The sequence below is a fragment of the Dendrobates tinctorius genome, unplaced genomic scaffold (genome assembly GCF_039654945.1).
Source record: "Dendrobates tinctorius isolate UK_male_01 unplaced genomic scaffold, ASM3965494v1 ptg000016l, whole genome shotgun sequence".
Taxonomy (NCBI): Eukaryota; Metazoa; Chordata; class Amphibia; order Anura; family Dendrobatidae; genus Dendrobates; species Dendrobates tinctorius.
In genome coordinates this window covers 84417197-84561375 of record NW_027361684.1, presented here as the reverse complement: position 1 = coordinate 84561375, position 144179 = coordinate 84417197, and the positions used below count along the sequence as shown (strand labels likewise).

The following is a 144179-nucleotide window of genomic DNA, read 5'->3' as shown; positions in this document are numbered from 1 at the left end:
TCGACCCATCTGTCCCATCCACCAGCACAGGAGCATCGTGGCCGCCTACATTACATGAAGCTGCTGGTGAGGAGATCGCTTTCCCTTTACCCCACCCTTCTGCCCCTGCCGCCTCTAGTACACCTGCGGGTACTGGGCGGCAGCGGCAGAGGGGTCAGGAAAAGAGTTATGCGCAAGAGTTATTGCATCTGAATGCATCTTTCCAGAACTGTCTCAAAGTCTTGTCAGAGCAAATCTCCGCAGGCTTTCAGCAGATCAACTCCAGCATTCTGGAGGTGAAGACACTTCTGCAAACCATGCATTCAGAAGCAAGATCTTCGCCAAACCACACCTTTTTCAGGTCTGTTGTGGAGCGCATGGAAACGCTCTCTCCTGCCCAGCAGATGCATGTAATGCATTCGTGCCACGGTGCTCTACAGCAGGTTACCTCCCAACCTCCACCTCCCACCACTATAGTTCCTCCACCTGCACCCCCTCCAGCCACTTTCCATCCTCCCCCTCCTATTACATCTGCACCCCCTCCAGCCACTTTTCATCCTCCCCCTCCTACTATGTACCAGCAACCTCACCAGTACCAGCAACCTCCCCAGTACCAGTCATCTCCCCACTTCCAGCAACCTGCCCCGTACCAAACTCCTTCCCCGTACCAAACTCCTTCCCCGTACCAAACTCCTTCCCCATACAACTTTCCATCAACATCATCTGCTCCTACAGTCCCTGCCCAACCCTCCACTCCACCACCCACCACCTCTTCTGCTTCCCACATGTCCACCCATTCTGTAGTTTTTTTCCACACCTTCACCTCTAACTGTTCCTTCCCCACCACGATCCCAGTCCTCTCTCCACACACCCAGTGTCGAAGTGTCCCGCAGCCCCTCCAGCAGTATTTCCACCCCACAATACACAGAATTGTAATGTGTGTTTTTTAATAAAAATGCCCATTGGGTTTAAAACCTTTATTAAAAAAGTTTTTTGCACTTTAAAAAATTTAAAAAAAAAAAAAAAAATTTTAAATAAAAGTTAAATTATCGTTTCACAATGGTTGTCTGTCTTTTCTTTCTGCGGCGAACTATGTTTAAAAAAAAGGTTAAATACAGGGTATTTCAAAGGTAAAAAGGTATTCAAAACCAGGTATATAACTGTGGGTAAATTTTAGCTTTTTGCCACAGTTGTGTTCCTGGTTGTGTTTGAAGCAAAGTATTTCACCTAAAAAGTTGTGTTTATTGTTGGTGATTTCCTAACAATGTACACAACTTTTGTTAAAAGGTGAAATACTTTGCATAAAACACAACCAGGTACACACCTGTGGCCTAAAGCTAAAAATAGTAAGACCATGACAAGATAGCCAACTTTGGTTGGCAAAGGTATATACTGTTGGTCCAGAAGGTACACAAGTTTGGTTAGGGCACAAATCTTTCACACTCTGTCATCCTGCCAGTGTACTCTGCCTTGAGGGGCCACAAGGGTCAATTTTAAAAACCGGATCCGGCGTAATCCGTCGAAAAAACGGATAGAAAAACGGATGAACCGGATGAGACGGATCCGGTTTTGTCTGTCAAGAACAAGACGGATCCGGCAGAAAACCGGATCCGGCACATCAGGTTTTACAAAACATTTGCCGGATCCGGCATTCCGGCACGACGCCGGATCGCGCCTGACGCCGAAAACCTGATGTGTGAAAGTAGCCTAAAAAGGATTCCGTGTATGCATAGCATTAGAGGGTTTCCGCTCTTTCTGCACCAAAACCTCCTAAAAAAAAACCTCACAGGGAATGTAAACATGATGTCTCTAAGATGATGGCACACCCACAAAGGTTTTTTTAAGGAATTCACCTGAAAAAGATACCCTAAGGGTTTTCCATGAGTTTGTGAAGCAGTTTTTGAGGAGGATTTTGACCGGCTTTCAGAAACTCCTGAAAAAGACAGTGAACATAAACTAAGTGTGAATATAACCCAAGGCTGCATATGGCATCTTTTATTGTATCTGCTTGGGACTTGCCTAAAAGTCAAAGGGTCAAAATCATGAACATATGCATAGCAATGTGAAAACGACTTACTGTGCGTACATTCCATCTCGTCACTTGTTTAAGTGTTATAGAATACAAAAGCTGTGAAACGGCTCAAGGAAGTAATTGATCCATTCTACAGGTGGCTTCTCTTTGGAATCTACCAATATTTTATATGTAAATTTTTTTGAAAAAGAAACCGGTGGGGAAGCTGCCACAAGTCTTCCAACACTGGTGTTTTCTTGAAGCATCTTCTGCTTCCAAAACAAAGCCAACATTCCCTGCTGAGTTTTTTTGAAGCAGAAGGGGGCTTCAGGAAAATACCGACAATGTTTCTTTGGTCTTTTATAAAGTATACATAGATACACCAATAAGTGTCAGGTCATTTCTGCTACTTGTTTCACAGCTTTCCGAGCTGCCTAAAGCAGTTGTGACAATGCAGTGTAAATGTTCATTCTTTTTAGCACTTTTAAGCAACTTATCAGGCGGAATCCACCTGAAAAGACGTTGTTTGCACATACTCTTAGGTGTTAAATGACCTGCAGTGCCTCCACAGGGGAGGCATTATATAGCCTCCTATTTTAATGGTCACTGTTGCGTAATACATGGTGTCCTCCAGAGAGACCTGTCCATTACAGCCACGCTTCATTCTAGATAATAGATGTCCAAAATAACGGAGTGTCATCCTCACAGAATATCCTAATAGATTATTTAAAGGTGTATTTTTCCAAACCAGGCAACCCCTTTAAAGGGGGTCACACCAATCAATATCCTTATAGGATATTACCGTAAATGCAAACTTATGACTGCAACTGAAATGAAAAGACACCTTTTGCTACCTTTTTCCTGGATGTAACTACTACTGTACAGGGTCATGAGGAGGGGGTCATTGCATTGTGTTTTGGCAGTGCCTGCCCTTCACACTTCCATGCTGCAGATTTCCACTAGGCTCAGCAGATTTTGTTATTGGCAGCAATTATGCTGCGTAGATCGAGAGGTGCTGTAGATCGTGTGTAGTAGAGCAAAGTAGAAGAGAGAATGACATTTTCTTCCTTGCAAACACTTACGGAAATCTTTAAACATGGGTAAGTGATAGTTAAGGAAAAAACCTGATGTTTTATATCCCTTTAATATTGCCTTCTGCGACAGAATGTTTGTCTCTGCTTTTACTGACCAGCTAACCTTCAGCATTTGTAGATTGATATGGCATAAAGGGCAAAAATGAGATGCTCTCGGGGAGGTAGAACACAGGGAAAGGGATTTATGCCAGCATGGTGGAACGTAAATAAAAGTCTTCAATTCAAGTAAAATTTGTGATGATTTTATTTTTAGCCAAATCACTAATATAAACAATAAAATGGACAAACAAATCCTTATTTTACACTTCTTCCTATGCCATCAACCCTCCACGATAATCTGCCTCCAGAGTTTATTTTAAATAAAAGGGGAGTTACCAGTGTGACAGTCTTCTCTCCTAATCTACATGTCTCAGTGATTACAGGCCTCACACTGATAACGCTACCATTCATTTATAATAAGCTCTGGATACAGATTATAGTAGAGATCTATGTCTTCATGTATTTAGGTGGGTCGCCCTCCCAGGGCCGTAGGGTACTCGGTACCGGGCCGGTGTCAGGGGGATGTGTCACAGCAGCGGTGACCCGGCCCGTGGCCCTGGGCGCCAAAGTAATTAGGGGTGTTGAATGGTGGTTTGTAGTTAATGGAATAGCTCGTGACGCCACCTGTGGTGTTCGGCAAGTGAGATGTTAAGCCGACGCTGCATGCAGATCCTCTGGGACTGATAGTATGGTGCAGCAAAGATGTAAAAGCTCCCCACAGGTGAAGCTGTAGTCCCTGGGCAGTGTAGATGTAGTTGGCACGGGGATGTAGCAGTGCCGGAAAAGTAGGAAGCAGACAAGACACAGCGGGATGCAATTTCTGTACCTTTACTTGATAAATACAGTCCTGGGTCCTGATTACAGATGGTACCGAAGCAGGCTAGCCTGGAAGCAGTTCGGGGATGCTCTCTCAGCAGATGGGCTGTGCAGTCTCCTTCCTAGCACTTATTCGAAAGAAGTACTCCCAGTACTGAGTTACACTGGAGCTCCTCCTGACAGATGTTCTCAAGAACCTTACTTGCACGGCAGACAGCTGTAGCCTATCTCGGGGACTCCTCTCTCCTGAGTCCCGGCACACTATCCAAGCTGCTGTTGTGCCCTCAAGTCTTAGATGGGAGTAGGGCATTTACAGCCTCCTATTCCTCTCGTGTCTGTTGCAGGACCGTTAGTATCCGTACAACCGTGGAGACCAGGCTCCAGTTCATGCGCTCTCACTGGAGATGAGCCTTTCCTCTCTGCTCTATCTCCGCGCTTCTCCACACGTCTGCACACATGTCCCTCCTCACACTAACTGACCACTCCTTCCTCTTGGCCCTCAGAGAGCACTCCTCCCCTCAATTCCGGTTCAGAGTCTCCCCTGCTGGCCTAGAGTGGAACTGTGTTGCATGTATAGGTTAACTGCGAGAGAGACCCTTCACTGCTTCCAAGCATGACCTCACCCTCCCTGGAGGAAGGCAAAGCCACTGTGGCGGCCATACTCCTGGGGGCGCCACATATGTCACATACTTCACGTATCTATGTCTTGCCTATATATCTTAATTCTTATGGATAAGTTTCTAATACTTCTTCCTCAGGGGATGACATGAAGACTTCATGTCATCCCCTGAGGAAGAAGTATTAGAAACTTCGAAACGCGTTGGGAATTAAACAGTTAAAACCTTTCATGTTGTACCACTGAACTTTGTCAAGCAGCGCACAGTAAGTCCGAAAAATATCTTATCCATAAGGATTCACATTGGCGGTCACGGAGTGGACCTTCAGGCGTGCAGCAGCTGACAGTCGATTTATGTGCTCTTATCTCCCCTGGAAAAGGTGAGTAAATTTCTTATCATTCATTCCTAACACCACCCGGATAAGACTCTATTGCGCTTTCTTATTTCCTCAGCCTCTTTTATATATAAATCTTAATTGACATCTGTCAGCAGGCTTTTGCTATGTAATCTGAGGACAGCATGGTCAAGGGGTTAAAACACAGATTTCAACATTGTGTCACTTATTAGGCTGCGTGCTGTTGTTTCAATACAATGAATATTTTATCAGCAGGAGATTATCAGTGTCCAGACTAGTTCCCTCATGCCAAATGGTATGACCACACCCCCTCCTGTGATAAGCAGCTCACTGTCAATAGACAATGTACACAAAAGCTGTGATGTGGGTGGTGTTAGCCTTCTGAGCTCTGCTTCATGCTACATCTAAAAACTCTAATTGTGTCACAAGTGCTGCACCCAGTAATCTACATCGCTGGTATCAGGGTCTCTTTTCCTACATTTGCTGCTCTCAGATGAGGTAGCAAACACTTGTTGACAGATTCCATTTAACAGCTCATTTACTTATTAAGAAAAAGATTGATTTCTCTGGAATAAAACATTGGATTGCAGAAATCAAGGTATCATTTTATTCAGCTTCCTATGACCTGTTCACCAAATTCTTATAGTGGGAACATAACCTAATACAGCTTGTATATTAGATTGGATGATGGATATGGATGGGACGATAACATGCTGAGGGTTTTCCTTCTAGAAAATCTGGATAAAAAATATGCTGCATTTATGTCTCATGTAAAAATTCCTTTAGGTTAATGTCACATTTAGTCTATGGATTACAGCTTGGAAAAGAGAAGAGAAAATGGACTTTTGCTAGGCATAGACTACATGTGACTAATAAGACAACTATCTCCCACAACTCCCAGTGGGAACTTGAATAAGCATTTGTCTGTCGGGATAAAAATGTAACCTTTCAGATTTAAACAAAAATGAGTGTGAATGGTTTGCCAGTCACAATAGGCACAAGACTGATAAGTTCCAACTAAGTCAATGCAATCTGCCAACAAAAAGCTCTTGCTGTAGAGTACCTTTATACAGTTAGGATAACCATGCAAAAATTAGTCAATGTAAATTTACCAGAGATCTGCAGATTTGTATTCTTCAGCGTGTTAATTTATGCTGCAGATTGTCCATGAGTATTCCACCCTTTGCAACACAGACGTCTGGATCACCCCCATTCATTTAGGAAACACCTGTCTACAGTGGGATTGCAGAAATACATGAGAACAGAACCTAAGAACAAAGGTATCCCCCCAACACACACCTGATTACAGAGGACCTGTCTCCAGGTCAAAAGTAGGATCTTGTTGCTCTCTGTAGTATGAGACAGGTTGACTCCACAAGCCAAACCAGGCACCAAATGATTGCTGCACTGTTGTAATGTGGCACAGAGCAAGTCCGCCACCAGTGCCCTGATGAAGAGGAGGCCAGCCAAATCAGTAAATGCCAGCCATACCTGCAACAAGAGTAATGTGGATCCCCACCTGGAGATGGCCTTGCAGCAACTTAATGCAGACAATCGTGATGGAGATCTGAACCTGATTCAGCAGTACAAGAAAGGCTGAGAGAGCCAAGTGACAGGCCCAAGCTGAGAGAGCTGAAGGACAGATCCAAGCCAAGCATCAGTACCAGCTTGATTTAGCTCAAATCCAGATGCAGAGATCCATCCCATCAAACTTGGAGTCCAGCAATGCCAACTGCTTTAAACCCAATACTGAGCATTTTCCTGTACTGGAAAGGGATAGGGACTTGGACTTATTTCTGCGGGGGTTTGAAAAGGCCTGCAGACAGTACCAGCTGCTTGCAGACCAGTGAGCCCGATATTTAACCCCAGGGCTCTGAGGAAAAGCTCTGGAGGTGTTCGCCGTCAGCCGTCGCCAACTGGAAAGGGGGTAAGCTGACAACCACCCCAGTGCCGCTGCCAGCTGGCCCTCAGAGGTCCATTTCCAGGACCCAGCCTGCACCTGACTCCTGGTGGTGCTATACCTGTGACCGAACTGGTCACATCAGCCTCATCTGCACTGGAGAGGCAGAAGATGAACCTTACACCTGCAGTTATTCTTTTTGTGGGTGGGACAGTTGGGAGCCGGGAAAATTTGCAATTGGTTACTGTGGACAACACCACTATTGTTGGACTCAAGGACACCTGCCCCGAATGTATCCTCAAACTCCCTGAGTTTTTGTTAATGGGAAAGTTCATCCTTGGGAAGAGTCTGACTGTCACTGGGTTTGGGGGTGTTCGCTGACCTTTACCAACAGCCTGGGTTTTCCTGGGTTAGGGGTACAGGAACAGGGTTAAGGGAAGTTGTAATGTCCAAGAAATTCCCCACAAATGTGTTATTGGGAACTGATCTGGGACGGTTGGTTGCCCAATACATTTTTAACAACCCTCACAGATCTGATATGTCATGCTTTTCAAAGGTTAATACTGTGTGTGTGAATGTCATGCATAATGAAAATGTGTTCTGTAGTAAGGGAGAACTCAGTCACATCATGCTGCGGGGTGATGTTGCTGATGATGCCCTAAAAGGAGCCAACATAAGTGCTAAGGGCGATTGGGACAGGCACGGAGATTATGATGCAGGTGGTCCCATGCAGTTGACCAGTATCACGATGGAAGGTGACATAGCCGTTGGTAGCTGCCCCGTGATTAGCACGGCTCTTGAGGTAACAGGGGAGGATGTGGAGAAGCACAGGGATCATAAGAACGGTGGTCTTGTGCATCTTACCAGTGTCACCACGGACTGTGACATGCTATAAAAAGACAGCCGACAGCACAGCAGGGATATTAAGGATGCACGCTCCAAGTTCAGGGATCCAGATGAACAGAAAAATCCATAAAAATGAAAGGAAGAGCAGCATCCAATTCGGGTGAAAAAAGTGACCAAAATTTATTCTGCCATTGTCAAATACTGTATTTGACAATGGCAGAATAAATTTTGGTCACTTTTTTCACCCGGATTGGATGCTGCTCTTCCTTTTGTCTTTAACGGACTGTGACATGGCCGGTCGTAGCTGCCCCATAATTAGCAAGGTTTCTGAGGTAACAAGGGGGCTGTGAATGTCTTATCTCCAGCCTGTCCGGATGGTAAGAAAGTGTGCACCACTGTCTGTCAGTACCCATAGCCTGTCAGGGTGTGTGAAAGCTGTGTCCGCAAGCTGTCCGGATGGTGGGATAGTGGTACCCTCAGCCGTCTCTGTTAATTGTCGGTCAATCGTGTAATTGTCTGGACAATACGGGGCAGCAGAGAGCCTTTCGTGACAAAAAGATAACAGCATGGTGGGTTCAGTTACGACCCCCTTGCTGTGATTTTTGACAATTGGTGGCAGCGGTGGGATGTGTGTGGTCTCTCCGATGTCATGCCTTGACAATTTTCACAAGGGTAACAGAAGAAATTGGACCCCAAAATTAATTATGCAATTTCTCGTCAGCATCCTGATATCCCATATGTGAGAGAAAACTACTGTTTGGGTGCATGGCAGGGCTCAGAAGGGAAAGAGCACCATTTGACTATTGGAGACCAAAATTGGCTGCAATTACTATCGGATGACATATTTCATTTGGAGAGCCCTTGATGTGCCTAAACAGTGGAAACCCCCCACCAGACTCCTAAAGTAATGTATTTAGATGTGCTTCACAGAAGATTATAACACAGAGAAGTGAAAATAAAAAATGTAATTTTTCCAAAATTCTTTTAGCCCAGCATTTTGCATTTTTAAAAGGGTAACAGGAGAAAATACATCATACAATTTGTTGTGCAACTTCTCCTGAGTACACAGATGGTGTAAAATGTGGGGAAAATCTACTGATTGGGCACACAGCAGGGCTCAGAAAGAAAGGAGTAACATTTCGGAACGCAGACTTTGGAATGGTTTGCGGGTGTCATGTCACATTTGGACAGCCCTTCATGTGCCTAAACAGTGGAAACCTCCCACAAATGACCTCATTTTGGAAACTAGATCCCTCAAGGAATTTATTTAGATGTGTGATGAGCACCCTGAACCCACAGGTGCTTCACAGAATTTTACAACATTGATCTCTGAAAATGAAAAAAATATATATTTTACCCCCAAAAATGTTTTTTAAGCCCCCATTTTTTAAAATTTTCACAAGGATAGCAGGAGAAAGTGGACACCAAAATTTACTGTGCAATTTGTCCTGAGTACAGCGATAACCCATATGTGGTCGGAAACTACTTTTGAGGCACAGAGCCAAGCTCAGAAGGCAAGGAGCGCCATATTGGAGTTCAGATTTTGCTGGAATGGTTTGAGGGTGCCATGTCACATTGACAGAGCCCCTGAGGTGCCAGAGCAGCAGAACCCCCCATAAGTGATCCCATTTTGCAACTATGCCTCTCAATTAATTCATCTAGGGGTGCAGTGATGATATTGTCACAGAATTGTATACAATTGGGCAGTGAAGAAAAAATAACTACATTTTTTACTACCAAAATTTTGTTTTAGCCCCAGATTTTACATTTTTACACAATAATTGGGTAAAAATGGCACCATAATTGGTCTCACAATTTCTACTGAATGTGGTAATACCCCATTTGTGGCTTTACAGTACTGCTTAGCCATACGGAGACACTTGGGAGAGAGCGCTAGTTGCCTCCTGGAGCTCAGATTTTCCTAGAATAGTTTGTGGAATCCATATACAGAACCCTTAATTGCTAGAAGAGCAGAATCCCCCCCTAAAGTGACAAAATTTTGGAAATTATACCCCTTTGGGAATTTATCTACAGGTATAGTGATGATCCTGTAAGGCGGTCAAAGGTGGTAGTCGTGGCAACGGGCTATAGTGTTCCCACACCCTGGCACGCCACAGATGAAATACATTGTCCCTTCTGCTGCATGTGCAGTGTGCTCAGCAGTACACTCACATTTACTGTCAGAGTCCCCACAAACCATTTCAGAGATAATGTCCTTTTTCAACAGTTCAACTTTACTTAGCAATAGGGTATCCATCACATATGCAGCACAGTGTACACAGAGTGGCATCTCTCTAGCTTTCCCTGTCTTCCTAGCAATCTCTGCTCTTCCTAGACAATCTCTGTCCTGTCTTAGCAATCTCTGCTCTTTCCTGCCTTCCTGGCACCTTCTGTTCCTTCTGGCAATCCCTGCCACGCTTCCAGCAATCACTGCCTTTTACTGGACAATCTCTGTCCCTTTCCAGCAATCACTGCTCTTTCAGACAATTCCTGTCCTTTTCCAGCAATCACTGCTCTTTCGGACAATCCCTGTCCCTTTCCAGCAATCACTGCTGTTTTGGACAATCCCTGTCCCGTCTGTGCTTCATGCCCACCTGCTTTCTGCCATTCCCCTGGTCCAGCTTCGATTTATAGGGTAATGGGCTTGCCGTCTCAGCTGCCCCCCAGTTGCTGCCGTAATCTTCAGATTCTCCTCGGAATGGTTCTGTCTAAGCTGGTGACCACCTGCACAACACTCAGCCTGGGGTCCCTTCCTGCCTTAGCAGCTTCACTCCCACGTCTGTCAGACTGTGTCCACTCACTGCTGAATCAGCTATGCACTTCTTGCCCTGGGCAAGGCTGCCCGGGCTCTGCCTCTAATCAGGATGTGCCTGTCCTATATCTCCCTGCTCTGTTCTGCTCTGCTCTAACTCCTCCCACTGAATAACTCCTTTCTGCCTGTGCCTAAACTGACACTATTATCTATCCTATTCTCTGTCTCTAATGTGCCCCCCTCTATTCTAACCCCACTATTACGCTACGCTAGCTTCTATCCCTAATCCTTAACATATACACAGTACATGGCAGATACATGACATCACAGTACATAAACATTGCATTACATGTTAATAACAATGAGGTGCCGCATGCAATTGCCCAAAAAGTGTCCAGGGGAGAGGAGGCACATGAGGTTGCCCGCCACCTCCTTACAATTTTGACTCCCATGGGTGTTTTCCAGAATGTTGCCGAGTGAAAATTGCAAACTGCTGTTGTATTGACCAGTACGCTGTAGTGACCTTTACGTTGTGGCGACCAGTATGTTGCAGTCACTAGTACGTTATGCCCAGCTCATGCTTCTGGAGACACGCAACTACAAGTTAGGTGGGCTCTCATCACTACAGAAATGCCAAACATGTGCACGCTATATGTGGTTTAGGTACACTGTGGTGCTCAAAAGGGAGGGGGCATTTGGATTTGAATTTAGTTAATTTCTTTTGCGGGCCGAGGAGCCATTTCGCTTTTCCAAAGCCTTTGTACTACTACTATCATGGAAGCCCCCTCTATTACTGTTAACAGATGACAGACCTGAGTGGGGACTTGCTTTTTTGTGGATTGATTTGAAGCTTTCGTTGGGAACATTTTACATAATGTTTGGGATCACATTTATCCGTCGATCTGCTCTGGCCACTTACTTTGGGGTTTCCATCTAAATCTCTGAGTGACATGATTCAGATGAAACCCCCGAGGGATTTATTCACTATAATGAGGCAGCAGAGGTACTCTGAACTTCGTCTGGCCTCTCTTCAGCGGTGTCCTTCTTTTCAGAAGTGCACAAAACTGTGGCCGATGGCACTTTTATGCAATCCTAAAAAGACGGACACCACCGGATCTTAGGCCAGATGACATCTACAGTGCCTGCATCTGCTTCATTATAGGGAATCTTCCTCCAGGGGTTCTGTCTGAATGAAGTATTTGAGAGGTTTACACAGAAACCCAAACGTAAGTGCTCAGTGTAGTGCGCAGGATCTTTGGGAAACAGAATGAAAATATCAACAGCATATGAATAATTGGTTTTATTTATTTTTTACACTGTTCCTCGTGTGGTATAAGTAGTTAGGTGACTTTTTTCTTTGGGTCAGTGCGATTACTCCGTCCGCATCTATTCCCCCTCCAACCTCCAACTGGCTATCATCTACCCCCACCCAGAACTAGCCATCTCCACCTTTCTCGACCACTTCACCACCTGGCTACTCCATTTCCTTTCTGCTGACATCCCCACCATCATCATGGGCGACTTCAACATCCCCATTGACACTTCCACCCCAGCTGCCTCTAAACTTCTATCGCTCACGGCTTCCCTTGGCCTCACTCAATGGTCCTCTGCGGCCACTCACAAAGATGGTCACACGCTGGACCTTCTCTTCACCCGTCTCTGTTCCCTCACTAATCTCAATAACTCACCCCTCCCCCTGTCTGACCACAACCTGCTGACATTCTCTTCCCTCTCCTCTCCTACTGCGCAACCCCCGCTCCATAAACTCGCTCACCCTCGCAGGAATCTCAAACACCTCAATTTACAATCACTCTCTGAGTCCCTTCTGCCTTTTACAGACATAGCTTCCCTTCATGACACAGATGCTGCTGCCATTTTTTATAACATCACAATAACAGTAACACTTGATTCGGCTGCCCCCCTCCCGCACAGCAAAACTCGAACAATCAACAGGCAGCCCTGGCTGACCAGCCTGACCAAAGAACTGTGACGGGTTTCCAGGGCCGCTGAGCGGAGATGGAAGAGAACCCATTCTACTGAGCACTTCAGCGCATATAAGCAGTCCCTTGCCAGCTTTAAGTCCACGCTCTCTGATGCAAAACAAACTTACTTACTACATCTCTCATATCCTCCCTGTCTCACAACCCTAAACAGCTCTTCAACACTTTCAATTTTCTACTCCGTCCCACAGCACCTCCTCCCCCTCCTCTCATTTCTGCTGAAGACTTTTCCTCCTTCTTTAAGCAGAAGATCGACACGATCAGACAAAACTTTGGCCCACAGCCCCCAATGCCCCTCTTAGCCGCTCAGCCCTGTTTTGCAAAAGCCAGCTTCTCCACCATGTCAGACGATCAGCTCTCCACCCTTCTGTCAAGATCACACCTTACCACTTGTGCCCTCGACCCACTCCCGTTTCACCTCATCCCTAACTTGGCCACAGTCTTCATCCCATCTCTAATACACCTCTTCAACCTTTCATTTACAAATGGTGTCTTTCCCTTATCCTTCAAACATGCCTCAATCACACCCATCCTCAAAAAGCCCTTGATCCATCCTCTGTGTCTAACTATCGCCCGATATCTCTTCTCCCTTATGTGTTATGGATGAGTCACCAAAGGAGGAAAAAACAAAAATAATAGCTAAGTCCAGAAAACGAGAGAAGTTGGCAGCTATCGGATTTCAGACCCCTGAACCTATCCACAACAACTAGCAGTAGCCGTGGGGGGTTCCTACGGTGCCCTAGACCCCTTGATCACAGCCGGAGAACTAAATTAGCCTAAAGACAGAAAGGGGAAATCTAAACTGCCCCAGAGCAGACCCCAAAGCAATAGGCAGCCCCCAACATATAATGACTGTGAGGCAAGATAAAAAACACAAACACAGATAGAAAGATAGGTTGAGCAAATGATGGGGCCCAAGCTAACTAAATAGGACAGGATAGAAAAGCTGCTGTCTGCAATCCGCAAAAACCCTATCCAAAAATGAACCAACAGACTGATAGGAAAAACAGGCCCTGAAGTTGCTAGGCTTCAAAAAGACTATATCAGCACTCAGATATATTCTGAAGACAGAGCCAGAGATCAACAGATCAGAGACAAAAATGGAATTCAGCTCACCCCCGGCCGGGGATGGCTGAACTCCAAAAAACAAGGAAAACAAAACCAGAACTAAAGTGTACAAAAAGCAGAGCAAAACTTAGCTTTGAGAAGCAGAAATCAGACTGGTCTCCAAGAATCCAGCAGGAAAATCACCAGCGAGGCAGCAGGGCGTTGGCTGCCTTATATCCAATCATCAGTTCCTGTGACCCAGTCATCATCTACCTGCTCAGCTGTTTGGTAATCAGCCTCACTACCTTCCTTTGCCAGAAGAGGGAGTTCATCAGACCTCACTGGTGAAGGGAAAAATGAACTCACAACACTTATGCCTTCAAACTACTGGAACAGCATGTATATCTTGACCTCTCCTCCTGTTCCCTATTTGACCGGTTACAATCTGGCTTCCGACCGCATCACTCAGCTGAAACTGCCCTAACTAAAGTCACTAACGACTTACTAACTGCCAAGAGCAAGCGACACTACTCTGTCCTCCTCCTGGACCTGTCCTCTGCCTTCGACACCGTAGACCATTCCCTCCTGCTACAGACTCTCTCATCTCTTGGCATCACAGACTTGGCCCTATCCTGGATCTCATCATACCTAACAGACCGAACATTTAGTGTCTCCCTCTCACACACCACCTCCTCACCTCGCCCCCTGTCTGTCGGTGTTCCTCAAGGCTCTGTGCTAGGACCCCTACTATTCTCCATCTACACCTTCGGCTTGGGACAGCTCATAGAATCCCACAGTTTTCAGTATCACCTCTATGCCGATGACACGCAGATCTACCTATCTGGACCCAACCTCGCCTCCTTACTGACTGAAATCCCACAATGTCTGTCTGCTATCTCAGCCTTCTTCTCTGCTCACTTGCTCAAACTGAACATGGACAAAACAGAATTCATCATCTTTCCCCATCTCACTCTACCCCTCCACCAGACCTATCCATCAATGTCAATGGCTGCTCTCTTTCCCCAGTCCCGCACGCTCGGTGCCTTGGGGTGATCCTCGACTCTGCGCTCTCTTTCAAACCACATATCCAAGCCCTCGCCTCCTCCTGCTGCCTAAAACTCAAAAATATTTCCCGGATCCACTCATTCCTCAACCACGAAACCACAAAAACACTAGTGCATGCTCTTATCATCTCCCGCCTCGACAACTGCAACCTCCTACTCTCTGGCCTCCCCTCTAGCCCTGTCACCGCTCCAGTCCATCCTACACTCTGATGCCAGACTAATCCACCTGTCTCCCCGCTATTCCCCAGCCTCCCCCCTATGCCAGGCCCTTCACTGGCTTCCTATTGCCCAGGGGCTTCAATTCAAAACCCTAACCATGACATACAAAGCTATCCACAACCTGTCTCCTCCATATATCTGTGACATGGTCTCTAGGTACCTAACCGCATGCAACCTTCGATCATCTCTATAAAGAACTGCCAGGCTTCTCAGGTCACCCCCACTGTCCCGACTTATAGAAACATACAGGCCATTAACACCCAGAAACTTCTGATGAACTTGCAGTCTTCATTGGCCCCTATCTCCTCCCTCTCATGTCCTGATTCTGCATTGAAGCATTACAATGAAACACTTCAAAGTGCCCTGGATGAATTTGCACCCCCTGTAAATAGAACACCACAACACAGACGGCGACAACCCTGGCACACGGTGCAAACACGTTTCCTGCAGCGGTGCTCCAGGTGCGCCGAACGTCTGTGAAGAAAATCCAATCTACACGAAGATTTCATCCATTTTAAGTTTATGCTTAGAACATACAACACTGCCCTTCACCTCTCCAAACAAACCTATTTCAACACCCTCATCACCTCACTGTCCAATAACCCGAAACGTCTCTTTGACACTTTTCATTCTCTACTCAATCCAAGACTACAGGCCCCAACCACGGAGCTCCGAGCTGACGATCTGGCCAATTACTTCAAAGAAAAAATTGACCAGATCCGACAGGAAATTATCTCCAAATCCCCTCATACCATGCACTGTCCTCCCTCCCCCACTGCATCTAACTCACTCTCTGATTTTGAACCAGTCACAGAAGAAGAAGTAAGCAGGCTCCTTGCATCTTCTCGCCCAACTACTTGCACCAGTGACCCATTTCCGTCACATCTCCTCCAGTCCCTTTCCCCTGCTGTCACCCCTCACCTAACTAAAATATTTAACCTCTCTCTCTCTTCTGGTATTTTTCCCTCATTTAAGCATGCCATCATACATCCACTACTTAAAAAACCATCCCTCGACCAAAACTGTGCCGCTAACTATAGACCTGTCTCTAATCTTCCCTTCATCTCTAAACTCCTGGAACGCCTGGTCCACTCCCGTCTTATCCGCTATCTCTCAGAAAACTCTGTTCTCGACCCTCTCCAATCCGGTTTCCGCTCTTTACACTCCACTGAAACTGCCCTCACTAAAGTCTCTAATGATCTGCTAACAGCTAAATCAAATGGTCATTACTCCATGCTAATTCTCTTGGATCTCTCTGCAGCATTCGACACTGTGGATCATCAGCTCCTCCTCACTATGCTCCATTCCATTGGCCTCAAGGACACCGTTCTCTCCTGGTTCTCCTCCTATCTCTCCGACCGCTCCTTTACTGTTTCTTTTGCCGGTTCCTCCTCCTCTCACCTTCCCCTTACTGTTGGGGTTCCTCAAGGATCGGTTCTAGGCCCCCTCCTCTTCTCCTTGTACACTGCCCCTGTTGGTCAAACAATCAGTAGATTTGGTTTCCAGTACCATCTCTATGCTGATGACACCCAATTATACGCTTCTTCTCCTGACATCACGCCAGCCTTTCTAGAAAACACTGGCGATTGTCTAAACGCTGTGTCTAATATCATGTCCTCACTATATCTGAAACTGAACCTGTCAAAGACTGAACTCCTGGTGTTTCCTCCCGCTACTAATGTACCTACACCCGACATTGCCATTTCCGTGTGTGGTTCCACTATTACTCCCCAGCAACATGCCCGCTGTCTTGGGGTCATACTTGATTCCGAGCTTTCCTTTGCCCCCCACATTCGATCACTGGCTCGCTCTTGTCATCTGCACCTCAAAAACATTTCTAGAATTCGACCTTTTCTTACTTTTGACTCTGCAAAAACTCTTACTGTTTCTCTTATTCATTCTCGTCTCGACTATTGTAACTCTCTTCTAATCGGTCTCCCTCTTACCAAACTCTCCCCTCTCCAATCTGTCTTGAATGCTGCAGCCAGGATCATATTCCTCACCAATCGTTACACCGATGCCTCTACCTTGTGCCAGTCATTACACTGGCTACCCATCCACTCCAGAATTCAGTATTAACTTATTACCCTCACCCACAAAGCCCTCCATGGCTCAGCACCACCCTACATCTCCTCCCTTGTTTCAGTATACCACCCTATCCGCGCCCTCCGTTCTGCTGATGACCTGAGGTTAGTATCCTCAATAGTCAGAACCTCCCACTCCCGTCTCCAAGACTTTACACGTGCCGCGCCAATTCTTTGGAATGCACTTCCCAGGTCAATACGATTAGTCCCCAATCCCCACAATTTTAAGCGTGTCCTGAAAACGCATTTATTCAGACTGGCCTATCGCCTCAACACATTAACCTAACCTATCCCTGTGTGGCAGAGCCAAAAGTTTTACCATAACCAGGTTCCCAGCATCATGTTCCCACATGCTTTATGCATCCATTAGCCCTCTGTGTCTGTACTGTTACACACTTAACATTATGGCTGGTCCATACAATCAGAGCAACTGTTACCACCCACCTTTCGTGTCTCCCTCTTTCCTCATAGACTGTAAGCTTGCGAGCAGGGCCCTCACTCCTCTTGGTATTTGTTATAATCTACTGTATGTGATTATTGTTATGCTGTAATGTCTATTGTCTGTACAAATCCCCTCTGAAATGTAAAGTGCTGCGGAATATGTTGGCGCTATAAAAATAAAATTTATTATTATTATTATTATTATTATTATTATTATTATCATCTCAAGATCTCCTTCTCTACTCCCCCCTTATCTCTTCTTCCCACAACTGCATACAAGACTTCTCCCGTGCTTCCCCCATACTCTGGAACTCTCTGCCGCAACACATCAGACTCTCACCATCAACGGAAACCTTCAAGAAGAACCTGAACACCCACCTGTTCCGACAAGCCTACAGCCTGCAATGATCCTCGGTCTACCGAACCACTGCACGACCTGCTCTACCCTCTCCTACTGTATCCTCACCCATCCCTGTAGACTGTGAGCCCTCGTGGGCAGGGTCCCCTCTCCTTATGTACTTGTGTGTCCCTTGTCTTACGCATGTTTATTATACTTGTCTATATTTCCCCTTTTCACATGTAAAGCGCCATGGAATAAATGGCGCTATACAAATGCACAATAATAATAATAATAATAATACACCCATACTATAATGCAGCAGCCCCACAGAACTATAATGCACCCCCATAGCACTATAATGCACCCTATAGTACTATAATGCAGCAGCCCCATAGTACTATAATGCAGCAGCCCCATAGAAGTATAATGCAGCAGCCTCACGGGAGAATAATGCAGCAGCCCCATAGGAGTATAATGCAGCCTCATAGGAGTATAATGCAGGAGCCCCATAGGAGTATAATGCAGTAGCCCCACAGGAGTATAATGTAGCAGCTCCATAGTATAATGCAGAAGTCCCATAGCAGTATAATACACCCATAGTATAATGCAGCAGCCCATAGTATAATGCAGCAGCCCCATAGGATAAGGCACCCCATAGTATAATGCAGCAGCCCCATAGTATAAAGCATCCATAGGAGTATAATGTAGCAGCTTCATAGTATAATGCACCCATAGTATAATGCAGCAGCCCCATAGCAGTATAATACACCCATAGTATAATGCAGCAGCCTCATAGTATAATGCAGCAGCCCCATAGCAGTATAATACACCCATAGTACAATGCAGCAGCCCCATAGTATAATGCAGCAGCCCCATAGTATAAGGCACCCATAGCAGTATAATGCACCCCACAGTATAATGCAGCAGCCCCATAGTATAATGCAGCAGCCCCATAGTATAAGGCACTCATAGCAGTATAATGCACCCCACAGTATTATGCAGCAGTCCCATAGTATAATGCAGCAGCTGCATAGTATAATGCATCCATAGGAGTATAATGTACCCCACAGTATAATGCAGCAGCCCCAAAGCACTATAATGCACCTCCATAGCACTATAATGCACCCTATAGTACTATAATGCAACAGCCCCATAGTAGTATAATACAGCAGCCGCATAGGAATATAATGCAGCAGCCCCATAGGAGTATAATGCACCCACAGTATAATGCAGCAGCCCCATAGTATAATGCACCCAAAGGAGTATAATGCACCCCATAGTATAATGCAGCAGCCCCATAGTAAAATACAGCAGGCCCATGGTATAATGCAGCAGCCCCATAGTGTCACGTCACCGTCAGACGCGGGGCCTGCTGTTCCGCCCTCTGCCACTAGTAGGCGACGGACAGTCACACCGCCCTCGGGCTCGGGGCATGCTCTCCGGGCCTCGGCCATCAGGAGGCGCCGGACTGACACATCGCCGTCGAACTCGGGGCCTGCTGTTCCTGCCTCAGTCACTGGGAGGCGCCGTGGTTCACGCCCGAGCGATCGCGGCAACAGTGAAAGGGCTTCTGCGCAGACGTCTAGTGGATGCAGACTCCGCTCCTCTGTCAGTCATGAAGGGGTTGGTGCATCATCATCGGGTCTGGTCCTGGGGGCGGTCCTGATGACATCAGCAGGCCGGGAGCCTGTGAGAGATGACCTGATCCCTCAAATACTTTGGGACTGGGCTTGCCAGCCACCGGATATATTCTTGGTTTCCCCAGTGTGCTAGTTGTTATTTGCTATCTTTGATTCTGACCTCTGCCTTGATTCTGACTCTGCTACTGCCTAACGATTCTGTACCTTTGCCGTCCTCCTGGTTTATGATTCTGACTTTTGCCTTGATTCTGACTCTGCTACTGCCTAACGATTCTGTACCTCTGCCGTCCTCCTGGTTTATGACTCTGACCTTGGCCTGAATTTGACTCTGCTATTGCCTGCCGTTTTTTGTACCTTTGCTGTCCGCCTGGTTAAGACTTGGATTCCCGACTACGCTTTTGGTCCCGTTTTTTAACCCCTCTCTGGCGACCGTCCTGCTCTGGCCACTGCTCATATTCAGACAGCGCCCCCTGGGCTCTGCTGTAAATCCAGATCCCTGTATAGGGGTAAAGGGTATCGGGGTTGCTCGGGGTGCTGTCTTACTGCAGCCCAGACTTGCAGACGGACGTTACACATAGTATAAAGCAGCAACCCCATAGTATAATGCAACAGCCCCATAGTAAAATGCAGCAGCCCCATAGTATAATGCACCTGTAGGAGTATAATGTACCCCATAGCATAATGCATCAACCCCATAGCAGTATAATGCACCCATAGTATAATGCAGTAGCCCCATAGTATAATGCATCCCCTTTCCCTTCCCCCCATAGTAGTATAATGCATCCCCCATACCGGTATAATATGCCCCATACCGCAACTTTACAAAAAAAAAAGTTTTTCCTTACCTGGCCGATCTCCAGCTATGTCCTCACCTACGATCCTGCAGAGGCGCGCAGCGTTGTTCCAGCGTATGACAGTGACGTCATACATTGGCGACATGCGCACTGACATCAGCTGCCGGCTTGTGATTGGCTGGCGACTGTTAACTGTTTCTGTGTGGGAGGAATCTCCTGCATGGCCACATATATTTTAAGCGTCAGGATCCTGCAACTCGAACCCAGTGAGCAGAACAGAGGGGACCCACTGCGGGCCCCCTCTTCTCATCAGGCCCCATACACCAGTAAGGGCAGTAATTCCCTGATGGCAGCCCTGCATTCCCCGTGTGGTAAAATTTGCAAGGCGGCTTTATTCTTCAGATCAGTACGGTTACGACAGTGCCACATTTATATTTTTTTTATATTTGGCGCATTTACACAATAAAAATTATTTTATAGAAAAAATGATTATTTTTGCATCGCTGTATTCTGAGAGCTATAACTGTGAAGCATCTGGGGGTTCAAGATGCTCACCCCACATCTAGATACATTCCTTAACTTTCCAAAATGGGGTCATTTGTGAGAGGTTTTCACTTTAGGCACATCAGGGGCTCTCTAAACGCGACATGGCGTCCGCTAATGATTCCAGACAATTTTGCTCTCTAAACATCAAATAACGCTCCTTCCCTTCGGAGACTTGCTGTGTGCCCATACAATAGTATTCCCTAACATATGGGGTATTGGAATACTAAGGAGAAATTGCACAATAAACTTTTCGGGTCCATTTTCTAATGTTACTTTTGTGAAAATAAAAAATTGTGTCTAAAATAACATTTTTTTCGAAAAAAGTCATTTTTTTATTTTTACAGCTTAAAGTTATACATTTCTGTGAAGCACCTGGGGGTTCAAGATGCTCACCACACATATAGATAAGTTCCTTCAGGGGTATAGTTTCCAAAATGGGGTCACTTGTGGGGGTGTTTCACTTTAGGCATATCAGGGGCTCTTCAAACGTGGCATGGCGTCCGCTCTCGATTCTAGCCAATTTTGAATTCAAAAAGTCAAATGGTGCTCCTTCCCTTCCGAGTGCTGCCATGCACCCAAAGAGTGATTTTCCCCCATATATGGAGCATGGGTGTACTCAGGAGAAATTACACAACAAATTTTGGGATCCATTGTCTTCTGTTGCTACTGTGAAAATAAAAAAATGGGTCTAAAGTAAAATTTTTGTAAAAAAAAAAATTAAATGTTCATTTTTTCCTTCCACATTACTTCAGTTTCTGTGAAGTACCCAAAGAGTTAATAGTCTTCTATAATGTGGTTTTGAGCACCTTGAGGGGTACATTTTTTAGAATGGTGTCATTTTTAGTTATTTTCTGTCATATAGACCCCTCAAAGTCACTTCAAATGTGATGGGGTCCCTAAAAAAAGTTTTTTAAAATTTTATTGGAAAAATTAGAAATTGCTGGTCATCTTTTAACCCTTCTAATTTCCTAACAAAATAAGGTATGTTTTAAAAATTGTGCTGCTGTGAAGTAGATATGTGCGAAATGCTATTTATTAACTATTTTGTGTGACATAACACTCTGGTTAGGGCAGAAAAATTAAAAGTTTGAAAATTGCAAAATTGTTGCCAAATTTCTGATATTTTCACAAATAAACACAAGTCATATCAAAGAAATGTTACCACTCTCATGCAGTGCAAAATGTCTCGAAAAAACAATCTCAGAATCACTGGGATCCGTTGAAGCGCTCCAGAGTTATTACCGCATAAAATTACTCTGGTCAGAATTGTAAAATTTGGCTTGGTCATGAAGGTGAAAACAGGCTTGGGGGTGAAGGGGTTAAATTTGTGCCTTTCAGCTCCGATCATATACCATAAATAAATCCTCTCACATCTAGCTAACATGTTTTGAAACACGTCTTTGTTCCTCAATGGTTAGAACTGGTTCCTTGCAGATGTGCGATTAGGATCATGGGTTCCAGTGAAAGGGGTTGTTCTGGCCTGATATATTGATGATCTATCGACAGGCACTGCCACCAATTAGCTTTTATCAGCTCTTGCAGCAGCCGGATGTAAACAGGGTACAATGCCAGAACAGCTCGCCTGCTTACTCTATGCAATGGACATTCCGAGGTTCTGCAGCTCATCTACCATTAATTTCACTAGGAAGCAGCAGGACATGAGCTGTAGTTCCCAATGGCAGCCACTACACTGTGTAGGGAATTGTGCTGTTGTTTACATCCAGCCGTCGGTGTAGATGATCACACCTGATCGGTGGGGCTTCTGGGTGTCATATTGATAAAGATAAACTATTCTTTGGATGGTTCCATGGTTTTGATGGCTAGGTCATTAATATTACAGTCCCGTATTTTATTTTCTATTGGTGTTGGCTTAAGACCCTTCTACAATGGGCACTTTGAACGTTGATAGGAATGTTTTTTCTTGATCATTGCCCCGCATCAACATGCCTATTGATCAGTCAACAAACATTAGCTGATTGCATCTTTTTTGTGGGTAGAATGTCATCATTGGTTGCTGACAATAATTGAAACTGTATGTGGACCAACAATGGTAGCAAGGACTGTTCATCCTCATACAGTTTACAGAGTGCAAATTATTTCTCTATCTCTATGAATGAAAGTGATTGCCTTGGACTAACAGTTGATCAACTTGCTACGTTGTGGATTTGGGTTTGTATAAAGCTGGAGTCACACATAGCGACTTACCAGCGATCTCGACGATATCAACGTGTCAGGATCGCTGGTAAGTCGCTATGTGATCGCTGGTGAGCTGTCACACAGACAGCTTCACCAGCGATTAGCACAGTGATGCTGAGCGCGTGGCATCACTGTGTTCGTTAGCGCTGATGCCATCCCTGTAAAAAAATAGAATTAAAATAAAAAATATTGCTATTCTCACCTTCCGACGTCCCGCGCAGCCATCCTGCCTCTCTCCACGCTCCCGGCCCCAGTAATCCTTTGCGAGAATGACCGCGAGAATGTCACGGTCTTGAGGGTCTTGGTCTTGGTGAGATCGCTGTTGTGTCACAAAAGTTGTGACTCAGCAGCGATCTCGCTAGCGAGATTGCTATGTCTGACTCCAGCTTTAGAGTTGAGAATCTGCCCATGGATTAAGACCCTTAGGCTTGGGCTACATGATGAGTCTTGGGGCCAAAGATCATTCTGTGCCCCTGCCACTTTGCAGCATAATAGAAGTGCAACCTGCAAGGTACAACAACAACGAAAAGTAATTTGCTACAATCCAGTTACCAACTGGTTCCAACTTTTTGTGACGTCCTCGTTGTGGCCGTGTTACTCCGCGACCCTTTGCACCTGCATTATGCTGTGATGTAGAAGCGGCACAGACCAATCTTTGCAGTGTGACCTGTGTCATGGACAAAGTCGCCTTGTAGCCCCATCTTTTCATTCATTGCCTTGTTGTAAAGTTGACCCTTGTGTCTGAGTTAGAAAATAGGGAATATATTTTGTGAGCCCTATTGGGAAAGTGACTGACGTGAGTGATGATAATCTCCATACACTATGCTGTGCTGTATAATCACAACTAAATAAATGGTATACATTATTGAGAAATGAAGGCGCTTTCGGCCTTGTAAAATGTTACATGTAATATAAGAGACAACAGGTATACACATACAATCATTTCATGATGTCATAGGAACAACTAGGGAATAAAGAATTTGTGATCCTTACAGCGGTTTACAGATTGCTTTTACTTTGAGAAGGATCATTTGATTTTGGAGAAAGCCGCTGGCCTACGCAGAGCCTGTGAGAGCGCTGTCGGGTGCGCGGTAGGTGGTTTTTTTTTTGGGGGGGGGATACTTTCATATGCAGCTCACATCTACACTCTGGTTTCTCATTAAATAGAGGCTCCCACTTTGAAGTCACAATTATGTCACTAAAATGTTTCTTTATAGTCCATAACACTCAGCTGTGAAAGTGCAGGAAATTAGAGGTGGTTTTGGGCATTACCAGACTATGCAAATGATTTGGCCTCCAAGCAGCTGCACGGCCATTGTGTCTTTTAAATTGTCAGTCATGGTCTAAGGACTCAGGTTATTTATCAAAAAGTTCAAAGAATGGGGCAAATCCATATACTGAATTTCCTGACAAAACTCGCGTCTTTTGGATGTGACCAATGCGATGCTGATTTGTTAGAGGATAATGCAGTGAGCCACCATTAGTGCTGATTTTGCAGGCAGACATAGATAAATGAGTCAGCGGGTGCAATGGGCTTCTCCGGTAATCAACAGCCCTTTTTAATTTTATTTCATAATGAAAAGCAACATGGCAATTTATTAACCAAATGCCAGCATGCCGGTGCATCGCCAGTAATCTGTGTGTGAGTCAATAAAGCCTGCCTCAGCATTTTACTCGAGCCTCACCGTGACAATTGGAAATCTACCATAATATTGGTTTGGAGGTACTGCAGGTAATATATTAGGGAATGGCATTATCTCCAATCCTCTAAGATGATTTCATTAGCTGAGATGCTCTGGCTGGGAAAAGGACCAATCTGCAATTAGAGCTGGTGGGAAATCAAATTCCCTTGGTTCCCCGCAACCTTTCACAAGATGACACTTTGTACCCTGCCTTCTATAAGTAAACTATACATCATTGCAAACCGCTTTATTCTGGGGGTTTCCAGAAAAACCATGGGGGAATAGGATTTGTCTTACTTCTTTGATTTGACTATTTTAGAGAATTGCAAATAAAACATTTCCTTACCACACGAGCCCTTGTACCTCCATACTGTGTGTCTTTCTTCTACAACCTATATCTACAGTATATATACAATATTTTTTTGACACATTGTAAATGACTCCTGTATCATATTGACCGCAGCCTACCATTAGAAGGCCGATTACTCCTGTCCTGACGACTGGAAAACACTCCTATTTACACATAGCGAGCTCCACAATGCCGCTTCCCTGAACACACATTTTTTACAAGTCAGATCAATATCCATTACAATGGCAGCAATTATTGTAAATTGAAAACGATCGCTTTCGGTCATTTACAGCCAGCGATTATTGTTAGATGCGGTTGGAATTAATCAGATCGCAAGCAAACGCCTAGTGTATAACCCACCCCTACACACAGATGATCATTTGCTCTATATGGCCGATAACTACTGTACCTTTCTGTCATCTATCTGTACATGTGTAGTAACACAATTAAATGCCACTATCCAAAAGCCTAAAGACCCCCATACAATTTGGAGTTAAGTCGTCAGACAAGACTATATCATCCAAGGCGGTCAACAAAGTAATTTATTTTCAGCACTCTCCCAGATGATGTTAGGGGAAGAGAAGGATCTGGCACCCTGGAAATACAACGTTCTTTTGTTCTCCGGGAGATAAACCACAGGCAGAAGGGTTTGTCAGCAGCTCTCTCATAGAGGAGCGCTCGGACGTAAGGGGGACTTGGGAGCGATGGCTGGCGGCTGAATGATCGTTCAGGGTAACAGCTCACTTATGTGTACGTGCGGGGGTGATGAACAGGAGAACAAATATAAAGACAGAAAAAGCATGTTTCAGAGTTGATTCCTTATGGATATTTTTCTCATAAGAACCTCAATGTCTGAATATAGCCTACAATAGACAAGTGGATGACCACCTCTACAAATCTCTGCTGCTGCTCTTTTTTGATAGGCTTCAAATCACATATCCAAGCCCTTTCCACTTCCTGCCGACTTCAACTCAAAAGTTTTTCCTGGATCCGTACATTCCTCAACCAATAATCTGCAAAAACACTAGTCCGTGCCCTCATCATCTCCTGCCTTGACTACTGCAACCTCCTGCTCTGTGGCCTCCCTCTAACACTCTGCTGTTCGACTAATTCACCTGCCCACCCCCGCTATTCCCCGGCCTCTCCCCTCTGTCAATCCCTGCACTGGCTCCCCATTACCCAAAAACTCCAGTTCAAAACCCTAACCATGGCATACAAAGCCATCCACAACCTGTGTCCTCCATACATCTGTGACCTCGTCTCCCGGTACTTACCTGCACGCAACCTCCTATCCTCACAAGATCTCCTTCTCTACTCCTCTCTTATCTCCTCTTCCCCCAATTGCATATAAGATTTCTCCCGCGCTTCCCCCCTACTCTGGAACTCTCTACCACAACATATCTGACTCTCACCTACCATGGAAACCTTCAAAAAGAGTCTGAAGACCTACATCTTCTAATAAGCTTACATCCGGCAGTAACCACCGATCCACCAAGCCACTTCATGACCAGCTCTACCCTCGCCTACTGTATCCTCAGCCATCCCTTGTAGACTTTGAGCCCTCGCGTGCAGGGTCTTCTCTCCTCCTGTACCAGTCGTGACTTGTATTGTTTAAGATTACTGTACTTGTTTTTATTATGTATACCCCTCCTCACATGTAAAGCGCCATGGAATAACTGGGGCTATAATAATAAATAATAGGCTGTAGTGGTGATACCACAACTACAGAGCACAAGACCACTGCAGTTTATCACTTGGGCCCAGTTTTGATGTCGATATAGATAGCACAATATACTGAGCCTAATGATTGGTTGCAGCGGTCCACTGCACTGTAGTTATGATGCTATCACTGCTCTCAATGAAGCGGATGTATGGCATATGATTTCTGCTGGAGCGACATGGATCATGAAGCAGCAGTTCTGGAGTGGGAGGGATTTAAATGGATAATTAATGATTATTCCTTTATTTTTACCCCTTTAATGCACCACATCAGTGGGTTTCTTTTCAGCACTGAAGTGGCGGTGCTAAACTAAGGTCCCTGCCCCCACCGCTGTCTTCACCTTTTTTCAGAACCACCTCGGTTCCGTGGGACCATCTTGTGAGCACACCTTCTGAGTCAGGAAGTCAGAAGTTACGTTACAAGTAGGGATGAGCAGCCCCATGGAAGTTCAAGTTCTGGTACCCGTCCCGAACTTTATTCCAAAGTTCAGTTTGGGTGCCATAAGCCTATGAGAGCCAGAAGGATGATCTCATACACTTGCATTGAAATGTGACCTCCGTCTCACTCCATGAAGCACTGGAGTGATCCAGCAGGCTCAAAATATATACTGTGTGTGCAGATAGCTATGGAACATGCAAGAAAGCGAGAGCGAGGAACTAGAGGCCTGTCCTTTTTAGTGCACTATGACCTGCTATCCCTACGATTTCGGGATGGCAGATCATACATGATTTTGGGAACACGTTAGATTTCAGATTGATCATGTACGATCTAGTGACCACAGATGTATAGAAATACAGCAGCCGCAGCTCCGGTCCGGAGTGTTGATGCGAGAGACTCGTGTGAGTTTCTCACATCACACATGGTAGTGTGATCCCGGCTCTTAGGCTGAGTCACACTGGCGATTAAAACGGACGAATGCAATGCGATAAAAAATCGCATTGCATTCGAACCCATGTTATTCTATGGGGCAGCTCCCATCATGCGATTTTTTATCGCATCCGATCGTCGGACCGAGACGATCGGACCGAGATTGTCACCGATTTTCGGATCGGATTCGACAATGCAAGTCTATGGATGTGATTAAAAATCGCATTGAAAATGCACCACAAGTGTGACTTGCGATTAAATCGCATGACTTCTCTAGGTCAACAGCAAAGAGCATCAGGCATTGGCATTGGATGTCAATTTGATGCAAAGATGCGAATAAAATCGGATCCACGCTGGAAAATGGGATGACAGACGGATCTCTGGACAAGAAATCTTTGTGCGATTTCGTACCGTTAAAATGAGACCAATTTTTTATTCGCTGTGTGTGACTCCAGCCTTACAGTAATTTTATGGCCAGCGTTAACGACGCAGCCAGAATTTCAGCGTACTGCCACTGACGAGTCTCTCTAGAGATTTTATGAGGGATTTGTGAGTCAGTGCACACAAATATCACGTCATTCTGACAAAGGCAAAACGCTGTTGCAAATGTCCAAATGAGCCCTCATTGCCCGACCACTTCGCGCTCTGGAGGCAGAATGCCGGTTACGCTTATTCGCGCTCTGGAGGCAGAATGCCGGTTACGCTTATTCGCGCTCTGGAGGCAGAATGCAGGTTACGCTTATTCGCGCTCTGGAGGCAGAATGCAGGTTACGCTTATTCGCGCTCTGGAGGCAGAATGCAGGTTACGCTTATTCGCGCTCTGGAGGCAGAATGCAGGTTACGCTTATTCGCGCTCTGGAGGCAGAATGCCGGTTACGCTTATTCGCGCTCTGGAGGCAGAATGCCGGTTACGCTTATTCGCGCTCTGGAGGCAGAATGCCGGTTACGCTTATTCGCGCTCTGGAGGCAGAATGCCGGTTACGCTTATTCGCGCTCTGGAGGCAGAATGCAGGTTACGCTTATTCGCGCTCTGGAGGCAGAATGCCGGTTACGCTTATTCGCGCTCTGGAGGCAGAATGCAGGTTACGCTGGCTCCGTGCACAGCTCCTGATGGGAAGAATTCTAAACATCTTCCACCTCCTGCCCCAAAGGCGCAATGCAAGAGACGCAGCAGGAGGATTACATCGTATTTTTCCTCAATAAAACCACAGGCGAGTGGAAATGTATATATTGTGATTCCACCCTGATCTGTGAGAAGGAAGGCGTTCTGCCCAGTCTGGGGGTCTCCTACCCAAACACTCCAGGGGGGCAGCTACTCAGCGTTATTATTACCGCACGCCGCCGCGCTGAATGATTGCTCCCTGAGAGGCTGCGCCCTGCTGCCACATGTGCTCCCCTTCCATCAGCGTGATGACGGATGATCAGGCCGAGGAGCTGCGTGATCGCGGACATAATAGGATCGCCTGCAGAGTGTGTCAGGCTGCGCTCCCCCCTCACAGCCCTTGGGCGCTGACCCAGAGGTCAGACCGCTGTGCGCCTCGCTTCGTGCGGTCGGGAGGAGCCAGCGCGTACAGAATCCTCGGCCTCCGCCCGTGTGCAGAGAGGCGGCGAAGGGTGAGGCATGGGCAGCGCAAACTCCACATGGAGATTTAGTCAGGGCATTATTACTCGGCCCTTGTTATCCCTCATACACATCACCGAGCGTCTGTTATCGGCGATTAGATCTACCACGCTCACACCTTCAGTATTTGCTCAGTATTTTACCTCCGTATTTGTAAGCGAAAACTAGAAGTGGGTGAAAAATATAGAAGTGTTTCTATTAGGCCGGAGTCTCGCTGGCAACTGCGGGTATTGAGGCGAGCGACTCGCACGCGTTTCTTGCATTGCAGTTGAAAGTGTGACACGACCTTATACTTTTCCTCTGACTGTTCCAATCCTGGCTTTGGCTTACAGATACTGAGATAAAATACTGAACGTGTGAACGTGGCCTTAGTACAAATGTGGATAAAACGTAACACTGGGGAGTGGAGTAGCTACATTCACACAGGGGTTTTAAAGGGAATCTGTCACCCCATTTTTCGCCTATCAGGTGCCGGCACCGCCATCAGGGGCTTATCTACAGAATTCTGTAATGCTGTAGATAAGCCCCCCCATGAAACCTGAAAGATAAGAAAAACATGTTAGGGTACCGTTACACCTAGCGACTCACCAGCGATCCCGACCAGCGATATGACGCGGTCAGGATCGCTGGTGAATCGCTAGGTGGTCGCTAGTGAGCTGCCACACAGGCAGATCTCACCAGCGACATCGCAGGGGACGGGGATCGCTACTTACCTGTCAGACGAGGCAAACCTGCGTCCTCCCGCCCGGCTCCACGCGTCGCTCGTCGTCACAGCAGGAAGCGCCGCAGGAAGTGGCCGACGAGGAATGGTCCAGCAGCTTCTCGCGCGATCAGCGATTACCAGCGGGGGAGCCGGTCGGAGGTAAGTATCACATGCAGCAATATCGCTAGTAATATCGCTGCAACGGCACAAAATCGGTGACTTTACAGCGATATTGCTAGTGATATCGCCGTGTGTAATGGGGGCTTTAGGTTATACTCACTGGGGGGCGGGTGCGGTGGGTGTCGTGGTCCTGTCCAGCGCCTCCCATCTTCATACGATGATGTCCTCCTTCTTACTTCTCCCTCTGCTCCTGTGCAGTCGCACTTTATCGGCCCTGTTGAGGGCAGAGTAAAGTACTGCAGTGCGCAGGCGTCGGGAAAGGTCAGAGAGGTCCAGCGCCTGCGCACTGCAGTACTCTGCTCTGCCCTCAACAGGGCCGATAAAGTGCAACTGCACAGGAGCCGAGGGAGAAGCAAGGAGGAGGATATCATCCCTAGAAGATGGGAGGCGCCGGACAGGACGGTAACACCCATCGGACCGGACGGAACACCAAGGTGAGTATAATATAACTCTTTTTTCTTATCTTTCAGGTTACATCGGGGGGCTTATCTACAGCATTACAGAATGCTGCAGATAAGCCCCTGATGTCAGTGGCGGCAGCTGATAGGCGAAAAATGGGGTGACAGATTCCCTTTAAGGGCCCTTTCACACTGCATTCTTTCCCATGGTCGGTGGCTTACTTCAGAACTTCCTGTAAAACAAGATTTGGCCATATATATTGGATGTGGACACCAAGACGTGGTTTACTACGTCTACCTGTCCACCTCCAAGACACGTATACAGCTTAAAATGATGCATGACAGAACACACGGTGACTCCGTTTGCACCATTAAAGTCAATGGCCATGTCAGCACATACGCCCAAATATCATTTTGTAGGAGGGGTTGGTTGAACGTAAACTACAACGGAGCCACAGAATGTGGGAAAGAAAACGGTGTGAAAGGGACCTTGGGAGCTAATCCAAAACAAAAAACGCTTTAAAAGGGTTGTCCAGACTTGTGAGTTCTCACAGTATGCTGTCTGGATTATCTGCTGCTGGAGGTGAGACCCAGCAGTCATGTGGCCAAAGTACGTGATTTGCATAATTACTCCACATTCCAACTAGACATGTCCGGCCTCACTTACTGTAATACACTTGAATTGAGTGAGGCAGCGCACATGTCTAGTCGGCACGTGACTGCATGTTTACAAATCACATACTTGCAGTCATGCTCTCGCCCTCTCAGCACCGGAGAATCCTGACATAGAATGAGTGCAAACTTGAGCCCCAAGCCCAAACGACCCCTTTAAGAGTGTTCTCTCGATTTATTTTTATATTTCATTCAAAAGTGAAGAAACTGCTAGCAGAATTTTGAGCAAAAACAATAACAAACCCCACAAAAAATCCAGTCCAGTCTTTTGAACCTCCCAATTGATTTGCATAGTAAGTATGAAACGTCTTCCAAGCAGAAGCCGCCTGAAGAATGTTTCGCTCACTTCTTTTAACCACATGGAAAACTTTGGAAACCTGAAGTGGTTAGACATTAAAATCCTGAACATAAGAACAGCAAGTCATTTTTACATGGAAATGTATATGTTCATTCTTTTCCTAGTGCTTTTTCAGGCAGGTTTCGGAGTAGGCTCACCTCACTCCGAACTCACCTGAAAAAGACGTAGTGTGCACATAACAGAAAAATCTCTTCAAGATGGCTACAAAGACTTTTCCCATTCATTTCAATGGTAATCCACTTTGCAGTTTATATGTTCAGTTTTTATGGTGCTTTTTTCCTTTTCTGGTTTAAAAAAAAATCTCTTAGTAGAAAAAAAGAAAAACCCTGATTCATTTAGACCGACATTGTTCAGGTGGTGTGGTGAGGTGGTGGAGTCAGACTCTCCCAATTCATGAAGAATGAGAAGTGGCGTGGGCCTCAGTGTGCGCCTCGCTATAAGGCCGGGGTCACATTTGCGTGTGCAATGCGAGAAACTCGCACATATCTCTCACATCAATACAAAGCACTACCGCCGGCACTCGGGACTGGAGTGTGCGGCTGCATAAAAATACTTGCAGCCGCACATTCCGATCCGAGTGCCGGGTATTGATGCGAGAGACTCGTGAGAGTTTTTCGCATTGCACACGCAAGTGTGACCCCGGCCTAAATCCTACTCCAGTTCCCGTGGTGTAGTGAATGTCGCCGCTCGTCATAAATGTAACCACGCCCCCACCCTTCTCAGCTCCGCCCACTTCAGAGTTGGCAAAAATGGCATCAGAATGCCAAAAGTCACAACATTTTAACGCACCCTCGAGTTGTGCCAAAATTGTACAATTATTCAAAGCTTTTTGCTCCAGAATACAGTAATCAGGTCCAAAGTGTATGCCACTCCTTTGAAGCAGATTCCTGCTGGGATCCACTCCAAATATGACTCTTCAAAATCTCTTAAACACTTCAGGAAAATAAAAATGTTTCCTGAAGCCGCTTCTGCTTGAAAAATGTGTCATTATTTGTAAACATATAAAAACCTCTTGTCTGAATATACTGTAATCTTATAGAGGAAAGATGACATTAGGCGGTGTAAACATGATCACCGATAAACCAAGCAAAAGCTTATTTGCCATTTGATCACATCTTTTTATCGCTTTTCTTCAGCACATAGCACAGTGTTGGCAGGGATGTGCTGCCGACAATTCTAAAACATAATACAGTAGTTGAGCAATCACACTAAATTGTTCAGTCTTTGTTCAGGAACTTGTTACAGCATCAACCTTGCCTCATTTTGGGTAAAAAAATCTGCTAATGTAAAAGGACCATTAGTGTTAGGACTTGTATTTAAGCTCTGCTTTATACAGAAGTCTCTACCATACCCCCATATGCCTCTCGGTACATGCTCCATCAACTACCTTATGAGCTGCACACCATATGAACAGCATCAGGCGGAGGTTGTGTGGCTCCGTACTAAATCAGCTTTCCAGACTCCGTGCACAGCCGTAAAGGCTTCCTGCCAGTGTATATGTGTCCTTATATCCGTGTCTTTTAGCCCATCGCAAGCCGCAAATTCTGATTAAATCCAGGCATACTGTAAATATGGATGTGAATATAGATGTAGACACAAGACTGCATATGTTTATAAGATTCTTTTTCTTTTCTAGAGATAATATGGTAACAATATGGATAAAAATAGAGCCCAAGAAATGTAGATATAAAACACTGACAGACTCCACATTCAGAAGACAAGTATGGAACTAAAGCTGGTCATACACATTTTATGTATGTTGGGCAAAACTTTCATATTTTTTTCAAGAATGGGTGACTAACAGTAAACATCTGGGAATATAAGGATGGGGCATTTGGGTAGCGCTCTTTAGGCCGCCACGTTCACACGTTCAGTATTTGGGCAGTATTTTACATCAGTATTTGTAAGCCAAAGCCAGGAGTGGAACACTCAGAGGAAAAGTATAATAGAAACACGTGTACGACATCTACATTTTTCACCCACTCCTGGGTTTGGCTTACAATACTGATGTAAACTATTGAGCAAATACTAAACTTGTAAACGTGGCCTTACTCCTCGTTTGCTAGTGAAGGTAATATGAATGCTCAGCTGACCCAAAATAGAAATGTGTATAGAAAGGTGGTTTGGAAGGTGTAGCATTTAACCCTCAGGTATGTAATGCATATTTCCAGCTTAAGGCTAGATGATATCACATTTGTTCATGTTAGACAAATGTGAATCGCCCTGCAGCTGACATATGCATGGACGCACTTTCTGGCTTGCCACATACATTTAGAACACAAGGGGGTTAATGGCCATTGTGAACAGTCATATCAATGGTTTTAGCTCAAAGAACTGCGTCAAAAACGGCATTTGTGATTCCAGCCTTAAAGAGGTTGTCTGACCCCTGATCCACTGTGTGGATGACGCAGCAAGAAGAAGGATGGCATCGCAAGAAGGGAGGAGGCGTCAGACAAAGTCAGCGACGCCCATCGGACCAAACCGCCCAATTGGTTAGTATTATAAAAGGTCTTTTTCTTGTCTTGCAGGCCAGATTGGGGGCAGATATACTTCATATTAGAATGCTGTATATCAGGGCTGAAAGGTGGTGGCTTTAGCTCATATGGGACAAACCTGGTGACAGGTTCCCTGTAAATATGTGGTTTTAGTGTCTCAGAATGCACACATTGCCTTATTTTTAAACCAACCAAAGAAAAAATAAATTTTTTGCAACATTAACTCATAATTTATAGCAACACAAGTAAAAACAAATTACAAATAACCCACATCAATGGGTTGCTAAGGTCTTGACCCTTCCGGCAAAACAAAATAATTGGATAACATCCCACAGCATCCATGGAGATAGGTGTATCATGTATTTTGGTAAAGCTATGTAGAATGACCCACACCTGGATTTCACCATTCATATTTTGAGGGCTTAAGTGGAGTACAGATAACAAAACTCTCCATTTCGCACTCAAAATCCTGAAGGTGCATTCCACTAATCTCCAGGCCCTGGTGAGGCGGTAATTGAAGATACGCCGCTTTGTGTTTAGAACACCCAGGGAAAAGGCCTCATGACATGGCGGGTCAGCTGACAGGCCTCATCCTCAACTGTGACATATGGAACAGGTTGTCCTCCTGAACCAGGCAGCATCCATGGGGGAGGGACACACAATTCGTTGATCTTAAGCCGCCGACCTAGTAAGGAAGAACTGAAGATCCATGAATCTCCAGTTTTTCCTTAGGCACTAATGTCTACAATTCTAAACAGGTAATTGTTGTCAACCACAGCCAAACAGAACCACTGAAAAATAATGTTTAAAATTATAGAATTGGGACCTGAGTTTGGTGGCTTCTTAACCCGGATGTGCTTGCTGTCCATGGCTCCCAAAGAGTTTGGGAACTGGCATAAATGCCTTGGGAAATTTTCAGCCAGTCACTGGTGGTGGGATCGGGCATGACTTTCTCCTGGAGATGCTCCTAAATTTGAAGACATGCATGGTGCACTATTTGGGAGATGGTCAGGGTCGGACTGAGGTGTCTGGGCCCATAGGGGAATGGACTCTTGGGGTCCACCCTACAGCTATATGCAAACACCTGTAAGCCATTATCCCTGTTATAGTGGAGCATCAACTGTAAAACACAGGCTCATCTACTGTTCACACACTATAACTGGGATGTACAATTATGGTAGTTTTCATTAAGGGTTCTTTGATGAAAACAAGTTATCACTGATCCACAGGTTAGATAGGTGATAACTTATTGATCAGTGGAATCCAACCATTGGAAACCTCACTGATTGGAAGAATGGGGAACTTTTATCTCTGAAAGGACACTTTTATCCCCATTTTAAAATGCAGCAGCAGGTAAGATGTCTGCCCGCAGCTTCGTTCATCCTCTTTGGGGGCTTCCATAAAAAAATCACTTTTCCTTTTGCCACGTGCACACATTCAATATTTGTTCAGTATTCTACATTAGTATTTGTAAACCAATACCAGGAGTCGGACAATCAGAGGAAAAGTGTAATAGAAACACGTCACCACTTCTGTATTATCACCCACTCCTGGGTTTGGCTTACAAAAACTGAGGCAAAATACTGATCAAATACTGAATGTGTGAACATGGCCTTAGGTTACGTGATTACTTGTTTTCACTGTAGAACCTCTGTAAGTGCATATGTGCTACTGTGTAATAGTCACAGGACGGGGAGGGGTTAAATGTCCAAGTATTTAATTTCTGTTGGAAATCAAGAATTTTCCCTTTATTGATATCAGAGTAAGTGATTTGACCATACACAGCACAATCCACTATACAAAGACCAAAAATACTACATACAAGGAACCAAAACTGCCACACTGTTACCAGACTACATATTATCACCACATAGTGACAAAATAATGCCACATACAGGGGATAAATACTGCCACATCATGACCAGACCACATTCTACCACCACATAATTTCAGTGTAAAAACAGAATCTCTGTATATAATATCAGTGTAAAGGTAATACAATGATCACCAGTGACATCACAGTATATACAGAGCTCCTGCATACATAGTATACAGCTAATACAGTGATCAGTGACATTTTACACAGAAGCTCTGCATATAGTGTATAGGTAATACAATGACCACCAGTGACATTATACACAGGAGCTGTGCATATAGTATACAATGTATAATGGTGGGCAGCACGATGGCTCAGTGGTTAGCACTGCAGCCTTGCAGCACTGGGTTCAAATCCCACCAAGGACAACATTTGCATGGATTTTGTATGTTCTCCCCGTGTTTGTGTGGGTTTACTCTGGGTTCTCCGGTTTCCTCCCACATTGCAAAGACATACTGATAGGGAATGTAGATTGTGAGCACCAGCGGTGACAGCCATGATAATGTGTGCAAACTGTAAAGCGGTGTGGAATATGTTAATGCTGTACAAAAATAAATATTATTTAAAAGTGAAAGGCATGAGCACACGCACACAAGGTTCATTACCTGACCCGTCGCGACAGCCAGGACTGGCATCACCACCCAGGACCCTGGACGAATGAGGGCCCACTCGCTGTCAAAGACACTGACACGCTATGGGGTCCATGAGTCGGGGAGCCCGATGCAAGCGCTGTCACTGCCCTCCTCAAATAGTTTTCTCTCCCCGTTCCCCGCAGCTCCAGTGCCTTCTGACTCTGTGACATCTCAGGAAAGAGACGTCATTACAGTGCGCCCTCTTTACAGAGCACTGCAGAGGGTCGGAAGATGCTGAGGAGACCGAACCTGGGGGGAACAGGAGAGCTGAGAATTAGATTTTTTTTTGGATGGCGAATTATGTGGGGACATCATATAATGTATGGAGCATTATATGGGGCCATTATACTGTATGGAGCATTATATGGGGCCATTATACTGTATGGAACAATTTATGGCATTATTATACTCTATGAAACAATATTTAAGGCCATTTTATAATGTATGGAGCTATATATGGGGCCATTATATACTGTGTGGAGCAATATATGGGGTCTATTATACTCTATGTGTAACGCCAGCGTCTCTTCACTCTCTTCCCTGGCTGAGACGCTGACACTCTCAACACCCGTAGATACTGGCAAAATGGCCTCTTGTTTGACGCTGGCACCTTTAAGGATGCACCCACACTTGCCTGTGCCTCCTTGGTACCTGAATGTTTGGGTACCTCCCCCATTTTGTCTGGACAATATCTGGTTGAAAAGGACTTAGTCACTTTGGTTAAAGGATACATTTCTAGTGGCCATTGCTGCCATTTATCACAAGGCAAAAAAATATGGTGCCTGGGGCAATAAATGGGGATATCACAATATGGATGTGCTCCCAGCTTTAGGACCCTTAGGAAGTGTTTTTTAGGGTTACCAATAAATCAGGCCTTTGGGTAATATGGTTTGCAATTTAGAAAATATGTTGAAAAAGCGCATTGCATACGCATGTCATACGGATGGTACTCAAGAAAAATATTGCACACTCGCATGACATTGTCACGACATACACATGACATTTGTCCAATGTTTTGGTGTGACAATCGGAGAGATTTATTAAACGCTAGTGAGAGCGAGGCCGTATATACTCTGAATACTCTTCAAAAGTATTTCAATGGGAAATCCACATTGCTGTTTATACAGCAAGTTTTTTGTGAGCTTTTTTTTTGTCCAGAAAGTCTTTGTAAACCTCTTTCAGAAAAAAAAGAAGTAACATATCACTTCTTTAATACAGAGTCCATTCGATACTTGATAATGTCAATTTCAAAAGTTCCAAAACTGTGTAAAGAATGTCACATCTGAAACCCTTGGAGATGGAAACTGATGGCGATCTCTGTACAGCACCACAAATATGTTGGTGATAGATTAACAGTGGAAATAAGAAAAACTCACGTTGTGGTTGGATTTTAGTTTGTCTACAGGTCTGTACGTTTTCTCCTCTGAGAGCTGAAATTTGACTTTCAAGATGACGCCTTGTTGGTCTTTTGAGAAGCTGGCAGCCCAATTCATCACTCAGAAAGCTCTTTCTTGTTTCCTTTTCTCTTGGCCCTCATTATAGCCTTTGTGTTTTTATTTTCAAAGCATCCCAAATATTGACAGGCCTCCTTATATACACAGGAAAGTATGAGGTGCTGTTTGGTCTGTCTCCCCTTTGTTATCATCATCCCAAACTAGGTTGGGGCTATATATAAAATTAAGCAGCGTGAGAGCTGCGTTCTCCACTACCATGTGTCTTATGTGCCACTGCTGCGATCTCCACTATCCTGCATCTTACCTGGAACAGCTGCGATCTCCACTACCATGCGTCTTATGTGCGACAGCTGCGATCTCCACTATCTACATGGAACAGCTGCGATCTCCACTACCATGCGTCTTATGTGCGACAGCTGCAATCTCCACTACCATGCGACTTACATGGAACAGCTGCGATCTCCACTACCATGCGTCTTACATGTAACAGCTGCAATCTCCACTACCATGCATCTTACATGTGACAGCTGTGATCTCCACTATCATGCGTCTTACATGGAACAGCTGTGATCTCCACTATCATGCATCTTACATGTGACAGCTGCGATCTCCACTATCATGCGTCTTACATGGAACAGCTGTGATCTCCACTATCATGCGTCTTACATGGAACAGCTGTGATCTCCACTACCATGCGTCTTATGTGCGACTGCTGCGATCTCCACTATCGTGCGTCTTATGTGCGACAGTTGCAATCTTCACTATCATGCGTCTTACATGTAACAGCTGCAATCTTCACTACCATGCGTCTTACATGCAACAGCTGCGATCTCCACTTCCAATGCTTCTTATGTGCGACAGCTGCGATCTCCACTATCCTGCGTCTTACATGCAACAGCTGCAATCTTCACTACCATGCGTCTTACGTGCGACGGCTGCGATCTCCACTATCGTGCGTCTTATGTGCGACAGCTGCAATCTCCATTATCATGCGTCTTACATGCAACAGCTGCGATCTTCACTACCATGCGTCTTATGTGCGACAGCTGCAATCTCCACTACCATGCGACTTACATGGAACAGCTGCGATCTCCACTACCATGCGTCTTACATGTAACAGCTGCAATCTCCACTACCATGCATCTTACATGTGACAGCTGCGATCTCCACTATCATGCGTCTTACATGGAACAGCTGTGATCTCCACTATCATGTGTCTTACATGGAACAGCTGTGATCTCCACTACCATGCGTCTTATGTGCGACTGCTGCGATCTCCACTATCGTGCGTCTTATGTGCGACAGTTGCAATCTTCACTATCATGCGTCTTACATGCAACAGCTGCAATCTTCACTACCATGCGTCTTACATGCAACAGCTGCGATCTCCACTACCATGCGTCTTATGTGCGACAGCTGCGATCTCCACTATCCTGCGTCTTACATGCAACAGCTGCAATCTTCACTACCATGCGTCTTACGTGCGACAGCTGCGATCTCCACTATCCTGCGTCTTACATGCAACAGCTGCAGTCTTCACTACCATGCGTCTTACGTGCGACGGCTGCAATCTCCACTATCGTGCTTCTTATGTGCGACAGCTGCAATCTCCACTATCATGCGTCTTACATGCAACAGCTGCAATCTCCACTATCATGCGTCTTACATGCAACAGCTGCGATCTTCACTACCATGCGACTTACATGGAACAGCTGCGATCTCCACTACCATGTGTCTTACAGTACATGTAACAGCTGCAATCTCCACTACCATGCATCTTACATGTGACAGCTGCGATCTCCACTATCATGCATCTTACATGTGACAGCTGCGATCTCCACTATCATGCGTCTTACATGGAACAGCTGTGATCTCCACTATCATGTGTCTTACATGGAACAGCTGTGATCTCCACTACCATGCGTCTTATGTTCGACTGCTGCGATCTCCACTATCGTGCGTCTTATGTGCGACAGTTGCAATCTCCACTATCATGCGTCTTACATGCAACAGCTGCAATCTTCACTACCATGCGTCTTACATGCAACAGCTGCAATCTCCACTATCATGCATCTTACATGTGACAGCTGCAATCTCCACTATCATGCGTCTTACAATGAACAGCTGCAATCTCCACTATCATGCGTCTTACATGCAACAGCTGCGATCTTCACTACCATGCGACTTACATGGAACAGCTGCGATCTCCACTACCATGCGTCTTACATGTAACAGCTGCAATCTCCACTACCATGCATCTTACATGTGACAGCTGCGATCTCCACTATCATGCGTCTTACATGGAACAGCTGTGATCTCCACTATCATGTGTCTTACATGGAACAGCTGTGATCTCCACTACCATGCGTCTTATGTGCGACTGCTGCGATCTCCACTATCGTGCGTCTTATGTGCGACAGTTGCAATCTCCACTATCATGCGTCTTACATGCAACAGCTGCGATCTCCACTACCATGCGTCTTATGTGCGACAGCTGCGATCTCCACTATCTTGCGTCTTACATGCAACAGCTGCAATCTCCACTATCATGCGTCTTACATGTGACAGCTGTGATCTCCACTATCTTGCGTCTTACATGCAACAGCTGCAATCTCCACTACCATGCGTCTTACGTGCGACGGCTGCGATCTCCACTATCGTGCGTCTTATGTGCGACAGCTGCAATCTCCACTATCATGCGTCTTACATGCAACAGCTGCGATCTTCACTACCATGCGTCTTACATGCAACGGCTGCAATCTCTACTATCATGCATCTTACATGTGACAGCTGCAATCTCCACTATCATGCGTCTTACATGCAACAGCTGCAATCTCCACTATCATGCGTCTTACATGCAACAGCTGTGATCTTGACTACCATGCGTCTTACATGGAACAGCTGCAATCTCCACTACCATGCATCTTACATGCAACAGCTGCAATCTCCACTATCATGCGTCTTACATGTGACAGCTGTGATCTCCACTATCATGCGTCTTACATGTGACAGCTGTGATCTCCACTATCATGCGTCTTACATGTAACAGCTGTGATCTCCACTATTATGCGTCTTTCATGGAACAGCTGTGATCTCCAGTACCATGCGTCTTACATGTGACAGCTGTGATCTCCACTATTATGCGTCTTACATGTGACAGCTGTGATCTCCACTACATGCGTCTTTCATGGAACAGCTGTGATCTCCACTATCATGCATCTTACATGTAACAGCTGTGATCTCCACTATCATGTGTCTTACATGTGACAGCTGTGATCTCCACTATCATGCGTCTTTCATGGAACAGCTGTGATCTCCACTGTTGTGTCTTACGTGTGACAGCTGCAATTTCCACTATCGTGCCTTACATGTGACAGCTGCAATTTCCACTATCATGCGCCTTACATACAACAGATGCAATCTCCACTATCATGCGTCTTACATGCAACAGTTGCGATCTTCACTACTATGCGCCTTACATGGAACAGCTGCGATCTCCACTATCATGCATCTTACATGCAACAGCTGCAGTCTCCACTATCATGCGTCTTACATGGAACAGCTGCGATCTCCACTACCATGCGTCTTACATGCAACAGCTGCAGTCTCCACTATCATGCGTCTTACATGGAACAGCTGTGATCTCTACTATTGTGTCTTACGTGTGACAGCTGCAATTTCCACTATCATGCGCCTTACATACAACAGATGCAATCTCCACTATCATGCGTCTTACATGCAACAGTTGCGATCTTCACTACTATGCGCCTTACATGGAACAGCTGCGATCTCCACTATCATGCATCTTACATGCAACAGCTGCAGTCTCCACTATCATGCGTCTTACATGGAACAGCTGCGATCTCCACTACCATGCGTCTTACATGCAACAGCTGCAGTCTCCACTATCATGCGTCTTACATGGAACAGCTGCAATCTCCACTATCATGTGCCTTACATGTGACAGCTGTGATCTCCACTACCATGCGTCTTACGTGCAACAGCTGCAGTCTCCACTATCATGCGTCTTACATGGAACAGCTGCGATCTCCACTACCATGCGTCTTACATGCAACAGCTGCAGTCTCCACTATCATGCGTCTTACATGGAACAGCTGTGATCTCCACTGTTGTGTCTTACGTGTGACAGCTGCAATCTCCACTACCATGCTTCTTACATGTGACAGCTTGTGATCTCCACTGTTATATGTCTTACATGCGACAGCTGCGATCTCCACTATCATGCATCTTGTGTGCTACAGCTGCAGTCTCCACTATCAAGCGTCTTACGTGCGACAGCTGCAGACTGCGATTTGCTTGTAGAGAATATAAGTTTGCATGCAAATGTTTTTTCCCCCCACGAGCCTCATTTATCAAAATTGTCTAGCAGAAAAACTGGCCTTGGTGCCCATAGCAACCAATCACAGCGCAGCTTTTCTAGAGCAGTTACGGCTCCGTTCACGGTTTGTTATTGCACTCCGTCAGATTTACAGGACGTGCTGGGAGGATTTCCTAACATATATCTCTCATAGAGGAAAGAAAACAATATATCGTACTTTTTGACTGCATGCTTTGGAAGAATAGAATACTCCACTATATTCTGAGTGTAGTATACTAGTGAAGTGTGAACAAAGCCTTACAAATAAGGATTAAAGCAAGTGATTATGAGAAATAAGATTTACTACCTGTAGGTCACTTGTCTATACACGGTGGTTAAAAATGATGGTCTGAAACATGTTAGAAACTTTTTAGGCTTTGCATGGTCTGCATTGAGATTTTTATCTATATGGAATTACAATGATTTTTGTACTTGAACAAGGATCTGGATGCTGGATTTCTTTAGAATTGAGAGTCCTCAGTGGTTGATACCTTGTAATGGCTAACTGAAAGATGGTAACACATTGCAAGCTTTCGAGACTACTCAGGACTCTTCATCAGGCATATAGACTAACACAAAATCTGAAGAACTACATATTTATACACAACACAGCGCAGAAAGAAATAATGAAATAGATAAGACAAGAGACCTGAAGAAGGACTGTCATTATGGGACAATGATAAACAGTTGTGTCCATAAATATTGGAACAGTTCATAAATAAGGAGTGAAAGTTTTATTGTCCTCTGATTTGTGTCTGGTTCTGTGTTGTGTGATGCCCCCACAAGGTTTGAGGAGTAAATTCCTTAATTGATGTAAAAAGACATAAATCCATGTGACACATTCATTCCTGCACTGAGTGTGTCAAAGATTGTCTTATGTTTATACTCCCAGACTCTCCTGTTTCTCTGAGATTTGAAGTTACCTTTCAATACCAGTAATTTCATGTCAATGGTGCTGTGATCAGGCATGCAAAAATGTTTTGCCACAGGTAGATCCATTCTTTTTTCTCTTATTGTGTGGCGGAGAGAATTCATTCTTGTTCTCAGTTTTTGCCTGGTCTCCCCACATACAGACCCCCAGTTGGACATTTTGTACAAATAATTAGGTACACCACATTAGATGTGATGCAGCTGAAAGTACCTGGGATCTTGTAATCCTGATGTGAGTTGGGGATCTTTATCTTGCCCGTGGTCATTTTAAATGGACGGGTTTTACATTTTTTCTGGTTGCAAGGAAAGGTTCCTGCTGCTGTTGGGGAGGACAGGGAGCTTCTGACAATGATGCTTCTTAGATTTGGGGGCTGCCTAAAACACAGTAGTGGGGGGTCTGGAAATATGGATTGTAATCGGGCATCTTTTTGTAGTAAAGGTTGTAATTTCTGTGCAGACCTAGGTGTTAAAAGATCATTAGAAAAATCTCTGTTCTGTCTCCTCATATATTTGTACATTGTAATAATATCGCCTTAGCACCTCCAGATTTGGATTGTAGGTGGCTGCTAGAGGTATCTGGTTATTTTTTTACTTAACTTTGTAATGTAGCAGGTAATTCCTTGATATTCTGGTGGCTCTTGTAATCTGGTTTTGAATTGTTCTTGGATGGTAGCCCTGATTCAGAAAGGTGTTCATCTCTCTCCATGGGGTTTCAACATATATGATTGTATCTGATGGCTTGGCTGTAGACAATAGAGTTTTTATGTGTTTTGGATGGAAACTCTCTCATTTAAGGTATGTTGGACGGTCGATTAGCTTCTGATACAGGGATGTCTCTATTTCATTGTTCTTTAGCTTAATGATTGTATCCAAAAAGTTAATTTCAGTGCTGGAGTAGTTGAGTGTTAAGTTGATGGTGGGATGAGATTGATTAAACTGTTCATGGAACGTCTTTAGCTGTGGCTCAGACTCCGTCCAGATGATTAAAATATCATCAATGTAGCGGTAGTAGGCCAGAGGCCTGATGGGACATGAGGACAAAAAGTCACTTTCAACCTTGGCCATGAAAAGATTTGCATACTGTGGAGCCATTTTACTTCCCATAGCTGTGCCAGTCTCCTGTAGCCATATCCTGTTGTCAAATTCAAAGTAATTGTGGGTGAGGATGAATTTTATAAGTTTCACCGCAGAATCAGCATCAGTCCCTGTGTTTTCTATTAAGAATTTGCAGGCATTTAATCCATCCTAGTGTGGGATATTAGAGTACAGAGATTCCACATCCATAGTGGCCAGGATGGTTCCCTCTGGTAGAGGATCTATTGCTGCTAGTTTATTCAGTAGGTCAGTTGTGTCCCGAATGTAACTGGGTGTATCCAAAACCAGAGGTTTAAGAATACCCTCTACCCATCCAGATAACTGCTCAGTAAGGGTTTTTTTTTATTACTGACCATACAGATAAGTGTTGGTCTCTAATGCCATAGGTCTAGATCTACCTGTTCATTGAGCTCTATTGCAAAAAAATAAAGGTGTTGTAGCTTAGTTCCATGCCTTTCAAATATGCTACATCTTGCCCATATAAATCTATAGGAACAAAGCCCAGTGCAAAAATCTAGTACATTTGCAGTGATGGAACCCGGCAGTTAAAAGATGGAACAAAAAACCTCTTAATAAATTTGGTGTATCTTACTTCAGCACAAACTCATAGTTTTAAGAGTGAAAGACGCAAGTCCAACGAGTTCAACCTATAACCTAACATGTGGATACAGGAAAAGGCAAACATCCCATGTTACAGAGGCTGTTTGCCTTATATTATGAGAAAATTTCCTTCTTGACTCCACATACAGTAATCAGAATAGTTCCCTCGATCAACGCCCCATCACAGAATCTAATGCCCATAACCTGCAATATTATATTTTTTAAGAAAGGCAATCAAAGCTTGTCAATTTTAGAGAATCAACCACTACAACATCATGTGGCAGAGAGTTCCAGTCTCACTGCTTTTACAGTAAAGAATCTGTGTTTGAGATTATGATTAAAGCTTCTTTTCTCTTGATGCAGAGGATGCCTCCTTGTCACCATTGCAGACCTAGGCGTAAAAAGATCATTAGAAAGATCTCTGTACTGTCTCCTCATATATTTGTACATTGTGATAATATTGCGTCTAAGTCTCCATTTTTCCAACCTGAATAACCCTATCTGTGTCAGTATTGCAGTTCACCCATTCCCTTAATATTCTTGGTTGATCTTCTCTGAACCCGCTCTGGTTCAGCTACGTCTTTCTTATATACCGGAGACTAAAATTGTCCACTGTATTCTAAGTATGGCCGCAGATACCAGTCCCGATGAATTGGCGCCAAGGAGTAACAGCCTTCAAACAGCAAAAGTCGGGTACATTTGCCCATGTACCAGTTATAGTCTCTGCAACAAAACTGGTGCAGATCAGAAAGAAAGCCATATCAAGAGTTTAAAAAGTTTTACAAAATCTGTGAACCCGCCTGAAGTCAGATGGGAACAGGTACACAGCAGACGGGGTTTACATTATATTTCTGGCACAATTTCCAATGAAAACCCTTTATTTCTTTTGATCTGTGAAATGATGATAAACTTGCTACGCCTGCCAGGCTCACATCACAAGGGTAGATTTACCTAGCCAAAATGCCACAATGCAAAATGACTGCAGGCGACAATCTTGTTGCCAACAAACTTTCAAAGTTCAAGATGAAGTCTTAAACTGCAAGTGTCAGGAGATACATACTCTTTATAAAGGAGTCTCTAGAAGTGGTTGCGATAGGGTTAAACGTGAGTCGAAGCTTGAGTGGCGCTGTCTTTATCCAGTGGATGAATAGGCTGGGTAGGCGGTGCAATGGAGGGAATCTCTGCCTGTCTACAGCTTCTAGCGCTGTCTTTAACCCTTTAGTAGCATTTTGTTGAAGTCACTGAAGCCCAGAGGCTTTAATGTTAACCTCAAGAAAATGTATATGACCCAGCGATGAAAAATCCACTGTACCTTCAGAGGTCTTGTATATAAAACTTCAGTTTTATTGGAAATATTTAAAAGATATAAAAGAGCACAGTTATAGGCAGTCAGATCAACCAGTTTTAATGTTAAACTCACTATGGAAAAAAAACACTAGCTAAATTATTTAGATATTATTATTATTATTAATATTTATTTATATAGCGCCATTAATTCCATGGTGCTGTACATGAAAAGGGGGGTTACATACAAAGTTATAGATATCGTTAACAGTAAACAAGTTTCCACAACAAATTTATAATGACAAACTGGTACAGAGGCGAGAGGACCCTGTCCTTGCGGACTTACATTCTACGGAATAGCGGGGAAAAGACAGAAGGTCGGGGGTGCAGCAGCTCTGGTGGTGATGAGGCGGCAGCTCATGTGGTGGTGAGGCTGCAGAATGGTTATTGCAGTCTGTAGGCTTTCCTGAAAAGATGGGTTTTCAGGTTCCATTTGAAGGATCCGAGGGTGGTGGATAATTGGACGTGTTGAGGCATGGCATTCCAGAGGATAGGGGATATTCGGGAGAAATCTTGGAGGCGGTTGTGTGAGGAACAAATAAGTGTGGAGGAGAGTAGGCAGTCTTGGGAGGATCGAAGAGTACGTGAGGGAAGATATTGGGAGATTAGTTCAGAGATATAGGGAGGGGAAAGGTTGTGGATGGCTTTGTAGGTCAGTGTTAGTAGTTTGAACTGGATTCGTTGGGGAATTGGGAGCCAATGGAGGGATTTGCAGAGGGGTGAGACAGGGGAGTAGCGAGGAGAGAGGTGGATTAGTTGGGCAGCAGAATTGAGGACAGTCTGGAGTGGTGCAAGAGAGTTAGCAGGGAGGCAACAGAGGAGGGTGTTGCAGTATTCAAGGCGGGAGATGATGAGGGCATGTACAAGAGTTTTAGTAGATTGAGGACTGAAGAAGGGACGGATTCTGGAAATATTTTTGAGTTGGAGGCGACAGGATGTGGCAAGAGATTGGACGTGCGGTTTGAAGGACAGGGCAGAGTCGAGAGTAAAGGCCCCTTTACATTTAGCGATGCACCAGCGATCCGACCAGCGATCTGACCCAGTCAGGATCGCTGGTGCATCGCTAAATGATCACTAGTGAGCTGTCACACAGGCAGACCTCACAGCGATGCAGCAGCGACGCAGCGCACGATACTCACCTTTCACACACAGCGATCCTGACGTCCTCCCGCCCGCCTCTACGCGTCGCTCGTCGTCACAGCAGGAAGCTGACGACGAGAAATGGAGCCGGACATTCTCGCGCGATCAGCGATGGACAGCGGGGGAGCCGGTCGGAGGTAAGTATCACATAGCAATATAGATAGCGATATCGCTATAATGTCACAAAATCGGTGACGTTATAGCGATATGGCTAGCGATATCGCTATGTGTAAAACCCCCTTTACTCAAGGCAGCGGATTTCAGGTGTGGGAGAGAGCATGATGCCATTTACCATAATAGATAGATCGGGTAGGGAAGATACGTGAGATGGAGGAAAGATAATGATTTCAGTTTTGTCTATGTTGAGTTTTAGGAAGCGAGCGGTGAAAAAGGAGGATATGGCTGATAGACACTCTGGGATTCTGGACAGCAGAGAGGTGACATCTGGGCCAGAGAGGTAGATCTGAGTGTCATCTGGATACAGATGGTACCGGAAGCCATGGGACTTTATGAGTTGTCCTAGGCCAAGAGTATAGATGGAAAAAAGTAGGGGCCCCAGGACAGAGCCTTGGGGGACTCCAACAGAGAGGGGGAGGGATGATGAGGTAGTGTGGGAGTGGGAGACGCTGAATGTGTGGTCAGAAAGGTATGAGGAAATCCAAGATAGGGCAAGGTCTTTGATGCTAAGGGAAGAGAGAATCTGTAGCAGTAGGCAGTGGTCAACTGTGTCAAAGGCAGAGGACAGGTCAAGAAGGAGGAGGATGGAGAATTGTCTGTTAGCTTTGGCTGTAAGTCATTAGTAATTTTGGTCAGGGCAGTTTCAGTGGAGTGGTGGGGGCGGAAGCCAGATTGCAGGATGTCAAGGAGGGAGTTAGATGAGAGATGGGAGGAAATGTACTGCTTTAATTTGCAAGAATGATCTTATTATTCAGAATTTTAAATTACTGTAGTAAAAAAAAAGTAAAATAAATATGTAAGAACCACTAGAAAGGTAGCCTGTGCCTTCATGTCATGGGTAGGTGACCTGTCAGCCAATAAAACCACCACTTATGTACATGACATATAGCGCATATCTAAGTGTAAAGGCTCATCTACACAAACCGATAATGGAGTTTGTCAGGGCCCTGTCACACATAGCGACGCACCAGCGATCCCGACAATGATATTACCTTGTTAGGATCGCTGGTGTGTCGCTACATGATCGCTGGTGAGCTGCCAAACAGACAGCTTCACCAGCGATCAGCACCAGCGACAGGAGGGTAACAAGCGACACACGTCGCTTAGTTACCCACTGTGTACCTTAGTTACCAGCGCACTGGTGCAGGGTGCTGGTAACCAAGGTACACATCGGGTTTCTAAGCGCCGCGCGGCACATAGAAACCCGATGTGTACCTTGGTTACCAGCTCCCTGCACCAGCGCGCTGGTAACTAAGGTAACATTGGGTTTCTAAGCGCTGCATGCCGCTTAGAAACCCGACATTTACCTTAGTTACCAGCCCGTTGATCGCTGATCGCTGGACTCCCACCCGTCACATGCAGCGATGCATGCTGGCCAGCGGGAGACCAGCGATCAAAAGAATGTCCTGGCCATTCCAGGACGATCAGCGATACCCGGCAGGGGGGCCGGTCGCTGGTCAGTGTCACAGTGATCTCGCTGGTGAGATCGCTGTTGCGTCACAAAACTTATGACTCAGCAGCGATCTCGCTAGCGAGATCACTGTGTGTGACGGGGGCTTTAGAACAATCATTCACTGATTATCAGCTTGTGCCAACAATCCCCCAATGAACACACACAATTCTATTTTGTCGAGTGATTGGATCATTCAACGCAGCATTAGATAGTAACCGTTGTTTATTTTGTTTCAGAAATCAATAGTACACATGAATATAATAAATTATGTAATACATCCTATTATAGAAATCTGCTTTCTCCTCCTTTGCTCTCAATATTCTCAATTCAAAGGTAAAATCTGTCTTCAATTAATCCAGATTTCCCAATTACTGAGATAGAAGGCATTTGGTGCTCATAAAGTGCTATGCAGACCTGTAAATGTTGTTTCAAGAGAACGTGCAGCAGTATGTCTGTCTCTGCCTCTAGCTCATCTCTTCTTCTCCTGCTCTCCATAGAATTTTAAAAGCACCAACTGTCATTTCCTATCTCAGTAATGTGAAAGTCTGTGTTCATTGAATACAGATTTTAGCTATGAATTAAGATTGCAAGATCAGTCCAGGAGGAGAAAGAAGCCGATTTCTCTGATAGGATAAATTACAAAGTTACTTATTTTCATGTGTACTATTGATTTATGAAAAAAATAAAATGATGGTTACTCTTTAAAATTATTAATATCACCAGTACATTGACCTCTGTAAAAAGGAAATGGGCAGCCAATGACATGATATTTTTTTTCTATAACAGAATGGCCCATTCTATATCCATAGACTGTGTTATGGCCTGTCTAAATAGGTCATTAAATTAGTGCTTGTACATAGCCAATCGTCTGGTCATTTAAAGGTCAAGATCCATAGGTGTAAATACCCTATAAGAATGGCGGGGTGAAGGACACTTAATGTCTAATCAAAAGCTGCTTTGTTACCTGGAGGTTGCCTTTAAAGCTATAGTACGATGTACAAAAGTATGTAGCTAATTAATTGTGATACATTTTGCTACAGCAGTATTTTTAGGACCTTTAGTATCCAGATGTTTTTCTCCGGTGTGGACAACTAATGATTTTACTCTAAGGCCGGGGTCACACTGGCGAGGAATACGGGAGAGTGAGAGGCGCAAAAAGCACGCATTAGACACGGACAAATGATTTTGTATGGGGTCACTCGCACCAGCCGTATATTTCTCATCCGTATTCTAGGCTCCGTGCCAATCGCAGCATGCTGCGATTGTCAGCGTACTACGCCCGTAGTACGCCAATGCAAGTCTATGGGTGCGCAAAAAATACGGATTACACACGGACCACACGTGTGACTTGCGAGAAATACGCACCAGGTGTCTTTTAGCAAAGCCGGCAATTCAGTGCGCGATACAGTAAACTCACACTGACAGGTTTAATAAAGAAACGAAAGAATAGATATAGACACATAGAATACATATATATATATATATATATATATGCATTCTATGTGCCTATATCTATTCTTTCATTTCTTTATTAAAACTGTCATAGGGCTCCATTATATGTCCATTTTGCAAGCCTGCGAGAAAATCTCACCATACGGATGCCATACGGATTACATACGGATGCTGACATGCGCAAAATACGCGACCACACCTTGATTACGGATGACATACGGAGCACTGTTTAGGGGTCTGTCATCCGTATTACGCATGTAAAATACTGACCGTATTTTGCGCAGGTTAGTGTGACTCCAGCCTAAGGCTACGTTTCCCCATATGAGCTTTTGTTGGGTTTTTGATGTTGCAGAATTTCTGCACCATTTCTGTACCTATTATTTAAATTAGGTTACTTGCATTTTTTTACTGCTTTTTTTTACATTTGTTTTTATTGCGTTTTAGACTCTGCGTTTTTGTGTCTTGTTGGTGTATCATGCTTTAAATAAAGCTGCTTTGTTTCTGAAACTTATTGGTACTTGGCTTTTAGGCCAGAGTCACACTTGCGAGTGTAATGCGAGAAACTCGCGCATCAAAACCCGGCACTGCCGCCGGCACTCGGCACCGGAGTGTGCGGCTGCATGTATTTCTATGCAGCTGAATGCTCTGGTCCGAGTGCCAGGTATTGATGCGAGAGATTTACGCTAGTTTCACTCTTTGCACTTGCAAGTGTGACACCGGCCTTACAGAACTTTATTGACCCACTTAGGTGAGAATTACATGCGCTTTTAAGATGTTTCTGTTGAGGAAACACTTAAAATGCATGTGTGTCCAATTTCTGCATCTTAGGGTACCGTTACACTTAGCGATGCACCAGCGATCCTGACAACGATATGGATCGCTGGTGCATCGCTAAGTGGTCGCTAGTGAGCTGCCACACAGGCAGATCTCACCAGCGACATCGCTGGGGTCGGGGGTCGCTACTTACCTGTCAGACGCGGCGATCCTGACGTCCTCCCGCACGCGTCCACGCGTTGCTCGTCGGCGCCACAGGAAGCCCAGCAGGAAGCTGACGACGAGAAATGATCCAGGACCTTCTCGCGCAACCAGCGATAATCAGCGGGGGAGCCGGTCGGAGGTAAGTATCACATGTAGCGATATCGCTAGCAATATCGCTGCTACGTCACAAAATCGGTGACTTTACAGTGATATTGCTAGCGATATCGCAGTGTGTAACGGGGGCTTAAAGCGAGTCTATGGGGAAATTCAGCACAGATAACTCAGCAAACCTGCAAGTGGAATTGACATGTTGTGTATTTGAAACTCGCATGGCAGGACAGTTTACGCTTGGTTAAAAAGAAGCACAGTGGGCCGGAGATTTCTATAAATCCCATCCAACTTGCTTGAACTGTAAGACATTGCATTTTTGACCTAGCATCAAAAACACAACAAAAGCTCATTGTGAGAAATTAGCCTTGGGTTAAAATCTTTTTCAGGCTGATTCCGCCTATATCCACCTAAAAAAGTGTTTAAAATATGCTAAAAAGAATTAACATACACATAGCGATGTCAACACAACTTTCTGTGCATATATCCAGTCTTTATGACCTTCTTTTAACCTCTTTAGGCTTTGAAAGCCGTGAAGCAGCCAAAAGTAGTGACCTGATCAAATGCAGGCATTTCTGCTTACTAGTTAACATGTACAGTTAAAAAACTAGATGAATGGGCAATACTAGCAAAGAAGACACTTTAGAAAAAACATTGCTGGTGTACACTTGTGTCTAAAGGATTATGTGTGAACATACCCTTAGGGGTCCATATGGGTTGGATGCATAACAGATTTTTTTTTACCGGATGGAAAAATCCACACTCCGTTGAGAAAATCTGCAGCGTAAATTGTGTGACATTATCTATAACAGAAATTGATGGACTGCTGATGTCTGGGTGAAAATGACATTCTGTAAAATCTCATCTACAACTATTGTACCGTAATATACGGCGGAATTTTGGTCCAGAAAGTCTGGACAGAAAACCTACTGCATATCAGACCTATGTGGATATATCCTTAGATCTTTTTCAAATGACTGTGTTCAATTTTGGTTCAACAAAAAATGGATATATGAGAAATGGATAGCACAATGATGACTTCCACATGCTCAGCTTTTTTTCTTACTTCCATAGACTTAAACTGCCTCATATGAAACACAAAAACAGACCAGATTAGGACGTGCACTGAATGGGGCCATACAATAGATCCATTAGAGAAAATGTATGTGTGAAAAGCACAATTAACTTATATGGATCTCTCTGCTACCCTTAGATAGAAGCGGATTGTTTTTCTCCAGTGATTCTTTGGAGTCAAGTACACTGACTTCAGTTAAGGTTAAAGAGGCCGCTAGTGAATTCCAAGTTCTCTTAGGATATTTTATGACTTCCAGGATGAGGCTTTGCCCTTGGAGTAATTCTGAAAACTTCTGATACTGCTGGCCACTCCTGAGAAGAATCAGCAAGGTTTAAATTCAATTGAAGTTAGGGTTTTCAATATGGTTTCATGTAAACCTTTCTATCCTAATACATTTTATTTTTTTAAATCTCTTATATAATTTCCGATGAAAGTGGCATAAAGTTCTTGTAGATTTTTTTTTCATAAAAGTAGGCTCATATTACTTCTATTTTAGTAAGCATGAGAAAACCTATGCCTTATTTATAACACATGGTGATAGGGGTTGTCCACTACTCAGACAACCTTTTCTCCGACAACCTATGTTTTAGGGATAGTGAAACCAGCGTTGATTGTCCACAAGGATCTCGTGACATTATGATGTCACACGATCCCCGGGAGGGCCAGTGCTGACACTGCTAGAATAGCGCCAGCACTGGAGGTGAGTATAAGTTTTATTATTCTACTGGGTAACATAGAGATTGAGATGAGGTTGTCTGCGTAGTGGACAACCCCTTTAAGTTATTTTTCTGGCAGAATTAGTGTTCAACACTTTTCCTTCTGGGTGCTGGACTGAATGTGCTTCTCTTGTCATTGGGACATATTGTGACACTGGCCAATAAATTCCAAACCATGTGGAAATAAAAATGTTTCCTTCAGGCAAGGAGATATTACAAATTAGTAAGGTGAATTTGCTATTATAAAGCATTTGCTCACAGTAATTGCTTGAATACCTTCTCTAGCAAGGTATAATTTTAAAGAGCGCAAACCTTTATGGGCAATGAATCCCTATTCCCCATAGCACTGTGACATGCGGTGTACCATATGCAATTGTCTGAAGAAGGTCCTTTTGACCGAAATATTGTTTTTGGATTGCTTTGCTAATAAATCTTATATTATTTTTCTGCAACTCAATAGACTGCCAGATTTTTTCTTCACTTTCTATAATTTTAAAGAGGACCCGTCACATGCTCCAAAAAAATTGGGTTAAATGTCTTGGAAAAAAATCTGTTTTGCACTGAAACTATCCATTGCAGAGATATTCAAAGTCGTTGCTCGACTTGGAGTGTAGTATGTGAAATCTCTGCCTGTAGTTCAGCTGTGCGTTTCTTCAGAGTCTTCTCTGGGGGCTTGCGCCTTTAACCCTCCCTCTCAGATACTGCCAAACGCAGATCAGCAGTTGATTTAGCAGAGTCACATGCTGGCGAGCTGTGATTGGCAGTGTCAGGGAGAGAGGGGATAAAGTGCAAGCCCCAGAGAAGACTTTGAAGAAATGCCCAATTGGTCTGCAATCAGAGATTTCACATAGTTGATTCCTAAAGCTTAAAATGCGATTATCTCTTTAATGCAGACACTCAACGATAAATGAAATTGAGATGTATAGTCCAGGGAGCTTAAGGATATTTATAAGGCAATTAACTCAACTTTTTAAGCAAGTGACAGGCTCTCTTTAAAAAAGATCTGATTTTCATGATGTAAAAAGTATAATCTCCATTGTAAATCAAGATGGTTCTATCAATTAGACCTTGGAATATTAAAGGTTAAAATGACTTAGAGCTGACTCTGCTAGAGGGCAATCCCAAATATAAAGCCGAAGCTACACAGGAATGGCATAAAACCAACAATATTAATGTAGCAGCAAAGTCCAGACCTCAATCCAATTGAGAATTTGTGGCTGGATAATAAAATAGCTTTTCACCCACAGTCTCCATCCAAGTTGAACATTTTCAAAAGAAAAATAGGCAAAATGTTTTTGTGCGCAAATGAGCACCGCTACGTGTTTGACCGTAAACTGAGTACAGGAATCAGTTATCACTACATTTGCTCTACAAGTTGGGAGATTTATGAAAGTGTCTACAAAGAATCACAACCAATCACAGCGTAGCATTCATTTTACCAGAGCAGTTTAATAAATGAAAGCTGCTCCCTGATTGATTGCTTTAGACAAGAAATACAGTGTTAATTGTTTTGTCCATCTTTGAGGACAATTTTTTTTTTACCTACGTGCAATCAGGTCTACAAATCATTCTTTCAATTGGTTTTCACTACAAAATTTGCACCGTCTGCTTGCATATGTCTCTGTGTTGCTGGCTACAGTATGAGTTAGCTGAGAATTTGTCAGTCACACTGTTATTACAGTGTTATGGAAGTTTGTAAGTCCTTTATCTGTCTTTTTATGGGTTCTCTTAGCTGACTTAGGTGCACAGTTCACATCGCAGTAGAATGTGTCAGGAAGAGCCTGTAAAGCGGTGCAAAATTTACACTGAAACACAATAGCAAAAATGATTTTTAGCCCCAAATACATGATCTTGAGGAAGGAAAAAAATTTCCCTCAAAAGTGGACAACCTATCACGCAAACACACAAGATAGCGTTCAGCTGAGCGATCGGTTACTTCACCCGGCTCCCTCATACAATAGGAACACTCTGCTTGGCCTTGAAATGTTGTGTTCTCTACGAGAAATCCTCAGTTAAACTCCTGTAGCAGCAGCATATCTCTGTGCCGAACAAAAGGATCAACCATTGAAATTCCAACATGTAAGATCCTTTTTAAGGCCCCCTAGCCATTAGTCTAACATTGTCTGACATTCCTCTGACAGAAGGATCCAGCAGATCCTACGTTGGACTGACGATTCTTTTGTTCTCACTGAGATACACCACCAGCAGAGAAGTCTGGCAGCAGCTCTCTCATAGAGAACACAGGAGCGCTCGGCAAAGCCAGTGCTCCTGTGTATGGGACAGACGAGCTTGATAGCTGCTGGCTGAACCATTGTTTGGCAGACAGCTGTGTATTGTGTGTAGGGCCCTTCATCCACAACTTCATGTGTTGGGGAAGAATTGAGAGGCCTCATCGACATTAAACTGCTGGCTGGTCTCTCCAAGATCGATAAAAATAGCTTTATTTATATAGCACCAACATATTCCACAGCACTTTACAATTAAATGTGGACATGTACAAACAATGAAGACTTGACCGAATAACACATAGTTCAACAGTTACAGGAGGAGTGAGGGCAGAGCTCGCAAGCTTACAATTTGTGAGGAAATAGAGTGGACACAATAGGTAGGAAGTGCTTGTACTGCAGGTCCAGCCATAATTATAATAAATAGGGGTTTCATGCAGCTCCGCGAGTCCGGTCAATCAGCCAGTGTCTGTGTAAGTACTAAGTGTTATTGGGTGCAGGGAGGAGGTAGAGACAGAGGATTACGAGGCACCAGATTCTGAGGAAAATACAGAAAGAGGTAATAGGGAAGAGTTAGGTTAGTGGATTGAGGTGACAGACCTGTCTAAAAATGTGTTTTCAAAGCACTCTTAAAAGCGTATGGTCTAGACATTATACTCCCCTGGCAATCCGTGGTCCCACTGCTGTCTTCGAACTGTTCGGAAGTAAAGACGTTCAGCCGTGCACACATGACTGCAGCAGTAAGTCACTGACATAGCACGCACATCCTACCATACTACAATCACCACTGAGGCCAAGGATGGTCTCCAATGGCCACATACACATGGTTTACATACCATCACTGTCACACAGTAGCTAAAAACACACTGGAGCAGCAGGAGTATAACTTATTTTGTGTTTTTCCTGCTTTATGTCCAATTAGAAAAAAATGACAACACCTTTATATAGTTAGATGATTCAGAAAATACATTGAATCTGCCCTATTTTTATTGGTGTTAGAATAACCATCTTGGTGCCATACATGTCTTCCTGGTGAAACCGGCATCCTCAATTTAATCTTTTTTTATTTACCACCAATATTTTCTATTTCACAAGTTACGTTTACTTAAAAATTCATACTAACTAATTCATATATAAGGAGTGATCATCCGTCCAAAAGAGCTTACAATCTAATATGAATTATGTCCTGATATGACGTAATGGGACTTGGCACAGAGCACCTGGAGTGGTGGATAGTGGAAGCCTGGAGTAGAATCAGAGACTTGTGAACGTGACTGGTTCTGTGTGCACTCCTGTGCTCGTTAGCATTACAGATAAGTGCATGCGTTGCCTTTACATTATTTTATTCTGTAAAATGGACCAAAACAATGCATACTGTGATTTTTTTTTAATGCGGGCCAACAGTCATAGTAACATAGTAACATAGTTTTGAAGGCTAAAGGAAGACCTTATGTCCATCTAGTTCAGCCTATTTTTAGTGCAGCTGTTCTGCATTGTTGATCCTGGGGAAGGCAAAAAACCCACAGAGTAGAAGCCAATTTTCTCCATAGGGAAAAAAATTCCTTCCCCTAAGCTGGGTCAATCATCTACCTATAATATTCTGTTATTCATAACCTTCTATACTGTTACAAGAAAAGCATCCATTCCTTTCTTAAATTCATTCAGTGAGTTGGCCATCACCACTTCCTCAGGAAGAGAATTCCAGAGCCTCACTGCTTTTACCGTGAAGAACCCTCTTCTATGCTGGTGCAGAAATTGTCTTTCCTCCAAACGAAGAGAATGCCCCCTTGTTCTTGTCACAGTCCTTGGTACAAACAGTTCATTGGAGAGATCTCTGTATTGCCCTCTGACATACTTGTACATATATATTAAGTCTCCCCTAAGTCTTCTCTTTTCTAGTGTAAATAGACCTAATTTTGATAACCTTTCTGGGTATTGTAGTGAACCAACTCCATTTATCATTTTAGTAGCCCGCCTTTGAACCCTTTCAAGTTCAGTAATGTCTTTCTTGAGCACCGGCGTCCAAAATTGCACACAATACTCCAAGTGTGGTCTGACGAGTGATTTGTACAGAGGGAGAATTATGTTTTCATCTTGTGTCCCCAGACCTCTTCTAATGCGTCCCATGACCCTATTTGCTTTGGTGGCAGCTGCCTGATACTGGGCACTCCAATTTAGCTTCTTATTGACTAAGATGCCTAAGTCTTTTTCCATGTCTGATTTCCCCAGCAGTTTCCCATTTAGTAAGTAATTATAGCATCTGTTTCTCCTTCCCATGTGCATAACCTTACACTTATCTGTGTTAAACCTCATTTGCCATTTTTCATCCCAATTCTCCAATTTACTCAAATCTGTCGGTAGCTGCAAACTGTCCTCCTTTGTGTTAACTACCTAACAAAGTTTTGTATCATCTGCAAATACTGATATTTTACTGTGTAAGCCATCCACTAGATCATTAATAAATATATTAAATAGTAGGGGGCCCAATACAGAACCCTGTGGTACCTCACTAGTAACCCTGGCCCAATCTGAGTATGCACCATTAATATCCACTCTTTGTTTTCTATCACTAAGCCAGCTACCTACCCATCTACACACATTTTCCCCTAGCCCAAGCTTTCTTATCTTACTTACCAATCTTTTATGTGGGACAGTGTCAAATGCTTTAGAGAAGTCGAGATAAATGACATCCAATGATCCATGTGGGAAATCAGCCATGGATCTATGTTTTCTCCAAGTGTGGTCTGTGTTGCACATGGACAGCTCATATTAACCATATATACAACATTGCCTGCACGAGCTCTAACTGCCACAAATGAGCCATACTGAACTAAGATCTAGTCCATTAGTGTTTGGATATTCCTTATATAGCAAGTTTCCTATGTATTTTGTATTCAATGTTTATTAGGTAATATGTACTGGACCACATTTTATGGCCTACTACCTAAATAATCTAGTCCACTTTTAGTTAATTGGTGTGCAGCTTAGATTCATCAGGTCAGACTCGTGTATCATGAGCCACATGCAGCCTTTTCTCTTTTTGTGTGCATTCCTTATCCACATTTACAATTTCAATTAAAGAGGAACTGTCACAGTCGGGAACTTCATTTTATAATGAAGTATATCCCGCTGGGACTGAGAAGAACTCCTGCTATTGCTGCAGATAAAGGCTATGGCCGGAGATCTGGACCTCAGACCTTTACTGTTTCTAAATGCAAATGACTAGCTGCAATGTGCTAAGGTGTAAGTTTGCATGAGCCTGCCTGTACGCTCAATCAGGATACGTTCACTTGAGGCAGACCTGTTACAAAAATTCCCTCTCCCATTCATCTAAATAGGTTTGTAGAAATCCGTCCAAGCACATTGGCTTTTCCAGGCCGTCTTCTTACCTCTTTGTGATTCTATGATGTCAATGAATTTTGTTCTATGCAAATTAAAAATGGATCAATTTTCCTACAATGCATCTAAACTAATTTTTATTGCAGACCCATAGACTCGGAATGGTGAGACTGATCCACTGACTCAGAGCAAAAATCGTAGATGTCTTGTAGATGTCTCTGTGTTTTGGTACATATCACTCGTAAAAAAAGATGGAAATATGAACAGCCCAATAGACAATAATAGGTATGAGTTCTAGCTAGTTCTGAATGAGCCCTTACCGAAACACTGTGGCGTAGACTGCTAGTCTGTGTCCTTAATTGATGCCACGTATAGACAGGTATTCCCATCTCCGCAATGAATGGCTGAAAGGGGAATACTTCTTTAATTATAAATGAAGTTCTCCTCTATGACAAATCTTCTTTATGTGTGACCTCACTGCTATAATGAGACATGTCATGCTATTTTGTAGACATATTTTACAAAATATTTGTTTACTGTTCTTGAAGTCCAAGGTCTAAGGAATGATTTTTAATGTGAGCATGTAATGAATGAGTCACTCTTTTTCTCGACTATACCGTCTTCATTTCCACCCCAGTAGTGACATTCAAGTTGTCCATATGGCTTCTTGATCCTGTAAAAAAGACAAATCCAAAGTGATGAGAGGACCCATGGGATATTACATGGAAAATTAGCTTTTTTGTTTAAGGCTACGTTCCCACGATGAGCTTTTGGTGCATTTTTGACGCTGTGATTTTGGGGGCGTCAAAACGCAGCGTCTTACAGTTCCAGCAAAGTGTATGGTATTTATAGAAATGTCATGCCCACTGAGCTTTTTTAAGACAAAGTAAACTGACCTGCGGTGTTTCAAATCCACAGCATGTCAATTTCTCTTGTGGGAACGCTGAGTTTTTTGGGTGGCCTTTCCCCATAGACTTGAATTAGGTGCAGAAATTCCGCAGGTAAAAAAAGTACATGCGTTTTTAGTGTCTTTCCTCGCATGTAAAATGCATGTAATCAGCATGTGTATCAATAAAGTTTTGTAAAAGCCAAATACCAGAAGTATAAAAAACAAAGCAGCAACAAATTACAGCCTCACAGAAAACAAAAGACACAAGTTTGCACCCATTGTCCCTTTTGCATCATGGCAGCTAGTGACCTCCTGTGGCTAGGCTTCATAAGAGATTAGTAGTTTCATAATATACTGTAATATTACTAGTTTACTAGTAATAAATATAGAAAAAATAAAAATATATCATCCCCTTAGCATAAAAGATTACCATATTTGGTGTTGCCATGTGTGTAACTGTCGCAAATAATCAAATACCAGAATACTTATCCCATCCGTTAAATAGTAAAAAAACCCCATAAATTTGGTATCATTAAAGCTCCTAGGACAAAGTGAACATGTTGTTTTTACCGTAAAGTGAACTTTGTAAAATTAAAATCTAAAGAACAATGGTGGCATACCATATTTTTCCTCTTTTCAGTACATTAAGCTGAGGAGGAAAAATTTAAAACTAAAAGATGCCCACCAAGTCTCTGCCATTCAAAAACAAACATAAACTTGAAATTGACCCTTCGTGGGTCTACAGATAAGAAATGTGCAGCTGTTACAAAATAGCACTGGTCAGGTAAAGCTGCATTTACAGTTAGGTCCATATATATTTGGACAGAGACAACATTTTTCCAATTTTGGTTCTTGACATTACCACAATGAATTTTAAACAAAACAATTCACTGCAGTGGTTTTCAGTTGCTGTTTGTTTGTGGGCCTTTCTGTCTGAAGTTTAGTCTTTAACAAGAGAAATGCATGCTCAATTGGGTTGAGATGAGGTGACTGACTTGGCCATTCAAGAATATTCCACTTCTTTGCTTTTATAAACTCCTGGGTTGCTTTGGCTTTATGTTTTGGGTCATTGTCCATCTGTAGTATGAAACGACGACCAATCAGTTTGGCTGCATTTGGCTGGATCTGAGCACACAGTATGGCTCTGAATACCTCAGAATTCATTCGGCTGCTTCTGTCTTGTGTCACATCATCAATAAACACTAGTGACCCAGTGCCACTGACAGCCATGCATGCCCAAGCCATCACACTGCCTCCGCCGTGTTTTACAGATGATGTGGGATGCTTTGGATCATGAGCTTTACCACGCCTTCGCCATACTTCTCTCTTTCCATCATTCTGGTAGAGGTTGATCTTGGTTTCATCTGTCCAAAGAATGTTATTCCAGAACTGTGCTGGCTTTTTTAGATGATTTTTAGCAGTCCAGTCTAGCCTTTTGATTCTTGAAGCTTATGAGTGGCTTGCACCATGCAGTGAACCCTCTGTATTTACTTCATGCAGTCTTCTCTTTATGGTAGATTTGGATATTGATACGCCTACCTCCTGGAGAGTGTTGTTCACTTGGTTGGCTGTTGTGAAGGGGTTTCTCTTCACCATGGAGACTATTCTGCGATCATCCACCTCTGTTGTCTTCCGTGGGTGCCCAGGTCTTTTTGCATTGATGAGTTCACCAGTGCTTTCTATCTTTCTCAGGATGTACCAAACTGTAGATTTTGTCACTCCTAATGTTGTAGCAATTTCTCGGATGGGTTTTTTCTGTTTTTGCAGCTTAAGGATGGCTTGTTTCACCTGCATGGAGAGCTCCTTTGACCGCATGTTTCCTTCACAGCAAAACCTTCCAAATGCAAGCACCACACCTCACATCAACTCCAGGCCTTTTATCTGCTTAATTGAGAATGACATAACGAAGGGATTGCCCACACCTGTTCATGAAATAGCCTTGGAGTCAATTGTCCAATTACTTTTGGTCCCTTTAAAAACAGGGTGGCACATGTTAAGGAGCTGAAACTCCTAAACCCTTCATCCAATGTTAATGTGGATACCCTCAAATGAAAGCTGAAAGTCTGAACTTCAACTGCATCTGAATTGTTTTGTTTAAAATTCATTTGAATTGAAAAATGTTTTCTCTGTCCAAATATATATGGACCTAACTGTATATAAGCTGATTTACTGTTCTGTTTATGGGACATAATGCCAGGACGCACCGAACTTATAGCCTCATTGATACACATAGGGCCACATTCAGTATTTGGTCAGTATTTTAGATCGGATTCACACGATCATATTTCACAGTCCAAATATGGATCACAACTTACAGCCTAAGGCCACAATCACATATTCAGTATTTGGTCAGTATTTCATAGCAGTATTTGTAAGCCAAAACCAGGAGTGGGTGATAAATACAGAAGTGGTGACGTGTTTCTATTATACTTTTTCTCTGATTAGTTTTGGCTTACAAATACTGATGTGAAATACTGACCAAATATTGAACATGTGAACGTGGCCTTGGGCTGTCAGTTGTGGTCTGTATATGGACTGTGAAATGTGATTGGGTGAACTGGATCTGAAACTTACTGAATAAAATATTCCACATACAAACTTTCCTTCTTAAGGGGATTGGCCACTACTAGGACAACCCCTTCTTAAGCTAAATGTTTGGCCCTGATAAAATAACAAAGCCTATACTTACCTCCCATGCTGGTGCGATCCCGCAGTGTTGGTTCTCGCTCTACCTTGGGCTGTGATGCGTTGTTTTGTGACACGTGACGCCGACACCCAAACAACACTGACGTCACGGTCTCCGCCTTCGGACAAACGGAACATCAAGAGGAAGTCCAGTCTTCAGCTTATCCTCGGCATCTTCTTCATGGACAGTTCGTCTGAAGGCGGAGACAGTGACGACAGCGCTGATTGGGCTGGGATTGTATCACAACATCACATCACAGTCTCGTGGAGAGTGAGTACCTGCACCGCGACAACAGTGTCAACACGGGAGGTGAGTATAGGCTTTAGTGTTTTATCGGGACCGAACATTTAGTTTAAGAAAGGGTTGTCCTAGTAGTAAAACAAGGTGCATTGTCATAAATGTGTCTTAAATCTGATGTTCTGAGTCGAGTGTGATTCGGTAACACTTTAATATATGATCCCTCCATGTTATGTGAGCTCGGTATGCCTTGTTTTTCTGCTCTACGTTGCGCGTAAGCTCCTGGAAATGAAACAGTTACGTGAACTGGCAGAGGATAAGCGTGCTCACCACAAGGGCTTTCCAGTGAACACGCTCAGACACAATCTGGATCTGGCAGAGAACACCGCGCTTTGCTGATCTCCAGCGCAGGATAAATGAGGGCGGTGAACTCTCTATGTCACTGGGTTTTCCATGAAGAAGACACACAGCCTCAGCTTCTTGTCTTTCTTGTTTTGCACTGCCGCTTTCGCCTTCTCAGAAATTGGTCACAAATTCATTTCTTAGAGCCAACGCTTGTTTGTATGTGTGGGAAGAAGAGTTACAAAGACAGTCATTCCACTTATTCTCCCTAATCAATGGACGAAAGGCGGTAAAGTAAAATGGCAGGTGGTAAAATATAATTTTATTAAGAGAAAATTAACAACAAAAGAAAAAGCCTAGAAGCAAATAAAAAAAAATCATAAAATATATTATGAGCGCCTGCTTGTGCTGCAGGGCAGGCGCTGCATTCATTACAAGGAGGTGATTACTCTGGCAGTGAGAGAGTGCGGCTGAGGTAGGTGATTAAAAAGAGAAGCATGAGGGATGGAGGAAAGAATAGGATGAGAACGAACTAAAAATCGATTAGTAGTTTTACCCACAGTCAACTAAACATATTGGAGTAATGCGCTGCAGCTGCTCCGGAAGGTGAATTAAAGGGACTAAAAAGGAAAAGGAATAAAGTAATACACAATACATAGTGTTAGGGACGGCGGAACGTACTAAATAAATAATAATAAGTGCGTTCGCCGCCCAGGGTCCACCGTGCAGAGGTGTTACACTGCTGCTATGTAATGGCAGATGCACAATATGGCGGTATTGCGCACACGGGTTGAACGTCACCCGGAATGCGCTGGGCGGACTCTGTTAATTCACAGAGATGCCGAGGCGTTAAACACAAATGCTGAGCCTGTTGAACTCACAGGTCTCACCGGAATGCACGCACGGTATATGGTCACAGGACTCGGGCCCAAGACACAGGGTCAGCGTCCTTCTAGACCTACCCTGCGTATGGCGTCGCAACCGCGGACGCCAATAAGTACTGCTCACTGCATCGCAGCGACAGACACTGCCACAAGGTGACAATGCCCGGTAGCAGGCACACTGTCGGACGCTAGTACCGTGGATGATATGCACTGTGGCCTGTAGCTTGCCACTGACTGGCGCTGACTATCACTAGTTCCCTTATCCACACATGTAATATCAGAGGGAGGGGAATCTTAAGGAGTCATTTGCAAGTCCATGTATCCATCATCATTCACACAGGTAGCAACTAGAGTTTATACTAGCGCATGGCCGAGCGGCCATGCGAACCTTTTATAGCCGGGACCTTCCAGAACCTTCCAGATCCCTGAGATGGACCAATCAGATCTGGAGAAGGACCTGTGCATGTGACTCCCGATCTCCAATGGGAGATCGTCTCGTGAGCATGCTCAGTGGAGCGACGGAAGGACTTAGCCTCTGGAGCGGCTTGCTTCTGAGCAGCCTGCATTGCTATTGCTGGCCCAGAGGTGGCAGCAACAACCAGACCTACAGAGCTGGTCTGAGCAGAGCGTCGGGAACGACTGAACTGCTGAGCAGGCTCCTCTGTGGTCGATGGAGAATGGGAGACCGCTGAATGTGAGGCTCTGGATCCACGCTGTGCAGTTGCAGGAACCTAACCCCTAACAACATAGTACATTGCTATGCAATTTGGGTCATGGTGACAGGTTGACCACGTGAGTAGTACATTTGCAACAGGCCCTCAGAGGCAGTTTTCCCAAAGTATAGCTTCAAAAGAATGTCCGAACTTATAACACTATAGTGTCATACAACTCAGATTGTAGAAAAACATAGTCTGCTAAATTTTGCTATAGAGTAGAAAAAAAGTATACTGATCCTATAGTGGCTAAAAGGAGCCATGTGGATACAATTGATGTATACGCTTGGAGCATTTTGCTGTTTAATGCCAAATGACAGACTCGGATGTAGTGGTCACAATGCCACATGCATTTCGGGCTTGCGCAGTCGAGCATAACAGCAGTCTGTTAAGACTACATAGGTAGTCTGTGTCCTCGATGGTGTGAGCACCACAGGGATATGCACAATTTTCAAGAATTAGGGCTAATGCAATGCCAATAAAACTTTAGGGTGAACATCAGAGGCATTCAGGCACTGGGATCAGGGGTATATAATAAGATATTCCCATTCGTACAGTCACACTGTGTTCCATTAGAAGCACTGTATGAGCACACTGTCACTGTTCATTTGCTCTTATGGATTGTTCAGGCAGCTGTTTTTCTGCAGTGGGAGGCACAATGTGCTCAGGTGATTTTGGGACATGCACAGTACTCGATGCAGAAGTTAACCCAATGCAAGCAAAGACATTCAATAACACCAAAATTGCGATATCCATGATAGTGATACAACAATGTGAAAGCTAGGGGGTCATGAAGTCTTGGATTGACCCACAGGAGAACAGGAAAATCATCCGGTGGGCCTCTGTGTAGGAGTGGGCCACCACTCTGTTATATGAGCAGCTTGGCACAATACACTTGAATCACTATGTACAGACAAAGGCGGCATCTTATTCCTATACCAATCTACCCAGTTCATTGTTATATAAATTTGTGATTGAGGATAATGTCATATTTCGATGTAGTTGGAAAGTGGGGCCCTGTCGTTGGTTCCTGGTGGGACCTTGGCACCCCAGTCCAATGCTGGGGTCTTGTGCTTTCACGTGTTGTAAAGGAGTTACAGTAATGAGAACAAAGAGAGGAAACTTAGGAGTTATGACCCATTCAGACATCTGTTTTTCGCGTAAAAATTGTGGATAGAACACATACCCATTAGCGTCTGTGAGACTTATCACTCGACTGGGATTCTTCGAGGACCACTTGTCTGCGAAAAAGTCACAAAGATATGTCAAATTTTGATCTGAATACATGGATCCAAATCACCCATACAAAGTCACCCATCCATGCACTATCTGTGTGCTGTACGTTTTTAACATTGGAATGGATAGGATTAAGCAGTGTACATTTTTTTTTAGCATACGAGAAAATCACTGATGGAAAACTCACGATAAGAATTGAAACACAGACCCAACACCAATGAAAATCAGATCCGAAACAGTGATGGAAATCGGCTATGAATCTGAGGCCTCATAGGTATTTTCCATGCATGTAATATTGATGATCTATCTTCAGGATAGGTCATCAATGTCAGATCAGTGGTTGTCCAACATCCGGCACGCTCACCGATCAGCTGTTATTGGTTCCAGCAGAGGCCTGTTGTAAAAATTAAATGGAGCTGAACAGCACAGGTTCGTTCAGTTTATATTGGATGCTGCTGAAAACTGCAGATCAGTGCTATGTATTCTCTTCTCAACCTGTCCTAAGATTAGGTCATCAATATTATATTTATACTTATATTTCATATAGAAGGGAAATGTATCCTTTGAGTATAAGATACCTTGAAATATCTATACATGTTGCTTAGACTGTCTACATGTGCCAGTTAGAGTTGAGCGAAACGGGTCGGTCAAATTCATAAGTCGCCGACTTTCGCTGAAGTCGGGTTTCATGAAACGAAACCCGACCATAGCGTGAGGTCGGCCACGAGGTCGGCGACCAGAGCGCCAAAGTCGCGTTTCAAATGATGCTTCCAGCGCCCTTTTAAAGCCAATGATGGAGGACGCACACTGTGGGCAATGCGATGACATGGGCATCGGTCACCACCATCTTTGAGAAGGGCATGCAAGTGATTGGCTTGCTTTGTGTGGCATCACAGGGGCTATAAAAGGGCGTGCAGGCCAACCGCCATCTTACTTCTGCCAATCTTAGCATTAGGGAGAGATTGCAGCTGCTTATTCTGAATAAGGGAGAGCGTTAGGCAGGGAAGAAGAACAAAAAAAACTGCTTCTGCTGTTAGCGATTTCCACTGTACAACACAACAGTTTGTGTGCAGTGACAGGGGAGGATATATTTTTGTGCCTCAGCTATGTTGGTTATTAGGCTGCCTTATAAGGCTCCCTGATAGCTGCATTGCTGTTTGCACACTGCTGTGCAAACTGCTTTTTTAAAAGCAAAAATACTTTTCTTCACAGTTACCAAGCGTTCATTTTTTCACACTTTTGTTGTGCAGCAGTCCTGCTTATTAGGCTGCCTGCTGCCATACTTGGACTGAGAGCATCATTGTCAGCCTCCTATAATCTCTAGGGAGCTTGCAATTCTCCCCAATACTATATACACCTTGTACCTGTGACGTCTGCCTGCGGTCTGGGCTGCAGCCGGACAACACCCCGAGAAACACTGATACCCTTTACCCCTATACAGGGATCTGGATTTATAGCAGAGCCCAGGAGGTGCTGTCTGAATAGGAGCAAAGACCAGAGCAGGACGGTCGCCAGAAAGGTGTTCCAACACAGGACACAAAGGTAATGATATCTGAGACTAAACCAGTCAGGCAGAAATGGTATAAGCACGGTAGACAGCAGCAAAGACAGATACCAGGTCGAAGCCAGAGTCATAAACCAGGAGAGTCGCAGAGGTGCCGAATCGTTAGACAGAAGCAGAGTCAGAATCCAGGCCGAAGTCAGTGTCATAAACCAGGAGAGTCGCAGAGGTACAGAATCGTTAGGCAGAAGAAGAGTCAGAATCCAGGCCGAAGTCAGTGTCATAAACCAGGAGAGTCACAGAGGTACAGAATCGTTAGGCAGAAGAAGGGTCAGAAGTCCAGGCAAAAGTCAGAGTCAGTCAACAGTAATTCACACAGTAACACGCAGGGGAACCAAGAATATATCCGTCGGCCTGCAAGAGCAGTCCCAAGGTATTTGAGGGATCAGGTCATCCCTTACAGGCCCGTGGCCTGATGATGTCATCCGGACCGCCCCCAGGACCAGGCTGGATGGTAATGCACCAGCCCCTTCATGACTGACAGAGGAGCGAAGCCTGCGTCCAGCGGACGCCTGCGCAGGAGCCTCATGACTATCGCCGCCACCACTCGGGGTTGAAGCACAACGCCTCCCAGAGACCAAGGCCGAGACTGCAGGCCACGGGTCAGACGGTGATAGGATAGTCCGGCGCCTCCTACTGGCCGAGGCCGGAACAGCAGGCCCTGAATCTGACGGTGATGTGATAGTCCGGCGCCTCCTACTGGCCGAGGCCGGGACAGCAGGCCCTGAGTCTGGCGGTGCCGTGACAGTACCCCCCCTCTAAGAGGGGCCTCCGGACCCTCAAAACCCGGTTTGTCAGGGTGGAGGAGGTGAAACCTGCTAATCAACCGCTTTGCACGAATGTCACTAGCGGGGACCCAGGACCTCTCCTCTGGGCCGTAGCCCTTCCAATGCACCAAATATTGTACCGAGTTTCTCACTAGACGGGAATCAAATATGCCCTGGACCTCGTACTCCAAGGCGCCCTTGACCAAAACTGGAGGAGGAGGGGACCGGATGGGATGAATTGGGGAGCGGTATACCTTGAGGAGGGACTTATGAAAAACATTAGGAATTTTAAAAGACTGCGGGAGCTTTAACCGAAACGCTACTGGGTTAATTACCTCTAATATTTCATATGGGCCGATGAACCTGGGACCCAGTTTGGCCGACGGTACCTTAAGTTTGATGTTTCTTGTAGAGAGCCAAACCTTGTCACCAACTCCCAGGTGCGGCCCCTGGGATCGTCGTCTATTGGCTGCCGAAGTCTGTCTAATTTGAGCCCCTTTTAAATTAGAGTTTACTTCGGACCAAATAGTCTTTAGACGATGTATATTTTGCTCAACCCCTGGGATTTCCGACATCTTGGCCGAAAATGATCCAAAGCGCGGATGTAGTCCGAGGTTACAGAAGAAGGGGGTGGTTTTGATGGAGTCTTGGTATCTATTATTGAGAGCGAACTCTGCCAATGGCAAATGTTCCACCCAATCTGACTGATGTACTGAGACATAGCAGCGGAGGTATTGCTCCAGCGTTTGGTTGGCACGCTCAGTTTGGCCATTCGTCTCGGGATGGTATGCCGAGGAAAAAGACAACTCAACACCAATACGTCTACAGAACGCCCTCCAGAACTTCGAGACGAACTGGGTACCCCTGTCGGATACGATATTTGCCGGAACGCCGTGCAAACGTACAACGTGAAGAACAAACAACTTACTTAAGGTTTCAGAGTTGGGTAAGCCGGACAGGGGAACAAAGTGAGACTGTTTACTGAACCTGTCCACCACCACCCAAATACAAGTTTTCCCCTCGGAGGGTGGCAGGTCTGTAATGAAGTCCATGGAGATGTGGGTCCATGGACTTTCAGGGGTGGGCAAGGGCTGAAGCCAGCCGGCAGGACGGTTATGGGGGGACTTGGCGCGGGCACAGACTTCACACGCTGAGACGTACTCCTTACAGTCCTTGGCCACCGTTGGCCACCAAAAGTTCCTGGTTACCAGCCTAGTGGTAATATTGAGACCAGGGTGGCCTGCCAGGACGGAGTCGTGAGATTCCTTTAACACTCGTAAGCGAAAGGTAGCTGGGACGAATAATTTTTTTGGGGGCGTAGTGTCAGGAACTTGTTCTGATGACCTACGGATCTCCTCCAGAAGGTCCAGAGATACTGCCGACACGACAATGCCATTAGCCAATATGGGAGCTGGTTCATAGTCCTCGGTGTGTGTGTGACAAAAGCTGTGGGAGAGGGCATCTGCCCTCACATTTTTGGTTCCGGGACGAAAGGTGATTAAAAAAATCGAACCTGGAGAAAAACAAGGCCCACCTGGCCTGCCTAGGGTTTAGTCTTTTAGCCGACTCTAGGTAGGTGAGGTTTTTGTGATCGGTAATAACAGTAACTTTGTGTTTGGCGCCTTCGAGGAAGTGGCGCCATTCCTCGAAGGCCCACTTAATTGCCAATAATTCTCGGTTGCCGATGTCATAGTTTCTCTCCGTGGCAGAGAATTTGCGGGAGAAAAAGGCACATGGGCGAAGCTGAGTGAGGGCTGCAGTGCCTTGTGAGAGCACTGCTCCCACTCCGACTTCGGAGGCATCTACTTCCACAATAAACGGGTGGTCCAAGTTTGGTTGAATCAACACCGGGTTGGCCACGAAGCACTCTTTTAGTGTGGAAAAAGCCCTGGTTGCCTCAGGATTCCAATTAGTCACGTCCGCCCCTTTCCGGGTAAGGTCCGTGAGTGGCTTGGCAATCTCTGAGAATCCCCTGATGAATTTGCGATAATAATTCGCAAATCCCAAAAATCGCTGGAGTGCTTTCAGCGATTTGGGTTGTACCCAATCCTTAATGGGTTGAATCTTGGCGGGATCCATGCGGAACCCCTTGCCTGAGACCATGTATCCTAAGAACTGCACCTCTTCGGCAAAAAAAACACATTTTTCAAATTTTGCGAACAAAGAGTTTTCGCGCAGTCTTTGCAGTACTGAACGGACGTGTTGAGCATGAGTCACAGGGTCAGCAGAATAAATCAAAATGTCGTCCAGATATACGACGACATACACCCCACAAATATCTCTGAAAATATCATTGATGAAGTGCTGGAATACTGCAGGAGCGTTACTGAGTCCGAAGGGCATTACCAGGTACTCAAAATGGCCAAGGGGTGTATTAAAGGCCGTTTTCCATTCGTCCCCATCTCTTATGCGGACCAGGTTATGTGCCCCCCGGAGGTCAAGCTTAGTAAACCAGCGAGCTCCCAGTAACTGATTAAACAGATCAGGAATGAGTGGCAGCGGGTATTGATTTTTTACGGTTATGGCGTTCAGCTCACGGTAGTCAATGCATGGTCTGAGTCCACCATCTTTTTTCTCTACAAAGAAAAACCCAGCTCCTACAGGTGAGGTGGAAGGTCTAATGAAGCCTTTTCGAAGGCTGTCTGCTATGTATTCCTTCATGGCTACACGCTCAGGACCAGAGAGGTTGAATATTCTCCCCTTAGGGAGACGGGCACCAGGGACCAATTCAATAGGACAATCGTATTCTCTGTGAGGAGGTAGTTTCTCCGACTCCACTATAGAGAAAACATCTTCATAATCTCTAAACGCATATGGAATAGAAGATGTTTTAATTTTAATCTGGTTTACTGAAAAAGACATACAGTTACTCTGACACCATGGACTCCAGCGCACAACGTCACCTATGCGCCAGTCAATAACCGGATTATGTTGGTGCAACCATGGCATGCCTAACACAACTGGATCTGATAAATTGTATATAACAAAAAATGACATTTGTTCATTATGTAATGTCCCCACTGACATAGAAATTTCTGCAGTAACGAATTCCACGCCTCCTTGGAATATAGATGTACCATTAATCGCAGTAGTCTGAATAGGCGCTTTAAGCCTTGACAGAGGTACACCAAGGCTCTTAGCAAATAAAAAATCCATAAGGTTGACGGCAGCACCACAATCCACATAAGCCTTCACACACAGACGTTTCTTAGCAAAAGAAAGGGAAACTGGTAACAACAGTTTGGCCGCATTTGCGGGCAATACCTGACCCCCAGCGCTGTCCAGGGGGTGATGGTCCAGGAATGTGGATTTCCAACAGCCAGCATTTTCCTTGAAGCTTCCAGGCTGCAGCATGCTTGAGCCTGAGAGCGACCTTCCAGGCTGTGCAATGTAACAGGTGTTTGGGCCAAGAATCAGCTCAGTCAGGAGGAAGGAAAAAAAAAAGGTGAGGGAAACTGCTTTTATCTGTGTTAAGTATAGACACAAAAAGCCGTTTTATTTTTTGGGCCGGATATAATGTGACGTCTGCCTGCGGTCTGGGCTGCAGCCGGACAACACCCCGAGAAACACTGATACCCTTTACCCCTATACAGGGATCTGGATTTATAGCAGAGCCCAGGAGGTGCTGTCTGAATAGGAGCAAAGACCAGAGCAGGACGGTCGCCAGAAAGGTGTTCCAACACAGGACACAAAGGTAATGATATCTGAGACTAAACCAGTCAGGCAGAAATGGTATAAGCACGGTAGACAGCAGCAAAGACAGATACCAGGTCGAAGCCAGAGTCATAAACCAGGAGAGTCGCAGAGGTACCGAATCGTTAGACAGAAGCAGAGTCAGAATCCAGGCCGAAGTCAGTGTCATAAACCAGGAGAGTCGCAGAGGTACAGAATCGTTAGGCAGAAGAAGAGTCAGAATCCAGGCCGAAGTCAGTGTCATAAACCAGGAGAGTCGCAGAGGTACAGAATCGTTAGGCAGAAGAAGGGTCAGAAGTCCAGGCAAAAGTCAGAGTCAGTCAACAGTAATTCACACAGTAACACGCAGGGGAACCAAGAATATATCCGGCGGCCTGCAAGAGCAGTCCCAAGGTATTTGAGGGATCAGGTCATCCCTTACAGGCCCGTGGCCTGATGATGTCATCCGGACCGCCCCCAGGACCAGGCTGGATGGTAATGCACCAGCCCCTTCATGACTGACCGAGGAGCGAAGCCTGCGTCCAGCGGACGCCTGCGCAGGAGCCTCATGACTATCGCCGCCACCACTCGGGGTTGAAGCACAACGCCTCCCAGAGACCAAGGCCGAGACTGCAGGCCACGGGTCAGACGGTGATAGGATAGTCCGGCGCCTCCTACTGGCCGAGGCCGGAACAGCAGGCCCTGAATCTGACGGTGATGTGATAGTCCGGCGCCTCCTACTGGCCGAGGCCGGGACAGCAGGCCCTGAGTCTGGCGGTGCCGTGACAGTACCTGGTCATACACCTGCCTATTTCAGCCTGTTAAATTGAGGTGTAATCTATAGTGGGCCTGAGATAATAGTTCAGCCTCCTAAAATCTCGAGGGAGCTTCCAATTCTCCCCAATACTATATACACCTTGTACCTGGTCATACACCTGCCTATTTCAGCCTGTTGTATTGAGGTGTAATCTATAGTGGGCCTGAGATAATAGTTCAGCCTCCTAAAATCTCTAGGGAGCTTCCAATTCTCCCCAATACTATATACACCTTGTACCTGGTCATACACCTGCCTATTTCAGCCTGTTGTATTGAGGTGTAATCTATAGTGGGCCTGAGATAATAGTTCAGCCTCCTAAAATCTCGAGGGAGCTTCCAATTCTCCCCAATACTATATACACCTTGTACCTGGTCATACACCTGCCTATTTCAGCCTGTTGTATTGAGGTGTAATCTATAGTGGGCCTGAGATAATAGTTCAGCCTCCTAAAATCTCTAGGGAGCTTCCAATTCTCCCCAATACTATATACACCTTGTACCTGGTCATACACCTGCCTATTTCAGCCTGTTGTATTGAGGTGTAATCTATAGTGGGCCTGAGATAATAGTTCAGCCTCCTAAAATCTCTAGGGAGCTTCCAATTCTCCCCAATACTATATACACCTTGTACCTTGTTTTACAGTACCATATAGCTGGTGGTATTTTGGGTACATTTTTCCAAAAATGAGGAAGTATGGTGGAAGAGGCCGTGGAAGTGGGCGGGGGTTGCCAGCTGGTTGCCAGCTGGTACTGATAGTGGTGGTGGTGCATCTGCTGGTAGTGGCAAAAGCACAATAGCACGTAAGGCAGGAGGTGTTGAGCCTGCGTCATCGTCTGGCTCTACAAGGCCTCAAAGGCTCCCTTTTCTGGGAGCAGGTAAACCGCTTTTAAAGCCAGAGCTTCAGGAACAAGTTTTGGCTTACATTGCTGACACAGCCTCCAGCTCTATCGCCTCCTCTTTTGAAGTTTCAAAAAATAAAAGCACTGAGTCGTCAGTGGAGGCTCCTGGTCAGGAACAACACCTTTACTTGTGTCCTTCACCCCTACCAAAAGTTAAGGATGCGGCAGGCCACACTACAGATTACTCCATGGACCTCTTTTCACATACCATGCCTGGGTTATCAAGTCAAATCGTGAATTCCCCAGTCCAAGATGAATCTGACATGGAGTTCACTGTGCACAGCCACTGCTAGATTTTTCTGCTGGTACATTCACTCAGAGCACTACATTGTCCTGGCAGTGTACTGAGCCAGAATCTGACCCTGATGAAACTCAGGTGCCCCTTCCCGCATACTATACCACCTTACACGGTGACACAGAGGAAGGTGCACATGAAATTGAAGAGGAGGTGATGGATGACCCAGTTGTTGACCCAGATTGGCATCCATTGGGGGAAGAGGGTGTCGCTGCCAATAGCTCAGAAGAGGAGGAGGATCCGCAGCAGGCATCGACATCGCAACAGCTGTTATCTGGCAGGCCCGTAGCAGTCCAAAAGCGGTTTACAAAAACCAAAAGAGTTGCAGGACAGCTTGGCTAGACGGTCAAATTAGCACAGCGTGCAAGGCCTCAAAATGTCTTCCATAGTAGGAAGAGTGCAGTGTGGCACTTTTTGAACAAAATCCTAATGATCAGGCAAAGGTCATCTGTAAGACGTGCGCAAAGACCTTTAGCCGAGGGAAAAATCTGAGAAATTTGAATACCAGTTGCATGCTTAGACATTTAACCACCATGCACTTGCAAGCATGGACGGACTACCAAACCTCATGTACCACATGTGCACCTGCTCCAAATGAAGGTAGTCAGCAACGCTACATCGCTTCCCCCACTGTAAGCCCACCGCTTAGCACACCACCAGCAGCAAATGTTGAGGTGTCGTCGCAAGGCCAAAGCAGTCAGGGAATCACAATGTTATTGCTACGAAAGACTGAATCTAGGCCATCAGCAAGACCACCAATACCATCACCAACCCTCTCTCAGTCCGCCATGTCCACCGCTAGTTCCACCATATGCAGCTCTCAAGTCCAGCTCACCCTACCAGAGACTCTGAGCAGGAAAAGAAAGTACTCATCCTCTCATCCGCGTACACTGTGTTTGAACGCCCACATTGCCAAGCTAATCTTGTTAGAGATGATGCCCTACCGGTTGGTTGAAAGCGAAGCTTTCCGCGAGCTCATGGCCTACGCAGTACCACGCTATGACCTACCCAGTCAGCACTTCTTTTCTCGAAAAGCCATCCCAGCCCTCCACCAGCATGTGAAAGACCGCATTGTCCATGCACTCAAGCAATCAGTGAGTGGAAAGGTGCAACTCACAACGATGCATGGTCCAGTAGGCATGGCCAGGGCCGTTACGTGTCCATCACTGCGCACTGGGTTAATGTGGTGGATGCAGGCTCCACAGGGGACATCAGCGGTGGGACAGTGCTGCCTAGCCCACGGTATAGGAAACAGTTGGCTGTAGGCGTTCGACCCTCCTCCTCCAGAAGCGAAAGCTCATCCACAGAGCGCAGTCGCACGAGCACTCCATCCGCAGCTGCCAGTGTTGCACACGAGGTGTCCCACTATCGAACAGCTAGTGGTAAGCGTCAGCAGGCTGTGTTGAAGATGATGTGTTTTGGTGACAACAGACACACCGCGGAGGTACTGGCCAACTACTTGTAGCGACAAACTGAGTCATGGCTGGGCAGTCTACATCTTGAGGAAGGCAAGGTAGTTAGTGATAACGGCCAGAATTTTGTGGCAGCCATAGCCCTTTCAAAACTCAGACACATACCTTGCCTGGCTCAAACCTTGAACCTGGTGGTACAGTGCTTCCTCAATAATTATCCGGAGTTAAAAGCCCTGCTCCATAAGGTGCGAAGACTGTGGTCGCACATCCGCCGGTCGCCCATACACTCCAGTCGTATGCAGAAGCTGCAGCGATTGCTCCACCTTCCCAAGCACTGCCTAATTATTGACGTTGCAACAAGGTGGAACTCCACCCTGCACATGGTTCAGGGGCTGTGCGAACAGAGGCAGGCTGTAATGCATTTGTGGGAGGATACACGGGCAGGCAGTTTGAGGGCAGACATGGAGTAGTCTGGTGTGTAGTGGTTGAAGCTGAAAGACCTCTGTAAAGTCCTTCAGTGTTTTGAGGAATGCACACGGCTGGTAAGCGCAGACGACGCCATCATAAGCATGAGCATCCCACTTATGCAAACTTTGACGCACATTAAGGAGCAGGCGTCTGCAGCCGAGGAGGAAGAGGAGGAGGGAAGCCTTGATGACAGTCAACCATTGTCTGCTCAGGGAACTGTCCTGGACGAGGTGGAGGAAGAAGAGGAGGAGGAGGATGATGGGGATGATTATTTAGGGGAGGAGGATGCTTCTCGGGGCAAGAGAAAATGTTGGCGTGGCAAGGTCAGGTACAGGGTTTGTGCGTGACTGGAGGGATGTTGATTTGCCAGAAAGTGCTCCTCCACCCAGCACTCACAGTGCATCATTGACACCTGGAACATTGGCCCACATGTGTGATTATGCCTTGCAGATCCTAAAAAGGGACCCCCGCATAGCCAAAATGATGAACGATGACGACTACTGGTTGGCCAGCATCCTGGATCCACGCTATAAAGGCAAATTCAAAAACATCATGCCACAGGAGAACCTAGAGCTAATATTGGCTAACAAACAAGAAACTCTGGTAAACCGTTTGAGGCATTCCCAGCACACAGCGGCGGTGATGGTTCTCCCACAAGCCGTAGGGGGCAACATGGAAGAGGTGTTCGTGGTGCTCACAGCCGAAGTGGCGTTGGACACGGGTTTCATGACCATGTTGTGGACTGATTTTTCAAGTACCGCTCACACGACTGGTAATACTGCATTGATTGAAAGTGACAGGAGACAGCAGTTGTCAACTCTGGTTACAAACTACTTCTCCCATATCGATGTTCTCCCTCACAGGTCATTCCCCTTTGACTATTGGGCCTGTAAGCTGGAAACCTGGCCTGAATTGGCACAATATGCCTTACAGGAGCTCGCTTGCCCTGCTGCTAGTGTGCTATCCGAAAGAGTCTTCAGTGCTGCTGGATCAATCCTGACAGAAAAAGGACCCGTCTGTCGACCCAAAATGTTGATGATCTAACCTTCATTAAAATGAACCATGCATGGGTTTCAAAGGATTTTGTCCCACCTTCCCCTGCTGACACGTAGGTTGCCAGAAAAATGGCTCGCTTTTGTCATCCTCTTCCTCGGACTTCTCCAATTCCTCCATTTGCAGCTGCTGAATGTGCAACATCAACATATGCCATTTTTTCAACCTCCCTAACTGGGCTGCCTCCCCCCCCAGGGCTGGGGTCACCACCTGGCGCACGCACCCATGCGAGTGCCGTTGCCTTGGACAGGTGGATGGGCCCACTCTTGGGCGACGGCACTGGCTCAGGGTCCCTCATAGTACAATCAAGTGTCTCTGACGATGGGGGTGCACACCTGCTGTCAGACACACCGGTGTACTATGAGGGGCCCTGTCCCATTACCGCTGCCCACGAGTGGGCCCCCCCTGCTTGCTCAGGGCCCCAGCACTTGCAATACTTACCTCTCCCTGCTCCACCGCTGTGTAGTCTGGGCTGTTAAAACCTTCACTGGGGCTGCCAATACAAATTTGATGAACTGATAGATGATGGATAAGACGTAGCTCTATCTTCAGATGATCAATGGCTTCCATTTGTTATGGACGTCGACTCACAATGAGATGCAGTGGTGGTTTATCATCAGCTTTCACGGTTTTCCTACTCACAGACGTGTGACATTCCTGCCCACATTTTTAAATGTGTCCTCTCATGCCAATCCAATAGAATTGCCTACGGCCTGTGGCTTCTGTCTTTTGCTCTCCAAAGTTACCTGACAGATCATGATAGGCAGTGAGGACAATGTCTACATCTGTCCCTGTGATCACAATATGATGGAGATGAGTAACGGTGATGGGATCCACGGTACTGCGATACAGCAAACCTTTCTTAACAAACAACTGTTTTCGCTGTCTCCACAGACAAAGTAATTGAGGGTCAGCATCGCCTCTGAGAATTCTCCCTGGAGTTTTTCCTGTGATTAGTAATTCCAAAATTTCTGCAATCATTCAACTTTCCGTCTGTACTTGTATCCATCTCGCTTCCTCTTGCGGAGAGTCTGGACTGTCTTACTGAGGCTGAAATATATATGAAGATTGAAAAATACCCCAACAGTGTATACTGGTGTACGCTTTGAATACATAACCCTTTAGATTCTTGTCTAATCCATACTGAGGCTGTGAGTGTCTTTGTCGGACTCCGGAAATATACACAGAGATTTTTAATGTTTAAACTATGCTATATATACCTGGTATCCAGTGATACTGTACTGTTATGATTGAGTCACCGTAGGAGGCAAAAACAAAAATGCTAGCTAAGTCCAGAAAACCAGAGAGGTTGGCAGCTATCAGATTGCAGACCCCTGATCCTATCACAACAACTAACAGTAGCCGTGGGGGGTTCCTACGATGCCCTAGACCCCTCGATCACAGCCGGAGAATTAAATAGGCCTAAAGAAAGAAAGGGGAAACCTAAACTGCCCCAGAGCAGACCCCAAAGCAATAGGCAGCCCCCAACATATAATGACGGTGAAGCAAGATGAAAACACTAACACAGACAGAAAGATAGACTGAGCAAAGACGGGGCCCAAAACTACCTAGATAGGAAAGGACAGGAAGGCTGCTGTCTGCAATCCGTGAAAAACCCTATGAAAATAAGAGCCAACAGACTGACAGTGAAAAAGGCCCTGAAGACGCTAGGCTTCAAAAAAGCTATGTCAGTACTCAGGAATATTCTGAAGACAGAGCAACCGGCAAAAGGAGATTCAGCTTATCCCAGCAGGGAATGGCAGAATCCAGAAAAGCAAGGAAAACAAACACAAAACATAAATGCAAACAGGCAAAGCAGAAACTTAGCTTTAGGGAAGCAGGAATCAGACTGGTGTCCTAGAAGTCCACAGAGAAAGTTCACAGAGAAATCACCCGCAGGGCAGGAGGGCATCGGCAGCCTTATATCCAGTCAGTGACTCCACTCAGCCAGTCATCCTCATTAGACTCAGGTGCCTGATAATCAGGCTCATTACCTTCCATTACCAGAATAGGGAGTTCCCCAGACCTCAGTGAAGAAGGGGAAAATGAACTCACAACACTGTACCCTTTCTCAACTTTCTACAATCTTGTCGAATCCATACTGGGCCTGAGACCGTCTGAGTCTGCCTCCTGATATATAGACATAGATTTTTAATGTGTAAACTATGCTACATATATACCTGTTATCCGGTGATACTGTACCCTTTCTCAACTTTCTACAATCTTGTCGAATCCATACTGGGCCTGAGACCATCTGAGTCTGCCTCCTGATATATAGACATAGATTTTTAATGTGTAAACTATGCTACATATATACCTGTTATCCGGTGATATTGTACCCTTTCTCAACTTTCTTCAATCTTGTCGAATCCATACTGGGCCTGAGACGTCTAAGTCTGCCTCCTGATATATAGACATATAGATTTTTAATGTGTAAACTATGCTACATATACCTGGTATCCGGTGATACTGTACCCTGTCTCAACTTTCTACAATCTTGTTGAATCCATACTGGGCCTGAGACCGTCTGAGTCTGCCTCCTGATTAGAGATGAGTGGTGTTCGAGTCGACCTGTTCACCAAGTTCAAATTCGAGCTGTTTTGGGCGGTGTCACGTGCCCCGTCCTGAGTGACACGGCCAGCAGGCCGGTAACTGATACAACAGGACGCGGCACGTGTAATTGTCCTATGTGATGTGGCCCGCAGGCCGGTAGCTAATACAATAAGACAAAGGGAATAGGGAAAACCTGGGTAACAATAACAATGGTGGCCCTGCGTTGGGTAATGGGGAAGTGGAGACCTCCTGCACTCCCCTTAGTCAGTGTCTCTCCACTCCTAGCGTTCCCTAGGCCGGTTCCGCACCGGGCGCCGATCAGCAGCCTTAAAACCCTGACTCACTGTGCACCTAAACCCTCACTAGGGAATTAGTCGGTGCGGAAACTAATCCCACCACTGCACTAAACACACATAAGGAAAAGTGACAAAACAGGGGAACACACTTAGCCTTGCTCTGTTGCTTACGCTCCCAGCAACAGAGCCCACCACCTGCGTGCATCTTTTCCTCCACCATGTCCATCATCTGGGTGCACTGTCCAGAAACGGATCTTCTCAGCACCATAGTGCAGCCTTGGAGCAAACAGAGTTCACAACTGCGTGCAGCTGTCCAGAAACAGAGTCCCGCCAATGAGTCCAGCTTTTCTGCCAAAGAGTCCAGCATGCTTGAGTCCAGCTCTCAGCAACAACGTCCAGCATTTTGAGTGCAGCTCTACACCATAGCTGCCACTCCACCAATCCATGCACGAACTCCTTGCTGACACCATAACTGTGACTCCACCACGCCATGCCAGCCCTCCTTGCAGACACCATAGCTGACACTCCAGGACTCTCACTGAGCTGCCCGTGACTCTCCTTTAGCTCCATCTTTCACCCAGACTTGCTTGCAAATGAGGACCTTATCACCAACAGTGATTAACACACCTGATACTCTCTTATAGAGCTATCACACCTGATACATAATTATGTGCACAAACTAAGGTAACCAAAGTGCAGTGACCCTATTGGCCACCGGGGGAAAACTACAACTGAAATCACCACAGTGCAATGACCCTAATGGCCACCAGGGGCAAAACCACCTTTGGCAAACAGCCAAGGGAAAAAAAGGTTACTTTGTGCATTTAGTCTGTCAGATCCAACCTGGATCGTGACAGTACCCTCCCCTTAATGAGGGGCCTCTGGACCCTCAAAACCACTCCTCATCAAGGCACCAGCTACAGCGGAGACGCCTAGATCCAGAGTTCACCCCTGCAACTACCTCCACCTCAGGTTTATGACAAATGCACCGCTGGTATTGGCAAAGTATGTTCTGGAGGCACCACTCATCTCCAAAGCGTCGACCTGGGGAACGAGTTATGTATGACTATGTGTATGTTCGGTATGAGCTGGTAAGACTCAGCAACACACTTCCACAAGATGTTTTTTGGTGGCCACCCATACATGCTCGTTCACACACAGGTCCGGACCTGAACGTTTATTGCCACACATTCGTTTGTCATATCTCGGTGAACTCATTCTAGGATCAACAACAGAGGTGTCCCCCTGTGTCACCACACTCGCACCCCCCGCTATTCACCACAGGAACACCACCCTCCAACCCTTTTCACCATGAGGTTTGCGCCTCTCTGGGTTGGCTAATGGCGAGGGCTGAGACATGCCCCTACTCCCCCGCAGCACACCTGCTGCTCACACCAGTGAGGGAGGGGCCTGGGAAATGGAGGAAAAATACACTCCCTGGTCGCCTTCCTCCGAACGACCAGGTGGTATGGGAGATTTGGCGTAAACCCCACGGACTATCACACCAGTCTGCTCACTACAGGGATGCACCCCTTCACCTCGGGGAACCCCAGACAGCACCATGGAGACCAACTCCACCCACCTGTCTGGGTACGTCCGCCTGTATGAGCAAGTCCTGCTCCCCAGCAGCGACTCTAGGGGCTTCATTGCCAGCCGCTATTTGATTTCCTGGTTGAGCCAAACGGGAGCCCCCAGACCCTGATGATTGCTGCTGAACTGCTTCACACCATGCAGCTCCTCACTCTCCTCAGTGAGGCCCAGCAGCCAATACTCACGGGTCTGAACATGGCCTGAGGCTAAACAGCTCTACACCATAGCTGCCACTCCACCAATCCATGCACGAACTCCTTGCTGACACCATAACTGCAACTCCACCACTCCATGCCAGCTTCCTTGCAGACACCATAGCTGACACTCTCGGACTCTCACTGGGCTGCCCGTGACTCTCTTTTAGCTCCATCCTTCACCCAGGCTTGCTTGCAAATGAGGACCTTATCATCAAAAGTGAATAACACACCTGATACTCTCTTATAGAGCCATCACACCTGATACATAATTACGTGCACAAACTAAGGTAAACAAAGTGCAATGACCCTAATGGCCACCGGGGAAAAACTACAACTGAAAACACCACAGTGCAATGACCCTAATGGCCAACGGGGGCAAAACCACCTTTGGCAAACAGCCAAGGGAAAAAAAAAGGTTACTTTGTGCATTTACTCTGTCAGATCCAACCTGGATCGTGACAGGCGGTGTTCGAGCCGTTCGTCGAACTCGAACACTTTGCTTAAAATTCGGCTGTTCGAGGTTCTGTTCGAGAACGGTTTGTTCACCAAAAGCGTAACTTTATTTTCACATTAATAATGGTTTTCAATGTTAATAGACAGTTTCATGGCATAGTAGCGGTGTCTGGTAGCCAGCGGTGTAGTACACCTGTCAAGGAGCTCCACCGTGTGTGTTTCTAATAATTTTTTACAGCATCTTGTCCAGAAAATCCTTTTGGGCCTTGTAGCACTGTCTGCTACTCTGCAGAGGAGCCCACCCGTGAACCTAGCTATGCCACCTGATTATGAAAGAACCAGTTTTTGACTGCATTAAGTCCAGTTAATACTTTGGGCCTAGTAACTGTGTCTGCTACTCAGCAGAGGAGCCCACCCGTGAACCAAGCTGTGCCACCTGTTTATGTAAGAACCATTTTTTAACTCTATTTAGCCCAGTGAATACTTTGGGCCTAGTACCTGTGTCTACTGCTCAGCAGAGGAGCCCACCCATAAACCAAGCTGTGCCGCCTGTTTATGTAAGAACCATTTTTTAACTCCATTTAGCCCAGTGAATACTTTGGGCCTAGTAACTGTGTCTGCTACTCAGCAGAGGAGCCCACCCGTGAACCAAGCTGTGCCACCTGTTTATGTAAGAACCATTTTTTAACTATTTAGCCCAGTGAATACTTTGGGCCTAGTACCTGTGTCTACTGCTCAGCAGAGGAGCCCACCCATAAACCAAGCTGTGCCGCCTGTTTATGTAAGAACCATTTTTTAACTCCATTTAGCCCAGTGAATACTTTGGGCCTAGTACCTGTGTCTGCTGCTCAGCAGAGGAGACCACCCGTGAACCTAGCTGTGCCACCTGTTTATGTAAGCACTGTCTGCTACTCAATAGAGTTGCCCACCCGTGAACTAAGCTATGCCGCCTGTTTATGTAAGAACTGCGTGCTACTCAGCAGAGGAGCCCAGCTGTTAAGCAAGCTACAGCACCTGTGGTTTGGACACTTAATTTTTTCACATTCTTTCTGGAATGCCGGTTAGGCCTAATTCCGCAATTCCGTTTGACCTGCACTTACTGGGAAATCCTCGGGGAAGAATTGGAATCCCAGATCCCCATCACTAACAGGGTTCAGCGGGTTATCTGCACCTGTAAGCGACACACGCTGGTCCTTTCAGTGTACCGCGCATGCAGCCCCGGACATGTAAGGGCATGACAGACCTGTTATTGCTCGATCTCGCGTGCCAGAGCCTCGCGTGTCCCTCTAGTAAGCTGGACACGGACCGCGGGGGCATGCCGGAGTCTCGTTCATTAACGGAATTAAGCTGACAAATCGCTAGCACAACTAAAAACAGCCATGCACCACCACCCACAGAATCGACAAAGCTTGCAATCTGTCCATCCTTTCCGTGGCTGGCATGGTTGAGGTTGCCCGTGTGGAGTCCAATTAAGCCGCAGGCTCCACTCCTGGTGGTGCCCTTGTGGACATTCCTTTAAGGTTCAGCTTTGCAACCATACTGCCCCCGGAAACCAAACACTTTGCCTTCATGGACGCTGTTCGGAGGGTCGTGGGAATAACGCCGCCCGATCGGCAGTTGGCATAATTTTTGGTGGGAAGTCCGACGGTATATGATCGTCTTCGATTTAAGAATTTTAGATTTTTTTTTTTATTTTAGATTTTTATTCCAGCCTTTCTTGACTTTATAAAGGCATGACAAGCCTATATCTGTGTCTCCTCCTCCTCCTTTTACTCCTCCACCTCTTTTCTATATGTAGTTGCCCTTTTCCATATGTTATTTGTGTCTTCTGAGAATTTTGTCTGCTTTGGGACACCTTTTAAGGTGTTTTGTAATTGTTTTCTATGTGTTTGTATGTGCTTGTGTTTGCCTGCCATTGTTTTCAATGGGGTTCGACGGTGTTCTTCGAACGTTCGACGAACATTCGAAGAACTTGCCTCCTGCTCGACGAACCGAACCGAACTCGAACACTAGCGGGGTGGCTCAACACTACTCCTGATATATAGACATACATTTTTAATGTTTAAACTATGCTATATATACCTGGTATCTGGTGATACTGTACCCTTTCTGCCAGGAAGTCCTCCTCCACCCACCACTCTAAGTGTATCATTGACACCTGGAACATTGGCCCACATGTGTGATTATTTCTTGCGGATCTTTTTATATTGTGGTGTGATCCATCCTGAGTGTGTGAGAGTTTGTGGGTTACTCCTGCAATTTATATGTAGATTTAAAAATGATCCCAACACTGTATACAGCTCTACGCTTGTGATACATTACCCATTTACTGCTTTTAATATTCTGGTCTAATCCAAAACTGACCAAGTGAGAGTCTGTTTCTGACTGTGGAAAGAAATACTGAGATTGACAATGACCCCTACACTGTATACAGCTGTACGCTTCAGATCCATTATCGTTTTACGGCTTTTTATATTGCGTTGTAATCCATACTGAGCCTGAGAGCGTCTGTGTCTGCCTCCTGAAATATATACGGAGATTTAGAATGTTTAAACTATACTATATATACCTGCTATCTGATGATAGTGTACCCTTTTTCTACTTTTTATATTCTTGTCTAATCCATACTGAGCCTGTGAGCGTCTCTGTGTGACTCATGAAATATATAGGGAGATTGACAATTATCCTTTGGCTGTATAGAGCTGTGCGCTTCTGATACAGTACCATATATCTGATGTTATTTTGGGTACATTTTCTACAAAATTTGGAAGTATGGTGGAAGAGGCCACGGACGTGGGCGTGGGTGGGCCAGCTGGTACTGATAGTGGTGGTGCATCTGCTGGTAGTGGCAAAAGCACAATAGCAGCTAAGGCAGGAGGTGTTGAGCCTGCATCATGGTCTGGCTCCGGAACGCCTGGAAGGCTACCTTTTCTGGGAGTAGGTTAACCGCTTTTAAAGCCGGAGCATCAGGAACTGGTTTTGGCTTACACTGCTGAAACACTCCAGGTAATATGCCCTCCTCTTCTGAAGTTTCAAAAAATGCAAGCACTGAGTCATCAAGTGCTGGCTCCTGGTCAGGAAGAACCCCTTTCCTTGTGTCCTTCACCCCCAACAAATTGAATGATGCAGCAGGCCACACTTCACATTAGTCCATGTAGCTCTTTCTCACATACCATGCCTGGGTTATCAAGTCAAATCGTGAATTCCCCAGTCCAAGATGAATCTGACATGGAGTGTGGGTGGCCAGCCAGGGCAGTGGGGTTAATCGGTACCGGGCCAGTGTCTCAGAGGGATGTGTCACGGTGGTGGTAACCCGGTCCATGGGCCTGAGCGTCCATGCAAAGGGGTGAATAATGTTTATAGGTGAATGATACGTAATGCCACCTGTGGTTTCTGATCAGATTGACCAGCGCTGCAGTGTCGATTCTCTGGGACAGATGTTGTGGTGCAGCTAAGATGTAGAAGCCCTGCACAGGTAGGGCCGTAGTCGCAGGGCAGATGAAAGAGTTGGTAGATGGTGTGCAGTGCAGGATGTAACAGAGCCGTGCACCAGGCGCAGGAGAAAGATGACAGACACAGTCGTGCAGTTCCTTTACCTGTACTTGGTAAGTGCCGTCCAGGACCCAGAGTTCAGATGGAGAAGGAGTTGTTCAGCCTGGAAGCAAATTAGGAATTCTCTCTCTGCAGATAGGTAGTGTGGCCACCATTCTAGCGCTTATCTGAGGTACTCGCAGTACTGAGTTCACTGAAGTTCCCCCAGTTGACTCTCTTTTGAAACTTTCTCATATGGCAGACAGCCGTAGCCTGTTCCTTCTGGCTCACACAAGTCGCTACTGGGGCCTCCGAGCCTTAGTTGGGAACAGAGCATTTACAGCTGCTACTTCCTCCGGTTTCTGCTGCAGGACCGTCACTGTCCCTACAAACTTGGAGACCGGAATCTGGACCATGCGCTTCAGCTAGGAGTGAGCCTTAACGCTGCTCATCCTCCAGCTCCCCTTCTCACGTCCACACACTTCCCCTTCCCTTCACAGACTGCCCTAACTTCCCTCCTCCCGACCACAGAGAGCAGCTCCTCAGCAGTCAGGTTCAGAGTTCTCCCTGCTGGCCTGGAGTGGGAACTGTGTTGTGTGTTGGTTTAACTGCTAGAGAGATCCTTCGTTGATCCCAAGCATGACATCACACTCCCTAGGAGGAAGGTAATGCCACTGTGGCGACCGTACTCCTGGGGGCGCCACAAGTGCACTGATGCCCAGCCACTGCTAGATGATTCTGCTGGTGCATTGACCCAGACCACTACATTCCCCTTGCACTCTACACAGCCAGAATCTGACCCTGATGAAACTCAGGTTCCTCGTCAAGCATACTATACCACCTTACATGGTGACAAAGAGGAAGGTGCAGATGAAAGTGCAGGTTCCTTGAGCAGGTGGGGGGGGCATACTCATGGGCGACGGCACTGGCACAGGGCCCCTCGTAGTATGCAAAAGTGTCTCTGACAGTGGGAGGGCCCACCCGTCGTTAGACACACCGCCATACTATGAGGGGCCCTGTGCCAGTGCCGTCGCCAACGAGTGGGCCCCCCCTGCTTGCTCACGATCACAGCACTTGCCAAGTTGAAATACTTACCTCTCCCTGCTCCACCGCCGTGACGTCTTCCGCGTTTCCTGACAGTGACAATCTGGTCAGAGAGGGCGATGACATCACGTCTGTACGCCCTCTGCCTAAACAGTCCAAGTGCAGAGAGATGGAAGATGGGGACGACGAGGAGTCCAGACTAGTACAGGGATTCCCTAGCGAGGAGAATTATTTAATTGTTTTAAAGGTTGGGAGCAATTTTTGGGGAGCACTATACTCTGGAGAATGATATATGGGGCCCACCATACACTGGACCATTGCAAAGGTGGACATCAGACACTGGAGCAGCATTTACAGGCCCATTATACACTGGAGCATTAGAAATGGGGCCCATTATATATGGAGCATTATTTGGGCCCATAAGACAGTGGAGCTTCATCCATGGGGACTAACATATACTGTAGCATTATGTGGAGCTCATCATATACTGTATTGAACATTATATGGGACCAATGATTCTGTATGGAGAATTATATGGGCCTCATTACTCTGTATAGCGCACTATGCGGTGGCCATAATACTGTATGGAGTAATATACTGTCTGTTTTTGGAGCTATTGGAGAAGTTAAAATGGATATCAGTCATGAGATGTAAGAAGTGAAGTATTTTTTATTGTACTATACCTCTATTTCTCTGCCGTATCAGAGAATCATGAATTGTGGCATGTGTTAAAGGAGCCCACTGACACTCTTTGGCCCTGGGCCCACGAAAACCTGGAGTCAGCCCTACCCCCCCCACAACTTTAGCCAAATAACCCCCAGTTTTCAATGCGTAACTATTATTATAAAGTAAATTAAGGTTGACAAGCTTAAGTAATAAGAATTGATGTTTTTGGCATTAAAATGGGCACTGTAGGTGTGTTTCCTGTCCTCCACTCACTGCCGACTTTTCTTCCCCATTGACTTGCATTGGGTTTCGTGTTTCAGTCGGCCTTCGACTTTTCACGATAATCGGCCGATTGCGTTCGACCCGACTTTTGCGAAAGTCGCGTTTCATGAAACCTGACTCGAGCCGAAAAAAGGCAAAGTCGCTCATCTCTAGTGCCAATGCATACAAATGTTCATTGATGGCATTATACAGTATATAGCAATGTATGGTTTTGGCGTTAGAAACTGTAAACCACCAGAAACATTGGAATCACCTGAACTGAATTTCATATTGGTGGTAAAGTATAGGATTTTAAATTTTGTCCGACCTTGTACATATATTTTTGAAATATGATGAAAAACGATGTTGCATCAGTTTCCACAAATGATAGACCAATTTTTAATTTTAATAATAGTTGTTCATGTAGAGTATGGGTGAAACACGCTTTTTGCATACTAGGCAATTGGGAATATCTAAGTAGGAACCTGCTAGGACTTTTGTCCTAAAAGTAGAAATGTATATTGTTTCTTTTGTTAATGTAACATATGCAATTCCTATGTTCTGCGTCTCTCTATAAGGTTCACTGCACTCAATAGGAAGGAAAAGTGTGAACTAACAGAACATGGACATGATGAGGGAATATTTAGGCAATATTTTCTGGCGTCTCAGCCTAATTTTCCTAGAAGTGCGCTCTTTTTTTTTTTAACGCCATAATTTATTCATACTCAAGGTAGAGACCACTTTCATGTATGTTAATTCAGGGTAATTCTATTATATCACTAGTGCAAATGTGCAAAACTACCATTTTTGTGAATTCTGTAAACTTGTGTATTTCTGTACCAGAGTGCTCAAGAGTAGAGTTGAGCGACTTTTGGTTTTTTAGGGTCGAGTTTCGTTTCGTGAAACCCGACTTTTCCAAAAGTCGGGTCGAGCAAGATCGTCCGATTATAGGGAAAAGTCGGGGTCGTCCCGAAACACGAAACCCAATGTAAGTCAATGGGGAATAAAAGTCGGCAGTGAGAGGAGGACAGGAAACACACCTACAGTGCCCATTTGAATGCCAAAAGCATCAATTCTTCTTACTTAAGCTTGTCAACCTTAATTAACTTCATAATACAAGTTACGCACTGAAAAATGGGGGTTATTTGGCTAAAGTTGTGGGGGGGAGGGCTGGCTGCAGGTTTTCATGTGCCCTGGGCGAAAGAGCGCCCCTTTAACACATACCACAACTCATCATGCTCCGATACGGCAGAGAAATAGCGGTATAGTACAATGAAAAATACTTCACTTTTTGCATCTCATGACAAGGCCCATCTATTTCTCCATACAGAATCATTGGTCCCATATAATGTTTGAAACAGTATATGATGAGAAGCTCCACATAATGCTACAGTATATGTTGGTCCCCATGGATGAAGCTCCACTGTCTTATGGGCCCAAATAATGCTCCAAACATAATGGGCCCCATTTCTAATGCTCTAGTGTATAATGGGCCCTGTGAATGCTGCTCCAGTGTCTGATGTCCACCTTTGGAATGTTCCAGTGTATGGTGGGCCCCATCTATCATTCTCCAGAGTATAGTGCTCCCCAAAAATTGCTGTCCCAACATTGAAAACAATGAAATAAGTCTCCTCGCTAGGGAATCCCTGTACTAGTCTGGACTCCTCGTCGTCCCCATCTTCCATCTCACTGCACAGTATTTCAACCTTGCAAGTGCTGTGATCCTGAGCAAGCAGGGGGGGCACACTCGTTGGCGACGGCACTGGCACAGGGCCTCTGATAGTACGGTGGTGTGTCTGATGGCGGGTGGGCCGAACCTGCACTTTCATCTGCAGCTTCCTCTTTGTCACCGTGTAAGATGGAACTGTATATGGGAAGGGTAACCTGAGTTTCATCAGGGTCAGATTCAGGCCGTGTAGCGTGCGAGGGGAATGTAGTGGTCTGGGTCAATGTACCAGCAGATTCATCGAGCAGTGGCTGGGCATCAGTGCACTTGTGTCGCCCCCAGGAGTACGGTCGCCACAGTGGCATTACCTTCTTCCTAGGGAGTGTGATGTCATGCTTGGGAGCAACGAACGATCTCTCTAGCAGGTTAACTGTTTGGGCGGCGTTATTCCCACGAGTCATGACCCTCCAAACAGCGTTCATGAAGGCAAAGTGTTTGTTTTACGTGGGCAGTATGGTTGCAAAGCTGAACCTTAAAGGAATGTCCAGAAGGGCACCACCAAGAGTGGAGCCTACGGTTAAATTCGACTCCACCTGGGAAACCTCAACCATGCCAGCTACAGAACAGATGCACACATTGCAAGCTTAATTCCGTTAACGAACGAGACTCCGTCATGCCCCGCGGTCCGAGTCCGGCTTACTAGAGGGACACGTGAGGCTCTGGAACATGAGATTGGCCAATAACTGGTGTGTCATGCCCTTACATGTCCGTGGCTGCATGTGCGCTACACTGAAAAGGCCAGCGTTTGTCGCTTACAGGTGCAGATAACCCGCTGAACAACGTTAGTGATGGGGATCACTGATTACAATTATTACCCGCGAACAATGATTTCCCAGTAAGTGCAGGTCAACTGTAGTTCCGGAATTAGGCCTAACCGTCATTCCTGAAAAAATGAAAAACTTACGTGTGCAAACCACAGGTGCTGTAGCTTGCTTAACAGCTCGCCAGCCGTTCTCACGCCCAGTATGGATTACACAAAGGTTAGAAAGGGTACCGTATCCCCGGATAACATGTATGGATAGCGTACACATTCAAAATATATGTCTCAGGAGGCAGGCTCAGACGGTGTTAGGCCCAGTATGGATTGCACGTGATTGCACAAAGGTTAGAAAGGGTACCGTATCCCCGGATAACATGTATGGATAGCGTACACATTCAAAATATATGTCTCAGGAGGCAGGCTCAGACGGTGTTAGGCCCAGTATGGATTGCACGTGATTGCACAAAGGTTAGAAAGGGTACCGTATCCCCAGATAACATGTATGGATAGCGTACACATTCAAAATATATGTCTCAGGAGGCAGGCTCAGACGGTGTTAGGCGCAGTATGGATTGCACGTGATTGCACAAAGGTTAGAAAGGGTACCGTATCCCCGGATAACATGTATGGATAGCGTACACATTCAAAATATATGTCTCAGGAGGCAGGCTCAGACGGTGTTAGGCCCAGTATGGATTGCACGTGATTGCACAAAGGTTAGAAAGGGTACTGTATCCTCGGATAACATGTATGGATAGCGTACACATTCAAAATATATATTTCTCAGGAGGCAGGCTCAGACGGTGTTAGGCCCAGTATGGATTGCACGTGATTGCACAAAGGTTAGAAAGGGTACCGTATCCCCAGATAACATGTATGGATAGCGTACACATTCAAAATATATGTCTCAGGAGGCAGGCTCAGACGGTGTTAGGCCCAGTATGGATTGCACGTGATTGCACAAAGGTTAGAAAGGGTACCGTATCCCCGGATAACATGTATGGATAGCGTACACATTCAAAATATATGTCTCAGGAGGCAGGCTCAGACGGTGTTAGGCCCAGTATGGATTGCACGTGATTGCACAAAGGTTAGAAAGGGTACCGTATCCCCGGATAACATGTATGGATAGCGTACACATTCAAAATATATGTCTCAGGAGGCAGGCTCAGACGGTGTCAGGCACAGTATGGATTTGACGGCCCAGATAACACAGCGGAGGAGCAGGGAGAGGTAAAGATTGCAAATGCTGGGGCCCTGCCCAAGCAAGGGGGGCCCACTCGTGGGCGTCGGTACTGGCACTGGGCCCCTCATAGTACAGCGGTGTGTCTGACGGCGGGTGTGCACCACCACCGTCAGAGACACTTGATTGCACTATGAGGGACCCTGTGCCAGTGCCCGCGCCCAAGAGTCAGCCTACCCACCTGTCCAGGGCAACGGCACTCGCACGGTGTCGTGCGCTAGGTGGTGACCCCGGCCATGGGGGGGGAGGCAGCACAGTTAGGGAGTTTTAAAAAGTGGCATATGTTGATGTTGGACATTCAGCTGATGCAAAAGGCGAAATAGGTCAAGTTCCAGGAAGAGGTGGACCAAAGCAAGCCATTTTTCTGTCACCCTATGTGTCATCAGGGGAAGGTGGGACAAAATCCTTGGAAACCCATGCATGGTTCATTTTAATGAAGGTTAGATCATCCACATTTTGGGTTGACAGACGGGTCCTTTTTTCTGTCAGGATTGATCCAGCTGCACTGAAGACTCTTTCCGATAGCACACTTGCAGCTGGGCAAGCGAGCTCCTGTAAGGCATATTGTGCCAATTCAGGCCAGGTGTCCAGTTTAGCGGCCCAATAGTCAAAGGGGAATGACCTGTGTGGGAGAACATCGATATGGGAGGAAGAGTAGTTTGTAACCATGGTTGACAACTGCTGTCTCCTGTCACTTTCCATCGATGCAGTATTACCAGTTGTGTGAGCGGTATTTGAAAAATCAGTCCACAACATTGTCATGAAACCCCTGTCTCCAACGCCACTTCTGCTGTGTGCACCACGAACACCTCTGCCAAGCTGCCCCCGGCCCGTACGGCTCGTGTGAGAACCATCACCGCTGCTGTGTGCTGGGAATGCCTCAAGCAACCGATTTACCAGAGTTGCTTGTTTATTAGCCAATATTAGGTCAAGGTTCTCCTGTGGCATGATGTTTTGTAATTTGCCTTTATAGCGTGGATCCAGGATGCTGGCCTACCAGTAGTCGTCATCGTTCATCATTTTGGCAATGCGGGGGTCCCTTTTTAGGATCCGCAAGGCATAATCTGACATGTGGGCCAATGTTCCCGGTGTCAATGATGCACTGCGAGTGCTGGTTGGAGGAGCACTTTCTGGCAAATCCACATCCCTCCAGTCACGCACAAACCCTGTACCAGACCTTGCCACGCCAACATTTTCACTTGCCCCACGAGATGCATCCTCCTCCCCTAAGTAATCATCCCCATCATCCTTCTCCTCCTCTTCTTCCTCCACCTCGTCCAGGAGAGGTCCCTGAGCAGACAATGGCTGAATGTCATCAAGGATTCCCTCCTCCTCTTCCTCCTCATCAACATTGGCTGCAGACGCCTGCTCCTTAAGGTGCTTCAAAGTTTGCATGAGCAGATGCATAAGTGGGATGCTCATGCTTAGGATGGCGTCGTCTGCGCTTACCAGCCGTGTGCATTCCTCAAAACACTGAAGGACTTTACAGAGGTCTTTCAGCTTCGACCACTGCACACCTGTCAACTCCATGTCTGCTCTCAAAGTGCCTGGCCATGTATCCTCCCACAAATGCATTATGGCCTGCCTCTGCTCGCACAGCCGCTCAACCATGTGCAGGGTGGAGTTCCACCTTGTTGCAATGTCGATAATGAGGCGGAGGTTGGGAAGATGGAGCAATCGCTGCAGCTTCTGCATACGAATGGAGTGTACAGGCGACCGGCGGATGTGCGCGCACAGTCTTCGCACCTTATGGAGCAGGGCTGTTAACTCCGGATAATTTTTGAGGAAGCACTGCACCACCAGGTTCAAGGTGTGAGCCAAGCAAGGTATGTGGCTGAGTTTTGAAAGGGCTATGGCTGCCACAAAATTACGGCCGTTATCACTAACTACCTTGCCTGCCTCAAGATGTACACTGCCCAGCCATGACTCAGTTTGTCGTTTCAAGTACTCGGCCAGCACCTCGGCGGTGTGTCTGTTGCCCAAACACATCATCTGCAACACAGCCTGCTGACGCTTTCCACTAGCTGCTCGATAGGGGGACACCTCATGTGCAACAGTGGCAGCTGCAGATGGAGTGCTCGTACAACTGCGCTCTGTGGACGAGCTTTCGCTTCTGGAGGAGGAGGAGGAGGGTGGAACGCCTACAGCCAACTGTTTTCTATACCGTGGGCTAGGCAGCACTGTCCCACCACCGCTGTCCCCTGTGGACCCTGCATCCACCACATTAACCCAGTGCGCAGTGATGGACACGTAACGGCCCTGGCCATGCCGACTGGACCATGCATCAGTTGTGAGGTGCACCTTTCCGCTCACTGACTGCTTGAGTGCATGGACAATGCGGTCTTTCACATGATGGTGGAGGGCTGGGATGGCTTTGCGAGAGAAGAAGTGGCGACTGGGTAGGTCATAGCGTGGTACTGCATAGGCCATGAGTTCGCGGAAAGCTGTGCTTTCCACCAACCGAAAGGGCATCATCTCAAATGAGATTAGTTTGGCAATGTGGGCGTTCAAACCCAGTGTACGCGGATGAGAGACTGAGTACTTTCTTGACCTACTCATAGTGTCTGGGAGGGTGAGCTGGACTTGAGAGCTGCATATGGTGGAAGTAGCGGTGGACAGGGCGGACTGAGAGAGGGTTGATGATGGTGATGGAGTTGGTGTTCTTTCTGATGGCCTAGAATCAGTCTTTCGTTGATATAACAGTGGGATTCCCTGACTGCTGAGGCCTTGCAACGACACCTCAACATTTGCTGCTGTGCTAACCGGTGGGCTTACAGTGGGGGAAACAATGTAGCGTTGATGACTACCTTCGTTGTGATCAGTTGCACATGTGGTACTTGAGGTTTGGTGTTGTGTCCACGCTTGCAAGTGCATGCTGGTTAAATGTCTAAGCATGCAACTGGTATTCAAATTTTTCAGATTTTTCCCTCGGCTAAAGGTCTTTGCGCACTTCTTACAGATAACCTTGGCCTGATCATGAGGATTTTGTTCAAAAAAGTGCCACACTGCACTCTTCCTACTTTGGCAGACATTTTGCGGCCTAGCACGCTGTGATCTTTTGACCCTCTGGACAAGCTGTCCAGCAACTCTTTTGATGTTTGGAACCTGTCTTTGGAGTGCTCCGGGCCTGCCAGATAACAGCTGTTGCGATGTCGATGTCTGCTGTGGATGCTCCTCATCTGAGCTATTGGAAGCAGCACCCTCTTCCCCCAATGGATGCCAATCTGGGTCAACATCTGGGTCATCCATCACCTCCTCTTCTATGTCATGTGCACCTTCCTCTGTGTCACCGTGTATGGTGGTATAGTGTGCGGGAAGGGGCACCTGAGTCTCATCAGGGTCAGAATCTGGCTCTGTACACTGCGAGGACAATGTAGTGCTCTGAGTGAATGTACCAGCAGAATCATCCATCAGCGGCTGTGCATCAGTGCACTCCATGTCAGATTCATCTTCGCCTGGGTAATTCACCATTTCACTTGATAATCCAGGCATGGTATGTGAAAACAGCTCCATGGAGTAATCAGTAGTATGGCCTGCATCATCCTTCAATCTTGGTTGGGGTGAAGGACACAAGGAAAGGTGTGGTTCATGAACATGAGCCTCCAATGACGACTCAGTGCTTTTATTTTTTACAACTGAAGAAGAGGAGGCGATAGAGCTGGAGGCTGAGTCAGCAATGTAAGACAAAACTTTTTCCTGATGCTCTGGCTTTAAAAGCGGTTTGCCAACTCCTAGAAAACTAAGCGTTCGAGGCCTTATGTAGCCAGACGATGACTCAGGCTCAACACCTCCTGCATTCGGTCCTATTTTGCTCTTGCCACTACCATCAGATCCACCACCAACACCATCATTACCAGCTGCCAACCCCCGCCCAATTCCACGGCCTCTTCCACCAGCCTTCCTCATTTTTGGTAGAAATGTAGACAAAATCCAACAAACTATATAGTATGTAAAACAAGGTACAAGGTGTCTATAGGACAGGGGAGATTTTGAATTTCTGCACACACTTTTGGACACTGGACACTTTTGGATTGTGTGAGGCCCACTGATATCTGAGCGCTATGTGACAGGCTTGATGGCACAGCTGTGACCTAAGTGACTAGAGGATAAGTGAGATTTTGAATCTCTGCACACACTTTTGGACACTGGACACTTTTGGATTGTGTGAGGCCCAATGAATATCTGAGCGCTATGTGACAGGCTCGATGGCACAGCTGTGACCTAAGTGACTAGAGGATAATTGAGATTTTGAATATCTGCACACACTTTTGGACACTGGACACTTTTGGATTGTGTGAGGCCCACTGATATCTGAGCGCTATGTGACAGGCTTGATGGCACAGCTGTGACCTAAGTGACTAGAGGATAAGTGAGATTTTGAATCTCTGCACACACTTTTGGACACTGGACACTTTTGGATTGTGTGAGGCCCAATGAATATCTGAGCGCTATGTGACAGGCTCGATGGCACAGCTGTGACCTAAGTGACTAGAGGATAAGTGAGATTTTGAATCTCTGCACACACTTTTGGACACTGGACACTTTTGGATTGTGTGAGGCCCACTGATATCTGAGCGCTATGTGACAGGCTTGATGGCACAGCTGTGACCTAAGTGACTAGAGGATAAGTGAGATTTTGAATCTCTGCACACACTTTTGGACACTGGACACTTTTGGATTGTGTGAGGCCCAATGAATATCTGAGCGCTATGTGACAGGCTCGATGGCACAGCTGTGACCTAAGTGACTAGAGGATAAGTGAGATTTTGAATCTCTGCACACACTTTTGGACACTGGACACTTTTGGATTGTGTGAGGCCCACTGATATCTGAGCGCTATGTGACAGGCTTGATGGCACAGCTGTGACCTAAGTGACTAGAGGATAAGTGAGATTTTGAATCTCTGCACACACTTTTGGACACTGGACACTTTTGGATTGTGTGAGGCCCACTGATATCTGAGCGCTATGTGACAGGCTCGATGGCACAGCTGTGACCTAAGTGACTAGAGGATAAGGGAGATTGGATTGCTTTTAAAAAAGCAGTTTGCGGAGCAGTGGGTAAACTGCAATGCCAGCCTGTCAGGAAGCCTTAAAAGGCAGCCCAACAACCAACACCACTGATACACCACTATATAGCCTCCCCTTGCACTGCACACAGTGACTGGTGTGTTGTGCAGGCCAAATTGCTATCAGCAGCAGAAGCAGTTTTTTTTTCTTCTCAGCAGGACAAAAAAAAAAAATTGGGATTGCTTTTAAAAAAGCAGTTTGAGGCCCAATGAATATCTGAGCGCTATGTGACAGGCTCGATGGCACAGCTGTGACCAAAGTGACTAGAGGATAAGGGAGATTGGATTGCTTTTAAAAAAAGCAGTTTGTGGAGCAGTGGGTAAACAGCAATGCCAGCCTGTCAGGAAGCCTTAGAAGGCAGCCCAACAACCAACACCACTGATACACCACTATATAGCCTCCCCTTGCACTGCACACACAGTGACTGGTGTGTTGTGCAGGCCAAATCGCTAGCAGCAGAAGCAGTTTTTTGGTCTTCTTCCCTGCCTAACGCTCTCCCTACAGAATCAGCAGCAACCTCTCCCTATACTGAGATCGGCAGAAGTAAGATGGCGGTCGGCGTGCACGCCCTTTTATACCCCCTGTGACGCCCACCAAAGCAAGCCAATCACTTGCATGCCCTTCTGAAAGATGGAGGTGACCCGTGCCTATGTCATCACGTTGCCCACAGTGTCCGTGGATCCTGATTGGCTGAAAAAGAGCGCAAAACAAACTTTTGAAACGCGACTTTGGCGCGTAAGTCGCCGACCTCGTGGCCGACCTCATCCTAGGGTCGGGTTTCGTTTCATGAAACCCGACTTTGACAAAAGTCGGCGACTTTTGAATTTTTTCGACCCGTTTCGCTCAACTCTACTCAAGAGTAAAACATATATGCATGTCCTCAACTATTAGGTAGGACATCCAGTTCTAAAAGCTGAGATTTGATTTGCATACCTGTAGAATATACTTTAGAAAGTAGATGATATACTTGTGCCACATTTAGCAACAATAGGCTGCGAACCTATTGACAAAAAAATCACCATAGAACGAAATGCATTGTATATTGTGTGCAGTATATTGCACTACAGAGGTCTACGTAATACCTGGCCGCAATAGAAAAACACCAGCCTAATCAGCCGGTGTAATGTGATATATGTTATTTATCTATTGAAAGCGCTGAATAGACGCTCAACTGGTTTTGCGACTGCATTAGAGAGTTATTCCCGTCTTGGACAATTACGGATTACCCACAGTCATCCACTTGGTCATATTCCACGTGGTTAAATCTACATCCCACATCCTCTATAAAGTAATAAGCTGACATGGACTGCATTTTATTCTGGAAAGAGCATGTATAATCACCTTTGATTTGATGAGTCTGTGTGGTCTCAGACAGAGACAGTGATAAGAAAGTCTTTCTGCAGAGCTGTCATAGGGTCATTACTGCCTTCTATGTTTCTCCTTGTGGAGTGTGCCAAGTAGGCATAGAGATTAAGGGGTACTTCACACTAAGCGAGATCGCTGGCGAGATCGCTGATGCGTCACCGATTTTGTGATGCAACAGCGATCTCGCCAGCGATCTCGCTGTTGGCACGCATCAGCGACCGCCACCCCGCCGGGTATCGCTGATCGTGCAGGAATGTCCTGGGCCATTTTTTGATCGTTAGTCACCCGCTGGCCAGCACACATCGCTGCGTGTGGCAGCGGGAGACCAACGATCAGCGAGCTCCCAGCGCTGTAAGCAGATGCTGGGAGCTGGTATCCAGGGTAAATAGCGGGTAACTAAGCGACGCGCGCGCTTAGTTACCCGCTTTTACCCTGGATACCTGCGTCCTCGCTGGTCCTGATCGCTGGTGAGTCTTCCTGTTTGAGAGTTCACCAGCGATCATGTAGCGACGCACCAGCGATCTTGACCAGGTCGTATCATTGTCGGGATCGCTGGTGCGTCATTTAGTGTAACGGGACACTAACAGGCCATGCGATGCTCCCATGGGAAATTAAATACACAAATAGTCTCTCCAGATAGTGAAGAAGAGAGTGGAGAGTTTAGTGCCACTTACTGGAATATGTATCCATTACACACCCTGTGAAAGGCCTGTCACCCAGCCAACCAATTGTCCTGCTTTGCACTGACGAGGGGCAAAGCCTCCCAAACACGTTTGCAAATGAAGGTTCCTAATTCTACCGTAAGTCACGTGGCAAGGCTCTTTAAAGAGTTCATATTAACTTTTAAGATTGTTACTTCCCACAGGTGGCAGTACACACCCTGCTCCCTTCCTCCTTGAACAGGCTATTTGCATCTTTGCTGGTAAAATGGTGTAATATTTCAGAGATTTTGTATTTATTAGGAATTCTGGCCAAAGATTGATTGTATTTGCAGGTGGAGAAGGGAGTGCAGAAGTGCTTGCAGGTTTGATGGTCTCTAGAGCTAGGCCTCAGTATGTATTTTCTGTAGAAGAGTTCCTTCTCATCTATCTGGGGCATAGAGACGGAATCTGCAAGTGGTTTTTAACAACCTTTTTTTTAGACTAGTTGCTGATGTTGAAAGCCACTTTCTTCTTCATCAGTGGCATTTTAAGCGCCATGATAGTGATATGACCAGATGGCATACTGAATATTACTCTCATCTGTTGCATGAAGAATTCAGTCACGACATGTTTTTTCTAATGTATCTCGCACTTTATAGAATTTCCATGAATGAGAATTTAGTACAATGAGGCAAACTTTGGACTGGATTTGGCCTTCTTTTCTTGTTAGTGTTCACCTATGTAGCTAGACACAATAATGTAGGAAAAAGGAAAGGAGCCCATAGTCCAAAAATTTCATCAGACTTAATTTGCGACATTGTATTCAATTACTTTGTCATGCGTTCTGTCTACATCATGTTTTTCATAGATTCTTATAGAACTCCCATTGGAATCATGAAAATGGAGGCTAAATGTAGTTTGAACCCTTCCTTAATGGCTGATCATGTGCTCGATTTGTGATTCATGCATCCTAACTCTCATTCATTGACTAGCTATAGGGAAATATACAATATCAAAAGACACAATTGAATCTGGAAGTTAAGATGTTTTGTCTTTTCTGAATGTCCAAAAATGGCACCAATCTATATATATAATTGTCTTATCATGTCTGTCTGTAACCGAAACCCTGCGTCGCTGATTGGTTGCGGCAGTTAAGCCGTGACCAATCAGCGACAGTCGCTTAGTCGTCGCGACAACATGGCCGCATCGCTTATTGTACAGGCACATTACAGCCGTTAAAGGCATCACTGCTTCGTCGCTCATTACACAGACACAGTCCTGTACATATACAATACATTAGGTAACAACAGAACAGTGACTGCAGATCTGGGTGTAACTGGAGTACAATACATTAGGTAACAGTAGAACAGTGACTGCAGCTCTGGGTATAACTTGTGTACAATACATTAGGTAAGAGCAGAAAAGTGACTACAGCTCTAGGTGTAACTGGAGTACAATACATTAGGTAACAGCAGAACAGTGACTGCAGATCTGGGTGTAACAGGAGTACATTAGGTAACAGGAGAACAGTGACTGCAGATCTTGTTGTAACTGGAGTACAATACATTTGGTAAGATCTAAACAATGACTGCAGCTCTGGCTGTAACAGGAGTATAATACATTAGGTAAGAGCAGAATGGTGACTGCAGCTCTGGGAGTAACTGGAGTACAATACATTAGGTAACAGCAGAACAGTGACAGCAGCTCCGGGTGTAACAGGAGTATAATACACTAGATGGTGGCCCGATTCTATCGGGTATTTTAGAGTCTCTGTTAAAATAAAAAATAGTTATATACTCACCTTCCGACGGACCCCAGACTCTGTCCCTCCTGTCACCATGCGCCCGGCATCTTCCAGTTCCAGTAATGCTTAGCAAGAAGGACCGGCGATAACGTCACTCTCACGAGAGCGCGACGTCATCAGCAGTGTTTCGCGCAAAGCATTACTGGAACCAGAAGATGCCGGGAGCGTGGAGAGGAGAGAAAGAGTCCGGGGGCCGTCGGAAGGTAGAGTATATCACTATTTTTTATTTTAACAGAGACTCTAGAATACCCGATGCGATAGAATCGGGCCACCATCTAGTTAATTATAACTTTTTCCTTGCTGGCTTCAATATTGAAAACCACCTACAGGAGGTCTGACAGCTGTCAGGAAGACTACAATATTGAGTAACAGTAATATGTTCAGCCAGAAGAAAACATGGAATGAGAGGCAGAGATGAGTGATCCTTAGATTTTTGCCAGAAATCACAGAATTGAGCCTAATTATGTGGAGAATTGTAGTTAAACCAATCAAATTCAACTTAAAAGCATGATCGCTATATGGTCATAGATGCCAAATACTGTTATGACATGTCTGCTGATCTGATGCACCAATGTAAGATTTTGTTGCAGTTTTCAAAGACATTAGATACAAATATTTCTTCACCCACCAGTTTTTGTGAAACCAGCTAATTAGTTGATGCATATGGGGTTGTCCCAACTCTATCTTGAGGTCAGCTGTTGGAACACAGAAGGTGACAGGAGGACAATAACCAGTGGTTAGAGACATGTGTAATAAAAAACAGAGAAAAGAAACATCCACAGCTCTATAGTGGTTTGAGTAGTAGGTTAATATTGAAATCGTCTTTTGAAAACCTAGACAAATTACTGCTTTTTGGCTGTCCCTGTCAGGCCCATGGATCAGGACGGCCAAAGGGCTGGAAGTCTAGTGTATCTAAACGCCAGTGTGGTGCTGAGACACAGTGTTCACCTGATCTGCACGGAGGCATAGAAACACAGGTCAAGTATACACACAAGGAAGGAAATGGCAGAAGTAACATGAGGCGGGAAAGAAGAGAGCAAGAACAATACATAAAGTGGTAGAAAAACAATGAAAGAGAGCTTGATTGTGACACAAATAGAGACAGAGACCGAGAAAGAGACAGATCATGACAAGGATAGAGATCATGGTCGAGATTATAGTAAGGATCACAGCCAATCACAGTACATCTATGCTTATAAGTCCATAAAAAGAAGAAAAGGTGGCTCTCGCCGTCCCTTTCAAAGTCTTTTGTTTCATATCCTAAAAACATTGAGGCAGATGAATAATGTGAACATTGGATGGACGGCGGCCGTTTCACGCTTTCTGTGCTTCAACGGGTCCTAAGCTCAAGGCTCATGCAGGAAGTGCAGTCGTTTATCCAATGGTCACATTATTCCTCCGCCTCAATGTTTTAAGAAAGAGATGACGAGTGCCACATTTTCTTATTTTAATGGACTTTGATGGATGGAATGTTTTTTCTGGTGATCTCCACAAGATCGGTGTCAATCTTCTGTTTGCTATAGGCAGTTGGACACTAGCGGAGGTTGAATTTTGGTGTAATTTTTTTTCCTCTTTGCTACACTGTTATATGAACAGCTATGCTTATATTATACATAAGGCCAATAATAGGAGCTGTAGATTTTACTGCTTTTTCAAATTTTATAAAAAATCTGTAAATGATATGGTTTTGATTACTGCTTCTGGTCAGAATCCATGTTAGGATAATGTCTATAATAGCATGTATTAGCAGTAGCAGCTTGTTAAAGGGATTGTTCAGGACTCGGACAACCCCTTCTCAATCACTATGTGTTCAAGTAAAATAATACCACACTCAACTCCGGTGCCGGTGCCATTCCAGCAGTGTCGGCAATCACTCTTCCAGGGCTTGCATTACATTGTTATATTTTGAGATCCCTGCAACCAATCAGTGGCCACTTCACTCTCCTCTCCTACTTTTGTAACTGACATCCTGAAGAAGTCAGAGCTGCGGCTGCTCTCTCACTTCCTCCGAATGTATGATTTGTCCATAGGAGGTGAGAGTGAAGTGGCTGCTCATTGGCTGCAGGGATCATGTAACATAACAATGTGTTGCAAGTCAGTGCCAACACTACTGGAATGTTGCCACCACCACCGGTTAGTGTTAGTATAGGTATTACTATTTTACTTGGCTGAAACGTAGTGATTGAGAAGGAATTGTCTGAGTCGGGAACAATCCCTTTAACATACGGTACTTCATTTTGCTCAATAATAAGTGATAAAATGAATATTGAGCAAAATTAAATACAGACTATTGGTTTAGCACTCAACACCAGTCACATTCTCTCATGTAGCCCATTGGGAAAATGTATTGCCCACCCCTAATTTATTGCACTCATATCTATTTGTATTTTAACTTTTCTAATGGATCAGTCCAGCTGGGCTAGCCAAAGCCCTCCAAGTGCATCAGTGACCTTGGGACACCGGTGACTCTCATGTTGGTTTACTTGTTGCCCTTTCTTGGATCACTGTTGGTACTTACAACTGGAATATTGTTGTCCAGTTTTGGGCACCACATTTTAAAAAAGACATCAACAAACTGGAGCAAGTTCAGAAAAGAGCGACCAGAATGGTGACCGGTCTGCAAACCCTGTCTTATGAGGAAAGGTTGCAGGATTTGGGAATGTTTAGTTTGCAAAAGAGAAGACTGAGAGGAGACTTAATAGCTGTCTACAAATATCTAAAGGGCTGTCACATTGTAGAAGGATCAACTTTATTCTCATTTGCACAAGGAAAGACTAGAAGCAATGGGATGAAACTGAATGGGAGGAGACACAGATTAGATATTAGAAAAAACTTTTTGACAGTTAGAGTGATCAATGAGTGGAACAAGCTGCCACGAGAAGTGGTGAGTTCTCCTTCAATGGAAGTCTTCAAACAGAGGCTGGACAGACATCTGACTGGGATGATTTAGCGAATCCTGCTTTGAGCAGGGGGTTGGACCAGATGGCCCAGGAGGTCCCTTCCAACTCTACGATTCTATGATTCTACCAAAATCTCACCAGAATCTCTGGAGAATCTCACAAGACTAATTATTTTGGAGATGCATTCACCATGTTGTCTAGCCATTGAAGTTGCAGCCAGGTTTGTTTTGGAGATGTGGCAAAGGTAATAAGCGTAGGCTCTGGGCTGACAATGCAATATGTGTTTCCATGCTTCTTTCACTGAGGCTTAACTATGTAAAGATAAAAGAAGAAAAGAGGTTTCACCGAAAGGATTTCTTGTGGGCAGGAGAACGTATGATGTGACTTACAGTATGTCAATGCACTCACTTGTATCCGTTGAGAAAGTGTTCGACATACATATAAAGTGAAGAAACAGGAAGAAAGTAGCATATGTATCAAATATGCATCAATAGGTTGTTGAGGTTAAATAGTTAGTTTTTAATTTATTGCTGAATGATAATATATTGTGTTTCAGACCCAAACCACTTTTTCAGATTAGAAGTGTCAGTAACATATCACCTCTACAGATAAAATAGATAAAAAGATTATAGTTCATATTGTCCAGTTTGTACAAATACTAATAAAACAAGATGTTACTAATTCATTGAGATTATGCAATGGCAGCCAGAAATCATTATTGTTGACTAAAGGCGGGTATATGTAAACTAGATTAGTTTAAGTGCAAGACATAGAAAATAAACTAAAAATACATGTACATTCAGAATGGTATAGCACAGGACTGCACAGCCTTTCTGGTCCAAGGGCCACATTATCAAGTTGAATCGCTCTCAAGGGCTGCAATATAACTTAGAGGGGGTATAACTACCGTATATGATACTTTTCCAGCATATGAAAATTGCATGCCTTACGTGACTGATAGATAGTCCAGAAAATGGAACTTGAACCCATGGGAATAATAGGGTTCCCCTTTATCCCCAGGCCCTCATTTAGCATTTAGGATAGGGGAAGGCCATGTGTTAATGTGGCTCCCCCATTGCTAGCTTTAATGTCATAAATAGTGTTGAGCATTCCGATACCGCAAGTATCGGGTATCGGCCGATACTTGCTGTATCGGAATTCCGATACCGACTTCCGATATTTTTTCAATATCGGAATTCGGCATCGGAATCGGAAGTTCAGTTGATTGACGGCCTGACGTCATCATGATGCGCGGTGTGTGCGCATCATGATGCGCCGTCATTTCGGGCCTTCCGGGGGTCTCTGCCGGCCTGCCGGGGGGCTGTGCCGGCCTGCCGGGGGGCTGTGTGGACTGCCCGGGGTCTGTACCGGCCTGCCGGGGGGCTGTGCCGGCCTGCCGGTGGTCTGTGCACCCTGTGGGGGTCTGTACCGGCCTGCCGGGGGGCTGTGCCGGCCTGCCGGGGGGCTGTGCTGATGTCCGGGGGTCTGTGCAAGCATCGTCCGATGGGACTACAAGTCCCATCGGGCGATGCCTGCTACCATGACAGTGATTGACACATTAGCCAATGATGGGACAGTAGTAGTCCCATCATCCGGCTAATGTGTTAAATGTTAAAAAAAAAAAAAATAAAAAAATACTACATACATACTACATGCATGCTACATACATACTACATGCTACATACATACTACATATATACTACATACATGCTACATACATACTACATGCATGCTACATACATACTACATGCTACATACATACTACATGCTACATACATACTACATGCATGCTACATACATACTACATATATACTACATGCATGCTACATACATACTACATGCTACATACATACTACATGCTACATACATACTACATATATACTACATACATACTACATACATGCTACATACATACTACATACATACTACATACATACTACATGCTACATACATACCACATATATACTACATACATACAATACATTCATACAATACATACATAGACATACAGTACATATAACATAGAGTAACATACTTACCAATACTTGTCACATTGTTCCCCGAAGCCATTGTCTTTTCCGGAATAAATATTAACATAACAAACCACAAAAATACTCACCCAAGATCCGAAGCAGTCCACGAGTGTGTCCCACGACGATCTTGGGTAGAGAACTGCAGCATCAGATGATGCTGCCGTTCTCTACGGGCTGCAGGAATCCAATGACGGAAGGTAGGTATCCTTCCGCACTGTATTCCTCCGCCACTTAAAAAAAAAAAAGTCCCTAGTCTCACTTTATGCCATTGCTGCGTGGGAATTTCCCACACAGCAATGGCATAAAGTGAGACTAGGGACTTTTTTTTTTTTTAAGTGGCGGAGGAATACAGTGCGGAAGGATACCTACCTTCCGTCATTGGATTCCTGCAGCCCGTAGAGAACGGCAGCATCATCTGATGCTGCAGTTCTCTACCCAAGATCGTCGTGGGACACACTCGTGGACTGCTTCGGATCGTGGGTGAGTATTTTTGTGGTTTGTTATGTTAATATTTATTCCGGAAAAGACAATGGCTTCGGGGAACAATGTGACAAGTATTGGTAAGTATGTTACTCTATGTTATATGTACTGTATGTCTATGTATGTATTGTATGAATGTATTGTATGTATGTAGTATATATGTGGCATGTATGTAGCATGTAGTATGTATGTAGTATGTATGTAGCATGCATGTAGCATGCAGTATGTATGTAGCATGCATGTAGTATATATGTAGTATGTATGTGGCATGTATGTAGCATGTAGTATGTATGTAGCATGCATGTAGTATATATGTAGTATGTATGTAGCATGTAGTATGTAGCATGCATGTAGTATATATGTAGTATGTATGTAGCATGTAGTATGTAGCATGCATGTAGTATATATGTAGTATGTATGTAGCATGTATGTAGCATGCATGTAGTATATATGTAGTATGTATGTAGCATGTAGTATGTATGTAGCATGCATGTAGTATGTATGTAGCATGCATGTAGTATGTATATGGTATGTATGTAGCATGTAGTATGTATGTAGCATGCATGTAGTATATATGTGTTATGTATGTGGTATGTATGTAGCATGCATGTAGCATGCATGTAGTATGTATGTAGTATGTATGTAGTATATATGTAGTATGTATGTAGCATGTAGTATGTATGTAGCATGCATGTAGCATGCAGTATGTATGTAGCATGCATGTAGTATATATGTAGTATGTATGTAGCATGTAGTATGTAGCATGCATGTAGTATATACTGTATGTAGCATGTAGTATGTAGCATGTAGTATGTATGTAGCATGCATGTAGTATATATGTGTTATGTATGTAGCATGCATGTAGCATGCATGTAGTATATATGTGGTATGTATGTAGCATGCAGTATGTATGTAGCATGCATGTAGTATATATGTAGTATGTATGTTGCATGTAGTATTTATGTAGTATGAATGTAGCATGTATGTAGTATGTAGTATGAATGTAGCATGTATGTAGTATGCATGTTGTATGTATGTAGCATGTAATTTTTTTTTTTTTTTTTTTTTTTTTACATTTAACACATTAGCCGGATGATGGGACTACTACTGTCCCATCATTGGCTAATGTGTCAATCACTGTCATGGTAGCAGGCATCGCCCGATGGGACTTGTAGTCCCATCGGACGATGCCTGCACAGACCACCGGCAGGCCGGCACAGCCCCACCGGCAGGCCGGCACAGCCCCCCGGCAGGCCGGCACAGCCCCCCGGAGCCTGCACAGACCACCGGCAGGCCGACACAGACCACCGGAGCCTGCACAGACCCCCTGGCAGGCCGGCACAGCCCCCCGAAAGGCCCGTACAGACCCCCGAGAGGCTGTACAAGGGCAGGAAAGGGTTTTTCTTATTCCGATACCGGAAGTCCCATAGACTTGAATGGGACTTCCGGTATCGGAATCGGCGATACCGATACTTTTTTTAAAGATCGGCCGATACCATCCGATACGATACTTTGAAGTATCGGACGGTATCGCTCAACTCTAGTCATAAACTATAGATAGCCCAAAGAATAGATGGCCACCTGTAACTCATATACATGTTTCTAGACTAACAAAGGAGGGCCAAAGGACCTCATTCTCCTAAAATGTATGGGGAACACTGTGTTCTACCGCTATTTGTTATGGAAACTACATGCAGACAGTCACATACAGGCAAGCATTTCTGTGACTAGATGGTTGGGGGCCACACAAAAAGGCATAGCGGGCCATTTGTGGCCCCTGGACCACAGATTGCGCACCCCTGATCTACTAGATACGCAGGAAAAAATGGTCACATTTTCATTTGTTTAAAACAAGACAAGCAAGTCAAATGGAAATCTGGCATGAATATCATGGTGTCTATGTATGTGTCGATGGACAGGAAGGACTAGGCTGCAGATTATTGTGTAGGTCACTAAAGGTAGTGTCACACTTAGCGATGCACCAGCGATCCCGACAACGATATGACGCGGTCAGGATCGCTGGTGCATGGCTAAGTGGTCACTAGTGAGCTGCCAAACAGGCAGATCTCACAGCGACATAGCAGCGGTCAGTGGTCGCTACTTAGGCCTCTTTCACACTTCAGTTTTTTGCATCAGTCAAAATCCGCCAAAAGGACGGATGCTGGATCCGTTCTAGAACTGATGACAACGGATGCCACCCATCCGTTTTTTTTGACGGATCCGACAAATGAAGAATTTTAAAGGAATCGCAGCCTGGAAAAGGGGAGAGAGAGAGAGAGAGAGAGAGAGAGAGAGAGAGAGAGAGAGAGGATCCGCCAGAGGAAAAAACGTTGCAAGCTCCGTTTTCAAATCTTTGAGGATGGTGACGGACAGCAACTTTTGGCGGATCCTCAAAGAAAACGGATGCAACGGACGGCAATCCGTCACAATCCGCCATTAATGGAAGTCAATGGGGAAAAAACGGATCCTCAAAAGAAAACTGAGGATCTGTTTTTTTTTTCAAAACCTGGCGGATTGTGACTGATTGCAAAAAACTGAAGTGTGAAAGAGGCCTTACCTGTCAGACGAGGCGATGAAGACGTCCTCCCGCTCGCGTCCATGCATCGCTCGTCGCCACAGCAGGAAGCCCAGCAGGAAGCTGACGACGAGAAACGGCCCAGGCCATTCTCACCCGATCAGCGATAATCAGCGGGGGAGCCAGTCGGAGGTAGGTATCACACATAGCGATATCGCTAGCAATATCGCTATAATGTCACAAAACCAGTGACGTTATAGCGATATTGCTAGCGATATCGCTTAGTGTGACGGGCCCTTTAGTTCACTGCTGCTAAACTGGTAGATCACCTGACAAAGCCAAAATGATCCATCTTCTTACACACATACAGCATATAAATGGAGCAAATGTTAACATGAACATTTTAATGTTACAGTGTGCTACATCTGTATGTCTCGGTCTGTAAAATGAAGATAAGTCTAAGGGGCACTGATCAGCAGCTATGCCAGAGTAGAGGCCCACAGGCTTGGCAACACTACCTGGAAAAAGGTATGCAGATTAGCTCTTACCCACAAACCCAACCAACCTATATCCTCTTCTCCACTGCAGAGACTCAAGAACGCGTGCATCCTTTAATATTAGGCTTAATATTAGGTTATTGGCCCAATTACGTCAATTCTGATCACTTTTATCCTTTGTTGAATTATTTTGATCTTTCTGTCTTTTGTCTATTTGAACACTACAAAATGACAGCCGCACATATATGCAGATGTGTAGAATTATAGATTCATTTACACAGACCAGTAATGGTTATGATTTACTTGATCCAATAGATCAGTGAAAAACAGTAGATCATGTCGCTTTTAAAAGTATCATTATTGGTGGTGGCACAATCAGTAAATGATGTAATTTGCAGTGACAGTCACACTTACAGAAGGCATTCCTTTCAGACGGCAATGACACTCCTCTTCCAGCAGAAATAACCATCAGACTCTCGCTGTGTGACCTTCAAATCATTAGTTGTTTGTCTGTATTTTAAATTAAAGGGATCCCGACAGCTGATACAAGCTGCCCAATCTGTGGGTAGCATGTATCAGACACTGGCTGCATGAACTCTCAAACACTGCAGGCTTCCAGTGAAAAACATACTGCAAAAAGCTTCTGGGGACCGAGACCACACTGTAGACTAGTCGAACAGGCGGGCCACCAGCAGCTACTCCCGCCTGCTGCCCTGGAGTGACAGGTCTCTGTCTATACGGCAGCTAGGCAGCTTGCATTGTGCAGTATGTATCAGCTGACAGGTTCACTTTAAGTTTTCAAATACAAAGAGTCCTTTACATATATATCTTGGTATGGTCATTAGTACCCAAAAAGAAAGTCACCTCCGAGTTCTTCCATAATAATCTTTAGTTTTATTGTAGGCTGACAAAAAAACAACCGAAAGATTCAAATGACTTTTTAGATGTGTGGAACGCCCAAAGGATGCAAATTGCGTCTTCAGAGAGGAGGACGTTTGAACTCTAATGCCACTTATTGGGGTAGCAATCCTAAAAGTCAGTAACCACCCTTTAAACAGATATACAGATTGAAGAAAGAGGAAGGGGACTTGAAGTCTATAGCGCCACCTGTTGGAAACAGCAATCCTACAAGTCACTATTTACCCTTTAACAAATTTTGCCATATGACTTAGGATAAAAACCAAATCTCAATTTGCAGACACGGTGTTTCAGGGTATTGCTCCTCATCAGTGCAAAGTATGAGAAATGATTTGGCTAGGTGAGAGACCCCTGTCTGATTTTAGATTTTAGTGATCTTTAAAAGTTCCAGGCAACATATACTTGTCTGATAGAGACTCCCACACATCCTTCATGGTAATTTTCAAATGTTGACATTTATTAGAGTCTTGCCAAAAATATATTATCGCTACCATTGATTTATGTACCGGGATATCTGATGATTACATAGACAGGCTCAAAGGATATTTATTCAGTCTGTGTGAACTGCTTGTTCCTCAGTATCTACGGTTCTCTCTGTGCAGCTAAGCTTGCCCGCCACGATTGCCTTACCGGTTGCAACCTCTGAACTAAAAGCCTAGGGCTTCCAGAGCTGAGCATATTTCTCCTGTATAAAAGATGTAAAAATTAGACCCTGTATGGTTCTACTAAGCTGAATTTAGATTGTCACAGCACTTTACAATCATTTTAGATTTGGAAGAAGAACCATGGGCATCCAGGTGTATATGTATTACTGCAAACCTTAGATGAAGTACCTGTAGTGTGGTCCAGGATGCTGAATACTTTTTCGGGCCGCGTGATACAAATTGATGATCCTGTATTTAGTCATGCTAAGATCTGGAAAGTCATCAAGAACAAATCCAGACTCTTGGAAAAATAACGATGACATTTGTAGTAATTAGCAATAATTTATTTAGATTTTCAATATTTATATTTATTTACATTTTTTATTTGAAGAATAATTGTCATTAGAAAAATGTCTAAATCCCTGTAGTAAAAAAATGTGAAGCCTTATTATACCAGATGCTAGTTTCCAGATGTTAACAACAAGCAAAAGTATTTCAAACTGATCATAATTATATAAAGCTATAAAAAATAATAAATTAGAACAAGGAGACAAGAGGGAAACACATAGAAGCCAACAATCACTATGAAGGAGCTACGGAGTTCAGCGCCTGAGCTGCAGTGAAAAAATTCAAGAGCCTTACTAAAACCGGCCTCAACCTAAAAGTTAAAGGGTGTTAGTATTATGTTATAGGGAGTATGTTACCCCTGGGCTTCTGGCTAGTATTGGAGGATAAATAGATGGTTCATGATACTAGAGGATCCAAATATATTGCAATATCTGGTTGAGTCTGCAGCAAAAAAAAAACAAAGCATGGAAGAGAAATCACCTTTCAACAGGACAATGATCCTGACCATTTGATGCCAGATCATTCAGCATTATGTCAGCCGTCACGACCCGTCAACAGAGCAGCCTGGAAGAGATGCTCTGTTGATGTGAGGTCAAATGAAGGAGCAGAATCGCCGTCAGGAGCAGTTCATGACCGCTCTGATTCGGTGAGGGGCAGAACAGGCAGGTTGTTATCAACTCCTGCCTATTAGTTCTTAGCTCCATGATAATATATACTATATATATGTATATATAGAGACAAAAAAGAACACAGCAGCACATGTGCATGAATCTAGGCCATGTGAAAACACATTAAAAACATTCAATTTAGCAAAATTTTCCAAAAATTTTTTTACAAAAACTTTTTTACTTACAGTAATAGATGAAAAAATGAAGGTTCTTAGCGCACAAATTGGCCAATTCATGCATGCCCATCAATCACGGCAAGGTGACCTCCCTCTGATGGGTCCCTGCTCTACACTACAAGCCACTTCCGGGCCACCAGCCTACAATTTTGGATAAACATGTCACTACTGGGCTCAGCCTACAATTTATGGGCTGGTAGAGCTGATTGCGGCACCTGCAAGGCCAAATGGGAGGGGTGCAAGATCAGACTGGAGGAAGCCAGCATCCAGTATAACTTAAATAAGCCAAAAAAACTGATCAGCACCTCCTAGTGTGAACACATATATATAATAGCCCTGTATTAACCCTTTAAGATCCTCACATGCATTAAGCTGGCCATACACATTACAAGGCTCTCGTTCGGCCGACAGCCATCTGAGCCATCTTTCCCATACACAGTGCTCAATCACTTGGGCACTACTCAGCTATTTATATTTTTTTTTTATAAAAAATCAGCCAACAGACACCTAAGGCTGTGTGCACACGCTGCGGATTAGGTGCGGATTCATCCGCGCGGATTTTGTAAAATCCGCAGGTGAAACTGCAGGTCAAAAGACCTGCGGTTTTACCTGCGGATTGCTCTGCGGTTTTGCCCTGCGGTTTTCCATCTCCTCAAATGGAGGAGATGGCAAACCGCAAGAGAATCCGCAGAAAGAATTGACATGTCAATTCTTTCTGCGGATTGAAAACCGCAGATAATCCGCGCGGAAAATTCCGCACCGTCTGCATTGCGTTTTTTGATTCCCATAGGGAATCATGGTACTGTACACCGCAGCACAAACTGCTGCGGGTCCGCAGCGGCCAATACCGCTGCGGAACCGCAGCAAATTCCGCAGCGTGTGCACACAGCCTAAGACATCAGTTTATCTCTGGAATAATAAAGCCATTAGTAGTCCATGATTTGACATGCCTGATCAACATCTCCCCCATAATCAGTTGACTGGCATCCCAATATAAATTAGAGTGTTGGCCTAACCCATCAATATCGGCGGGTTCCAGCCAACATTAGTCTAATGCATATGGATGCCTTTACACTAAAGTCAGACAAACCCTCCGATATCAACCAGTATGATGTGTATTTGGGCCTCCCCATTCTCCAGCCCAAATAATGTTGGAGGAGAGATGAGTCCGACTGTTGGAATTCTGGCAGCAGGTATCTCATAGAGAACACATGAGTGCTTTTCTGAATAAATGGGGGATTTAGGAGAGATTGTTGCCAGCTGTCCAATTGTTTGATCGACAATAATCTACTGTGTATGGAGCCTTTAGAAGCAATGCTCCTAAGGGAGAATGCCTCCATATATGTGGCATCTGATAGCATGTTACACTGTTTTGTGATAAATTGTTAGAAAATCTGATATAAAATAAAATATATAAAACTGTATGCCTCTACATGAAATTGGAGACACATAGAGTACAATAGAAGTTTGAACCCCCTTATAAGACCACTTGTATGAATGTATACAAAATAGCCATAACCTGTTTACTAAGTCCAGACAAATCTGTTGACTTTTAGGCTGTGTGCCCACGTTAGCGTTTTTAAACGCTCAGAAAACCGGACTCCTTCCCAGAAAACAGTTTTATTTCCGCGTGTTTTTTGTACGATTTTTGCACAAAAACCGCGCGTTTTTGATGCGTTTTTTTCAGCGCGTTTTCTGGGAACATTGGAAATAGCTAAAAACGCGGAGCTATGCGGAAAATAATGAGCATGGAGCGTTTTTAGCCGCTAAGCGTTTTCTGAGCGGAAACAAACGCATGCATTGGCACAAAAAGCCAAAAATGCATTAAATTTAATGGGAAGCTTCTTTTAAGAGTTTCTGAAGCGTCTGATCCAGCACAAACGCTTCAAAAACGCTTAAAAAAGTGCAACGTGGGCACACAGCCTTGGGGAGTTGAAAGCTGAACCCACGTAGAAAAGTGTATGTGTGCATTGCGCCAAGAAAAAAAAGGAAAAGTGTGTAGGCGAGCCATGCGCCGTTTTTTAGACTTGATGAGACACATTTTACAGATGGTGTTTGTGCACAGTCTTGTCTGTAAGGCTCAGTATAAAGAAATAGCTGCGCTGGTTAAGAAAAAACACATTGGATGAGAAAACATTATTACGTGCTGTCCATTTGATAAGCCTCGACATTCCAACTTAATTTCCTTGCATCCAAGGTCCAGGATGATTGCAAAGTCATGTGTTTCAAGCCGCTGAGTAATTTCCTAAACAGAATTAACTCCTCACGCAGAGACACGCTCATTTCTTCAATCAGGTAATAAAAAGAAGAAATTTAGTCCTGGTGATTGAACTAATATATAAACACATGTATTTATTATAGGTATACTTAGTGTCAATTAGGAAATCTCTTTAGAAGACCAGATATGATTTTTATTTCTTACATGTGCAATATTTGCAATATGCAGTGTATGTGAAGGGTCTGTTAATTCATTCCAAAGATGTATTAAAAGTAGTGAACCACATTGAAATTGATTGATATCAACATCATAATAATTGTGTTTGCAATAAGCCTTTAAGTACTATATGTAGAGGTAACTAAGTATAAGGGACTCCTGAGCTAGCCAACCCATTAATTACATGAAATAATACATTTCAAGTACTCATTAGTGCAATTTCGTATACCATGACCCTTAGCTTACATGACCAAAAACAAACACTTTTTCTTTGTTCCTGAAATTTAGACTGCGCTACAAACGCTTTTCTTTATGAGAAATTGGATCTGAGCTGGCTCTACATAATCTAAAGTTTAAGAGGACATCACAACTGTTCCTTGATGGAAGGGAAGGATTAGGTAGGTTGGATTTCAATAAGTCCATTCAGTTGTTTTCCTGAGAGATAAGCCTGGAGATAAAACACCTCTGGCAGCAGGTTATGCCTCTACCTATTAAAATAAACATGCATGCTTGAAAGATCCGAGCAAGCATATTTTTAGGGAATAGTGAAGGGTTCTTGTCAGTTGAAAAGCCATCTTTATACAGTATATACCCAATATTGTGCATTACTTTGCTAAGGTTTTAGGTAGGTTTGGGAAAAAATTATTAAAAGTAAGAATGATTTAAAAAATAGTTGTGTTTAATAGCGTATTTTTATCAATAAATAAAATCCAAAGAGAATGAACAAAAGAGAGATCTAAATCAAATCAATATTTGGTGTGACCACCTTCTCCTTCAAAACAGCATCAAAGCATCAATTTTTCTTTATCATAGAGTTGCACACAGTTTTTTTTAAGGTACTCTGTTGATAGGTTGTTCCAAAAAACGCACCATTAGCACAACATGTGCGGATTCCATTATGTTTCCATGGGATGCTTTTCTTAAGCGTTTCAGCAGCATAAACGCGCGTCTAAAAGCGCTGCGGAAACGCTTAAAAAACGCAACGTGGGCACACAGCCTAAAAATTACAAAAAGGAAAATGGACTGATGCAAAACTTTTGGCACCCTTGTAGATTTGTGTGCTCAGATAACTTTGAGCAAGATTTCAGACCTCATTTAGCCTGTTAGGGTTCACTATCATCATTAGGAAAGGCCAGGGGATGCAGCTTTCCCAGCTTTATAAAAACCCAGCCTCCTCTAACCTTGTACCAAAAAACAGTCACCATGGGTTCTTATAAGCATCTGTCTAGCACTCTGAAAATGAAAATAGTGGAAGCCCACAAAGCAGAAGGCTATAAGAAGATAGGAAAGCATTTTCAAATTGCCCTTTCCTCAGTTTGAAATGTAATTAAGAAATGGTGGTTGACAGGAAAAGTGAAACTTTTCAACCTTTTCTCATATATCATGCTTCAAACATAAAGATACCAAATGCAAATTTTTGGTAAATAATCAACAACAAGTGGAACACAATTGTGAAGTTGAGCAAAATTTATTGGTTATTTAAAATTTTTGCGGAAATTCAAAAACTGAAAAGTGGGGCGTGCAATATTATTCGGCCCCTTTACTTTCACTGCAACAAACTCACTCCAGAAGTTCATTGTGGATCTCTGAATGATCCAATGTTGTCCTAAATGACTAATGATGATAAATATAATCCACCTGTGTGTAATCAAGTCTCCGTATAAATGCACCTGCTCTGTGATAGTCTCAGGGTTCTGTTTGATGCAAAGAGAGCATCATGAAGACCAAGGAACACAACAGGCAGGTCCGTGATACTTTTGTGGAGAAGTTTAAAGCTGGATTTGGATACAAAATGATTTCCAAAACTTTAAACATCCCAAGAAGCACTGTGCAGGCGATCATATTGAAAAGGAAGGAGTATCATACCACTGAAAATCTACCAAGACCCGGCCGCCCCTATAAACTTTCAAAGTCCATAGGACAACAATCAGTCATACACTGCACAAATCTGGCCTTTATGGAAGAGTGGCAAGAATAAAGCCATTTCTCAAAGATATCCATAAAAAGTGTTGTTTAAAAATTGCAACAAGCCACCTGGGAGACACACCAAACATGTGGAAGAAGGTGCTCTGGTCAGATGAAACCAAATTCAAACCTTTTGTCAACAATGCCAAACGATATGTTTGGTGTAAAGGCAACACAGCTCATCACCCTGAACACAAAATCCCCACTGTCAAACATGGTGGAGGCAGCATGATAGTTTGGGCCTGCTTTTCTTCAGCAGGGACAGGGAAGATGGTTAAAATTGATGGGAAGATGGATGGAGCCAAATACAGGACCATTCTTGAAGAAAACCTGCTGGAGTCTGCAAAAAACCTGAGACTGGGATGGATATTTGTCTTCCAACAAGACAATGATTCCAAATATAAAGCAAAATCTACAATGGAATGGTTCACAAATAAACATATCCAGGTGTTAGAATGGCCAAGTCAAAGTCCAGACCTGAATCCAATCGAGAATCTGTGGAAAGAGCTGAAAACTGCTGTTCACAAACGATCTCCATCAAGCCTCACTGAGCTTGAGCTGTTTGCCAAGGAAGAATGGGCAAGAATTTCAGTCTCTCGATGTACAAAACTGATAGAGACATACCCCAAGCGACTTGCAGCTGTAATTGCAGCAAAAGGTGGTGCAACAAAGTATTAAGTTAAAGAGGCCGAATAATATTGCACGCCCCACTTTTCAGTTTTTGAATTTCCACAAAAATGTAAAATAACCAATAAATTTCATTCAACTTCACAATTGTGTCCCACTTGTTGTTGATTCTTCACCAAAAATTTACATTTGGTATCTTTATGTTTGAAGCATGATATGTGGGAAAAGGTTGAAAAGTTCCAGGGGGCCGAATACTTTCGCAAGAAACTGTATATACTGTATGGAGAAGTCGAGCCAGAAGTAGTCTTCATGGAAGACTTGTGGCCGAAAAGCCATACCTTTGACATGAAAAGAAGCAAAGTGACTCAACTATCCATATAAGCACAAAATAGAAAAATGTCAGCAGATGCTCTGCGGTTTTGATTCAAAATTTTAAATAATTGGCAGAAACAAAAGAGAGTTTGTTTTCAAAAGGATTGGTGAACGGTACACTAATGAATGCCTGCAGGCAACAGGGAAGCATGGTGGAAGTTCCTTGCAAGTTTAGGATTGCATTTCAGCAAGTGGAGTTGGGCATTGGTCAATGATAATGCTGTTCTGTATACTGAGAAATATAGACAGATAATTATCGATCATGGAGTACCATCACGAAAGCATCTAATTGTTTCCAAGTTTATCCTGTTGCTGGACAATGACCACAAATATATAGCCAATGTCATTAAGTACTCTCTTCAGCATAATGAAGAACAAGGAGTCCTTGAAGTGATGAAATGGCCCCAAAAAGCCTTGATCTCAACATCATCAATTCTCTCTTTGATTACATGTAGAGACAGAAGGATTTGCACAAACCTACATCCACAGAAGATCTGTGGCTAGTTCTCCAAGATGTTTGGAACAACCTCTCTGAAAGGTTCCTTCAAGAATTGTGTTTTTGTCATGATCCAGGAAGGGGTTTTGTCTTTGGCCCGTCATGGTCAGACAGGGGTTAATTGCTTCTGCCTCTCTCTGGCAGAGGGTGGCTATTTAGTGGCCAATCAACCTAGGTCCGGTGTCAGTTATACTCCTGCCCTCGGCTGAGTTAGTTGACCCCTTGCGTACGTGTGCCTAGTGCCTGATAACTTGTTGCTTGTTTGGTTTTGATCCGGTTCCATCCCTGTTACGAGTTCTGCCTGTCCCTCTTGTACTGCGCTACCCTCTCTGTGTATGACTCTCTGCCTGTGACTTGACTACTTTCTGCTAATCCCTCTGGTACTGCGCCGCCCTCTACGTGTATGACCTCTACTTGTCTGACCTGAGTTTCCCTCTCCTTTACTACAGTATCCCTGTAGTAAGTATATTACATCATCTGCTGCAGCAGTAGGATGCTAAGCCCCACCCCCTGCAGTCACATGAGCGTAGGTCCTTGTACTCTTTACTACTTTCAGCGTCGCAGGTCCTGTCTGCCTGAACTTTCCCTGCAGTATCGGACCCCGGGCCCTCCCGTAGTGTGGGTAAGTCACCCTGCTCAGCCGTGGCAGCTTGCCGACGCTGACAGGATCCTGACATTATAACTGACCGTTACCTTTTTTTTTTTCCTCCTGTGTGTGATGGATCCTATGCATGCTCTTTCTGAGCAGGTAAGGCACCTGACTCAGATGTCTCAGAAACTCATTGGGGAACAACGAGTCCTGGTTCAGTCTCAGCAGCTGATCGCTGACACTGTGCAGGGGGCTTTATCATCGGGGGCTCAGGATGTTACACAAGTTTCCCCTGAGTCCCCGGTTAAATTGCCGGATACCTTTTCTGGAGATAAAAAGGAATTGAAAGTTTTCAAACAGGGCTGTAAGCTTTTCTTTCTCATTAAGACTGCACTCTTCTGGGGATGAAAGTCAGAGAGTGGGGGTCATTATGTCTCTGTTAAGGGGAGCCCCCCAGGCCTGGGCTTTCTCCCTTCCTACCTCTGCCCCTGAGCGTATGTCAGTGGATGCATTTTTTTGAGGCCCTGGGGCATATTTATGATGAGCCTGATCGGGTGCGTATGGCTGAGGACATGGTGATGAGTGTATGTCAGGGGAAGCACTCAGCCGAGTGGTTTTGCTCAGAGTTCAGACGCTGGGCTGCTAAGGTCTTTTGGGATGATGCCGCCCTCTGGGGCTTGTTCCGGAGAGGCCTGTCTGAACATCTGAAAGATGCCTTGGCACTTCGCCCTCTGCCTGATTCTCTGGAGGATGCTATGACACAGGCCATCCGAATGGATCGCAGGCTACGGGCGAGAGGAGTGATGCAGATTGAGACCCCGTTATTCTCCCGAGGAAGGGGAGCCAGTCATACATTGGAGACCATGGAGATGGGAACCATCGACCTCAAAGAGAAAGAAAGGAGACGACGGCACTTAGGAAAACTGTGTTTTTACTGTGGTGATTCTGGACATTGGAAAAAGGATTGTCCCTCCTGCCCACCGACTAACAAGCGGCTGAGTCTGGGTGATCATCTTGGAGGTCACTCAGACTCTCAGGTACCCCTTTCTTCATTTTCTAAGATACTGTTAAAGGTGGAACTTGGTGTTAAGAACTGCTTTTTCCCTACTTCGGCTTTTGTGGACTGTGGGTCATCCTTGAACCTGATTGACTCCAAGCTGGTTGCCAGCTGTAGATTAGGGACAGTTAGGTTGGAGACTCCTATAAAAATAATGGCCATTGATTCTACACCTCTCACCAAGGACGGTCTCCATTTTGTTTCTGAAGAATTCACCCTCAGGGTGGGGGCCCTTCACCAGGAGCGTATGTCATGTTTTGTTTTGGATAACCTCTCTGCTGGCCTGGTGTTAGGGTTTCCCTTTGTCATGATCCATGCAGGATCATGACAGATAAAATGCACTAGTAACCTTTTTTTTTTTCCTTAAGCTGTGTGCTTAAGTTTGGTTTTGCCCCCGGTGGCCATTAGAATTATTACACAGTGGTGTCTTTTGTTCTAGTTTGCCCCCAGTGGTGGTGAGCATTATTGCACATGATTATAAAGCAGGTGTGATTGCTCTGGCTCTGCTATAAAAGAGTGTCAGGTGTTGCAATCACTGTTGTTGAAAGTGTTCATTTCAACCATCCTTGGTGGAGGAAGGAGCTAGAGAGAGTTCCTTGCAGCACAGTCAGAGTCCTGGTTGGAAGGAGTCACTGAGGGGATTTCCTTGCAGCTCTGACAGAGCTTGGTGGCAGCTATTCAGGAGGAAAGCTGCATCCTGGTGGTGCACTCTGTTGCTGGGAGCAAGAGCAACAGAGCAAAGCTAAATGGTGTTTCCCTGTTTGTATTTTTCCCTGGTGTGTATTAGTACAGCGGTGGGGCCAGTGCCTACACCACCCAGCTCCCTAGCAAGGGATAGGTGTAGGATGTGCTAGGGTGACAGGTATCCTGATCGGCGCCTGGTGCGGAACCGGCCTAGGGAATGTTAGGAGTGTGAGGGACACTGACTCAGGGAGTGCAGGAGGTCTCCACGTTCTGTTCCCTATCGCAGGGCCCACCGTTGTAACTGTTTCCCCTTCCCCCGTGTTTTGTTGTTTTAGTTATCGGCCTGCAGGCCATGTCTCACAGGACAGTTTCACGTGCCGTGTCTTGTTGTTTCAGTTACCGGCCTGCGGGCCGTGTCACACAGGACTGATCCACGTGACACCCTGGTTGCAACGGCATAACCCGATTATTGACAGGGGTTCCCGGGATATTGTTAAATGGGGGCCTAATTGTTCTGAAAGATGTCTTGCTAATGTGTCTGTGTCGTCCATTGGTCTGGAAGGTATTCCGGAGTACCTGAAGGACTATACGGACGTTTTCTCCGAAAAAGAGGCTGAAGTTTTACCACCACACCGCCCATTTGATTGTGCCATTGACCTGGTTCCAGGTGCTAAATTGCCCAAGGCCCGCTTGTATAAACTCTCGGGTCCCGTAAAGGACACATTCGTCCTTCTGTCTCTCCTGTGACAGCGGGGTTCTTTTTCGTAAAGAAAAAAGACGGTGGTTTGCGCCAATGCCTCAATTTTCGAGAGTTAAATAAGATAACTGTGAGAAATACTTACCCCCTCCTATTTATTCCTGATTTGTACAACCAGTTGTCTGGGGCTAAGTGGTTTTCGAAATTGGATCTACGGGGAGCATATAACCTTATCCGGGTCCGGGAGGGAGATGAATGGAAAACTGCTTTTCTCACTTATGAAGGGTTGTTTGAGAACTTGGTCATGCCTTTCAGTCTGACCAATGCTCCAGCAGTCTTCCAAAATTTCATCAATCATGTGTTCTCTGATTTTATTGGGCGTTTTATGGTTGTGTATTTGGATGACATACTTTTCTACTCACCTGATAAACAGGCTCACATTGGTCATATTCGGGCAGTTCTCCAAAGGCTCCGGGAGAACTGTCTCTTTGCTAAGCTTGAGAAATGTTTATGTTTTGTTCAGAAACTGTCTTTTCTGGGATTCATTGTGCCTGCTGAGGGGTATCACATGGATCCTAATAAGGTGCAGGCCATTGTCGATTGGGTTCAACCTTGTGAGTTGAAGGCTCTGCAGCGTTTCCTAGGATCCGCTAATTATCTCAAGTTTATAAGGGTGTTTTCACAGGTAGTTAAACCTCTCACAGATATGACTCAAAAGGGGGCCGATATCAAGAATTGGTCAGCCACAGCAATGGCGGCGTTTCAGTTTTTAAAAAAAATGTTTCATGTCTGCTCCGGTTCTTATTCAACCGGACCCGTCTGAACCATTTATTGTTGAGGTGGATGCCTCAGAGGTGGGGGTGGGGGTGGTGTTGTCCCAAGGACCCGCCACTTTGACTAATTTGAGACTCTGTGCCTTTTTCTCTAAGAAATTCTCCCCTGCGGAGAGAAACTAAGATGTTGGGAATCGAGAACTTCGGGCTGTGAAGTTGGCCTTTGAAAAATTCAGGCATTTTTTGGAGGGGGCTGTCCATCCTATTACCGTGGTTACGAACCACAAGAACCTAGCTTACATTGAGTCAGATAAAAGTTTGACTCCTAGACAGGCTAGATGGTCACTTTTTTTTCCCGATTCCAGTTCTCCATCACTTTTCGGCCAGGATCCAAAAATGTCAGAGCTGATGCCTTGTCATGCAGTCTGGATCCGGTGTCCCCCCCCGAACCTCCATCCTCCATTCTTCAGCCTGGGGTGGTGGTGGCAGGTATTTCTAATGTGTTGGAGCGGGAGATTCGGGAAGCTCAGTCTCTTGCCCCTCCGGCTAAGCCGGTGGATAAACTTTTTGTACCAGTTCAATTTCGTCTCAGGGTCCTTCGGGAGTTCCACGACTCAGTTCTGGGTGGACATCCAGGGATCTCGGCTACCCGGAAGGCCATCGCTAGGATATTCTGGTGGTCTTCTTTAGCCTCTGATGTTGGGGAATTTGTGTCTGCTTGTGGTGTATGTGCCCATGTGAAAACCCCCCCATAGCCGGCCAAGGAATTGGTGCCACTGCCAATTCCTGATAGACCATGGACCCATATGTCCATGGATTTCATCACCAATCTTCCCCCTTCCAAGGGTAATACCGTCATTTGGGTAGTGGTGGACAGGTTTAGTAAGCAGGCACATTTTGTACCCTTGGCGGCTTTACCTAATGTGGAAACATTGTCCAGATTGTTTGTTGAGCAAGTGGTGCGGTTGCATGGGGTACCCTTGAATGTGGTGTCTGATAGGGGGGTACAATTTGCTTCCAGATTTTGGAGGGCATTTTGTAAGAGGTTGGGTATTGGTCTGTCTTTTTCATCCGCTTATCATCCAGAGACTAATGGGCAGACTGAGCGGACCAATCAGTCTCTGGAGCAAATTCTGCCTTGCCTGTCCTCAGCCCGACAGGATGATTGGTGTACTGCATTATCTTTGGCCGAGTTTGCATTTATAAACCGCATTAACCAGTCTACGGGTAAATCCCCCTTTTTCTGCAACTATGGGTTTCATCCACATTTTGGAGAGTTCTCCCGTTTGGACTCTGGGTGTCCTGGGGTGGATGAGACTATCCAGCAGTTGGGGGAGGTATGGCGGGAGGTCCAAAGTAACATTACAAAGGTTCAGACTAAATATAATTTTTTTGCAGACAAAAAACGGTCCGTGGGGCCGGTGTTCCAGGTTGGGGATAAGGTATGGTTGTCTACCAAGAACATAAGGCTCAAGGTCCCCTCTGCGAAGCTTGGACCTAAATTTATTGGTCCCTATGAAATTACCGAAGCGGTTAATCCGGTGGCTTTTCGGTTGCGTCTCCTGCCGTCTCTACGGATCCCCAACATTTTCCATAGGGCACTTTTGAAACCTGTGGGGTCCTGTGGAGAGGGATCTTTGTCTTCCCCGTCACCGGTTTTGGTAGATGGGCAGTCTGAGTACGAGGTGGAATGAATTGTTGACTCTAGGTTGGTCCGTCGCACTCTTCAATATCTTGTGCATTGGAAAGGCTACGGTCCTGAGGACCGGTCGTGAGTTCCTGCCCGATCGGTTCATGCAGATTGGTTGGTCCGGGCCTTTCATGCCAGGTATCCTGAGAGACCTGGGGGTCCAGTGGCCCCCCCGTTGAGAGGGGGGTACTGTCATGATCCAGGAAGGGGTTTTGTCTTTGGCCCATCCTGGTCAGACAGGGGTTAATTGCTTCTGCCTCTCTCTGGCAGAGGGCGGCTATTTAGTGGCTACTCGACATAGGTCCGGTGTCAGTTATACTCCTGCCCTCGGCTGAGTTAGTTGACCCCTTGTGTACGTGTGCCTTGTGCCTGATAACTTGTTGCTTGTTTGTTTTTGATCCGGTTCCATCCCTGTTACGAGTTCTGCCTGTGCCTCTTGTACTGCGCTACCCTCTCTGTGTATGACTCTCTGCCTGTGACTTGACTACTCTCTGCTCGTCCCTCTGGTACTGCGCCGCCCTCTACGTGTATGACCTCTGCTTGTCTGACCTGAGTTTCCCTCTCCTTTACTACAGTATCCCTGTAGTAAGTATATTACATCATCTGCTGCATCAGTAGGACGCTACGCCCCACCCCCTGCAGTCACATGATCGTAGGTCCTTGTACTCTTAACTACTTTCAGCGTTGCAGGTCCTGTCTGCCTGAACTTTCCCTGCAGTATCGGACCCCGGGCTCTCCCGCAGTGTGGGTAAATCTCCCTGCTCAGCCGTGGCAGCTTGCCAACGCTGACAGGATCCTGACAGTTTTAATGTACCTATAAGACTTGGAGCTTTGATGATGTTTTGAAGGCAAAGGGTGATCATACTAAATATGGATTTATTTTAGATATATTTGATTCCCTGACTTTGCTTTCTGTTAATTTATTAAAATAAACTGTTAAACTACTATTCTTGAATTTATTCTTACTTTGCAGCATTTTCTACATACCTGCCTACAACTTTTGCACAATTCTGTGTGTAGCATCTGTAGTGTTCATATGATTTGCAGAGTGAATTCAGGGCCAAGATTATCTTGTATCAAGTTTTCTCTCACCTCTGGTAAAAGCGATGCGACAAAAACCCTCTGCTCCTAATACTTGCTTTTCTCTCCTAATCTGTTACTCTGAAGGGAACAAGCTCCTTAACGTTTCAATGTTGTTATTTTTCAGGTTCGCTATATATACAGAATAACACAAAAATGGCCATTTGGACATCCCACGAAATTACATATATCCACATGTGGTACAGTTTTCACTTCATCCGATCCGGATAGTCTCGATAGATTAATTAGAGCAGAAAAGCAGTGGGTGGCTATGTACAGTCACTATAGTGCTAAAATGAGTAAGAGAAAGAATTCTGACCATAGTAAATTGTAGCCATGTGAAAGACAACCTCAGTGACTACATTGTAGCTATCATCAGTCTTGTTTTGCATTTTGCCATACATTTTTTATACATTTTTATACTGTAGCTGGATCGTAAAAATGGTAAACTGCAAGTTCAACAGTCTGCTGTAGGCTCTGTGATATTCTAATATAAAACTAACACGTTATAAACTACACACAATTCACTCCAGGCTAAAACCAGTGTTCATTAAAATGAAATCAAAGGAACTAGGTAGAAAGATCCCAAAAATGAATGTCTAGACACATATTAAACATTTGATATAGTGGATTTTCTTCTTGTGGTGATGACGTTCTTAAAAGGAGGTCCTCCATCTTGAATATTCTGCGCAGCCACAGACATACCAGAGAAATGTTGGCCATGGAGTAACAGAAAAAGCCTGCCGTTTACAGAAGTCAATCGCGAATGCACACCATTGTTAGAAGTATATTTGCAACTATACAAAGCAAGTGAATATCTAGGGTCCAGTGTGACAAACAGAAATGCTTACTAACTGAGCAACAGATGGAAAAGTTGCCTTTTTTGCATAATCTATCATTTTGGGCTACGTCTTACCAGTCTTTCTTATTCTCTGATGCTTGTTTTTGATCTTTCTGGGAAAGGAACAATATAAAGAATAGTGGGAAGTGAGCCAAATCCTAATCCACTTACAAAGACAAACTCTTGTACTTCAGGCATCCAGAACTATCTCTTGGTGAAGGATGGAACTGTAAGTTGCATTTTCCAAAAAAAAGAGGAAATATTCATTGCATTCTGTAGATAGTATTTTATTTGACTGTCCGTTAAAAATAAATAAATAAATAAAAATGGACCATTGTTAGTTAATGCTGGAAAATATCAAAATAGGCAATATATTTACCCATTAAGGCCCTGCAGCTTCAGTGCCTCTTTGTTGTTCTTTACAAATGGTTAGTCAAAAAAACTCTACACTTGTATTTATTATCCATCTTAACTACAAGCTACCCTGATATACAGTAACTTGGGGTGCAGAAAGCTGCAGGTCCAGCAAGGAACCAGGTTTTTGAGTATCAAATATACAGATTGGGGGTCACTTGAGTAATAGTGATCACAAAGTAATATTTTTTTACGTATCCTTTACGAAAAATAAAGTGTTTCGAGAATTAAAGAAAGGGGGTCATGACGAGGCATTAAATAGTTATAAGAAAAAAAAGTTTTGTAAAATGAAATAAATGCAGTAAAGATTAAGACAGAGACACTTATTGCCAAGGAAAGTAAACTAATCCAAAAATAGTCTACAACTACGTACAGTCATATGTAAAAGTTTGGGCACCCCTATTAATGTTAACCTTTTTTCTTTATAACAATTTTGGTTTTTGCAACAGCTATTTCAGTTTTATATATCTAATAACTGATGGACTCAGTTATATTTCTGGATTCAAATGAGGTTTATTGTACTAACAGAAAATGTGCAATCTGCATTTAAACAAAATTTGACCGGTGCAAAAGTATGGGCACCCTTATCATTTTCTTGATTTGAACACTCCTAACTACTTTTTACTGACTTCCTGAAGCACTAAATTGGTTTTGTAACCTTATTGAGCTTTGAACTTCATAGCCAGGTGTATCAAATCATGAGAAAAGGTATTTAAAGTGGCCACTTGCAAGTAGTTCTCCTATTTGATTCTCCTATGAAGAGTGGCATCATGGGCTCCTCAAAACAACTCTCAAATGATCTGAAAACAAAGATTATTCAACATAGCTTTTCAGGGGAAGGATACAAAAAGTTGTCTCAGAGATTTAACCTGTCGGTTTCCACTGTGAGGAACATAGTAAGGAAATGGAAGAACACAGGTACAGTTCTTGTTAAGCCCAGAAGTGGCAGGCCAAGAAAAATATCAGAAAGGCAGAGAAGAAGAATGGTGAGAACAGTCAAGGACAATCCAAAGACCACCTCCAAAGACCTGCAGCATCATCTTGCTGCAGATGGTGTCACTGTGCATCGGTCAACAATACAGCGCATGCATAACGCCTTTTTGTATGACCAAACAACTCAATCTTTGTTTCATCAGTCCACAGGACCTTCTTCCAAAATGTAACTGGCTTGTCCAAATGTGCTTTTGCATACCTCAGGCGACTCTGTTTGTGGCGTGCTTGCAGAAACAGCTTCTTTCGCATCACTCTCCCATACAGCTTCTCCTTGTGCAAAGTGCGCTGTATTGTTGACCGATGCACAGTGACACCATCTGCAGCAGGATGATGCTGCAGGTCTTTGGAGGTGGTCTGTGGATTGTCCTTGACTGTTCTCACCATTCTTCTTCTCTGCCTTTCTGATATTTTTCTTGGCCTGCCACTTCTGGGCTTAACAAGAACTGTACCTGTGTTCTTCCATTTCCTTACTATGTTCCTCACAGTGGAAACTGACAGGTTAAATCTCTGAGACAACTTTTTGTATCCTTCCCCTGAAAAGCTATGTTGAATAATCTTTGTTTTCAGATCATTTGAGAGTTGTTTTGAGGAGCCCATGATGCCACTCTTCATAGGAGAATCAAATAGGAGAACTACTTGCAAGTGGCCATTTTAAATACCTTTTCTCATGATTTGATACACCTGGCTATGAAGATCAAAGCTCAATGAGGTTACAAAACCAATTTAGTGCTTCAGGAAGTCAGTAAAAAGTAGTTAGGAGTGTTCAAATCAAGAAAATGATAAGGGTGCCCATACTTTTGCACTGGTGAAATTTTGTTTAAATGCAGATTGCACATTTTCTGTTAGTACAATAAACCTCATTTGAATCCAGAAATATAACTGAGTCCATCAGTTATTAGATATATGAAACTGAAATACCTGTTGCAAAAACCAAAATTGTTATAAAGAAAAAAGGTTAACATTAATAGGGGTGCCCAAACTTTTACATATGACTGTATATAAATAATAAGAAACTCAAAAATGATAGTGCTGGCCAACTCAAAAATCATCTCAGTAAAATTTTGAAAGAGGATAAGGGCAAGGCCAATCTGCTAAACGCATTTTTCTCTACAGTATTTACACAAGAAAATCCCATGACAGACAACATGATCTGGAATACCAGAAATACTCCATTAAATGTCACCTGTTCAACCCAGCAGGAAATATGATGCTACTGTAAGGAGGTGGCAGGGAACCTCACGTGCCTCCTTTCTTCAGGACGCTGTTCACACAGTCCCATGCACCATCTCATTGTTTATGAATGTTTATACACTGTAATGTCATGTGCTGTAATGTGTAATGTAATGTTTAGATATTGTATCTGTCATGTACTGCTGTTTAAAGGCTTAGGGATAGATCTTAGGTAATATAGGACCATAGTGGGGTAGAATACAGGGGGGCATTATAGAGTTAAGGACAAGAGATAGTATTATAGAATAGGTTAAGAGATAGGCAGCACAGGGGTTAACTAGATGGGACGGGCAGCACAGAGCAGTGGAGTTTAGACAGGACACTTCCTTTTTATAATTAGACCTCAGGGCAGCCTGCCCAAGGGCAGGGCAGTACATATGCCTAGACAGTGACAAGCCATGAGGATAAGTCTCGCATATGGCACTAAGGGGCCCCAGTGTGGTACTAGCAGGTACAGAGGATGCAGCGTCGAGTCACGAGACAACTACGGTGCTTTTTAAAGATTCGTTTATGGGACTTGAGGGGATTTCCCTCAGTCACGGCCTGTTCACCAAAACAGGGGTAACACAGGTTGCCCACGCAGGGGCTCTAACAAGCAAACACGGTAATGTAGAACACGACTACTCTCGGCAACGGCCGGTCACTATAGGGCCACGGTGTGGCCGACTACAGGGTTTATGACTCGGGGGTTTATGACTCGGGTGGGAGCAGCTGAGATGGTGTTCCCAGCAGCTTTCCCTAATGGAACCGGACATGGGGCTGACAGGGAGAGTACAGAGGGGATGCGGATTGTCCAAAGAGGCTGCCCGGATGGCAGATAAAAAGGAAGGCATGGATGGGATACGGATTGTCCAGTGATACAGCTGGGATTGCCGGGCAGTGGGAGCTGCTAGAAGGAACAGGGCCTGTCTGAATGACAGTGAAAGCGCAGGATGTGAGACTTGTGAGAATTGTGCTGCCAAAGTGCTGTGTACTCATGTTATTAGTGAAGTTGAACTGTTGGAAAAGAACTGTGACTCTGCAGGGTTAATGGAACCTGGAAACCTGAAGCTGGAGTGACAGAGACCGAGGGAACTCCAGCAACTGAAGTGAGTACTCTGTTGCACACATCACACATACAGCAGAAAGAACTTTGTATTTTATCTGTGAGGCGTCAGGGTGTGGGAACAGTAAAGCCAGTTGCCACGACTACCACCCTGGCTGCCTTACACTATCTCAAAATCACTAAAGTAAACAAATACTAGGGTCCAGATCGCATACACCCCTGAGGAGTTACGCACTGTGATGAATAGACCATTAGTTTTAATATTCAAAGATTCAATAATAACACAGACATGTACCACTGGACGGGCGCATGGCAAATGTGGTGCCAATATTCAAAAAGGGGACAAAATCTAAGACTGGAAGTTATAGGCAAGTTAGTTTAACCTCTATTGTGGGTAAAATCCTTGAGGGTTTTCTAAGGGTACCGTTACACCTAGCGATGCACCAGCGATCCCGACCAGCGATATGATGCGGTCAGGATCGCTGGTGCATTGCTAGGTGGTCGCTAGTGAGCTGCCACTCAGGCAGATCTCACCAGCGACATCGCTGGGGACGGGGATCGCTACTTACCTGTCAGACGCGGCGATCCTGCGTCCTCCCGCCCGGCTCCACGCGTTGCTCGTCGGCGCCACAGGAAGTGCCGCAGGAAGTGGCCGACGAGGAATGGTCCAGGTGCTTCTCGCGCGATCAGCGATAACCAGCGGGGGAGCCGGTAGGAGGTAAGTATCACATGCAGCAATATCGCTAGCAATATCGCTGCAACGTCACAAAATCTTAAGAGATGTTATCCTGGAGTATCTCAATTAGAATAACCTCATAACCCAGCATCAACATGGGTTCATGAGGGATCAGTGTTGTCAAACTAATCTTATCAGGTTCTATGAGGACGTAAGTTTCAGACTGGACCAGTGAAATGAGAGGACCTTTCAAAGGCACTTGATACGGTGCTGCATAAAAGGTTAGTACATAAAATGAGTGTAATGGGAATAGGGAAAAATGAGTGTAGGTTGGTTAACAACTGGCTCAGTGATTGGAAACAAAGGTTGGTTATTAAGTGAATACACTGGGATTGGATCACAGTTAACAGTAGGGTAACACAGGGACAGTATTGGGCCCTCTTCTTTTTAATATAGTTATTAATGACCTCATACAAGGCATACAGAATAGAATTTTAATATTGGCAGATGATACGAAACTCTGCAAGGTAATCAACACAAAGGAGAATAATTTCATGTTACAGAGGGATTTTTATAAGCTGTCTGCTGGGCTGACGTTAGCTGTAGATAAATGTAAGTTCAGGCACTTTGGCAGAGGAAATGCAATGTATAATTATGTACTAAATTGTAAAACACTAGGTAAAACTGTCACTTAGAAAGACTTGGGCACATGGGTGGATGAAACTGATATTCTGATATTTCATTGCAGTTTCATTTCTGGAACTTTGTTATCCCCTACTGGACCACAGCATTCCCTACTGGACCACATCATTCCCTGCTGGATCACAGTTAAAGTGTGAGCGAGCATGATAATGAAGCAGAACAACCAAAAGCATCTGTATCACAGAATGTCCAGCTATGCAATACGTGAGCAGTACTGTCAGGAGTGTGCATAAGAAGAACTGCAACTACCATTACTAGGGACAACAGATAATTATTTTTACATGAAGGGGGTTTCCAATATTTTTTAGATTGATTGGTCCATTTCTCAGTATACTGTCAATGATATTGCACCATTTCTATGTATCAAAGCTTAGTCATTAATACAGGAAGTTATTAACTGCTAGGGCTATCAGAACTCGAAGAAAACCTTTTGAAGACCATATTTTGAAGGATCCTTTAAAGCCAGTTAAAAAATAGCTACAGAGAAAGTTTTTAATTTGGAGCACAATTCCATCTGTTTTGGAGGTAGACATGGGCCGATATGCGGTTGCATAGGCTGCACCAATTGTATGTCCACCCCAGGAACTCTTCCTAGTGTATATGCACAAAGATTGAAGTTGATCAATGAGAATCTAAGTAGTTTATCGTCAAGGGAATATTCTAACAACAAAGCATAAATTAAAGTGGGCAATATGTTCAAGTATGCCCTAGATTTGAGGCAATTGTAATGATTTACATTAAAAATAAAATGGTAGATGTCTGGAGTCAGCCCCCTACCAATCTGATACTGTTCAGACTGGAAGATAAAGACTGGATATGATGCCCTCTAAAGTTAGAAGTTGTGAATAAAAGCATTAAGATGACACAACGCTGAGCATTTAACAGTGAATATCACTAGACGTGTTAGTGCTGGCGGAACGCACCAAATTATAAATAATAGTAGGTGTGTTCACAGCCTGGGGTCCACCGTGCAGAGGTGGTACACTGCTGCTAGGTAATGGCGGAAGAATAGAGCGGCGTGAAAACAGTCACACGTGGGTTACGTCACCCAGTGTGAACAGGAGCGAACTCGGCTGACTCACAGAGCTGCACAGCCGCTGAACGCAAATACCGGAGCCTGTTTAGCTCACAGAGCCCAGCCAAAAAGCGCACAGAAAGCGGCCACAGAACTCTACCCCAAGGACACGGGGTTAGAGTTCCTCTAGGCCCTCCAAGCGCACGGTGTCGCTGCCGCGAACGCCGCTATAGACACTGGCTACAGAGTGTGGAGCACGTGCACTGACGTGTGCCGAGTCACTGATGGGAACTAATGTCCGACTCTGACTCTACCCTACCTACACCTAAGCCTGGGCGCTAGCAGGCTAGGCTGCACAACACATGCGTTCCAAGGGTAGGGGTTTCATAATGAGTCAGTCACCAGAGACATTCATACGTGCATACATCACTCATTCCTCATAGTCTGAAAATACAGTGTATCCTAGCGCATGGCCGAGCGGCCATGCGAACCTTTTATAGCCGCGAGCGTCCGGGACCTTCCTGGCTTCGCAGATGGGCTAATCCGAACAGGAGCAGGACCTGAGTACGTGACCTTCGATCTCCAATGGGAGATCACTCCACGGGCATGCTCAGTGGCCCGAGATGAGGACTTAGTCCCTGGAGAATCTCGCTGCTGAGCAACCTGCATTGCCATAGCTGTGCCAGAGGTAGCAGCAGCAAGCAAACCCACGGAGGTGGTCTGGTCTGGGCAGAGCGTCGGGACCGACGAGTTTGCTGAGCAACCTCCTCTGCGGCTGGAGAGGAATGGGAGACCGCTGGAAGTAAGGCTCGGGATTCTCGCTGTGCAGCGACAGGAACCTGACGCCTAACATTACCCCCCTCCTAGGGCCTCGCTCCGCTCGAATTCTGCAATGAGAAGTGGAGCGTGGATGTTCTCCACCGACTCCCAGGACCGAGCCTCTGGACCATGACCCTTCCAATCCACCAAATAAAACTTTTTGCCCCGCACCATCTTGCATCCCACAATGGCATTGACCTCAAACTCGTCAGACGACAGGTCCGAAGTCCCGGCAGATGGCTCAGAAGACGTTGAAAGGGCCAATATAGCGCGGTGCGAACTTAGCGGATTCAGCCCGCAGTCTGATGTTTTGGGCAGAAAGCCACACTAAGTTGCCATGGGCGAAGGTCAGAGCAGAATGCCTGTGTGCATCAGCGGAGGCCCTCATTCTCTCCTTGGAGGCCCGGATAGCATCCTGCGTGCGATCCCAAATGTCACGTGCCTCCACCACCCAGTCTGCTACCCTAGAGTCGGTGGATGACACGGGCATAGGCACGGGGACGCGCGGATGCTGGCCGTAATTTAAGAGGAATGGAGTTTGACCGGTGGAGTCGGCCACAGCGTTGTTCAAGGCGAACTCCGCCCACGGAAGCAAGGATGCCCAGTCATCCTGCCTGGTCGAGACAAAATGTCGCAGATATGTCACCAGGGTCTGGTTGGCTCTCTCAACCAACCCGATCGTCTCGTGATGATAGGCCGAGGAGAGATTTAGCTCAATGCTGAGCAGAGAACAGAGCTCTCTCCAGAACCGAGATGCAAACTGAGGACCCCGGTCGCTGACAATCTTATCCGGCATGCCGTGCAGGTAGAAGACATGTTTAATAAACAACACTGTCAGGCCCCGTGCAGAAGGCAGCCGCGAGAGTGGCACCAGCTGCACCATCTTGGAGAAATGATCGTTGACCACCCAAATGATGGTGCAGCCACTGGACTTGTTCAGACCCACCACAAAGTCCATACCGACCATCTCCCAGGGCCTGTCCGCTACCGGCAGGGGATAGAGTAACCCAGCGGGCCGCTGCCGAGAGGACCGATTCTGGGCACAAGAGACGCACCCCTGAATATAGTCCCTGATGTCACGGGCCATATGCGGCCACCAGTACATCCTTGCCAGGAGATCAGAGGTCCGTTTGGTCCCAAAATGTCCCCCCACTCTGGACGAATGAGCCCAAGAGAGGACCTTCGGTCGCAGATGGGCAGGGACAAAAGTCTTGCCTGGAGGTACCGACTCAAGAGCAAGCGGAGCCATGGTACTCAGGCTCTCTGATGGGACTATAAGCCGAGGCTCCTCCTCCTCCGATGACACCACGGAGTGAGAGAGAGCGTCGGCCCGGATGTTCTTCTCCCAGGAGAGAAAATGCAGGGTGAAATGGAATCGGGAGAAGAACAAGGACCATCTGGCCTGGCGAGAATTCAGCCGCTGGGCTGTCTGTAGATAGACCAAATTTTTGTGGTCGGTGAACACCTGGAAAGGGTGGTGAGCCCCCTCCAGGAGGTGTCTCCACTCTGAGAAGGCCAGCTTCATTGCTAGCAACTCCCTGTCCCCAATAGAATAATTCCTCTCCGCCGGTGTGAAGGTCTTAGAGAAGAAGAAGCATGGGTGCTTCCGACCTTGCGAGTCCTTCTGGAACAGGACCGCTCCAGCACCGACGGAAGAGGCATCCACCTCCAGAATGAAGGACTTATCTACATCGGGGCGATGTAGAATGGGAGCGCTAGCGAAGTGGGATTTAATAGAAGCGAAGGCCTTGGAGACAGTTTCCGACCACAGTTTGGGGTTTGCACCCTTCTTGGTGGGGGTTACCAAGGGCGCTACCAAAGTTGAGAAATGGGGAATGAATTGGCGATAGTAATTTATGAACCCCATAAAGCGCTGCACCGCTTTGAGAGAATGAGGTTCTTGCCAATCCATCACCGCCTGTAGTTTGGCAGGATCCATGGCCAAACCCTGGGCAGAGATGATGTAGCCCAGGAAAGGCAAGGACTCCTGCTCAAACACACATTTCTCCAATAGGCATAAAGGGAGTTTGCCCGCAGGAGATCAAAGACTTTGCAAACATCTCTCCGGTGGGAGTCAATATCTGGAGAGTAAATGAGAATATCGTCCAGATAGACTACTACCGAGGTGGTAAGCATATCCCGGAAGATATCGTTCACAAAGTCTTGGAAGACGGCTGGAGCATTACATAGCCCGAAGGGCATCACCAGGTATTCATAGTGCCCGTCTCTGGTGTTAAATGCCGTCTTCCATTCGCCCCCATCACGGATGCGAATCAGGTTATAGGCTCCCCGCAGATCAAGCTTAGTAAACACTATCGCTCCCTGTAGCCTATCAAACAGTTCCGATATCAGGGGCAGAGGATATTTGTTCTTAACGGTTATGGCGTTAAGACCCCTGTAATCGATGCACGGACGTAATTCTCCATTCTTCTTTTGGACAAAGAAGAATCCTGCTCCCGCCAGGGACACTGACTTCCTAATGAATCGTCTTGCCATATTCTCCCTGATATACTGAGACATGGCATCTGTCTCTGGGAGAGAAAGGGGGTATACTCGACCCCGAGGAGGCTCAGCATCGGGCAAGAGGTCAATAGGACAGTCGTAAGGGCAGTGCGGCAGAAGTGTCTCTGCCGCCTTCTTGGAGAAATCGTCTGCACACTGCTGATACGGCTTGGGAAGTGAGGAGAGATCTGTGGGAATCTCAGAGGTAGCAACCTGTATGCAGTCCCTCAGACACCTACCCTTGCAGGACTTGCTCCAACCGAGGATTTTTCCCGAGGACCACTCTATGTGAGGAGAGTGAAATCGTAGCCTGGGAACCCCTAGGAGGACCTGGTCAATACCTTCGGGCATAACAAGAAGAGACAGCATCTCCTGATGAGAAGGAGACAGTGAGAGTCTCAGTGGAGCCGTCTGGTGGGTGATTTGGGACGGGAGTGTCGCACCATTCACCACTCTGATAGTGACTGGTTGAGGTAGCAGGACCAGGGGGATTGCGTGTTGTTGGGCGAAGGCAGACAGCATGAAATTTCCCTTCGCCCCAGAGTCCACGCAAACCTCCACAGTCAGAGTGGAAAAATTGAACTCTAACGCCCCTTTAAACAGGAGCTTGGAGGAGAAAGTCACTGTGTCTAGTAGGCCCCCTCCGATAACCACTAGACGTGAGCGTTTCCCGACCGCTGTGGGCACTGGCTAGCAACGTGCCCAGTCTGCAGACAATGGAAACAAACTGGAGATACCCATGCAGGCCGTGACTTGGACCCCGTGCGGGACACCTCCATGGCCTCTGGAGGCTCGGGCGGCTGACCGGGAGATTCCAGCGGTCTAGCAAATTTTGGAGCCAACCTATATCGTTGGCTGGACTTGGAGTGCTCCAACCCTCGCTCGGTGAAGCGAACGTTAATTTGGGCGGAGACCGTAATGAGCTCCTCCAAAGTGGTGGGCACCTCCCTGGTAGCCAGGGCGTCTTTGACATGATCAGCCAGGCCTCTCCAGAATATCGGTATGAGAACCTTATCTGGTCACTCCAGCTCGGAGGTCAGAGTTCTGAAGAGGATGGCATACTGGCTGACCAGAGATGGACCCTGGGTTAGGGCCAGCAACTGCTGTGTGGTGTGTGTGACCCGAGGTCCCAGGAACACCTGCTTGAGAGTGAGCAGAAAATGGGTGGCACTCTGTACCAGGGGATCCCCACGCTCCCACAGCAGGGTGGCTCACTCCAAGGCCCTGCCCGACAGGAGGAAGATGATAAATCCCACCTTGGCCCGCTCAGAGGGAAATCGTGTGGCCAGCAACTCCAGGTGAATGGAGCACTGACTCACAAAACCCCTGCATGATGCACTATCACCCGAGAACTTCTCGGGCAGCAGGAGGCGAGACAAGGTCGGGGCATGTCTGGCCGTGGAGACACGGGCGACAGCCTCTGTAGCTGCTTGAACAGCGACCGAGGTAACATCCGCAGTTGAGGTGGAATGCTCTAGTGCTGCCAACCTACCCTCCAGCTGCTGGATGTACCTGTGCAGTCCGCCATTACTAGCCAGACCCTGGCGCTAGGATAATGTTAGGGCTGGTGGAACGCACCAAATTATAAATAATAGTAGGTGCGTTCACAGCCCGGGGTCCACCGTGCAGAGGTGGTACACTGCTGCTAGGTAATGGCGGAAGAATAGAGCGGCGTGAAAATAGTCACACGTGGGTTACGTCACCCAGTGTGAACAGGAGCGAACTCTGCTGACTCACAGAGCCGCACAGCCGCTGAACGCAAATACCGGAGCCTGTTTAGCTCACAGAGCCCAGCCAAAAAGCGCACAGAAAGCGGCCACAGAACTCTACCCCAAGGACATGGGGTTAGAGTTCCTCTAGGCCCTCTGAGCGCATGGCGTCGCTGCCGCGAACGCCGCTATAGACACTGGCTACAGAGTGTGGAGCATGTGCACTGAGGCGTGCCGAGTCACTGATGGGGACTAATGCCCGACTCCAACTCTGCCCTACCTACACCTAAGCCTGGGCGCTAGCAGGCTAGGCTGCACAACACATGCGTACCAAGGGTAGGGGTTTCATAATGAGTCAGTCACCAGAGACATTCATACGTGCATACATCACTCACTCCTCATAGTCTGAAAATATAGTGTATCCTAGCGCATGGCCGAGCGGCCATGCAAACCTTTTATAGTGTGAGCGTCCGGGACCTTCCTGGCTTCTCGGATGGGCCAATCCGAACAGGAGCAGGACCTGAGCATGTGACCTTCGATCTCCAATGGGAGATCACTCCACGGGCATGCTCAGTGGCCCGAGATGAGGTCTTAGTCCCTGGAGAATCTCGCTGCTGAGCAGTCTGCAGTGCCATAGCTGTGCCAGAGGTGGCAGCAGCAAGCAAACCCACGGAGGTGGTCTGGACAGAGCATTGGGACCGACGAGTTTGCTGAGCAACCTCCTCTGCGGCTGGGGAGGAATGGGAGACCGCCGGGAGCAAGGCTCGGGATTCCCGCTGTGCAGCAACAGGAACCTGACGCCTAACAAGACGTGAGTGTCAGCTAAAGGCATAGATCAGAATGGCAGGATTACAAGCCATAAACTGAATCTATCTTTGTTGTAGCAATTTACAGCTGAAAGCTTTTTCCCATACCACAAATTCTACTGACATACAGGTGAAATGACACCCTAAATCCACACAGCAACCTGTGAACCTGTAATAGTTCTTTTATCACAGAGGCCAATATGTGTCTAACAAACTGAAAATAGGTATCGCCTCCAAAAAGGTTCTTGTATCTTTCGTTTCTGATATTCTTAGAGGGACTCGGTTCAAGCCACATACAGGTGCTCAGTGCACCCTTGACATGCCCAAACATTTAAAGGGAGTCCGTTACCCCAAATATGTATTTTAAGTAGGCTATAAAGTGTTATGGGGGACTTAACCCCTATAACAACAATACCAGCACTGTACCTGTACTAGCACTGTACCTGTTAGTGGTATACTGCCTGAGAAAATACCTATAACTTTATAAGCAAACTAGCTGAAGAGCCCGGTGTTGCCCAGGCATAGTAACTAACTGTGGTTAGTTATAACAAATTATAATGATTATCCTCCATCCCATAGTCCCGTGCCCATATACCCATCATACATATCCTCCATCCCGTAGTCCAGTGCCCATATACCCATCATACATATCCTCCATCCCGTAGTCCAGTGCCCATATACCCATCATACATGTCCTCCATCCCATAGTCCCATGCCCATTTACCCATCACACATCCTCCATCCCATAGTTCTGTGCCCATAAACCCATTATGACATCTTCGCCACGACAATCATTCTGACATCATTGTTACCATGGCAGCCTATTGACATAAACGTCACCATGGCAACCATTATGACCTAACCGTCACCACTGCAACCTATTATGACATCATCGTCACCATGGCAACCATTATGACAGCATTGTTGATACACACATACACACATACACTCAGCTTTATATATATATATATATATATAGATAAGTAGGCTTCTATGCACTCTTAGCTTGGCCCAGAGTTTGGTACACCATTACGCATCGTCATTTGCATATTGTGACCCTTCCCCTGCTTCTGATTGACAGTCTCTCTGATTCTGTGATTTTCAGATTGACACTTCTCAGAGCGAGAACTTTCTGAATGCTGCCAGCGTGTGTGATGCCACTTTGCAAAACTAAGAAACAGAGGGCACCGCTAATTCATAATGGAACTAAAGGGGTTCTCCTAAAGCATGCTGTATAGCACTGGAGAAAATAGAACAGACTAAGATGCATGCTAAAAAATAGGGAATTCCCAGAAAAATATATAAAATTTGAACTTTATGAATGTAAATAACAACAAATCACGTGCAACAAGACAGACTCATAAAAACATTTAAAAAAACAAAACCAGGTTCAATAGCTGGTTATGCACTTGATATGGCAATAACCTACCTCCACAGAAATTCACAAAAATCCAAATGGCAGTATATTAGTATATAATACCAGCAGAAAAATGTCATATGAACAAAGATTCATGAGAAAACAGAACAGTGATATGTACTCTTACTAAATGGTTAACCCCATGAACCCATAAATGCGCAAAAATAACCCTATTCACAACACCATGTCAGTATTTAAGGGATAGCAGCTGTGACTGAAATACAAAAAACGCAGCTGGTTGTGGACTAGAGAGAAGGTTTGACCCGTAAAGTGATTATCCCAAAAGAAAATAGGTAAGGGAGAATAAGAAACAAAAAATGGAAAAACTATTAAGAGCAAGAAAACTTTGCTAGCAAATCAAAAATATTTGTGAAAAAATATCAGGGTTCAAACCTGCTGGTATTCGGGTATGACGATGTAAAATTCCTATTTGGAGCTATTTTTGCCAGTATAAAATTTGTCGAGGAGCATACCCCATGCTTTTCGCCAGCTACATCAGTGGCTTCTTCAGGGGAAAAGAAGCTATGCATATCTCCAGATACATCTGTGGCTTCTTCAGGGAAAATTGCAATCTGGTAGTCCACAACCAGCTGCGTTTTTGTGAGGCCGCTTGCTGCACTTCCAAATGTATTAATGTAGTAAGCGGCATCAGAAGAGAGGAGACAGGAGAATACGCTGTGCTGCCGCTCACATGCCGACAGCTTTTAAATAGTTTTTGCTCTGGGAAGCTTGCACTGGCAGTCAGAGATGAGGGAAGGGCCCCCACATGCAAATGAAGAGGTATAAAAGTGCACCAAAGCCTCCTCATTTGCATATTAATTAAAAGTTATTTTGTCAGGCACTGTACCAGTAACAGATACAGTGCTATTATGGTTGTTACAGGCGCTAAGTTCCTTAAAACACTGTATAGCCCATTTAAAATGAATTCTGTGGGTGACGGACCCCCTTTAAAGGGATTCTGTCACCCCTTTTTTCGAATATGAGCTGCCGGCACCGACATCAGGGGCTTATCTACAGCATTCTGTAATGCTATAGATAAGCCCCCGATGTAACCTGAAAGATAAGAAAAAAGAGTTAGATTATACTCACCTCGGCGTTCAGTCCGGTCCGATGGGTGTCCCATCTTCATACGATGCCGTCCTCTTCTTTTCTTCCTGTCATGGCTCCTGCGCAGGCGCACTGCTCTGCCCTGTTGAGAGCAGAGCAGAGTCCTGCAGTGTGTAGGTGCCAGGAGAGGTTCGGCACCTGCGCACTGCAGTATTCTTCTCTGCCCTCAACAGGGCAGAGCAGTGCGCCTACGCCGGTGCCACGACAGGAAGGAAAGAAGAGGACAGCATCGCTAGAAGATGGAAGGCGAGGGACTGCAACACCCATCGGACCAAGACCGGACTGCCCTCCCGGTGAGTATAATATAACTCATTTTTCTTCTCTTTCAGGTTACATTGGGGGCTTATCTACAGCATTACAGAATGCTGTAGATAAGCCCCTGATGTCGGTGCCGGCAGCTCATATTCGAAAAAAGGGGTGACAGATTCCCTTTAAGAGCACCTTCCCACCTAATTGTGTTCCCTCTATCTTCACTCTTCCCTGGCTCTGTAAAGCCAGAGCTGTTAATCATAAAAAAGAGGGGGTGAAAAAAAGAAAAAACAAGTAGGTGGGTGTCACGACTCATTTTTGGAGTCCTGACAGCTCTGGTTTTGCTTTAATTTAAATGTGGTTTTTACTTTTGGGCTAGCAGGGGTTAATGTCAGTTTCCTTGCTGGCAGCTGCTCTATTGCTTGTCAGCTGATGTTGGGGGTGACCACTCCCACCATCCTTTAAATAGTCACATGACGCATCAGCTGACTGTTGGTAATAGTGTTTGTCTCTGAAGACCAGCCTAGGAGTATGGAGCTCTCTGGTGCTAGCAGTGTATCAGCTGCTTCGGTGGATTTCGATGTCCTGGTTCTGTATCCTCTGCTTTGTGGAGCTTTGCAGTAGAAGCTTGAGCTAAGTTTTTGCTGTTCCTTTCCTTGTTTGTCTCGTACGTCCTTGCTGGCCAGTGCACGAGCCAGGGTATAGTGAAGTGGCAGCTAGGGACTAGACATGTGACAGCAGCGGGGGGAAGGACCTGCATAGGGCATTAGGGGAGCTTAGGCATAGGCTCAGAATGTTGTTCAGAGGTGCCCCATCCCTTGTTCCCTACTGTTAGGGCCTTCCTCTCCCTTTTTCCATGCCGTTGTTTGGGTGGACTTTCCCATCCTGAGCGTGACAATGGGAAAGAGCACTTACGGTAAATGTTTGGCCACACCAAGGGTGCACCAAGCAGATGTACTTAATCTGAACAGTCATTGTGTGCTGATAGACTCCATTTATAGAGTTACTGAATTTTTAATTAAATGGATTTTCCCATTTAATTAAACTTCTTCCATGGCCTCAGTTTGCTATAAAAAACAAACCATGCTGTATTTACTTTTCCCAGGTCCAACGGCGTGTCTCTTTCCCTGTTCCCTGTGTCTGGCATTGGCTGTGAGGCGGATGTTGCCTTGACAGTGAATCAGTGAGCTCAGTGACTCTAGCAATGCGTTCTTGTGTAGATGGTATGAATCGCATGTAGATTCAGAACTGCTGAGCTCACTGATTATATTTGGTGCGCTGTCAACGTGATGTCAGGATCATAGCCAATTCCAGGCACTAGCAACAGTGGCTGAGACTTGCCAATGGACCTGGTAACTTTGAGTACAGCGTGGGATTTTTTTTTCAATAGAAAACTGCAGTCGGAGGAAAAATTTAATTTAAAGGGAACAGCCCTTTATGTTCAGCATTTAGAAAGTTATGATTTTTTATAATGTATTTCATCACTTTATTTTACCTCTTTCTCTCCCAAACACCAAGGCACAGTGCTATTTTAACTGCTCCTCAGCAAGAATCCTTACCCAATCACAACCAAGCTGATTATGGGAACTTTGCTTGTCTGTGTGCGAGGGAGGAGAGCGATGATGCTAAGACAGGGACAGATTATAAAGTACAGTCGAAAGCTGATTCTTCAGGAGCGTGAACTAGGCAGTTGAAACAGCAATGCAACGTGGTATTTGAGAGTGAAAGAAACAAAACTGAAATAATTTGAGAGTGAAAGAAACAAAAGAGTGAAAGAAACAAAATAAGGTGATGAAGTATATTACCAAAATACATAACTGTGCAAAGCCTGATCAATAGTTACTTTTTAAGGTATTCTTGGTTATGTCATTCAATGTAAAGTATTTTGGGACACACTTCTTAATCATTGAATTAATGTTTTTTTTCAGTCCCATTGCTACAAGGCGTATAAAGTACAGCCCCACTATGACTTTATCAAGAGCTCACTAAATTTGAGCATGGTATTGTTAAAGTATGCAACAAGTCAGTTTGTGCGATGTCTTCCCTCCTACATATTCCACAATCAACTTATTGAAAAGTGAAAATGTTAGCAATCACAGTAAGCCAGTCATGAAGTGGCAGATCATGTAAGGATAAAGAATGGGGTTACTGAGAGCAGAGGAGCAAAGGGCATCAAAGTAACAAATGCTATTCTGCCTCAATAACTGCAGAGTTCTAAACCTCTTTTGGCAGTAACAACAGCCCAAAAAATGTGTGCCGGAAGCTTCATGACATGGGTTTCCATGACTGAACAGTTGCATGCAAGCCTTACATTGCCAAGCACAATCCCAAGCATCAGAAGGAGTGTTGTGAAGCACGCTGCCACTGGACTCAAGTGACAAATCATGCTTTTTTATCTGGAAGTATGATAAAGGAGTTTGATGAATGCTGGGAGAACATTATGTACCTGCATTGTGCCAACTGTAAAGTTTGGAGGAGGAGACATAATGCTATGAGGTTGTTTTTCAGGGGTTGGCCTATGCCCGTTAGCTTCAGTGAAGGCAAATATTAATGTCTTAGCATATCAAGACTTTTTTTGATTCTTGTATGCTTCCAACTTTGTGGGAACAGTTTGGGGAAGGACCTTTTCTGTTCAAGCATGACAGCAGAACTTAACTGACCGCACTGAGTTCTGACCTCCACTTCATTAAAGGGAATCTGTCACCCCTTTTATGGCATAACAGCTAAAAATATCGCCTTATTAAGCGTCTGCTATGTATTTCCTATAGAACCCCCTGACTCCCCTTGTATACTCACAAAAACGTGTTTTAATGTGTCCCGCGCTGTATGGTAATTTCTCAGTCCGGTCCGATGGGCATGGTTTCGGGTCTCTATATCATGTCCATCTGCTGTTGGTCACCGTCCTACTTCGTCAGATAACACATCTTGCGCCTACTGAGAAATATAGCCTTGTGCACCTGCGCAATATGCTTTGCCCAACTGTGAGCAAAGCCGAAAAACAGAAGTGCGTATGCGCTGGCAAATGTAGTTCCGATACATAAGCTCATGTAATTCATGTTAGTCTGTACCTTGCTGCTGAGTTGCTGGGTCCTGTCCTGTTTTCTGCCTCTCTGGGGGCTGCATGCTCAGACCCATTTCTGTGCTTGTTGTGTCTTTTCTGCCTCCCTGAGGGCTGCATACTCAGGCCTGAATCCAGTGTCTTGAGCTTGTTCACGTTTTCGTCCTTGTCTATACTAAGTCCATTTCTTGTGCCTCTCTATGTTCTTGTCTGTATCCTTCCCTTGTCAGCTTGTGTAGCCTTGTGTCTACTCCTTCTGCTCTGCTCTTCACTATGCACCTTGCTGTTCTGCTTTGCTCTCTGCTCTGCACCTTGCCGTTCTGCTCTACTCTTTGCTCTGCACCCTGCGGCTCTGCTCTTTGCTCCGCACCCTGTGGCTCTGCTCTGCTCCGCACCCTGCGGCTCTGCTCTTTGCTCCGCATCCTGCGGCTCTGCTCTTTGTTCCGCACCCTGCGGCTCTGCTCTTTGCTCCGCACCCTGCGGCTCTGCTCTTTGCTCCGCACCCTGAGGCTCTGCTCCGCTCCCGTTCCGCACCTTGCAGTTCTGCTCTGCTCTTGTTCTGCATACTGCGGGTCTTTGTCCTTCTAGTCTGAACTGGTTCCTAACAGTTCCTGTCTTTCCAGTCTGAACTGGTTCCTAACAGTTCCTGTCCCTCTAGTCTAAACTGGTTCCTACCTGTTATACTACTCGTACCTGCCTGTGTTCCTGCCCTACCCGTTACTGTTCCTCCAGTCTGATCCATGCCCGCCTGTCTTCCAGAGTGCCAGCCGTGCCCGCCTGCCTGCCAGAGTGCCAGCCATGCCCGCCAGAGTTCCAGTCGTGCCCGTCTGTACTTGCCCGCACCTGTCATTAGTGTTTCATCCCCCAGTGGGATCAACTGCTACAGCCAGACACCACCCTGGAGTGGTACCTGGCAGCTACCTGCTGCACAAGCCTGACCTCACCACTAGAGGCTCCAGTGAAAACCAAGGTAGCTGCTTAGCCACACCTCTCCAGGGTAGTCTGGTTTGTGGCACAGTGGGGCCACAATCCTCACTTGCGCCACCCAGTCAGGGTGCCTGTGTTACATAATGGCTCCATTGAGGTTTCCAATCTGAATGGAATTCACACTTATTTGCCTCCGGGACCATTGACTTTAACAAAGCAGATGGAGTCCCTTTGTAGTGCTCTATCTGACCTAATTTTTGGCAGTATTAAATTTTTTTCAGGTGGGCCTAAATCCTGGTCAACTGAGTTTTTGTGCCCACCTGAAGAAGGTGGACACTGCAAAAAATGACGTCACATAAAGTTACTTTGTCTGTTTCTTGAAAGTCAGTGGCCCAGTCAGTGAATATGCTTGAATCCAGTTTTTTCAGGGCCTCTGAAGGAAACACCAACAGAGCTCTGATGAGTGACTATAGCCTGATGTGAACTTCACCTAAACGTGAAAGTAACCAAAATGCTATGTGTATTGCAGTTTTGTCTTATTTCAAGTGTACAAGTGTATAATATATTGAGGAAAGGTAAACCACAATACAAGCCCAGATCAGGGTCTAGTAGAATCAATAACAAAAGTGTGTCGCTTAATCACATCTTACGGAAAAGCTGTTCGTCGGGATAGTCAAGGAGTCCAAGGTAAGAAGCCAGGGGGGTACTCATAAACAGAAGGAATAGACAAAAGTGTAGTCAGGTGACTTTCCGAAGTCAGAAAACAAGGAGGATAGCGGATCAGAGCAGAAGGGGATAAACAGATGTCAGAATGAGGTCCAAGGTCAGGCAACGAAAGATCAAAACACAGAACACTAGGCACAACGACAAGCCACACTGAGCTTAATGTACATCTGGCAGAGGCCTGGGAGTAACATCCCAGTTAAGTAGCCTGGCAATCACATGGGACAATGATCACCTGGAGACAGCCAGCGCCTCCCAGTCTCAGATTGGACAGTCAAGATGTCAATTAACACACCAACAGCTCAGCACGCCGCCTCAACCGGAGTAGACGATTGAGCTGTCAGTCAAAGTACTGACACTTTCAGCACTCCTGTTG

The 144179-nt window shown here is 45.3% G+C and overlaps 2 long non-coding RNA genes across 3 annotated transcripts; one reads left to right on the top strand and one right to left on the bottom strand.

Moving 5' to 3' along the window:
- Nucleotides 1–59254: 59254 nt before the first annotated feature.
- Nucleotides 59255–111332, bottom strand: LOC141078348 (uncharacterized). Of its 2 annotated transcripts, XR_012227819.1 has the most exons (5): nucleotides 111116–111332; nucleotides 100556–100622; nucleotides 65735–65789; nucleotides 62940–63163; nucleotides 59255–59470 (listed from the first exon to the last, which is right to left on the bottom strand). It is a non-coding gene; the product is annotated as an uncharacterized lncRNA (long non-coding RNA). The 2 variants fall into 2 exon arrangements; XR_012227820.1 differs by lacking the exon at nucleotides 100556–100622.
- Nucleotides 111333–113314: 1982 nt separating this feature from the next.
- Nucleotides 113315–124201, top strand: LOC141078338 (uncharacterized). Its single transcript, XR_012227816.1, has 3 exons — nucleotides 113315–113401; nucleotides 113829–113938; nucleotides 123698–124201. It is a non-coding gene; the product is annotated as an uncharacterized lncRNA (long non-coding RNA).
- Nucleotides 124202–144179: the final 19978 nt, after the last annotated feature.